The 136148-nt window shown below is 45.0% G+C and overlaps 8 protein-coding genes and 55 non-coding genes across 64 annotated transcripts in view; 59 read left to right on the top strand and 4 right to left on the bottom strand.

The window, feature by feature from the left end:
- Positions 1-325: 325 nt before the first annotated feature.
- Positions 326-397, top strand: trnah-gug. Its single transcript has one exon. It is a non-coding gene; the product is annotated as a tRNA-His (tRNA).
- A 254-nt stretch (positions 398-651) lies between these two features.
- trnar-acg lies at positions 652-723 on the top strand. The gene has a single exon. It is a non-coding gene; the product is annotated as a tRNA-Arg (tRNA).
- A 742-nt stretch (positions 724-1465) lies between these two features.
- Positions 1466-1537, top strand: trnah-gug. Its single transcript has one exon. It is a non-coding gene; the product is annotated as a tRNA-His (tRNA).
- Positions 1538-1791: 254 nt separating this feature from the next.
- On the top strand, positions 1792-1865 carry trnar-acg. Its single transcript has one exon. It is a non-coding gene; the product is annotated as a tRNA-Arg (tRNA).
- Positions 1866-2607: 742 nt separating this feature from the next.
- Positions 2608-2679, top strand: trnah-gug. Its single transcript has one exon. It is a non-coding gene; the product is annotated as a tRNA-His (tRNA).
- Positions 2680-2933: 254 nt separating this feature from the next.
- On the top strand, positions 2934-3006 carry trnar-acg. Its single transcript has one exon. It is a non-coding gene; the product is annotated as a tRNA-Arg (tRNA).
- Positions 3007-3748: 742 nt separating this feature from the next.
- On the top strand, positions 3749-3820 carry trnah-gug. Its single transcript has one exon. It is a non-coding gene; the product is annotated as a tRNA-His (tRNA).
- A 254-nt stretch (positions 3821-4074) lies between these two features.
- Positions 4075-4148, top strand: trnar-acg. The gene has a single exon. It is a non-coding gene; the product is annotated as a tRNA-Arg (tRNA).
- A 742-nt stretch (positions 4149-4890) lies between these two features.
- Positions 4891-4962, top strand: trnah-gug. The gene has a single exon. It is a non-coding gene; the product is annotated as a tRNA-His (tRNA).
- Positions 4963-5211: 249 nt separating this feature from the next.
- Positions 5212-5284, top strand: trnar-acg. The gene has a single exon. It is a non-coding gene; the product is annotated as a tRNA-Arg (tRNA).
- Positions 5285-6026: 742 nt separating this feature from the next.
- trnah-gug lies at positions 6027-6098 on the top strand. Its single transcript has one exon. It is a non-coding gene; the product is annotated as a tRNA-His (tRNA).
- A 254-nt stretch (positions 6099-6352) lies between these two features.
- Positions 6353-6424, top strand: trnar-acg. Its single transcript has one exon. It is a non-coding gene; the product is annotated as a tRNA-Arg (tRNA).
- A 742-nt stretch (positions 6425-7166) lies between these two features.
- Positions 7167-7238, top strand: trnah-gug. Its single transcript has one exon. It is a non-coding gene; the product is annotated as a tRNA-His (tRNA).
- A 254-nt stretch (positions 7239-7492) lies between these two features.
- Positions 7493-7565, top strand: trnar-acg. The gene has a single exon. It is a non-coding gene; the product is annotated as a tRNA-Arg (tRNA).
- A 742-nt stretch (positions 7566-8307) lies between these two features.
- On the top strand, positions 8308-8379 carry trnah-gug. Its single transcript has one exon. It is a non-coding gene; the product is annotated as a tRNA-His (tRNA).
- A 254-nt stretch (positions 8380-8633) lies between these two features.
- trnar-acg lies at positions 8634-8707 on the top strand. Its single transcript has one exon. It is a non-coding gene; the product is annotated as a tRNA-Arg (tRNA).
- A 742-nt stretch (positions 8708-9449) lies between these two features.
- On the top strand, positions 9450-9521 carry trnah-gug. Its single transcript has one exon. It is a non-coding gene; the product is annotated as a tRNA-His (tRNA).
- Positions 9522-9775: 254 nt separating this feature from the next.
- trnar-acg lies at positions 9776-9848 on the top strand. The gene has a single exon. It is a non-coding gene; the product is annotated as a tRNA-Arg (tRNA).
- Positions 9849-10590: 742 nt separating this feature from the next.
- On the top strand, positions 10591-10662 carry trnah-gug. The gene has a single exon. It is a non-coding gene; the product is annotated as a tRNA-His (tRNA).
- Positions 10663-10916: 254 nt separating this feature from the next.
- Positions 10917-10989, top strand: trnar-acg. Its single transcript has one exon. It is a non-coding gene; the product is annotated as a tRNA-Arg (tRNA).
- Positions 10990-11730: 741 nt separating this feature from the next.
- Positions 11731-11802, top strand: trnah-gug. The gene has a single exon. It is a non-coding gene; the product is annotated as a tRNA-His (tRNA).
- A 254-nt stretch (positions 11803-12056) lies between these two features.
- trnar-acg lies at positions 12057-12129 on the top strand. Its single transcript has one exon. It is a non-coding gene; the product is annotated as a tRNA-Arg (tRNA).
- Positions 12130-12871: 742 nt separating this feature from the next.
- Positions 12872-12943, top strand: trnah-gug. Its single transcript has one exon. It is a non-coding gene; the product is annotated as a tRNA-His (tRNA).
- Positions 12944-13196: 253 nt separating this feature from the next.
- trnar-acg lies at positions 13197-13269 on the top strand. Its single transcript has one exon. It is a non-coding gene; the product is annotated as a tRNA-Arg (tRNA).
- A 742-nt stretch (positions 13270-14011) lies between these two features.
- Positions 14012-14083, top strand: trnah-gug. Its single transcript has one exon. It is a non-coding gene; the product is annotated as a tRNA-His (tRNA).
- A 254-nt stretch (positions 14084-14337) lies between these two features.
- trnar-acg lies at positions 14338-14410 on the top strand. Its single transcript has one exon. It is a non-coding gene; the product is annotated as a tRNA-Arg (tRNA).
- Positions 14411-15152: 742 nt separating this feature from the next.
- Positions 15153-15224, top strand: trnah-gug. The gene has a single exon. It is a non-coding gene; the product is annotated as a tRNA-His (tRNA).
- A 254-nt stretch (positions 15225-15478) lies between these two features.
- Positions 15479-15551, top strand: trnar-acg. Its single transcript has one exon. It is a non-coding gene; the product is annotated as a tRNA-Arg (tRNA).
- Positions 15552-16293: 742 nt separating this feature from the next.
- Positions 16294-16365, top strand: trnah-gug. The gene has a single exon. It is a non-coding gene; the product is annotated as a tRNA-His (tRNA).
- A 249-nt stretch (positions 16366-16614) lies between these two features.
- Positions 16615-16687, top strand: trnar-acg. The gene has a single exon. It is a non-coding gene; the product is annotated as a tRNA-Arg (tRNA).
- A 742-nt stretch (positions 16688-17429) lies between these two features.
- On the top strand, positions 17430-17501 carry trnah-gug. The gene has a single exon. It is a non-coding gene; the product is annotated as a tRNA-His (tRNA).
- Positions 17502-17755: 254 nt separating this feature from the next.
- Positions 17756-17828, top strand: trnar-acg. The gene has a single exon. It is a non-coding gene; the product is annotated as a tRNA-Arg (tRNA).
- Positions 17829-18570: 742 nt separating this feature from the next.
- trnah-gug lies at positions 18571-18642 on the top strand. The gene has a single exon. It is a non-coding gene; the product is annotated as a tRNA-His (tRNA).
- Positions 18643-18896: 254 nt separating this feature from the next.
- On the top strand, positions 18897-18969 carry trnar-acg. Its single transcript has one exon. It is a non-coding gene; the product is annotated as a tRNA-Arg (tRNA).
- Positions 18970-19711: 742 nt separating this feature from the next.
- trnah-gug lies at positions 19712-19783 on the top strand. Its single transcript has one exon. It is a non-coding gene; the product is annotated as a tRNA-His (tRNA).
- Positions 19784-20036: 253 nt separating this feature from the next.
- On the top strand, positions 20037-20109 carry trnar-acg. The gene has a single exon. It is a non-coding gene; the product is annotated as a tRNA-Arg (tRNA).
- Positions 20110-20851: 742 nt separating this feature from the next.
- trnah-gug lies at positions 20852-20923 on the top strand. Its single transcript has one exon. It is a non-coding gene; the product is annotated as a tRNA-His (tRNA).
- A 254-nt stretch (positions 20924-21177) lies between these two features.
- Positions 21178-21250, top strand: trnar-acg. The gene has a single exon. It is a non-coding gene; the product is annotated as a tRNA-Arg (tRNA).
- Positions 21251-21992: 742 nt separating this feature from the next.
- Positions 21993-22064, top strand: trnah-gug. Its single transcript has one exon. It is a non-coding gene; the product is annotated as a tRNA-His (tRNA).
- A 254-nt stretch (positions 22065-22318) lies between these two features.
- trnar-acg lies at positions 22319-22391 on the top strand. The gene has a single exon. It is a non-coding gene; the product is annotated as a tRNA-Arg (tRNA).
- Positions 22392-23133: 742 nt separating this feature from the next.
- Positions 23134-23205, top strand: trnah-gug. The gene has a single exon. It is a non-coding gene; the product is annotated as a tRNA-His (tRNA).
- Positions 23206-23459: 254 nt separating this feature from the next.
- On the top strand, positions 23460-23532 carry trnar-acg. Its single transcript has one exon. It is a non-coding gene; the product is annotated as a tRNA-Arg (tRNA).
- Positions 23533-24274: 742 nt separating this feature from the next.
- Positions 24275-24346, top strand: trnah-gug. The gene has a single exon. It is a non-coding gene; the product is annotated as a tRNA-His (tRNA).
- Positions 24347-24600: 254 nt separating this feature from the next.
- On the top strand, positions 24601-24673 carry trnar-acg. The gene has a single exon. It is a non-coding gene; the product is annotated as a tRNA-Arg (tRNA).
- A 742-nt stretch (positions 24674-25415) lies between these two features.
- Positions 25416-25487, top strand: trnah-gug. The gene has a single exon. It is a non-coding gene; the product is annotated as a tRNA-His (tRNA).
- Positions 25488-25741: 254 nt separating this feature from the next.
- trnar-acg lies at positions 25742-25814 on the top strand. The gene has a single exon. It is a non-coding gene; the product is annotated as a tRNA-Arg (tRNA).
- A 742-nt stretch (positions 25815-26556) lies between these two features.
- trnah-gug lies at positions 26557-26628 on the top strand. The gene has a single exon. It is a non-coding gene; the product is annotated as a tRNA-His (tRNA).
- Positions 26629-26882: 254 nt separating this feature from the next.
- trnar-acg lies at positions 26883-26955 on the top strand. Its single transcript has one exon. It is a non-coding gene; the product is annotated as a tRNA-Arg (tRNA).
- A 742-nt stretch (positions 26956-27697) lies between these two features.
- trnah-gug lies at positions 27698-27769 on the top strand. The gene has a single exon. It is a non-coding gene; the product is annotated as a tRNA-His (tRNA).
- Positions 27770-28023: 254 nt separating this feature from the next.
- Positions 28024-28096, top strand: trnar-acg. Its single transcript has one exon. It is a non-coding gene; the product is annotated as a tRNA-Arg (tRNA).
- Positions 28097-28838: 742 nt separating this feature from the next.
- On the top strand, positions 28839-28910 carry trnah-gug. The gene has a single exon. It is a non-coding gene; the product is annotated as a tRNA-His (tRNA).
- Positions 28911-29164: 254 nt separating this feature from the next.
- On the top strand, positions 29165-29237 carry trnar-acg. Its single transcript has one exon. It is a non-coding gene; the product is annotated as a tRNA-Arg (tRNA).
- A 742-nt stretch (positions 29238-29979) lies between these two features.
- On the top strand, positions 29980-30051 carry trnah-gug. The gene has a single exon. It is a non-coding gene; the product is annotated as a tRNA-His (tRNA).
- Positions 30052-30292: 241 nt separating this feature from the next.
- Positions 30293-30364, top strand: trnar-acg. The gene has a single exon. It is a non-coding gene; the product is annotated as a tRNA-Arg (tRNA).
- A 742-nt stretch (positions 30365-31106) lies between these two features.
- Positions 31107-31178, top strand: trnah-gug. The gene has a single exon. It is a non-coding gene; the product is annotated as a tRNA-His (tRNA).
- A 7158-nt stretch (positions 31179-38336) lies between these two features.
- On the top strand, positions 38337-61145 carry chordc1b (cysteine and histidine-rich domain (CHORD) containing 1b). The gene is made up of 11 exons (XM_047017483.1): positions 38337-38580; positions 39088-39137; positions 39234-39290; positions 39472-39632; positions 39919-40022; positions 40116-40174; positions 40269-40339; positions 40460-40565; positions 40763-40882; positions 41138-41200; positions 60194-61145. Exons 1-11 carry the CDS (start codon positions 38517-38519, stop codon positions 60365-60367), a joined length of 1029 nt encoding a protein of 342 aa, XP_046873439.1. The 5' UTR covers positions 38337-38516; the 3' UTR covers positions 60368-61145.
- tyr (tyrosinase) lies at positions 60844-64282 on the bottom strand. The gene is made up of 5 exons (XM_047017482.1): positions 63443-64282; positions 63006-63222; positions 62590-62737; positions 62325-62506; positions 60844-62176 (listed from the first exon to the last, which is right to left on the bottom strand). Exons 1-5 carry the CDS (start codon positions 64259-64261, stop codon positions 61911-61913), a joined length of 1632 nt encoding a protein of 543 aa, XP_046873438.1. The 5' UTR covers positions 64262-64282; the 3' UTR covers positions 60844-61910.
- Positions 64283-65335: 1053 nt separating this feature from the next.
- LOC124465858 (metabotropic glutamate receptor 5-like) lies at positions 65336-90591 on the top strand. Its single transcript, XM_047017486.1, has 17 exons — positions 65336-66909; positions 67229-67362; positions 68213-68474; positions 69025-69139; positions 73389-73638; positions 78836-79071; positions 79225-79346; positions 79424-79548; positions 80046-80214; positions 80294-80420; positions 81050-81167; positions 83859-84045; positions 84427-84585; positions 84797-84922; positions 85838-86020; positions 86319-86491; positions 87645-90591. The coding sequence occupies exons 1-17, from the start codon at positions 66682-66684 to the stop codon at positions 88729-88731; spliced, it is 3801 nt and encodes a 1266-aa protein (XP_046873442.1). The 5' UTR covers positions 65336-66681; the 3' UTR covers positions 88732-90591.
- A 1062-nt stretch (positions 90592-91653) lies between these two features.
- Positions 91654-96223, top strand: LOC124465857 (ras-related protein Rab-38-like). Its single transcript, XM_047017484.1, has 3 exons — positions 91654-92038; positions 93870-94150; positions 94715-96223. Exons 1-3 carry the CDS (start codon positions 91840-91842, stop codon positions 94865-94867), a joined length of 633 nt encoding a protein of 210 aa, XP_046873440.1. The 5' UTR covers positions 91654-91839; the 3' UTR covers positions 94868-96223.
- A 5300-nt stretch (positions 96224-101523) lies between these two features.
- LOC124465870 lies at positions 101524-106188 on the bottom strand. 2 transcript variants are annotated; one of them, XM_047017503.1, is made up of 6 exons: positions 106032-106188; positions 105284-105575; positions 104808-105151; positions 104580-104675; positions 103322-103363; positions 101524-102582 (listed from the first exon to the last, which is right to left on the bottom strand). In XM_047017503.1, the coding sequence occupies exons 2-5, from the start codon at positions 105572-105574 to the stop codon at positions 103330-103332; spliced, it is 765 nt and encodes a 254-aa protein (XP_046873459.1). In that variant the 5' UTR covers position 105575; positions 106032-106188; the 3' UTR covers positions 101524-102582; positions 103322-103329. The 2 variants fall into 2 exon arrangements, with proteins under 2 accessions (XP_046873459.1, XP_046873458.1); XM_047017502.1 differs by lacking the exon at positions 103322-103363.
- Positions 106189-107014: 826 nt separating this feature from the next.
- tmigd1 (transmembrane and immunoglobulin domain containing 1) lies at positions 107015-109655 on the bottom strand. Its single transcript, XM_047017516.1, has 6 exons — positions 109482-109655; positions 109063-109148; positions 108579-108863; positions 108161-108445; positions 107857-107960; positions 107015-107493 (listed from the first exon to the last, which is right to left on the bottom strand). Exons 2-6 carry the CDS (start codon positions 109133-109135, stop codon positions 107482-107484), a joined length of 759 nt encoding a protein of 252 aa, XP_046873472.1. The 5' UTR covers positions 109136-109148; positions 109482-109655; the 3' UTR covers positions 107015-107481.
- Positions 109656-121556: 11901 nt separating this feature from the next.
- On the top strand, positions 121557-130182 carry LOC124465955 (multidrug and toxin extrusion protein 1-like). Its single transcript, XM_047017644.1, has 18 exons — positions 121557-121943; positions 122645-122746; positions 122877-122945; positions 123049-123197; positions 123446-123488; positions 124126-124170; positions 124291-124388; positions 124735-124832; positions 125024-125137; positions 125329-125396; positions 125508-125616; positions 127832-127907; positions 128013-128082; positions 128195-128327; positions 128467-128561; positions 128829-128960; positions 129111-129498; positions 129651-130182. Exons 1-18 carry the CDS (start codon positions 121728-121730, stop codon positions 129905-129907), a joined length of 2262 nt encoding a protein of 753 aa, XP_046873600.1. The 5' UTR covers positions 121557-121727; the 3' UTR covers positions 129908-130182.
- A 57-nt stretch (positions 130183-130239) lies between these two features.
- The window catches only part of LOC124465954 (multidrug and toxin extrusion protein 1-like), an 8981-nt gene continuing 3072 nt past the window's right edge, over positions 130240-136148 (bottom strand). The window contains exons 8-17 of the mRNA XM_047017643.1: positions 135794-135891; positions 134961-135074; positions 134775-134842; positions 134530-134638; positions 133670-133745; positions 132451-132520; positions 132238-132370; positions 132045-132139; positions 131731-131797; positions 130240-131425 (exon numbers count right to left, since the gene is read on the bottom strand). Of these exons, the coding sequence (XP_046873599.1) occupies positions 131202-131425; positions 131731-131797; positions 132045-132139; positions 132238-132370; positions 132451-132520; positions 133670-133745; positions 134530-134638; positions 134775-134842; positions 134961-135074; positions 135794-135891 (1054 nt within the window). The 3' untranslated portion in view covers positions 130240-131201. The remainder of the gene's footprint in view (positions 131426-131730; positions 131798-132044; positions 132140-132237; positions 132371-132450; positions 132521-133669; positions 133746-134529; positions 134639-134774; positions 134843-134960; positions 135075-135793; positions 135892-136148) is intronic.

Genomic DNA, 136148 nt, shown 5'->3' on the forward strand with positions numbered 1-136148 from the left:
CGTGACTGGACTCGTTCTGCTTCGGGGACACAAAGGCAAGAATCATCATTTGTGTCCGAGAAAGGACACTATGCAGGGAATGAGTAGTCCTTCCGCGCCATTCTTGTAAAACGCTGGACAATCTTGTCATAAACAAATACAAATTTGGACGCCCCTTGAAATGTGCCAAAGAAAACAAGGGGGAAAATGGCTCGTTTGCAAATTGGGACGGCTTAGACAAAGGGAGAGAGGCTGGGAACTTCCGTTCGTAGCTCATTCATGTGGCACAGCACAGGTCAGAACACCCGTGGCCACCACCTCTGGTGCGTCCAGCGAGAAGCGGCGAGCCGTGATCGTATAGTGGTTAGTACTCTGCGTTGTGGTCGCAGCAACCCCGGTTCGAATCCGGGTCACGGCACATTTTTCGTTGTCCTTGTGTCCGGACGAGGGACGTTGCGCGCCGTGCCTGTACGCTAGACGCGACCAGTGCCATGCGCATAGCTACTCCCCCTCGTCTCTGTTTAAAAAGAGCCTTTAGATATATAGTCTCGGTTAGTAAACCTGTGAAAGAGGAAGACCGCTGTCTGCTGTTTCCCCATCACTTCTTTCGCTCCAAGCGAGTGTCCTGGGTCAGTGTCCTGGGTCGGTGACATGGCACGCAGCATGCACCTCGGGCCAGTGGCGCAATGGATACGCGTCTGACTACGGATCAGAAGATTCCAGGTTCGACTCCTGGCTGGCTCGATCATCCATTTAACCAATTCCGTATTTGGGCGATGAGGGAAAGATGTCTTTCAAGTAGTTGAGCGTAGCGCGCCAAACTAAAACAGCATGCCTTATGACGTTTTCACCAAAGCTTCTACTTTGATTCCTCACCTTTGCGCAGACACCAAGAAGGAAGCGCCTGAATGAACGTTTTGCTGCAGCAGGTATTGAAAGAGCCTTGGAAAGGGGAATGCTTTTTTGTTCACCGGTTTGTAAAAAAAGAGAAGAAAAAGCTGTCTATGGCTTGACCCTGCAAGGATTTGACGCAGCAAAGGAGAGAAAATGCATGTGCTGCACGCCATCACTACAAGCCGGTGCGAGTATTGTCACTTCAAAGCCGTTTGGGGACGGCTAAATACCTATTGGAACTTGATTTAGGACCGTTGAAAATGTGAGCGTGACTGGACTCGTTCTGCTTCGGGGACACAAAGGCAAGAATCATCATTTGTGTCCGAGAAAGGACACTATGCAGGGAATGAGTAGTCCTTCCGCGCCATTCTTGTAAAACGCTGGACAATCTTGTCATAAACAAATACAAATTTGGACGCCCCTTGAAATGTGCCAAAGAAAACAAGGGGGAAAATGGCTCGTTTGCAAATTGGGACGGCTTAGACAAAGGGAGAGAGGCTGGGAACTTCCGTTCGTAGCTCATTCATGTGGCACAGCACAGGTCAGAACACCCGTGGCCACCACCTCTGGTGCGTCCAGCGAGAAGCGGCGAGCCGTGATCGTATAGTGGTTAGTACTCTGCGTTGTGGTCGCAGCAACCCCGGTTCGAATCCGGGTCACGGCACATTTTTCGTTGTCCTTGTGTCCGGACGAGGGACGTTGCGCGCCGTGCCTGTACGCTAGACGCGACCAGTGCCATGCGCATAGCTACTCCCCCTCGTCTCTGTTTAAAAAGAGCCTTTAGATATATAGTCTCGGTTAGTAAACCTGTGAAAGAGGAAGACCGCTGTCTGCTGTTTCCCCATCACTTCTTTCGCTCCAAGCGAGTGTCCTGGGTCAGTGTCCTGGGTCGGTGACATGGCACTCAGCATGCACCTCGGGCCAGTGGCGCAATGGATACACGCGTCTGACTACGGATCAGAAGATTCCAGGTTCGACTCCTGGCTGGCTCGATCATCCATTTAACCAATTCCGTATTTGGGCGATGAGGGAAAGATGTCTTTCAAGTAGTTGAGCGTAGCGCGCCAAACTAAAACAGCATGCCTTATGACGTTTTCACCAAAGCTTCTACTTTGATTCCTCACCTTTGCGCAGACACCAAGAAGGAAGCGCCTGAATGAACGTTTTGCTGAAGCAGGTATTGAAAGAGCCTTGGAAAGGGGAATGCTTTTTTGTTCACCGGTTTGTAAAAAAAGAGAAGAAAAAGCTGTCTATGGCTTGACCCTGCAAGGATTTGACGCAGCAAAGGAGAGAAAATGCATGTGCTGCACGCCATCACTACAAGCCGGTGCGAGTATTGTCACTTCAAAGCCGTTTGGGGACGGCTAAATACCTATTGGAACTTGATTTAGGACCGTTGAAAATGTGAGCGTGACTGGACTCGTTCTGCTTCGGGGACACAAAGGCAAGAATCATCATTTGTGTCCGAGAAAGGACACTATGCAGGGAATGAGTAGTCCTTCCGCGCCATTCTTGTAAAACGCTGGACAATCTTGTCATAAACAAATACAAATTTGGACGCCCCTTGAAATGTGCCAAAGAAAACAAGGGGGAAAATGGCTCGTTTGCAAATTGGGACGGCTTAGACAAAGGGAGAGAGGCTGGGAACTTCCGTTCGTAGCTCATTCATGTGGCACAGCACAGGTCAGAACACCCGTGGCCACCACCTCTGGTGCGTCCAGCGAGAAGCGGCGAGCCGTGATCGTATAGTGGTTAGTACTCTGCGTTGTGGTCGCAGCAACCCCGGTTCGAATCCGGGTCACGGCACATTTTTCGTTGTCCTTGTGTCCGGACGAGGGACGTTGCGCGCCGTGCCTGTACGCTAGACGCGACCAGTGCCATGCGCATAGCTACTCCCCCTCGTCTCTGTTTAAAAAGAGCCTTTAGATATATAGTCTCGGTTAGTAAACCTGTGAAAGAGGAAGACCGCTGTCTGCTGTTTCCCCATCACTTCTTTCGCTCCAAGCGAGTGTCCTGGGTCAGTGTCCTGGGTCGGTGACATGGCACGCAGCATGCACCTCGGGCCAGTGGCGCAATGGATACCGCGTCTGACTACGGATCAGAAGATTCCAGGTTCGACTCCTGGCTGGCTCGATCATCCATTTAACCAATTCCGTATTTGGGCGATGAGGGAAAGATGTCTTTCAAGTAGTTGAGCGTAGCGCGCCAAACTAAAACAGCATGCCTTATGACGTTTTCACCAAAGCTTCTACTTTGATTCCTCACCTTTGCGCAGACACCAAGAAGGAAGCGCCTGAATGAACGTTTTGCTGCAGCAGGTATTGAAAGAGCCTTGGAAAGGGGAATGCTTTTTTGTTCACCGGTTTGTAAAAAAAGAGAAGAAAAAGCTGTCTATGGCTTGACCCTGCAAGGATTTGACGCAGCAAAGGAGAGAAAATGCATGTGCTGCACGCCATCACTACAAGCCGGTGCGAGTATTGTCACTTCAAAGCCGTTTGGGGACGGCTAAATACCTATTGGAACTTGATTTAGGACCGTTGAAAATGTGAGCGTGACTGGACTCGTTCTGCTTCGGGGACACAAAGGCAAGAATCATCATTTGTGTCCGAGAAAGGACACTATGCAGGGAATGAGTAGTCCTTCCGCGCCATTCTTGTAAAACGCTGGACAATCTTGTCATAAACAAATACAAATTTGGACGCCCCTTGAAATGTGCCAAAGAAAACAAGGGGGAAAATGGCTCGTTTGCAAATTGGGACGGCTTAGACAAAGGGAGAGAGGCTGGGAACTTCCGTTCGTAGCTCATTCATGTGGCACAGCACAGGTCAGAACACCCGTGGCCACCACCTCTGGTGCGTCCAGCGAGAAGCGGCGAGCCGTGATCGTATAGTGGTTAGTACTCTGCGTTGTGGTCGCAGCAACCCCGGTTCGAATCCGGGTCACGGCACATTTTTCGTTGTCCTTGTGTCCGGACGAGGGACGTTGCGCGCCGTGCCTGTACGCTAGACGCGACCAGTGCCATGCGCATAGCTACTCCCCCTCGTCTCTGTTTAAAAAGAGCCTTTAGATATATAGTCTCGGTTAGTAAACCTGTGAAAGAGGAAGACCGCTGTCTGCTGTTTCCCCATCACTTCTTTCGCTCCAAGCGAGTGTCCTGGGTCAGTGTCCTGGGTCGGTGACATGGCACTCAGCATGCACCTCGGGCCAGTGGCGCAATGGATACACGCGTCTGACTACGGATCAGAAGATTCCAGGTTCGACTCCTGGCTGGCTCGATCATCCATTTAACCAATTCCGTATTTGGGCGATGAGGGAAAGATGTCTTTCAAGTAGTTGAGCGTAGCGCGCCAAACTAAAACAGCATGCCTTATGACGTTTTCACCAAAGCTTCTACTTTGATTCCTCACCTTTGCGCAGACACCAAGAAGGAAGCGCCTGAATGAACGTTTTGCTGAAGCAGGTATTGAAAGAGCCTTGGAAAGGGGAATGCTTTTTTGTTCACCGGTTTGTAAAAAAAGAGAAGAAAAAGCTGTCTATGGCTTGACCCTGCAAGGATTTGACGCAGCAAAGGAGAGAAAATGCATGTGCTGCACGCCATCACTACAAGCCGGTGCGAGTATTGTCACTTCAAAGCCGTTTGGGGACGGCTAAATACCTATTGGAACTTGATTTAGGACCGTTGAAAATGTGAGCGTGACTGGACTCGTTCTGCTTCGGGGACACAAAGGCAAGAATCATCATTTGTGTCCGAGAAAGGACACTATGCAGGGAATGAGTAGTCCTTCCGCGCCATTCTTGTAAAACGCTGGACAATCTTGTCATAAACAAATACAAATTTGGACGCCCCTTGAAATGTGCCAAAGAAAACAAGGGGGAAAATGGCTCGTTTGCAAATTGGGACGGCTTAGACAAAGGGAGAGAGGCTGGGAACTTCCGTTCGTAGCTCATTCATGTGGCACAGCACAGGTCAGAACACCCGTGGCCACCACCTCTGGTGCGTCCAGCGAGAAGCGGCGAGCCGTGATCGTATAGTGGTTAGTACTCTGCGTTGTGGTCGCAGCAACCCCGGTTCGAATCCGGGTCACGGCACATTTTTCGTTGTCCTTGTGTCCGGACGAGGGACGTTGCGCGCCGTGCCTGTACGCTAGACGCGACCAGTGCCATGCGCATAGCTACTCCCCCTCGTCTCTGTTTAAAAAGAGCCTTTAGATATATAGTCTCGGTTAGTAAACCTGTGAAAGAGGAAGACCGCTGTCTGCTGTTTCCCCATCACTTCTTTCGCTCCAAGCGAGTGTCCTGGGTCAGTGTCCTGGGTCGGTGACATGGCACAGCATGCTCGGGCCAGTGGCGCAATGGATACCGCGTCTGACTACGGATCAGAAGATTCCAGGTTCGACTCCTGGCTGGCTCGATCATCCATTTAACCAATTCCGTATTTGGGCGATGAGGGAAAGATGTCTTTCAAGTAGTTGAGCGTAGCGCGCCAAACTAAAACAGCATGCCTTATGACGTTTTCACCAAAGCTTCTACTTTGATTCCTCACCTTTGCGCAGACACCAAGAAGGAAGCGCCTGAATGAACGTTTTGCTGCAGCAGGTATTGAAAGAGCCTTGGAAAGGGGAATGCTTTTTTGTTCACCGGTTTGTAAAAAAAGAGAAGAAAAAGCTGTCTATGGCTTGACCCTGCAAGGATTTGACGCAGCAAAGGAGAGAAAATGCATGTGCTGCACGCCATCACTACAAGCCGGTGCGAGTATTGTCACTTCAAAGCCGTTTGGGGACGGCTAAATACCTATTGGAACTTGATTTAGGACCGTTGAAAATGTGAGCGTGACTGGACTCGTTCTGCTTCGGGGACACAAAGGCAAGAATCATCATTTGTGTCCGAGAAAGGACACTATGCAGGGAATGAGTAGTCCTTCCGCGCCATTCTTGTAAAACGCTGGACAATCTTGTCATAAACAAATACAAATTTGGACGCCCCTTGAAATGTGCCAAAGAAAACAAGGGGGAAAATGGCTCGTTTGCAAATTGGGACGGCTTAGACAAAGGGAGAGAGGCTGGGAACTTCCGTTCGTAGCTCATTCATGTGGCACAGCACAGGTCAGAACACCCGTGGCCACCACCTCTGGTGCGTCCAGCGAGAAGCGGCGAGCCGTGATCGTATAGTGGTTAGTACTCTGCGTTGTGGTCGCAGCAACCCCGGTTCGAATCCGGGTCACGGCACATTTTTCGTTGTCCTTGTGTCCGGACGAGGGACGTTGCGCGCCGTGCCTGTACGCTAGACGCGACCAGTGCCATGCGCATAGCTACTCCCCCTCGTCTCTGTTTAAAAAGAGCCTTTAGATATATAGTCTCGGTTAGTAAACCTGTGAAAGAGGAAGACCGCTGTCTGCTGTTTCCCCATCACTTCTTTCGCTCCAAGCGAGTGTCCTGGGTCAGTGTCCTGGGTCGGTGACATGGCACTCAGCATGCACCTCGGGCCAGTGGCGCAATGGATACGCGTCTGACTACGGATCAGAAGATTCCAGGTTCGACTCCTGGCTGGCTCGATCATCCATTTAACCAATTCCGTATTTGGGCGATGAGGGAAAGATGTCTTTCAAGTAGTTGAGCGTAGCGCGCCAAACTAAAACAGCATGCCTTATGACGTTTTCACCAAAGCTTCTACTTTGATTCCTCACCTTTGCGCAGACACCAAGAAGGAAGCGCCTGAATGAACGTTTTGCTGAAGCAGGTATTGAAAGAGCCTTGGAAAGGGGAATGCTTTTTTGTTCACCGGTTTGTAAAAAAAGAGAAGAAAAAGCTGTCTATGGCTTGACCCTGCAAGGATTTGACGCAGCAAAGGAGAGAAAATGCATGTGCTGCACGCCATCACTACAAGCCGGTGCGAGTATTGTCACTTCAAAGCCGTTTGGGGACGGCTAAATACCTATTGGAACTTGATTTAGGACCGTTGAAAATGTGAGCGTGACTGGACTCGTTCTGCTTCGGGGACACAAAGGCAAGAATCATCATTTGTGTCCGAGAAAGGACACTATGCAGGGAATGAGTAGTCCTTCCGCGCCATTCTTGTAAAACGCTGGACAATCTTGTCATAAACAAATACAAATTTGGACGCCCCTTGAAATGTGCCAAAGAAAACAAGGGGGAAAATGGCTCGTTTGCAAATTGGGACGGCTTAGACAAAGGGAGAGAGGCTGGGAACTTCCGTTCGTAGCTCATTCATGTGGCACAGCACAGGTCAGAACACCCGTGGCCACCACCTCTGGTGCGTCCAGCGAGAAGCGGCGAGCCGTGATCGTATAGTGGTTAGTACTCTGCGTTGTGGTCGCAGCAACCCCGGTTCGAATCCGGGTCACGGCACATTTTTCGTTGTCCTTGTGTCCGGACGAGGGACGTTGCGCGCCGTGCCTGTACGCTAGACGCGACCAGTGCCATGCGCATAGCTACTCCCCCTCGTCTCTGTTTAAAAAGAGCCTTTAGATATATAGTCTCGGTTAGTAAACCTGTGAAAGAGGAAGACCGCTGTCTGCTGTTTCCCCATCACTTCTTTCGCTCCAAGCGAGTGTCCTGGGTCAGTGTCCTGGGTCGGTGACATGGCACGCAGCATGCACCTCGGGCCAGTGGCGCAATGGATACCGCGTCTGACTACGGATCAGAAGATTCCAGGTTCGACTCCTGGCTGGCTCGATCATCCATTTAACCAATTCCGTATTTGGGCGATGAGGGAAAGATGTCTTTCAAGTAGTTGAGCGTAGCGCGCCAAACTAAAACAGCATGCCTTATGACGTTTTCACCAAAGCTTCTACTTTGATTCCTCACCTTTGCGCAGACACCAAGAAGGAAGCGCCTGAATGAACGTTTTGCTGCAGCAGGTATTGAAAGAGCCTTGGAAAGGGGAATGCTTTTTTGTTCACCGGTTTGTAAAAAAAGAGAAGAAAAAGCTGTCTATGGCTTGACCCTGCAAGGATTTGACGCAGCAAAGGAGAGAAAATGCATGTGCTGCACGCCATCACTACAAGCCGGTGCGAGTATTGTCACTTCAAAGCCGTTTGGGGACGGCTAAATACCTATTGGAACTTGATTTAGGACCGTTGAAAATGTGAGCGTGACTGGACTCGTTCTGCTTCGGGGACACAAAGGCAAGAATCATCATTTGTGTCCGAGAAAGGACACTATGCAGGGAATGAGTAGTCCTTCCGCGCCATTCTTGTAAAACGCTGGACAATCTTGTCATAAACAAATACAAATTTGGACGCCCCTTGAAATGTGCCAAAGAAAACAAGGGGGAAAATGGCTCGTTTGCAAATTGGGACGGCTTAGACAAAGGGAGAGAGGCTGGGAACTTCCGTTCGTAGCTCATTCATGTGGCACAGCACAGGTCAGAACACCCGTGGCCACCACCTCTGGTGCGTCCAGCGAGAAGCGGCGAGCCGTGATCGTATAGTGGTTAGTACTCTGCGTTGTGGTCGCAGCAACCCCGGTTCGAATCCGGGTCACGGCACATTTTTCGTTGTCCTTGTGTCCGGACGAGGGACGTTGCGCGCCGTGCCTGTACGCTAGACGCGACCAGTGCCATGCGCATAGCTACTCCCCCTCGTCTCTGTTTAAAAAGAGCCTTTAGATATATAGTCTCGGTTAGTAAACCTGTGAAAGAGGAAGACCGCTGTCTGCTGTTTCCCCATCACTTCTTTCGCTCCAAGCGAGTGTCCTGGGTCAGTGTCCTGGGTCGGTGACATGGCACTCAGCATGCACCTCGGGCCAGTGGCGCAATGGATACACGCGTCTGACTACGGATCAGAAGATTCCAGGTTCGACTCCTGGCTGGCTCGATCATCCATTTAACCAATTCCGTATTTGGGCGATGAGGGAAAGATGTCTTTCAAGTAGTTGAGCGTAGCGCGCCAAACTAAAACAGCATGCCTTATGACGTTTTCACCAAAGCTTCTACTTTGATTCCTCACCTTTGCGCAGACACCAAGAAGGAAGCGCCTGAATGAACGTTTTGCTGAAGCAGGTATTGAAAGAGCCTTGGAAAGGGGAATGCTTTTTTGTTCACCGGTTTGTAAAAAAAGAGAAGAAAAAGCTGTCTATGGCTTGACCCTGCAAGGATTTGACGCAGCAAAGGAGAGAAAATGCATGTGCTGCACGCCATCACTACAAGCCGGTGCGAGTATTGTCACTTCAAAGCCGTTTGGGGACGGCTAAATACCTATTGGAACTTGATTTAGGACCGTTGAAAATGTGAGCGTGACTGGACTCGTTCTGCTTCGGGGACACAAAGGCAAGAATCATCATTTGTGTCCGAGAAAGGACACTATGCAGGGAATGAGTAGTCCTTCCGCGCCATTCTTGTAAAACGCTGGACAATCTTGTCATAAACAAATACAAATTTGGACGCCCCTTGAAATGTGCCAAAGAAAACAAGGGGGAAAATGGCTCGTTTGCAAATTGGGACGGCTTAGACAAAGGGAGAGAGGCTGGGAACTTCCGTTCGTAGCTCATTCATGTGGCACAGCACAGGTCAGAACACCCGTGGCCACCACCTCTGGTGCGTCCAGCGAGAAGCGGCGAGCCGTGATCGTATAGTGGTTAGTACTCTGCGTTGTGGTCGCAGCAACCCCGGTTCGAATCCGGGTCACGGCACATTTTTCGTTGTCCTTGTGTCCGGACGAGGGACGTTGCGCGCCGTGCCTGTACGCTAGACGCGACCAGTGCCATGCGCATAGCTACTCCCCCTCGTCTCTGTTTAAAAAGAGCCTTTAGATATATAGTCTCGGTTAGTAAACCTGTGAAAGAGGAAGACCGCTGTCTGCTGTTTCCCCATCACTTCTTTCGCTCCAAGCGAGTGTCCTGGGTCAGTGTCCTGGGTCGGTGACATGGCACGCAGCATGCACCTCGGGCCAGTGGCGCAATGGATACCGCGTCTGACTACGGATCAGAAGATTCCAGGTTCGACTCCTGGCTGGCTCGATCATCCATTTAACCAATTCCGTATTTGGGCGATGAGGGAAAGATGTCTTTCAAGTAGTTGAGCGTAGCGCGCCAAACTAAAACAGCATGCCTTATGACGTTTTCACCAAAGCTTCTACTTTGATTCCTCACCTTTGCGCAGACACCAAGAAGGAAGCGCCTGAATGAACGTTTTGCTGCAGCAGGTATTGAAAGAGCCTTGGAAAGGGGAATGCTTTTTTGTTCACCGGTTTGTAAAAAAAGAGAAGAAAAAGCTGTCTATGGCTTGACCCTGCAAGGATTTGACGCAGCAAAGGAGAGAAAATGCATGTGCTGCACGCCATCACTACAAGCCGGTGCGAGTATTGTCACTTCAAAGCCGTTTGGGGACGGCTAAATACCTATTGGAACTTGATTTAGGACCGTTGAAAATGTGAGCGTGACTGGACTCGTTCTGCTTCGGGGACACAAAGGCAAGAATCATCATTTGTGTCCGAGAAAGGACACTATGCAGGGAATGAGTAGTCCTTCCGCGCCATTCTTGTAAAACGCTGGACAATCTTGTCATAAACAAATACAAATTTGGACGCCCCTTGAAATGTGCCAAAGAAAACAAGGGGGAAAATGGCTCGTTTGCAAATTGGGACGGCTTAGACAAAGGGAGAGAGGCTGGGAACTTCCGTTCGTAGCTCATTCATGTGGCACAGCACAGGTCAGAACACCCGTGGCCACCACCTCTGGTGCGTCCAGCGAGAAGCGGCGAGCCGTGATCGTATAGTGGTTAGTACTCTGCGTTGTGGTCGCAGCAACCCCGGTTCGAATCCGGGTCACGGCACATTTTTCGTTGTCCTTGTGTCCGGACGAGGGACGTTGCGCGCCGTGCCTGTACGCTAGACGCGACCAGTGCCATGCGCATAGCTACTCCCCCTCGTCTCTGTTTAAAAAGAGCCTTTAGATATATAGTCTCGGTTAGTAAACCTGTGAAAGAGGAAGACCGCTGTCTGCTGTTTCCCCATCACTTCTTTCGCTCCAAGCGAGTGTCCTGGGTCAGTGTCCTGGGTCGGTGACATGGCACTCAGCATGCACCTCGGGCCAGTGGCGCAATGGATACAGCGTCTGACTACGGATCAGAAGATTCCAGGTTCGACTCCTGGCTGGCTCGATCATCCATTTAACCATTCCGTATTTGGGCGATGAGGGAAAGATGTCTTTCAAGTAGTTGAGCGTAGCGCGCCAAACTAAAACAGCATGCCTTATGACGTTTTCACCAAAGCTTCTACTTTGATTCCTCACCTTTGCGCAGACACCAAGAAGGAAGCGCCTGAATGAACGTTTTGCTGAAGCAGGTATTGAAAGAGCCTTGGAAAGGGGAATGCTTTTTTGTTCACCGGTTTGTAAAAAAAGAGAAGAAAAAGCTGTCTATGGCTTGACCCTGCAAGGATTTGACGCAGCAAAGGAGAGAAAATGCATGTGCTGCACGCCATCACTACAAGCCGGTGCGAGTATTGTCACTTCAAAGCCGTTTGGGGACGGCTAAATACCTATTGGAACTTGATTTAGGACCGTTGAAAATGTGAGCGTGACTGGACTCGTTCTGCTTCGGGGACACAAAGGCAAGAATCATCATTTGTGTCCGAGAAAGGACACTATGCAGGGAATGAGTAGTCCTTCCGCGCCATTCTTGTAAAACGCTGGACAATCTTGTCATAAACAAATACAAATTTGGACGCCCCTTGAAATGTGCCAAAGAAAACAAGGGGGAAAATGGCTCGTTTGCAAATTGGGACGGCTTAGACAAAGGGAGAGAGGCTGGGAACTTCCGTTCGTAGCTCATTCATGTGGCACAGCACAGGTCAGAACACCCGTGGCCACCACCTCTGGTGCGTCCAGCGAGAAGCGGCGAGCCGTGATCGTATAGTGGTTAGTACTCTGCGTTGTGGTCGCAGCAACCCCGGTTCGAATCCGGGTCACGGCACATTTTTCGTTGTCCTTGTGTCCGGACGAGGGACGTTGCGCGCCGTGCCTGTACGCTAGACGCGACCAGTGCCATGCGCATAGCTACTCCCCCTCGTCTCTGTTTAAAAAGAGCCTTTAGATATATAGTCTCGGTTAGTAAACCTGTGAAAGAGGAAGACCGCTGTCTGCTGTTTCCCCATCACTTCTTTCGCTCCAAGCGAGTGTCCTGGGTCAGTGTCCTGGGTCGGTGACATGGCACTCAGCATGCACCTCGGGCCAGTGGCGCAATGGATACCGCGTCTGACTACGGATCAGAAGATTCCAGGTTCGACTCCTGGCTGGCTCGATCATCCATTTAACCAATTCCGTATTTGGGCGATGAGGGAAAGATGTCTTTCAAGTAGTTGAGCGTAGCGCGCCAAACTAAAACAGCATGCCTTATGACGTTTTCACCAAAGCTTCTACTTTGATTCCTCACCTTTGCGCAGACACCAAGAAGGAAGCGCCTGAATGAACGTTTTGCTGCAGCAGGTATTGAAAGAGCCTTGGAAAGGGGAATGCTTTTTTGTTCACCGGTTTGTAAAAAAAGAGAAGAAAAAGCTGTCTATGGCTTGACCCTGCAAGGATTTGACGCAGCAAAGGAGAGAAAATGCATGTGCTGCACGCCATCACTACAAGCCGGTGCGAGTATTGTCACTTCAAAGCCGTTTGGGGACGGCTAAATACCTATTGGAACTTGATTTAGGACCGTTGAAAATGTGAGCGTGACTGGACTCGTTCTGCTTCGGGGACACAAAGGCAAGAATCATCATTTGTGTCCGAGAAAGGACACTATGCAGGGAATGAGTAGTCCTTCCGCGCCATTCTTGTAAAACGCTGGACAATCTTGTCATAAACAAATACAAATTTGGACGCCCCTTGAAATGTGCCAAAGAAAACAAGGGGGAAAATGGCTCGTTTGCAAATTGGGACGGCTTAGACAAAGGGAGAGAGGCTGGGAACTTCCGTTCGTAGCTCATTCATGTGGCACAGCACAGGTCAGAACACCCGTGGCCACCACCTCTGGTGCGTCCAGCGAGAAGCGGCGAGCCGTGATCGTATAGTGGTTAGTACTCTGCGTTGTGGTCGCAGCAACCCCGGTTCGAATCCGGGTCACGGCACATTTTTCGTTGTCCTTGTGTCCGGACGAGGGACGTTGCGCGCCGTGCCTGTACGCTAGACGCGACCAGTGCCATGCGCATAGCTACTCCCCCTCGTCTCTGTTTAAAAAGAGCCTTTAGATATATAGTCTCGGTTAGTAAACCTGTGAAAGAGGAAGACCGCTGTCTGCTGTTTCCCCATCACTTCTTTCGCTCCAAGCGAGTGTCCTGGGTCAGTGTCCTGGGTCGGTGACATGGCATCAGCATGCACCTCGGGCCAGTGGCGCAATGGATACCGCGTCTGACTACGGATCAGAAGATTCCAGGTTCGACTCCTGGCTGGCTCGATCATCCATTTAACCAATTCCGTATTTGGGCGATGAGGGAAAGATGTCTTTCAAGTAGTTGAGCGTAGCGCGCCAAACTAAAACAGCATGCCTTATGACGTTTTCACCAAAGCTTCTACTTTGATTCCTCACCTTTGCGCAGACACCAAGAAGGAAGCGCCTGAATGAACGTTTTGCTGCAGCAGGTATTGAAAGAGCCTTGGAAAGGGGAATGCTTTTTTGTTCACCGGTTTGTAAAAAAAGAGAAGAAAAAGCTGTCTATGGCTTGACCCTGCAAGGATTTGACGCAGCAAAGGAGAGAAAATGCATGTGCTGCACGCCATCACTACAAGCCGGTGCGAGTATTGTCACTTCAAAGCCGTTTGGGGACGGCTAAATACCTATTGGAACTTGATTTAGGACCGTTGAAAATGTGAGCGTGACTGGACTCGTTCTGCTTCGGGGACACAAAGGCAAGAATCATCATTTGTGTCCGAGAAAGGACACTATGCAGGGAATGAGTAGTCCTTCCGCGCCATTCTTGTAAAACGCTGGACAATCTTGTCATAAACAAATACAAATTTGGACGCCCCTTGAAATGTGCCAAAGAAAACAAGGGGGAAAATGGCTCGTTTGCAAATTGGGACGGCTTAGACAAAGGGAGAGAGGCTGGGAACTTCCGTTCGTAGCTCATTCATGTGGCACAGCACAGGTCAGAACACCCGTGGCCACCACCTCTGGTGCGTCCAGCGAGAAGCGGCGAGCCGTGATCGTATAGTGGTTAGTACTCTGCGTTGTGGTCGCAGCAACCCCGGTTCGAATCCGGGTCACGGCACATTTTTCGTTGTCCTTGTGTCCGGACGAGGGACGTTGCGCGCCGTGCCTGTACGCTAGACGCGACCAGTGCCATGCGCATAGCTACTCCCCCTCGTCTCTGTTTAAAAAGAGCCTTTAGATATATAGTCTCGGTTAGTAAACCTGTGAAAGAGGAAGACCGCTGTCTGCTGTTTCCCCATCACTTCTTTCGCTCCAAGCGAGTGTCCTGGGTCAGTGTCCTGGGTCGGTGACATGGCACTCAGCATGCACCTCGGGCCAGTGGCGCAATGGATACCGCGTCTGACTACGGATCAGAAGATTCCAGGTTCGACTCCTGGCTGGCTCGATCATCCATTTAACCAATTCCGTATTTGGGCGATGAGGGAAAGATGTCTTTCAAGTAGTTGAGCGTAGCGCGCCAAACTAAAACAGCATGCCTTATGACGTTTTCACCAAAGCTTCTACTTTGATTCCTCACCTTTGCGCAGACACCAAGAAGGAAGCGCCTGAATGAACGTTTTGCTGCAGCAGGTATTGAAAGAGCCTTGGAAAGGGGAATGCTTTTTTGTTCACCGGTTTGTAAAAAAAGAGAAGAAAAAGCTGTCTATGGCTTGACCCTGCAAGGATTTGACGCAGCAAAGGAGAGAAAATGCATGTGCTGCACGCCATCACTACAAGCCGGTGCGAGTATTGTCACTTCAAAGCCGTTTGGGGACGGCTAAATACCTATTGGAACTTGATTTAGGACCGTTGAAAATGTGAGCGTGACTGGACTCGTTCTGCTTCGGGGACACAAAGGCAAGAATCATCATTTGTGTCCGAGAAAGGACACTATGCAGGGAATGAGTAGTCCTTCCGCGCCATTCTTGTAAAACGCTGGACAATCTTGTCATAAACAAATACAAATTTGGACGCCCCTTGAAATGTGCCAAAGAAAACAAGGGGGAAAATGGCTCGTTTGCAAATTGGGACGGCTTAGACAAAGGGAGAGAGGCTGGGAACTTCCGTTCGTAGCTCATTCATGTGGCACAGCACAGGTCAGAACACCCGTGGCCACCACCTCTGGTGCGTCCAGCGAGAAGCGGCGAGCCGTGATCGTATAGTGGTTAGTACTCTGCGTTGTGGTCGCAGCAACCCCGGTTCGAATCCGGGTCACGGCACATTTTTCGTTGTCCTTGTGTCCGGACGAGGGACGTTGCGCGCCGTGCCTGTACGCTAGACGCGACCAGTGCCATGCGCATAGCTACTCCCCCTCGTCTCTGTTTAAAAAGAGCCTTTAGATATATAGTCTCGGTTAGTAAACCTGTGAAAGAGGAAGACCGCTGTCTGCTGTTTCCCCATCACTTCTTTCGCTCCAAGCGAGTGTCCTGGGTCAGTGTCCTGGGTCGGTGACATGGCACTCAGCATGCACCTCGGGCCAGTGGCGCAATGGATACAGCGTCTGACTACGGATCAGAAGATTCCAGGTTCGACTCCTGGCTGGCTCGATCATCCATTTAACCAATTCCGTATTTGGGCGATGAGGGAAAGATGTCTTTCAAGTAGTTGAGCGTAGCGCGCCAAACTAAAACAGCATGCCTTATGACGTTTTCACCAAAGCTTCTACTTTGATTCCTCACCTTTGCGCAGACACCAAGAAGGAAGCGCCTGAATGAACGTTTTGCTGCAGCAGGTATTGAAAGAGCCTTGGAAAGGGGAATGCTTTTTTGTTCACCGGTTTGTAAAAAAAGAGAAGAAAAAGCTGTCTATGGCTTGACCCTGCAAGGATTTGACGCAGCAAAGGAGAGAAAATGCATGTGCTGCACGCCATCACTACAAGCCGGTGCGAGTATTGTCACTTCAAAGCCGTTTGGGGACGGCTAAATACCTATTGGAACTTGATTTAGGACCGTTGAAAATGTGAGCGTGACTGGACTCGTTCTGCTTCGGGGACACAAAGGCAAGAATCATCATTTGTGTCCGAGAAAGGACACTATGCAGGGAATGAGTAGTCCTTCCGCGCCATTCTTGTAAAACGCTCGACAATCTTGTCATAAACAAATACAAATTTGGACGCCCCTTGAAATGTGCCAAAGAAAACAAGGGGGAAAATGGCTCGTTTGCAAATTGGGACGGCTTAGACAAAGGGAGAGAGGCTGGGAACTTCCGTTCGTAGCTCATTCATGTGGCACAGCACAGGTCAGAACACCCGTGGCCACCACCTCTGGTGCGTCCAGCGAGAAGCGGCGAGCCGTGATCGTATAGTGGTTAGTACTCTGCGTTGTGGTCGCAGCAACCCCGGTTCGAATCCGGGTCACGGCACATTTTTCGTTGTCCTTGTGTCCGGACGAGGGACGTTGCGCGCCGTGCCTGTACGCTAGACGCGACCAGTGCCATGCGCATAGCTACTCCCCCTCGTCTCTGTTTAAAAAGAGCCTTTAGATATATAGTCTCGGTTAGTAAACCTGTGAAAGAGGAAGACCGCTGTCTGCTGTTTCCCCATCACTTCTTTCGCTCCAAGCGAGTGTCCTGGGTCAGTGTCCTGGGTCGGTGACATGGCATCAGCACCTCGGGCCAGTGGCGCAATGGATACCGCGTCTGACTACGGATCAGAAGATTCCAGGTTCGACTCCTGGCTGGCTCGATCATCCATTTAACCAATTCCGTATTTGGGCGATGAGGGAAAGATGTCTTTCAAGTAGTTGAGCGTAGCGCGCCAAACTAAAACAGCATGCCTTATGACGTTTTCACCAAAGCTTCTACTTTGATTCCTCACCTTTGCGCAGACACCAAGAAGGAAGCGCCTGAATGAACGTTTTGCTGCAGCAGGTATTGAAAGAGCCTTGGAAAGGGGAATGCTTTTTTGTTCACCGGTTTGTAAAAAAAGAGAAGAAAAAGCTGTCTATGGCTTGACCCTGCAAGGATTTGACGCAGCAAAGGAGAGAAAATGCATGTGCTGCACGCCATCACTACAAGCCGGTGCGAGTATTGTCACTTCAAAGCCGTTTGGGGACGGCTAAATACCTATTGGAACTTGATTTAGGACCGTTGAAAATGTGAGCGTGACTGGACTCGTTCTGCTTCGGGGACACAAAGGCAAGAATCATCATTTGTGTCCGAGAAAGGACACTATGCAGGGAATGAGTAGTCCTTCCGCGCCATTCTTGTAAAACGCTGGACAATCTTGTCATAAACAAATACAAATTTGGACGCCCCTTGAAATGTGCCAAAGAAAACAAGGGGGAAAATGGCTCGTTTGCAAATTGGGACGGCTTAGACAAAGGGAGAGAGGCTGGGAACTTCCGTTCGTAGCTCATTCATGTGGCACAGCACAGGTCAGAACACCCGTGGCCACCACCTCTGGTGCGTCCAGCGAGAAGCGGCGAGCCGTGATCGTATAGTGGTTAGTACTCTGCGTTGTGGTCGCAGCAACCCCGGTTCGAATCCGGGTCACGGCACATTTTTCGTTGTCCTTGTGTCCGGACGAGGGACGTTGCGCGCCGTGCCTGTACGCTAGACGCGACCAGTGCCATGCGCATAGCTACTCCCCCTCGTCTCTGTTTAAAAAGAGCCTTTAGATATATAGTCTCGGTTAGTAAACCTGTGAAAGAGGAAGACCGCTGTCTGCTGTTTCCCCATCACTTCTTTCGCTCCAAGCGAGTGTCCTGGGTCAGTGTCCTGGGTCGGTGACATGGCACTCAGCATGCACCTCGGGCCAGTGGCGCAATGGATACAGCGTCTGACTACGGATCAGAAGATTCCAGGTTCGACTCCTGGCTGGCTCGATCATCCATTTAACCAATTCCGTATTTGGGCGATGAGGGAAAGATGTCTTTCAAGTAGTTGAGCGTAGCGCGCCAAACTAAAACAGCATGCCTTATGACGTTTTCACCAAAGCTTCTACTTTGATTCCTCACCTTTGCGCAGACACCAAGAAGGAAGCGCCTGAATGAACGTTTTGCTGCAGCAGGTATTGAAAGAGCCTTGGAAAGGGGAATGCTTTTTTGTTCACCGGTTTGTAAAAAAAGAGAAGAAAAAGCTGTCTATGGCTTGACCCTGCAAGGATTTGACGCAGCAAAGGAGAGAAAATGCATGTGCTGCACGCCATCACTACAAGCCGGTGCGAGTATTGTCACTTCAAAGCCGTTTGGGGACGGCTAAATACCTATTGGAACTTGATTTAGGACCGTTGAAAATGTGAGCGTGACTGGACTCGTTCTGCTTCGGGGACACAAAGGCAAGAATCATCATTTGTGTCCGAGAAAGGACACTATGCAGGGAATGAGTAGTCCTTCCGCGCCATTCTTGTAAAACGCTCGACAATCTTGTCATAAACAAATACAAATTTGGACGCCCCTTGAAATGTGCCAAAGAAAACAAGGGGGAAAATGGCTCGTTTGCAAATTGGGACGGCTTAGACAAAGGGAGAGAGGCTGGGAACTTCCGTTCGTAGCTCATTCATGTGGCACAGCACAGGTCAGAACACCCGTGGCCACCACCTCTGGTGCGTCCAGCGAGAAGCGGCGAGCCGTGATCGTATAGTGGTTAGTACTCTGCGTTGTGGTCGCAGCAACCCCGGTTCGAATCCGGGTCACGGCACATTTTTCGTTGTCCTTGTGTCCGGACGAGGGACGTTGCGCGCCGTGCCTGTACGCTAGACGCGACCAGTGCCATGCGCATAGCTACTCCCCCTCGTCTCTGTTTAAAAAGAGCCTTTAGATATATAGTCTCGGTTAGTAAACCTGTGAAAGAGGAAGACCGCTGTCTGCTGTTTCCCCATCACTTCTTTCGCTCCAAGCGAGTGTCCTGGGTCAGTGTCCTGGGTCGGTGACATGGCACTCAGCATGCACCTCGGGCCAGTGGCGCAATGGATACCGCGTCTGACTACGGATCAGAAGATTCCAGGTTCGACTCCTGGCTGGCTCGATCATCCATTTAACCAATTCCGTATTTGGGCGATGAGGGAAAGATGTCTTTCAAGTAGTTGAGCGTAGCGCGCCAAACTAAAACAGCATGCCTTATGACGTTTTCACCAAAGCTTCTACTTTGATTCCTCACCTTTGCGCAGACACCAAGAAGGAAGCGCCTGAATGAACGTTTTGCTGCAGCAGGTATTGAAAGAGCCTTGGAAAGGGGAATGCTTTTTTGTTCACCGGTTTGTAAAAAAAGAGAAGAAAAAGCTGTCTATGGCTTGACCCTGCAAGGATTTGACGCAGCAAAGGAGAGAAAATGCATGTGCTGCACGCCATCACTACAAGCCGGTGCGAGTATTGTCACTTCAAAGCCGTTTGGGGACGGCTAAATACCTATTGGAACTTGATTTAGGACCGTTGAAAATGTGAGCGTGACTGGACTCGTTCTGCTTCGGGGACACAAAGGCAAGAATCATCATTTGTGTCCGAGAAAGGACACTATGCAGGGAATGAGTAGTCCTTCCGCGCCATTCTTGTAAAACGCTGGACAATCTTGTCATAAACAAATACAAATTTGGACGCCCCTTGAAATGTGCCAAAGAAAACAAGGGGGAAAATGGCTCGTTTGCAAATTGGGACGGCTTAGACAAAGGGAGAGAGGCTGGGAACTTCCGTTCGTAGCTCATTCATGTGGCACAGCACAGGTCAGAACACCCGTGGCCACCACCTCTGGTGCGTCCAGCGAGAAGCGGCGAGCCGTGATCGTATAGTGGTTAGTACTCTGCGTTGTGGTCGCAGCAACCCCGGTTCGAATCCGGGTCACGGCACATTTTTCGTTGTCCTTGTGTCCGGACGAGGGACGTTGCGCGCCGTGCCTGTACGCTAGACGCGACCAGTGCCATGCGCATAGCTACTCCCCCTCGTCTCTGTTTAAAAAGAGCCTTTAGATATATAGTCTCGGTTAGTAAACCTGTGAAAGAGGAAGACCGCTGTCTGCTGTTTCCCCATCACTTCTTTCGCTCCAAGCGAGTGTCCTGGGTCAGTGTCCTGGGTCGGTGACATGGCACTCAGCATGCACTCGGGCCAGTGGCGCAATGGATACCGCGTCTGACTACGGATCAGAAGATTCCAGGTTCGACTCCTGGCTGGCTCGATCATCCATTTAACCAATTCCGTATTTGGGCGATGAGGGAAAGATGTCTTTCAAGTAGTTGAGCGTAGCGCGCCAAACTAAAACAGCATGCCTTATGACGTTTTCACCAAAGCTTCTACTTTGATTCCTCACCTTTGCGCAGACACCAAGAAGGAAGCGCCTGAATGAACGTTTTGCTGCAGCAGGTATTGAAAGAGCCTTGGAAAGGGGAATGCTTTTTTGTTCACCGGTTTGTAAAAAAAGAGAAGAAAAAGCTGTCTATGGCTTGACCCTGCAAGGATTTGACGCAGCAAAGGAGAGAAAATGCATGTGCTGCACGCCATCACTACAAGCCGGTGCGAGTATTGTCACTTCAAAGCCGTTTGGGGACGGCTAAATACCTATTGGAACTTGATTTAGGACCGTTGAAAATGTGAGCGTGACTGGACTCGTTCTGCTTCGGGGACACAAAGGCAAGAATCATCATTTGTGTCCGAGAAAGGACACTATGCAGGGAATGAGTAGTCCTTCCGCGCCATTCTTGTAAAACGCTGGACAATCTTGTCATAAACAAATACAAATTTGGACGCCCCTTGAAATGTGCCAAAGAAAACAAGGGGGAAAATGGCTCGTTTGCAAATTGGGACGGCTTAGACAAAGGGAGAGAGGCTGGGAACTTCCGTTCGTAGCTCATTCATGTGGCACAGCACAGGTCAGAACACCCGTGGCCACCACCTCTGGTGCGTCCAGCGAGAAGCGGCGAGCCGTGATCGTATAGTGGTTAGTACTCTGCGTTGTGGTCGCAGCAACCCCGGTTCGAATCCGGGTCACGGCACATTTTTCGTTGTCCTTGTGTCCGGACGAGGGACGTTGCGCGCCGTGCCTGTACGCTAGACGCGACCAGTGCCATGCGCATAGCTACTCCCCCTCGTCTCTGTTTAAAAAGAGCCTTTAGATATATAGTCTCGGTTAGTAAACCTGTGAAAGAGGAAGACCGCTGTCTGCTGTTTCCCCATCACTTCTTTCGCTCCAAGCGAGTGTCCTGGGTCAGTGTCCTGGGTCGGTGACATGGCACTCAGCATGCACCTCGGGCCAGTGGCGCAATGGATACCGCGTCTGACTACGGATCAGAAGATTCCAGGTTCGACTCCTGGCTGGCTCGATCATCCATTTAACCAATTCCGTATTTGGGCGATGAGGGAAAGATGTCTTTCAAGTAGTTGAGCGTAGCGCGCCAAACTAAAACAGCATGCCTTATGACGTTTTCACCAAAGCTTCTACTTTGATTCCTCACCTTTGCGCAGACACCAAGAAGGAAGCGCCTGAATGAACGTTTTGCTGCAGCAGGTATTGAAAGAGCCTTGGAAAGGGGAATGCTTTTTTGTTCACCGGTTTGTAAAAAAAGAGAAGAAAAAGCTGTCTATGGCTTGACCCTGCAAGGATTTGACGCAGCAAAGGAGAGAAAATGCATGTGCTGCACGCCATCACTACAAGCCGGTGCGAGTATTGTCACTTCAAAGCCGTTTGGGGACGGCTAAATACCTATTGGAACTTGATTTAGGACCGTTGAAAATGTGAGCGTGACTGGACTCGTTCTGCTTCGGGGACACAAAGGCAAGAATCATCATTTGTGTCCGAGAAAGGACACTATGCAGGGAATGAGTAGTCCTTCCGCGCCATTCTTGTAAAACGCTGGACAATCTTGTCATAAACAAATACAAATTTGGACGCCCCTTGAAATGTGCCAAAGAAAACAAGGGGGAAAATGGCTCGTTTGCAAATTGGGACGGCTTAGACAAAGGGAGAGAGGCTGGGAACTTCCGTTCGTAGCTCATTCATGTGGCACAGCACAGGTCAGAACACCCGTGGCCACCACCTCTGGTGCGTCCAGCGAGAAGCGGCGAGCCGTGATCGTATAGTGGTTAGTACTCTGCGTTGTGGTCGCAGCAACCCCGGTTCGAATCCGGGTCACGGCACATTTTTCGTTGTCCTTGTGTCCGGACGAGGGACGTTGCGCGCCGTGCCTGTACGCTAGACGCGACCAGTGCCATGCGCATAGCTACTCCCCCTCGTCTCTGTTTAAAAAGAGCCTTTAGATATATAGTCTCGGTTAGTAAACCTGTGAAAGAGGAAGACCGCTGTCTGCTGTTTCCCCATCACTTCTTTCGCTCCAAGCGAGTGTCCTGGGTCAGTGTCCTGGGTCGGTGACATGGCACTCAGCATGCACCTCGGGCCAGTGGCGCAATGGATACAGCGTCTGACTACGGATCAGAAGATTCCAGGTTCGACTCCTGGCTGGCTCGATCATCCATTTAACCAATTCCGTATTTGGGCGATGAGGGAAAGATGTCTTTCAAGTAGTTGAGCGTAGCGCGCCAAACTAAAACAGCATGCCTTATGACGTTTTCACCAAAGCTTCTACTTTGATTCCTCACCTTTGCGCAGACACCAAGAAGGAAGCGCCTGAATGAACGTTTTGCTGCAGCAGGTATTGAAAGAGCCTTGGAAAGGGGAATGCTTTTTTGTTCACCGGTTTGTAAAAAAAGAGAAGAAAAAGCTGTCTATGGCTTGACCCTGCAAGGATTTGACGCAGCAAAGGAGAGAAAATGCATGTGCTGCACGCCATCACTACAAGCCGGTGCGAGTATTGTCACTTCAAAGCCGTTTGGGGACGGCTAAATACCTATTGGAACTTGATTTAGGACCGTTGAAAATGTGAGCGTGACTGGACTCGTTCTGCTTCGGGGACACAAAGGCAAGAATCATCATTTGTGTCCGAGAAAGGACACTATGCAGGGAATGAGTAGTCCTTCCGCGCCATTCTTGTAAAACGCTCGACAATCTTGTCATAAACAAATACAAATTTGGACGCCCCTTGAAATGTGCCAAAGAAAACAAGGGGGAAAATGGCTCGTTTGCAAATTGGGACGGCTTAGACAAAGGGAGAGAGGCTGGGAACTTCCGTTCGTAGCTCATTCATGTGGCACAGCACAGGTCAGAACACCCGTGGCCACCACCTCTGGTGCGTCCAGCGAGAAGCGGCGAGCCGTGATCGTATAGTGGTTAGTACTCTGCGTTGTGGTCGCAGCAACCCCGGTTCGAATCCGGGTCACGGCACATTTTTCGTTGTCCTTGTGTCCGGACGAGGGACGTTGCGCGCCGTGCCTGTACGCTAGACGCGACCAGTGCCATGCGCATAGCTACTCCCCCTCGTCTCTGTTTAAAAAGAGCCTTTAGATATATAGTCTCGGTTAGTAAACCTGTGAAAGAGGAAGACCGCTGTCTGCTGTTTCCCCATCACTTCTTTCGCTCCAAGCGAGTGTCCTGGGTCAGTGTCCTGGGTCGGTGACATGGCACTCAGCATGCACCTCGGGCCAGTGGCGCAATGGATACCGCGTCTGACTACGGATCAGAAGATTCCAGGTTCGACTCCTGGCTGGCTCGATCATCCATTTAACCAATTCCGTATTTGGGCGATGAGGGAAAGATGTCTTTCAAGTAGTTGAGCGTAGCGCGCCAAACTAAAACAGCATGCCTTATGACGTTTTCACCAAAGCTTCTACTTTGATTCCTCACCTTTGCGCAGACACCAAGAAGGAAGCGCCTGAATGAACGTTTTGCTGCAGCAGGTATTGAAAGAGCCTTGGAAAGGGGAATGCTTTTTTGTTCACCGGTTTGTAAAAAAAGAGAAGAAAAAGCTGTCTATGGCTTGACCCTGCAAGGATTTGACGCAGCAAAGGAGAGAAAATGCATGTGCTGCACGCCATCACTACAAGCCGGTGCGAGTATTGTCACTTCAAAGCCGTTTGGGGACGGCTAAATACCTATTGGAACTTGATTTAGGACCGTTGAAAATGTGAGCGTGACTGGACTCGTTCTGCTTCGGGGACACAAAGGCAAGAATCATCATTTGTGTCCGAGAAAGGACACTATGCAGGGAATGAGTAGTCCTTCCGCGCCATTCTTGTAAAACGCTGGACAATCTTGTCATAAACAAATACAAATTTGGACGCCCCTTGAAATGTGCCAAAGAAAACAAGGGGGAAAATGGCTCGTTTGCAAATTGGGACGGCTTAGACAAAGGGAGAGAGGCTGGGAACTTCCGTTCGTAGCTCATTCATGTGGCACAGCACAGGTCAGAACACCCGTGGCCACCACCTCTGGTGCGTCCAGCGAGAAGCGGCGAGCCGTGATCGTATAGTGGTTAGTACTCTGCGTTGTGGTCGCAGCAACCCCGGTTCGAATCCGGGTCACGGCACATTTTTCGTTGTCCTTGTGTCCGGACGAGGGACGTTGCGCGCCGTGCCTGTACGCTAGACGCGACCAGTGCCATGCGCATAGCTACTCCCCCTCGTCTCTGTTTAAAAAGAGCCTTTAGATATATAGTCTCGGTTAGTAAACCTGTGAAAGAGGAAGACCGCTGTCTGCTGTTTCCCCATCACTTCTTTCGCTCCAAGCGAGTGTCCTGGGTCAGTGTCCTGGGTCGGTGACATGGCACTCAGCATGCACCTCGGGCCAGTGGCGCAATGGATACAGCGTCTGACTACGGATCAGAAGATTCCAGGTTCGACTCCTGGCTGGCTCGATCATCCATTTAACCAATTCCGTATTTGGGCGATGAGGGAAAGATGTCTTTCAAGTAGTTGAGCGTAGCGCGCCAAACTAAAACAGCATGCCTTATGACGTTTTCACCAAAGCTTCTACTTTGATTCCTCACCTTTGCGCAGACACCAAGAAGGAAGCGCCTGAATGAACGTTTTGCTGCAGCAGGTATTGAAAGAGCCTTGGAAAGGGGAATGCTTTTTTGTTCACCGGTTTGTAAAAAAAGAGAAGAAAAAGCTGTCTATGGCTTGACCCTGCAAGGATTTGACGCAGCAAAGGAGAGAAAATGCATGTGCTGCACGCCATCACTACAAGCCGGTGCGAGTATTGTCACTTCAAAGCCGTTTGGGGACGGCTAAATACCTATTGGAACTTGATTTAGGACCGTTGAAAATGTGAGCGTGACTGGACTCGTTCTGCTTCGGGGACACAAAGGCAAGAATCATCATTTGTGTCCGAGAAAGGACACTATGCAGGGAATGAGTAGTCCTTCCGCGCCATTCTTGTAAAACGCTGGACAATCTTGTCATAAACAAATACAAATTTGGACGCCCCTTGAAATGTGCCAAAGAAAACAAGGGGGAAAATGGCTCGTTTGCAAATTGGGACGGCTTAGACAAAGGGAGAGAGGCTGGGAACTTCCGTTCGTAGCTCATTCATGTGGCACAGCACAGGTCAGAACACCCGTGGCCACCACCTCTGGTGCGTCCAGCGAGAAGCGGCGAGCCGTGATCGTATAGTGGTTAGTACTCTGCGTTGTGGTCGCAGCAACCCCGGTTCGAATCCGGGTCACGGCACATTTTTCGTTGTCCTTGTGTCCGGACGAGGGACGTTGCGCGCCGTGCCTGTACGCTAGACGCGACCAGTGCCATGCGCATAGCTACTCCCCCTCGTCTCTGTTTAAAAAGAGCCTTTAGATATATAGTCTCGGTTAGTAAACCTGTGAAAGAGGAAGACCGCTGTCTGCTGTTTCCCCATCACTTCTTTCGCTCCAAGCGAGTGTCCTGGGTCAGTGTCCTGGGTCGGTGACATGGCACTCAGCATGCACCTCGGGCCAGTGGCGCAATGGATACCGCGTCTGACTACGGATCAGAAGATTCCAGGTTCGACTCCTGGCTGGCTCGATCATCCATTTAACCAATTCCGTATTTGGGCGATGAGGGAAAGATGTCTTTCAAGTAGTTGAGCGTAGCGCGCCAAACTAAAACAGCATGCCTTATGACGTTTTCACCAAAGCTTCTACTTTGATTCCTCACCTTTGCGCAGACACCAAGAAGGAAGCGCCTGAATGAACGTTTTGCTGCAGCAGGTATTGAAAGAGCCTTGGAAAGGGGAATGCTTTTTTGTTCACCGGTTTGTAAAAAAAGAGAAGAAAAAGCTGTCTATGGCTTGACCCTGCAAGGATTTGACGCAGCAAAGGAGAGAAAATGCATGTGCTGCACGCCATCACTACAAGCCGGTGCGAGTATTGTCACTTCAAAGCCGTTTGGGGACGGCTAAATACCTATTGGAACTTGATTTAGGACCGTTGAAAATGTGAGCGTGACTGGACTCGTTCTGCTTCGGGGACACAAAGGCAAGAATCATCATTTGTGTCCGAGAAAGGACACTATGCAGGGAATGAGTAGTCCTTCCGCGCCATTCTTGTAAAACGCTGGACAATCTTGTCATAAACAAATACAAATTTGGACGCCCCTTGAAATGTGCCAAAGAAAACAAGGGGGAAAATGGCTCGTTTGCAAATTGGGACGGCTTAGACAAAGGGAGAGAGGCTGGGAACTTCCGTTCGTAGCTCATTCATGTGGCACAGCACAGGTCAGAACACCCGTGGCCACCACCTCTGGTGCGTCCAGCGAGAAGCGGCGAGCCGTGATCGTATAGTGGTTAGTACTCTGCGTTGTGGTCGCAGCAACCCCGGTTCGAATCCGGGTCACGGCACATTTTTCGTTGTCCTTGTGTCCGGACGAGGGACGTTGCGCGCCGTGCCTGTACGCTAGACGCGACCAGTGCCATGCGCATAGCTACTCCCCCTCGTCTCTGTTTAAAAAGAGCCTTTAGATATATAGTCTCGGTTAGTAAACCTGTGAAAGAGGAAGACCGCTGTCTGCTGTTTCCCCATCACTTCTTTCGCTCCAAGCGAGTGTCCTGGGTCAGTGTCCTGGGTCGGTGACATGGCACTCAGCATGCACCTCGGGCCAGTGGCGCAATGGATACAGCGTCTGACTACGGATCAGAAGATTCCAGGTTCGACTCCTGGCTGGCTCGATCATCCATTTAACCAATTCCGTATTTGGGCGATGAGGGAAAGATGTCTTTCAAGTAGTTGAGCGTAGCGCGCCAAACTAAAACAGCATGCCTTATGACGTTTTCACCAAAGCTTCTACTTTGATTCCTCACCTTTGCGCAGACACCAAGAAGGAAGCGCCTGAATGAACGTTTTGCTGCAGCAGGTATTGAAAGAGCCTTGGAAAGGGGAATGCTTTTTTGTTCACCGGTTTGTAAAAAAAGAGAAGAAAAAGCTGTCTATGGCTTGACCCTGCAAGGATTTGACGCAGCAAAGGAGAGAAAATGCATGTGCTGCACGCCATCACTACAAGCCGGTGCGAGTATTGTCACTTCAAAGCCGTTTGGGGACGGCTAAATACCTATTGGAACTTGATTTAGGACCGTTGAAAATGTGAGCGTGACTGGACTCGTTCTGCTTCGGGGACACAAAGGCAAGAATCATCATTTGTGTCCGAGAAAGGACACTATGCAGGGAATGAGTAGTCCTTCCGCGCCATTCTTGTAAAACGCTGGACAATCTTGTCATAAACAAATACAAATTTGGACGCCCCTTGAAATGTGCCAAAGAAAACAAGGGGGAAAATGGCTCGTTTGCAAATTGGGACGGCTTAGACAAAGGGAGAGAGGCTGGGAACTTCCGTTCGTAGCTCATTCATGTGGCACAGCACAGGTCAGAACACCCGTGGCCACCACCTCTGGTGCGTCCAGCGAGAAGCGGCGAGCCGTGATCGTATAGTGGTTAGTACTCTGCGTTGTGGTCGCAGCAACCCCGGTTCGAATCCGGGTCACGGCACATTTTTCGTTGTCCTTGTGTCCGGACGAGGGACGTTGCGCGCCGTGCCTGTACGCTAGACGCGACCAGTGCCATGCGCATAGCTACTCCCCCTCGTCTCTGTTTAAAAAGAGCCTTTAGATATATAGTCTCGGTTAGTAAACCTGTGAAAGAGGAAGACCGCTGTCTGCTGTTTCCCCATCACTTCTTTCGCTCCAAGCGAGTGTCCTGGGTCAGTGTCCTGGGTCGGTGACATGGCACTCAGCATGCACCTCGGGCCAGTGGCGCAATGGATACCGCGTCTGACTACGGATCAGAAGATTCCAGGTTCGACTCCTGGCTGGCTCGATCATCCATTTAACCAATTCCGTATTTGGGCGATGAGGGAAAGATGTCTTTCAAGTAGTTGAGCGTAGCGCGCCAAACTAAAACAGCATGCCTTATGACGTTTTCACCAAAGCTTCTACTTTGATTCCTCACCTTTGCGCAGACACCAAGAAGGAAGCGCCTGAATGAACGTTTTGCTGCAGCAGGTATTGAAAGAGCCTTGGAAAGGGGAATGCTTTTTTGTTCACCGGTTTGTAAAAAAAGAGAAGAAAAAGCTGTCTATGGCTTGACCCTGCAAGGATTTGACGCAGCAAAGGAGAGAAAATGCATGTGCTGCACGCCATCACTACAAGCCGGTGCGAGTATTGTCACTTCAAAGCCGTTTGGGGACGGCTAAATACCTATTGGAACTTGATTTAGGACCGTTGAAAATGTGAGCGTGACTGGACTCGTTCTGCTTCGGGGACACAAAGGCAAGAATCATCATTTGTGTCCGAGAAAGGACACTATGCAGGGAATGAGTAGTCCTTCCGCGCCATTCTTGTAAAACGCTGGACAATCTTGTCATAAACAAATACAAATTTGGACGCCCCTTGAAATGTGCCAAAGAAAACAAGGGGGAAAATGGCTCGTTTGCAAATTGGGACGGCTTAGACAAAGGGAGAGAGGCTGGGAACTTCCGTTCGTAGCTCATTCATGTGGCACAGCACAGGTCAGAACACCCGTGGCCACCACCTCTGGTGCGTCCAGCGAGAAGCGGCGAGCCGTGATCGTATAGTGGTTAGTACTCTGCGTTGTGGTCGCAGCAACCCCGGTTCGAATCCGGGTCACGGCACATTTTTCGTTGTCCTTGTGTCCGGACGAGGGACGTTGCGCGCCGTGCCTGTACGCTAGACGCGACCAGTGCCATGCGCATAGCTACTCCCCCTCGTCTCTGTTTAAAAAGAGCCTTTAGATATATAGTCTCGGTTAGTAAACCTGTGAAAGAGGAAGACCGCTGTCTGCTGTTTCCCCATCACTTCTTTCGCTCCAAGCGAGTGTCCTGGGTCAGTGTCCTGGGTCGGTGACATGGCACTCAGCATGCACCTCGGGCCAGTGGCGCAATGGATACAGCGTCTGACTACGGATCAGAAGATTCCAGGTTCGACTCCTGGCTGGCTCGATCATCCATTTAACCAATTCCGTATTTGGGCGATGAGGGAAAGATGTCTTTCAAGTAGTTGAGCGTAGCGCGCCAAACTAAAACAGCATGCCTTATGACGTTTTCACCAAAGCTTCTACTTTGATTCCTCACCTTTGCGCAGACACCAAGAAGGAAGCGCCTGAATGAACGTTTTGCTGCAGCAGGTATTGAAAGAGCCTTGGAAAGGGGAATGCTTTTTTGTTCACCGGTTTGTAAAAAAAGAGAAGAAAAAGCTGTCTATGGCTTGACCCTGCAAGGATTTGACGCAGCAAAGGAGAGAAAATGCATGTGCTGCACGCCATCACTACAAGCCGGTGCGAGTATTGTCACTTCAAAGCCGTTTGGGGACGGCTAAATACCTATTGGAACTTGATTTAGGACCGTTGAAAATGTGAGCGTGACTGGACTCGTTCTGCTTCGGGGACACAAAGGCAAGAATCATCATTTGTGTCCGAGAAAGGACACTATGCAGGGAATGAGTAGTCCTTCCGCGCCATTCTTGTAAAACGCTGGACAATCTTGTCATAAACAAATACAAATTTGGACGCCCCTTGAAATGTGCCAAAGAAAACAAGGGGGAAAATGGCTCGTTTGCAAATTGGGACGGCTTAGACAAAGGGAGAGAGGCTGGGAACCTCCGTTCGTAGCTCATTCATGTGGCACAGCAAAGGTCAGAACACCCGTGGCCACCACCTCTGGTGCGTCCAGTGAGAAGCGGCGAGCCGTGATCGTATAGTGGTTAGTACTCTGCGTTGTGGTCGCAGCAACCCCGGTTCGAATCCGGGTCACGGCACATTTTTCGTTGTCCTTGTGTCCGGACGAGGGACGTTGCGCGCCGTGCCTGTACGCTAGACGCGACCAGTGCCATGCGCATAGCTACTCCCCCTCGTCTCTGTTTAAAAAGAGCCTTTAGATATATAGTCTCGGTTAGTAAACCTGTGAAAGAGGAAGACCGCTGTCTGCTGTTTCCCCATCACTTCTTTCGCTCCAAGCGAGTGTCCTGGGTCGGTGACATGGCACGCAGCATGCACCTCGGGCCAGTGGCGCAATGGATACGCGTCTGACTACGGATCAGAAGATTCCAGGTTCGACTCCTGGCTGGCTCGATCATCCATTTAACCAATTCCGTATTTGGGCGATGAGGGAAAGATGTCTTTCAAGTAGTTGAGCGTAGCGCGCCAAACTAAAACAGCATGCCTTATGACGTTTTCACCAAAGCTTCTACTTTGATTCCTCACCTTTGCGCAGACACCAAGAAGGAAGCGCCTGAATGAACGTTTTGCTGAAGCAGGTATTGAAAGAGCCTTGGAAAGGGGAATGCTTTTTTGTTCACCGGTTTGTAAAAAAAGAGAAGAAAAAGCTGTCTATTGCTTGACCCTGCAAGGATTTGACGCAGCAAAGGAGAGAAAATGCATGTGCTGCACGCCATCACTACAAGCCGGTGCGAGTATTGTCACTTCAAAGCCGTTTGGGGACGGCTAAATACCTATTGGAACTTGATTTAGGACCGTTGAAAATGTGAGCGTGACTGGACTCGTTCTGCTTCGGGGACACAAAGGCAAGAATCATCATTTGTGTCCGAGAAAGGACACTATGCAGGGAATGAGTAGTCCTTCCGCGCCATTCTTGTAAAACGCTGGACAATCTTGTCATAAACAAATACAAATTTGGACGCCCCTTGAAATGTGCCAAAGAAAACAAGGGGGAAAATGGCTCGTTTGCAAATTGGGACGGCTTAGACAAAGGGAGAGAGGCTGGGAACCTCCGTTCGTAGCTCATTCATGTGGCACAGCAAAGGTCAGAACACCCGTGGCCACCACCTCTGGTGCGTCCAGTGAGAAGCGGCGAGCCGTGATCGTATAGTGGTTAGTACTCTGCGTTGTGGTCGCAGCAACCCCGGTTCGAATCCGGGTCACGGCACATTTTTCGTTGTCCTTGTGTCCGGACGAGGGACGTTGCGCGCCGTGCCTGTACGCTAGACGCGACCAGTGCCATGCGCATAGCTACTCCCCCTCGTCTCTGTTTAAAAAGAGCCTTTAGATATATAGTCTCGGTTAGTAAACCTGTGAAAGAGGAAGACCGCTGTCTGCTGTTTCTTTCGCTCCAAGCGAGTGTCCTGGGTCAGTGTCCTGGGTCGGTGACACGGCACTCAGCATGCACCTCGGGCCAGTGGCGCATTCAGCTCAATGTAAATCGGAAATAAATTGAATTTTGGTGCTCGCGCCCTTGTTGGTATCCGCGAGCACACTTGCAGGCAACTTTTATTGACGTAGTAGGCAAATAAATGGGGTGCTAGCAGAGTGGCTGTTTATCAATCCGAAGAACGCTGAGAACGCAAGTACATTCTTTTGAAGAACCTTCTTGCAAGCGTCCTTACAAGAATTGTCTTGCAAGGACGCAAGGACGGAGAATGAATTGAGATTAGGGTTTTCCTGGACTCGCAGTATTATGATAACACTGACTAACTACAAAGACTAAATAACAAAGCTAAAAAATGGTCCGTCTCCCTGTAATTTTACGTTTTCTGTAGCCCTTGCTAACTTACAGTACCTGGTGTCTGCACTGCACTGAGATGCTAGCTAGGTTATCGACAAGTCGGAGCAAATTTACAAATTAGCCATTTCATCAATAAAATAAGAACATTTTCAGCGACTGAACTGCCTATTTCTCGCCACATTTTAATTCAGATGCTGATTTACACGTACTGTTTAGCTGAAATATGAAAAGTAAAAAATTACAGTTTTGAGGTTTGTCCGCCCCGCTTGACATCTTGCAATGACTTCTGGGAAATCAGAAGCGTTCTCGCTGGTCAAGTCACCATCCGATGCATCCTCGATAAAAGGGGCGGATCAGGAACATTTCCGGGTATTTTTGGCGTTCTTGGTGACTTGTGTTCTTTGGATTAGAACCGTACTAGGGCAATAAAAGATGACGTCAAACGAGTTCGCAAGAACACAAGAACGGAAAAAAACGTGTATTGATAAACAGCCAATGTCTAATAAAGAGAGAACTCCCACTCTCAGGAGACTTCCGGGTTCTGAACTGCTTGCAGTTCCACTCAAGTTCCATATGAGGGCGCTAACGGTCGAGTGCAGAATGAATGGAGGTCTATGGAGCTATACCCCTCAAAATCCACTTTTCTCAGGATATAATTTTTTGTCTAGTAATTTGAATTCTGAAATCAAAAGGGGAGGCAAAAAAAACACACACCACTGGGTGTTAGATTGTTTTTAAAGTCGCCTTTCTGTTCTAAAAAGCCTTTGAAAATGGCATTGACGTCATACACATCGTACGACCAGAGCTACTGCTTGACGGAAAGCTTTGGTTACTTCCACTTTACTCTCGAGGCATCGACAACACAGCTGACAGGTTAGGCTCTCCCTGTCAATACAAATGCTAGAAAGCGTTTTGGCTTGCTAATGTTGTTGCTAATTTTGCTAATGCTCTGACATTCTGGTTCTGCTTCGGATGCCATCAAGCGGGATCTCTGGTCGTAGTCAGTTCTTCACTAACCAATCAACATTCGTTAGCAGAATGCTAGTGTGTTATGGGCAACAACGACTTACCCCGTAAGAAATCGAAAGGACATAAGTACTCGTTCATTCAACTTTTGACCTGTAATCCATGTTGAACATGCAAAAACTATAATCAAATTTGAGATTTATCAACGACAATCAGGCGAAAGAGACAAATTTAGCCGTTTAGCTCCATAGACTCCCATTCATTTTGCACTCGACCGTGATCACTCCCGGTGGAACTCTGGTGGAACTGCAACAAAATTCGGTACAATGGGGCTTAATAGGGTGTGGGCAGGCTCACATTCTATGAAAAAGCTAGTAGATGAGCCAGGTTCGAGAATCGAACAAACATTATTGGGGGAGATAGTTTTGTAAATGTTGACTGGAGTTAATAGAATAAAAACGACCGGAAGAGTCGGAAACCTAACCGTAGTGCAATACCACCTACATCCACCGGGGCCGTTGCTTCAAGCCGAGGGGCGAGGGCTTGATACTACCATAGACATAATAAAGAATAGACGCCGCATCGAACGCTACTGCTTACTGGCGCTGACTAGACGTGGGGCCGCCATCTTGGAAAGGTCCAATAGCTCCACTCAGTGTAATCTGTTTGGTTGGGGCAATGAGCTGTCAGCTCATTTAATTAATCATACCGCATTGAATACCGAACGGATTTTCACACGGTTCTTCTCCTCAGCTCTGGCTTGGCCTAGGCCTACTCCTTCTTCCTCACCTCATGCTTTCTATCTCTGGTTTACAATAATCATGGTAGAGTAGGCATAAGAGTTAACTTAATTGATTGCATTCATTTGCAATATGATAAAATGATTATATTATTTAACCTTAATTTGACCCTTCTTGCTCTGATTTAACCCAAAGAGTCAAATAACTGTAATTCCATTGGTATTGGCATTATTTGGTTAATGTTAATACACTGTTCAGTTTCCCCATCTTCCTTCAAACCATAGGGGAATTAGTTTCGGTTGTTTGGCCAATATATTGACCCCCAACAATGTTGAAATTATAGATTTGCTGAAATAACAGTTACAGGACGGTAGCCTACATCATGTACATTGTAGGAATCATATGAATTATGTAAATTGTAGGAACAATAGCCGATAGAAATAGGCTACTCATTGTGATTTTTATTTGTAGGCAAGGAAGAACACCAAATACAATTTCAATTATTTGTATTTATTTCAGTGCCCAAAAGCATTTGGTCAATTCTGAGTGCATGTCCACGGCATGTAACACTAGCGACGAAGGCCCAAGGTCTGAGAATGTTGCTAAAATAAATTACAGATTGTGAAGGGAAACGGTAACGTTAATTTAGGTATTCATCAGGGAATTAAAGCACATCAAATCGCAATCTTAAAATCGTCTCCCAGCATACAACTAAGCAAGTACAATTTTGTTCGAGATCGCTCGGCTGAACCAGGAAATGATACGCCGTGTCTGCCAAAGCTATCGGGCTCATAAAGTGGGAGGGGATTGGTAGAAACGCAGAGTTTGGCATGGAAAACCTGCTAGCGAGCAGGTTAGTTTCATGGAGTAAGTTGCCATGGAAACTTACCAAAAGGTTTCGTTACCTCTCTTTCTGGAACGTGGAACTCGGAGTATGCCTATTTTCAGGGTTAAACAACTCAAAGTTTTCACTAAACCCGCTACCTGGAATACCCCCCTGCTGTCTTCCACTCGACATAAGTCAGATAGAGTGGCAGGTTTATGTGAGGGAAAAGCATTCCTTTAGTTGTGGCACGTCTGGGGCCTCATGTCTTAAGGATTGCGCAGCTTTCATACCAGAAGATGGTGTATGGCCAAAACTCGAAAAGTAGCTATGTACAGAAATATTCACACGTATAAAACCGGTCGTACGCCAGGTTTCCATTGACCCATTGGACCCATTGACCAAGGAGATATATTCTAGTTCGATTAGCTTTCCATACCAATAGAGTTCTTCGCAATCGCCAAGATCCTTTATTTCACACAGATGATTCTTGTTTGAGCAATGTCAATTCAGCCGACAAGGACTCATTTATTTGCAAGACCTTACATTGCAAATAGCACACGCCGCAGCAAGCTTTATGCTTTATGAGCTTATGCTGCTGTATGTGAATATGTTACGCTATATTTTAAGAAATGTGTCTGTTGTGCCTGTGCTTTTTATGTTTCACTGTGGGAGAGTGGGAAACGTCATATCGATTCCTTTTTATGTCTTGACATGTGAAGAAATTGACAATAAAATTACTTGAAACTTTTACTGTGCTTCAGACTCTCTACATAGCCTTGAGGTTTTTTGCGTCAAGAACATTTTTATACAGAAAACATTGGCAAAGCCGCAGCATGCGTTGATGTAATGTAAGAAAAGTGTAGGCTATTGGCGTTTAACCAGCTGATGAATCAATTCATCATATTCCCTGGCCATGTCCCAGTGAATGAAAAATCAAAGATTGATTTACACATAGGTGTACATGCATATACACATATATAGTATATATAGTATGATATAAGCGCTTTAAGTAGGCCTGCAAATATCCTCATAAGTGTCTATGAATTCGTATCAATTAGATAGCCTACTCTTTGGCCTTGTTTTTATACTTATTCTGAAAGAGTTTACGTGATTATTTTCGCTAGCAAGATCTCATTCGATGATAAATTTCCATTAAGCCTACTGTCGCAGCCTACTGTCGCATCAGAATTTTGATTTGGGTCACGAAAGTCTTGAAATTTGAGTGAGAATGTCGCCAGGTACAGACCGCATAGTCGAGCAGCAACCATGTCTTCACGTCACAAAGTTCATAATTTTACAGTTTTACAGTCAATTCTACATCTAAAAAGTTGAGCAGGGCAGCTTTCAAGAGATATGGGAATTCTGCTTGTAGCCAGTTGGTCCGATTATTTTTCTGATTTGTTTAACTGGCAATTTGAGTGAGACTGCGTCCCGTTACACAGTTTTGACGTTAGCCTCAGTCAGACTCGCTCACTGCCAGTGTGCACAAGGTTGTATTTCACTCCATTCTACACCAGAAACGTCAGGGAGTACTGCCTAATGTAGATACGAGCCTGATGAAGATAGCATCTCGGATTTCTTTAACCGAGTCTGTTTCATTCGTCAATTGCCTGAGAAAGCGACCTCTGTTAGCCAGGCTAGCTTTGCCTGATCACTTTGTCAGGCTATTTGAGTATCAAGTGACTTTTGTGCATAGACAAGTGAAACGTAAATATATTTGTCCAAAGGCCAGAGCCTCAGAAACGTACTACCAAGCCCTGCAATTCAGTGGCCAGATATGATGACCTGATCGACACTCCAAGTGTAATAGACCAGGGAGAAGTTTGTCTTTTGCAACCGACATGCGCAGTTGAGCCTGCTTGACAGTTGTGTGACGTAGGGTGATAATTGGTCTATACTATATCTAAAATAATTTTGTAGACATAACAGTGGATTCTGCCTCTAAATGAGTGACTTGGCTTTATTTCTGGACATAGTATCCACAACCAAAGTGTGTTACACAATGCTGTAAGATCGCCTATACTCGTACATTGCTCATGGCACACAGAATGCCCTGCGGCAAGCTGAAAAGCTACTAAGTCAAGGGCATTACTTTAGTTAAATAAGCGTTGTTTGGAGTTCTATTGTTGTGTTTGTTTTGATATGTGTAATGCAATGGTCTATAGTTTAAATAATTTGAGTGTTCACCTTGATTGCAAATGTTGTCTAGTTAGATCGGTATCCAAGCTGTCCGCCACATAAGTGCGTCTGGACAGGCGCAACGGTAATGTTCTTAGCTTAAAAGTGCGGCTTATACTGCGCTTCACATACACAAAGGGCTCATTCTGGGGGATTGCAGCTTATGGGGGTGTAAAAATTGTTCCAGGGCCTCCAATTAGCTAAAACCGCCCCTGGTCATGTACCACTAGCCAGGGCCGGATTAAGACATTTTGAGGCCTGGGGCTAATTACCAGGATGAGGCCCCTATATCGCCCCAACGCACATCATGACACGCACACCATCCCAGGCCAGGTGCACTGACACATCAGTGCTTTAAAGTCCACAGAGCCACTCTATAAATATGATCAGTTTAAACATGTGACTCACCATCATCACATCAGTGATATTAAAAGCTCAGTTTTCTGCTCTTTCTCAATGCAAACTCATCAATGAGCTCTTCAAAGTAGAGAACAAGTTGAAAGAAAAGAAAGAAGTTGGTGCAGTATGTCATGCTCTATTGAGTAGGGATGCACCGAATCCAGGATTCGGATTTGGTCGAATATTGGGCTTTTGGACGGGATTCGGTTTAAATCTTCAATTTTTTCCCACCGAAGCCAAACCCTACGCTTGCACTACGCCGGTTACGCTGATGGAAATTATGACGCCGCCGTTGAATTCCGGAATGTGTTTACGTAGCTAGGTAGTCGTTCAAGGTAGTAGGCTGAGAGAAAGTGAAAATGGAACTCAAAAGCAGAAAAAGTATTGTGTGCAGTAGTGATTTCTTTAAGACTGCAATGGAAGCTCAGCTTCCCCTGAAGTAGCAAAAAACTGATTTACATTTAGTGCTTAACCCGAACCTAATAATAGCCTACCTAGTCAAGGTTTTGATGTGAGGTGAAATTGGAACTTCACATTAATGCGAGCGCGCATGGCGCGCAAGCGGAAATGTTTACATTAATCAGTGCAAAACTGTGTTTTTTTTTGCTTTATGTAGCCTAGCCTAATATGAACATTACGTTAGAGTCATATTCTTAGCTATATTTTCCGGAAATTACAAACCAAATGTTTACCTGAAAGATTCAGGGCTTTTGAGAAAACATAATGTTCCCATCCTTGCAGGAACCTAAATTTATGAAGTGACAGATCTTTCTTTTTTTACCTGGCTTTTTCAGTTCCTCCTGGCATATTTTTCCCTTCCATATTCTTCTCTGGACGCTCAGCGTTTCTGGGAGTGAATGGAGGAGTGGGCTGGCCTGGACGCTGGGCTTCTGCTTGATGATTGGAGGGTGTGTCGAAAGACTGCATCTCCTTTTGATTGACAATGATTTTGTACTATTAAAAGTTGCCGAAGCTATTCGAGTTTAGTCCCATCGCGGATTTTGGCCACACTCTCTGCTTTCCTTGACCGGACATTTTCGCACATTATTTTTGTTTTCACTCTGAATTTTTCTAATGTTGTGCGTTGACTCGTTGACTCACACGACATCGGGCAACCTGAGGCCCCCCTGGTGGCGAGGCCCGGGGCTGCAGCCCCTAAAGCCCATTGTCTTAATCCGGCCCTGCCACTAGCCACTGTCACCTACCTCTAGGTGCCAGTAGAGGTACTGCCACGTACCACTAGCTACTGTCATGTGCCAGCGGAGGCACTGGTATGTACCACTAGCCACTGACACGTAGCCTACCACTCGCTCCACTGGCACGTACCACTAGCTGCAGTACAGTACAGTTTTGGTTCTAACCGCTACTCGAGATATGTCTGGCATTATAATATGATACTTGATTGATCCCATAGCGACTTATAAAGTGCATGTGGGCTGGTGACCTTTATTTTGAAAATATGTTATGACGTCAACCGGAAATGATTGTCTTGCAGGGACCATCCATGGGACCATCCTGCTATGAATTGCTAGCATGATTTTTAGTCTCGTCTTTCGGGCAATTCAGATGTAACATTTTCTTCTAATCTTCATAAGTTAATCGTTTATTAAATTCAATTTCTGTTTGTTATTGGTTAGCTAGCAAGCTAGTACTATGTCGGTTTTGTGTTACAACAAAGGATGCGGGCAACGCTTTGACCCAGACAAGAACCCTGATGGTGAGATGTCAGCTAACTTTGTCTAGCTACCTTGTTATCTTTCCCGGCTGTATTAGTAGCCGTTCGTTGGTGCAGGTTTAGAAATGTCTATCTGCTAGTCTAGCTACCTCGTAGGAATGGTTAGCTAACAAGCTAGCTGCATTTTTCTGTGAATGACAAAAACTAGTTTGTTCTAGAGGTTTTTGTCAATGTGTGTAGTACAATGATGTACATGTCGCTACATGATAGTTCAAATCATGTAACCTAGTAGGACATGATCTTGGGGGATCTCCTTAAAAATTCCCTCGCTTGTTGCTAGTGTTGCAACTTACGTGCTTGTGCAGCTTGCTTGTTCAAAAAAGTAGCAGCTAGTAGGTTACTTTTCTAGTTTTCAAAAGCTTACGCTAACATTGTTGGCTACAAAAAGCTATTTAGGCAATGCAAACAAGGGCATTTATAACTTGTTTGTCAGCAGAGGTCAACAAACAGAGGTATCGTAAATTATATGCATTTCTGTCTCGTTCCCAGATGCATGTACCTATCATCCAGGAGTGCCGGTATTTCATGATGCTTTGAAGGTAAATAAAAATTGCAACTTTTAAAAGTGGTTCAGTACATAAGTGTAATTCTCAGTCTGAGTAATTTTTGTACGTTACCTGTCATTTTTTCTCCAGGGTTGGTCGTGTTGTAAAAGACGGACGACAGATTTCTCAGACTTTCTCAACATAGTGGTACGTAAAGGATGTTGCGATCCTGCAGAGCCATGCACATTTACTCAACATATAGTATGTATTGTTGAAATTGTTGCACTTCAAACAATGTTTTTCTTTCCAGTTTACCTGCTGTCGAGACCTGTATCTAGTGTCCTCTATTTTGGTACCTTATATAATGTATTGGGATGTCTTATCCTAGGGCTGTACGAAAGGCCCACACAACAAGGAGAAACCTCCGGAATCAGTAAAGCCCGAGGTGAAAACATCAGTCGACAAGAATAACGCTGAAGACCTGAAACCAAAATTCAATGAGTTTATTATTTCTGCACCTAAGCCTCTGGAGTCCATATGCAGACCAAGGTAGGTATTTTCTTTCTTGGCTGCGTTAAATAAATTCAAATGTCAGATACTGCAGACTTGTGGAAAACCAGAAACGGTTCTTTGCTAATGTAGACACGTATTGTTGGTAGAAAGGTCATGTATGAAGGCTTGTGAAGGCTTGTTTTGTTGTCTTAATTAAACTGGGTGGGCCATTCCCTTTGCTTTATTATAGTATGTTGTGTTTCTTACCTGGTGAGGAGACTAGTGTTTGACTGTGTGGTTAATGTTGGTTTATTTACTGTCCTGTGTTCTTTTACTGTTCCAGTGCAAATGAGCCGGTGGTGAGAATGCAACAGAAGATCTCTGCCTCCCTCAAGCAAGCTCTGGAGAAACTGAAGCTTTCTGAGAACAACACGACTGAGATGAAAGGTGACAGTACACACACACACCTCCCCACCACACACACCCATTCATCGTCATGATTTTCTTTCAGTCTTCATATCTCTTTTTCCCCCCCCTCAGAGGAGGATGGAAATGAGGTCAAGATTGGAACATCCTGTAAAAATGGAGGTTGTACCAAGGTACTGTCACAAGATGTTGATGTTGTGCTTGTGAGTGTAGCTCGACTGCTGCTTTGTGGGTAACCATACATTCGGGATTGCATTTGCTTCTCAGAACTTTGACGGTCCCGCCAGCAACGAAGAGGTCTGCATGTACCATGCCGGAGTTCCCATCTTCCATGAAGGGTCAGTGTTAGCTCTATATCAACGTCTTAGGACTGACGTTCCCTCAGAGATGTGGACAAGAGCTCAAAGTCCAACTTATTCATGTGTAAACCCCCCCCCCCCCCCCCTCCACCACCCAAGGATGAAGTATTGGAGCTGCTGTAAGAGGAAAACCTCAGACTTCAACACCTTCCTGTCCCAGGAAGGCTGCACTAAGGGAACACATGTCTGGAAGAAGGAAGACACGGTGTGTGTGTGTGTTCTGTCAAATATCGTTGATAAAGCTACATGTTCTCATTCAGCTGTGTAATTGTCTAATGTTTACTAATGCTTATTGGGCAGTCAAATAAAGAAAATATTGCTGGATGACTTACTATACATGTAAGCGGAGAGGTCTTTGCTCATGTAATGTTTGTCTACACCTCCCTCCCCCCCCTCATTCAGGGTAAGAAGCTGGTTCCCTGCCGGTTTGACTGGCACCAGACAGGAGGTCAGGTCATCATCTCCATCTACGCCAAGAATTCCATCCCAGAGATGAGCTACGTGGAGGCAAACAGCACCATGGTGAGGAACCAGGTTTACATGAGGAGACCACGAGGAGAAGAGCTCTCTTCCTCATTTGTTTGTTATTTTTGAAGGCTACAATAGGAACTTAGCAAGAATTTGGAAGAATTTTCCAGTTTAGGAATCTTAAAAAATATCAACAGCATTGTTTTGAGAACCTAGGTGGGGTTTGAGTATCATATTTTAGCATTTTCTAGCAGATTATGATGTTGAGGATTGTTGCTGTTTACAACTAAAACAGTTTGTCTTTTCCAGCTCAACATCCACATTATGTTTGAGGGCGAGAAAGAGTTTGAGAAGAACATCAGTTTATGGGGGGTGAGTAGCAACTGAAAAACCTTCCCATAGACTTTTGAATTATGAAAATGATTGGTATACCTTGTGTTTGTTGCAACAAACAAATATATAAGGAAATATAGCTGCAAGCAGCAGCGAGGTGGCCAAACAGTCAAATGACCCAGAGAACATTTTAGACATTCTCGGAAGAGAGTAACGAGTACACGCAGGAAGTTTGGTGTGAATCCATCAAAGATTTGCTGAGATACAACCCAACTTCCTGGTAACTGGCTTAACTGTACATTTTGATTGGCTGTACCGGGCAAACCGTTTCGAAATCAAAAAACCATATGACTGCTTTTGTGAAGCTTGGTCTGAAGATAATCTCTGCCAAATTTGGTGAAGTTTGGAAAACATTTGTAGGAGGAGTAGAGACAGTCATTCAAAATGGCGGCCGCATCAATTTGGCTGTTATCACAAGTTATTATGTGTCACACACGGGATGTCCCTGGATAGAGGAATCACTTAATAAAGGCAAACAAATCAACAGTTATTGGACAAAACAAATTTTTGCTTCCTGTGGCCACGCTCAGTGATCACATGACACCAAATTGTTTGGACATCCTCAGAAGAGGGTTCCGAGTCAACATACCAAGTTTAATGTTGATTTCTCAAAGAGTTGCTGCGATATTATGAGGCAACTTCTTGTTTGGTTGCTTTGTTGCCGATTTGTAGCCACAAACATAAGATGTTCTAACGATTTCACTAACAAGCATATGCATTTGCTATACTTTGTATGAAAGCTTAGGTCCCCTAGAATTCAGTCGTGTGATTAATTTTACAGTAAGTACATGTATTTGAGATTTCCCTGCAAAACTGACCAGCTAGCTTTGTTAGCAGTACAACTTTAGCTTCTTGTTTATCTACTTGAGGCTCTAGTTATTACATCAGGTCTCTGCTATTAGCCATAAACAGCAAATGTATGAGTGACAAATTGTGCTGTAATAATAAATAGTAAACAACTTTTTCATTGAGGTTCTTGGGTACAAGCTTTATGCAACTTGTTAAAAGTTACAAGATATGTTGTGCACTAGTAATCTTCCCTCCTATCTAATGGCAATTAGAAAGACGCATCTATAAAATAATTTGATTGCTGCGTTGTTTCAAAAGCTTAACCATTTAAATGCACTTCAGCAGTTATTTTGCTCACAGCCATGCCCATACATTTGGTTATAATCTTGTATCTATTAATATCATACATCGAGAACACTAAAATATAGCTAGTTTATCTCTTATTACACCCTTTAGTGATACGAGCAGACAAAAGGAAACTTCAGTGTTTTTTTTTTTATTATTCAGCGCCTTCAGTCAGGGACGCAGATCCTTAACTTTGGTCGGAGGTCGGTGCAAAGTAAATGTTGGCCCACAACACTCGGACCTCTTCTTTCCATGGTCAAAACAAGGATAATACAGGTTCTGATTCCGTTTTCTCCAGCTGTTATGGCAGCCACGAACTGCACAGTTCATGCTGGGCATCTCTATTAGCCTTAAATTAGTACCAGAGCCTGTTTAAGACATTCTCTTGTAGTACCGTTATAAAGCGGAAAGTATCTAAACTGGAAATGAGAATACGCGGATGGCCGCGCCCATCGTGACTTCCGGAATAAGGTCATATCTATGCTACACACTGCCAGTGGGAGAACTAGTCCGACTCTGAGGCTAACGTCGAAACAAGATGCGGTCTCACTCCAGGGTTTTTCCTGGGTCAAAATGGGTCTTCGGTGCTATATAAAAATATATATATATTCTTTTTTTTCTTTTGTCTGATCAATGTATTTATTCCCAAGTGTTTTGCACCCCCCCCCCACACACACACACACACACACATATTTTCGTCCTATTTTCCCTAAAGCAATAAAGTTATAAAGTATGTTTTAAATGGCATAAATGCTGCCAATTAATAATTGACGTAACAACTTATTGTAAATGGTCAATAGCCTAGCCTATCGATTAAGGTAGGCCACTCTGAAGCATGTACACTGCCTGCTTCATTTGATCTTGATAGGCTAAGCATTCTGTAGCAAATATTAACAATATACCCACTTTTTATTAATTAAAACTACTTCAGCATAATAATGCACCTAAAATACAAACCTGAGAAAGGGCAGCAATCACTATCAAATCAACAGACGTGCCACAGATGTGCAATTTAGCTAGCAGGGGAAGAATACAAACAACGAAAATCACCAGTTAACTTGATTTATATTTGCAAGAACTATAGACTTATACAATAACGATCTTAAGAACTGACAACATAAGTTATACGTTCTCAAGGGCGCACACGCGCAATCTTAACTGCGGTGTGAAGCACGTGTCCGTGCTTCCGACATGCACTCACTGCTGATATACGGACTAAACTTTTGTACAGCCTGATTTCTAATACCGTGACGGCAGAAATGTAGCCATAGAAGAAACACTGCACTATATGTTATCATTCCAGGTTAAGAATACCAATGGAGGCTGTGTTTGAAATCGTAAATCAAACTTTTGTCAGCATTTTGAGTGGAAATGTAATTAGCATTTGTAGGCTACAGGTGTACTATTCGTGCACGTCGGGTTGGCCCTCGCAGCGGAACGACAGTTTAGTGGCCGCTCTGTCCATTCGCGCACCTCACAGTTGCGTATTGATCAAACAAGAACACACGCTTATCAACTTGATTATTATTGATCAAAACAGAACAAGGGTTCGGCTGTAGCCTACTTGAAACATACTATTGAGAGAATATTCGCTGACATGCATTGCACGCGTGATGAACACAGGTTTTTTTGCCTTTGGCGCTCGGGATTTGTCATTGGCGCTTGGAAAAACGGCTTTGGCGCGCGCCCAAATTTTCTCTATGTAGGAAAAACCCTGCACTCAAATTCCAAGTTTTACACAAATCCCAAAAATATGCTGACCCGCTGGCTGTCTTCGCAATCGCTATATCTTTAGCTTCAGAATTTGAGTGAGACTGCGTCTCACCCAATACATACCATATAGATATATATCTATGGTGTGTACTGTCTTCGATGCCACAGCTAAACTTTATGTCAAAAGAAACATTCTCATATCCAGCGCTAATGTCAAACTTATTTACGTTTGTATCCACCACCTGGCTGTCTTCACAATAATCAGATCGTCATAACATTGCCCTCCTTCTGTTTTTTGGTTTAGAATTGACCGAACTATAAAATTACGAAAATACTACTAAGACTCTTTCTAGCATGTCTCACGGGTGATCCGCACTCACTCAAATTATAAAGACTTTCACAACCTAAATCAAAAATCCGAGATTGCAGTTCCACTCGAAATTGCTTACTCAACAAAGCCCAATGGTTGGTATTTTTTGGGGTTGGTATTTTTCACTCATAATCTAAACTCCAACTTGCGTGCTATTCTAATTCATTTTCAATGAATGATTGTGTATTTGTGAATTGTGAATTAACTGTATTTTCATCGAGACAGGAGCACCTATATTTATACCAATAATGACCGATATTGTAAGTCCATGAACCCAAGTCTGCACACTTGTCCATGACACCGTTTTACACAAACTACAACAGTGACCTTAGAGAACTACAACTCTGTATTAACTTTTCTAACACGCCCCCGAGCATGGTGCACTGTGGGAAGGCCAGCGGTAAGAGCGTTAGAAAACGCTGCAGTTTGAATGCACCATAAGACTAGGCGGTCTCACAGGCGTTTTTTAATTAAGCCATAAGCCCCAAGAGGCCGTGGTTTACGCTGATTTTAGAACAGGTAAGGGGAGTTGTTAGGCACGACGCGAAGCCTCTTGGGGCTTATTGCTTTTCTAAAACTGTTACTACAAATATTTGATATGGTTTCATCAATAAAAACAATTAAAAACGAAATAGTTTAATAATAAACCGTCAGTCTTCCGCTGCTACAAAGCATAGTTCCTACATAAATCGTTGCCACGCAACAGCCAGATGGACATCTTTGCCGTCTTTTTCAATTTGAAATATTCGATGCGCAGTAATATGGAATGTTAAAGAATGTTATGAGGACAACCTGTTAGGTTATGCTGGATTTTACAACGGCATGGAACGGGATACAGCCAATCACAATCAAGGATGGGAACAACCAGTTTTAGAATGATATTTTTACAACTGATATTTCAGTATATTTTATATAAAAATGCATACTTATTATATATAAAGATTACATAGATTTAAAAGCATATCTTTTTTGCTGTTCATTTACAACTCAAAATACTAAAAGTAAAGTGTCTGACATAGTTGTCTTCTCATTTCCCCTGCAAGAGGGAATGTTGGGCAGCCTCATAGTAGAATACATTTGGCAGACCGGTGTAAAATTTGACCTAATATTTATGATTTAAACGTCCTTTTACGTTTTTCCCTTCTCGTGATATTTTCATGCATTTATCCTACTCATATTGCATTCATTCATTAAAAGCTCACTGGTAGCGATCATTGTCAGTAACAATGCAAAAGGTGATGTAGCCCTGTGTGGAGAAGCTGCCCCGGTAAATTGTACTACTACAGAGTAGGCTACAGTACTAGACTACTGCTGTGTTCGTCTTGGTAGCGATTGCGTTTGTTGAATTCGATTTAACGTTCCGTTGTAGCTACGGTTTAGGCTGAATTAATTTTTTTCATGACAGATTCACAAAGTTTAGGCTGTGGCAATGAAATTAATGTTAGTAGTCAGATAGTTTCACCTGTTGAAAGACGTTTACATTACATTTTTTCATTTAGCAGACGCTTTTATCCAAAGCGACTTCCAAGAGAGAGCTTTACAAAGTGCATAGGTCACTGATAATAACAAGATAGCCCCAAAACATTGCGTGTAGCCAAAACATGAAGCACATATCGTGAACAACCAAAAATAAGTGCCAAAGGAAAGAACCATAAGAGCATGTAGTTAGCAAGTTACAATTAAACAACATAATTCTCTATACGTGCAAGTGTACCTGTAGAAAAGCAAGCAACAGTAAAAAACAAACAAAGAAACAAAATTGAAAAATTTTGCAGCGAGTACAACAGTTTAAATCAGTTCCCACTAACCAACAAAAGCAACAAGTCTCTAAGCAAGAGTCATTGTGATCCTTGAGGAAACTAGCATTGGGTCCAGCAAACCATTCTTGAGTACTGTTGTACTCCCGGAACCAGTGCGTCTTGAGCCTTTTCTTGAAGGTGGAGAGACGGTCAGTGTCTCTGATGGAGGTGGCGAGTTGATTTCACCACTGGGGGGCAGGAGAAGAGCTTGTGTTGGGACTAGGCGGTCTTGCGGTGGGACCACCAGGCGGTTGTCTGAAGAAGACCGTAGGTGGCGGGTGGGGGTGTAAGGCTGCAGGAGAGACTTGATGTAGTCAGGTGCAGTCCCGTTCACTGCTCGGAAGGTCAGTACCAGGGTCTTGAATCTGATGCGGGCCGTGATGGGTAGCCAGTGGAGGGCGATGAGGAGCGGGGTAACATGGGAGCGTCTGGGTAGATTGTAGACCAGGCTGGCCGCTGCATCCTGAATCCTCTGAAGAGGGCGGGTTGCGCATGCTGGGAGACCGGCGAGCAGCGAGTTGCAGTAGTCTAACTTGGAGAGGACAAGTGCTTGGACAAGCAGCTGGGTGGAGTGCTCAGACAGGTATCTCCTGATCTTCCGGATGTTGTAGAGGGTGAATCTACACGACCGGGAGACTGCAGAAATGTGGGCCTTGAGGGAGAGCTCGTCATCCATGGTAACCCCAAGGTTCCTGGCAGAGGATGAAGGGGTCACCGTCGCAGATCCCAGGGTGATTGAGAGACTTTTGACTTAAGTAAGCCTGTGAAAGACTTTTTTGATTTGATGTCACCATTTGACTTCCTAAATAGCTGTGTGGAGATGTTATTGTTTCTTAGCTAATACAGTGTGTATCGCGTAGGCCAGTGGTTCGGCGACCCATATTTTTTAAATGACAAACCATCGCGACCCAGATTATATGAAAAGGGGTGTTTGCAAATATACCATTTCCCTCTTGTTATTATTTATTTCTTCCTTTATATCTACTTTAGTTTTAACAGAATAATTTGTTCTAATTGTCATCAGTAATAATATACGCCACAGCTGTCCTGCTAATGCATGCACAGTCTGTGTTTGATGTGATGCTAGTTTGGAAAGAAAGATAGGTACTTCCACAATTAATGCGAGCTCGCGCAAAAATTTGGGGCCTTTATTTGAGCGCAAAATAGTTTTTGAGCTTTATGTATAATAAACATAGCTGTTTTTTCATTGGTAAAACCTTGTCTAGTCGAGGTGATGTCTTTTTGTTTAAAATTTTCAGCCCCAACCTTTCGTTTCTTAGCCTGGATTTCCATCTTTGAAAAATCTGTTACGCACTTACGCAGGCATCAGAGAGCTTTTGCGAACTAGCGTCCGTGGAGAAGCGAACTTCTGATGGGGTGGGCCGACTGCTTGCCTTTACGTGATTCCTCAAGATCTGAGTTAAGTCTCTTAGTGATAGGGTCATTGCCAATATTTCTGACACTGACGCTTTCTCTGTCAGTGGTTGAGTACTGGCCAGGCTACATGCGAGAAGTAGCGGTAAGCAATCAAAAGTGCCGGGACGCTTAAGAGTAAAATGTAGAAGTGCCGGACTGCGTACTAGTGAGTACCGGCACCGTTCGAGGACTGCCTATGACAAAATAATTATGGAAATATATTCGCCGAACCATTTTCATCCCCTGCGACCCACCCGTGGGTCGCGACCCAGACTTTGAAAAACACGTAGGCTACAGTGTTGCAGTGAGCTGCACTGGTTTGAAACCACAGGTAATGATAATTTCACCAACAAAACGTTTACTTGTACTCTAATGTCATAATAAATCCTACAACGAAAATGTATTTGTGAGGAATGTTTATTTTAACGATTGAAAACAAATGCATCATAAGCCACTGTAGTATGTGTTGCCCGGGCAACAGAGGCTAATGTCATGATGCTAATGCTTCAGTGAAATAGTAGACTACTGCTAAGGAAGAATTCGAGTGGCACTGTGTAGATCTGAATAGTCAAGGGATATGGTTTTAATACAATTTATTAGACTATACAATTACATAATCAAAGCTTTGCTGATCAGTCTCAACGAAGGAGGTGCCATCCACACAGGTCGTTCGCAGGAGTGATGGTCAGCCATCACACATGCACTGCCTTATATAAACTTAAGATCAAATGGCATTCTATAAGGTCAATCAATCAATGTAGCAAACTCTGTGATTGGCTAACTCAATTTGGTGACAGTTTGAAACAATACATCTCCGGTGTGTCCCAAAGTTCTTTGATGTCACAGCTCTCTCCAGAGCAGTAGATAATAAAGCTACAGGGGTTGACCAGTCAAATGGTCAACTGTCCTTTGTGTGACCATCTTCAAACAATACTTTTAATTAACACAAACAATGAAACAGGACACAGTCCTTCTAGCCAAAGTTCAGAGCAACTGTCTCATTGACCCCTTACAGTAACCAGAGGACAGAAGGCCATATAAAATGCTTCACCCATCCCCCAGGGCAAGCTGCCCACAGAGCCATCAGCACCTCACATTCCTTTGAACTCAAATTAATTATCTTTCCTTCCTGTCTCTTACCAATGAACATAGAAGATTATAGATTTCATACACATACATCTATGCATATGACCAAAATTTCCACTACATTTCCATTCTTTTTTTAATTTTTTTTTTAAACGACACCATAACTCAAACAGTGCATTGAGAAAAATAAAAATCAACATCAAAATAAGTATGCAATGCAACTCAGTAAAAAACATCCATACCGAATACAAACATACACAAAGCAAATGTATTCCCATCAATCTAAACATACCATTATATTTAGAACATAAGACGCAAACATATTAAAATCTTCTTCTGTAAATCTGATTTCATACTATCATCACATTGACCTCTTCTTCCATCTTCAGTTGGCTATAGGCAATCTTCTTTCAGGCAGTGTAGTCTAGTCGAACCAATTGCAAACGACGATCAAATTGCTCACAGCAACTTTCAAAGAACTGCACTATGCGCACAGACTCTGAGTTTTCCTTAGTACTACGCAGAACGCGCATCCTCTCCTTCCGTCTCCAGGCAAGGCGCACGCTCACAATGGTTAGCGTGTATCCACGTTGCTCTCCCCTCGATCCTAACCGCCGAATTTGTCGTCAGGAGAATCTGGTATGGCACCAGGACTTGCGTTTCAGGTCCTTCACTACGATCCAGTCCCCTGGTATCAAATTATGCAGCGGTCCAGTCACCGGAAGAAGAATAACCTCCACCTGCCTGTGAATCTCACACAAAGTACACTACAAAGGGTTGCACAGTGATAAACAAGCACATTCTCACAAAGGTCAGTTAAAAAGTTAACTGACTTCTTGTCGTCCGACTTCATCTTCAAGATCCCATTTTCTCATTCAACTGAAGTAATTGACACAATGTTGACTCCTATCAACTCCAAAATAACTTCCTTAACCAAGTGTGACCCATTATCATTATGTATCCTCAAAGAAAAATCTAATTGAAGAATGATCTAAATTACCAAAGCTGGCCACTGAGCCAAAATCTGCTAGAGAAGTCTAAACTTACCATCCAACAACCATTACAATATCACATCTCCAAAATATAACCCTAAAAAATCCATCTATCAATACTCAAATAGTTTCTCAAACCTTAACTTTGAAGCTTAACGTGTTAAATTCCTTTTCCCATATTACTTGTTCCACATATGAGTCTAACACAATGAATATGCATTCATTACAAATCCCCTTGTATGTTAAAAATAATATATCACACAAACTGTAGAGGCATGATCTTTCCATGTGTTAACTGAGCAAAATCTCAAGATAAGTGTTATGCAGACCATACAACCTCCATTTCATTCTCATATCCTTCCTTTTTCCAAAACGCATTTTCTTGTGGATTAATCCAATTCTCCATTCCACCATTCCTTTCTCCATTTGTCTGCTGCATTCTGTAATTCTTGTAAAATATACTCAAACAAAAACACAATTCTCTGGGTTAAATACAGTCAAACATTTTCAACTTAGCAGTATTTCATCAAACCCCCACAATCTTACCACAGAGCCAAACTTCTGACGCTAAAGTCATAAAACCATAAAACCCCCATAGTCACTTTCTGTTTGGATCAGTCAGTCATAAATTACTAAACGTCATCTCTTCCTCTCTAAGAAGCCCGCGCTTCCCTTAAAGAATCTGTGACAAATATTGCAACAAAGTCACACAACAATTTTTCTCAAAAGACTCCTGTAAACCCAAATTTGTTAAGTTAAGCTTATCAGAACATGGCAACACCATCTCAGCACTTCCTGTAAACATATTTTAACATCAAAACGTATTCTAGTTAGTTCATCATTGCTTGCAGGCAATCAAGAAACCTTCTCCAGCTAGTTTCAGCACTAGCATTTCTCTGTGAGAGTGAACCCCACATTTGCATACAGCAAGTTGTTCTACAGGTGAAAATAAGAAACTCCCTGTTTCCATACCTTTCCCAAATGTATATGTAACACCAATGATATATTTAACCATCAGCTAATGTGTTTAACTCTTTTCCCTTTTATGAATTGACAAGCTTACACTGAAGCAACCAACTTTTGAACCAATCTTTAGAGAATCAAACTATTTTAGAAAACAACCAAATTAAGAATAACCTCAACTTTTAATCTCTTATTATCTTTTCTTAAAAACACTTTAGGAACCGTTCAAATTACTACCTTTATATTTGAGATTCTCTTCTATTTTTTGTATTTAAATTCACCAAATCAAATCTCTCTTTGTCCAAGACATTAGGAAAACCATCCTCTACCCCAAATCAGAATTTAATCTGCATGATTCCAAAATGAAACATAAACCATCAAATGTTCTTACAGTTTTTCTCGATTGCTTTGGCTCAATTCTTGAAACAGAAATGACATTCTCAAAGCTCCACGTGCATTTAGCAAAATAGCCTATATGGTTCAGCACAACTACATAGATCACCTTCAAAAGGTCATATCTCACCCAAAACAGTTAACTCATGCTTCAAAACCAAATCATTTTCTCATATAAATAGTCAGTGCCCTCAAAATGAAAAGTTCCTTCTCGATTGCTTTGGCTCATCGCTCGAAAAAAAATGGAACATTCTCAAACCTTTAAATACATTTGCCAAAATAACCCAGATGGTTCAGCAAAACACCATGGAACACCTGCAAAGGGTCATCTCTTTCCTAAAACAGACAACTTATCAGTCAAAACTAAATCCTTCTCTCATACAAATAGTCAGTGCCCCCAAAATGAAAAGTCCCTTTGGCATTGTGTAAACACTGCAGGTCAAAATGTTTAGATGTTTTGTCAGTATGGCATTGGACCTTAGAAATATCCCTCATGTGCACTGTGCTACAGTTACTGTAGTAGATGTTTTCTTTCCAGAATACAATGTGTCTCAATCTGCATTTACAGTGTAAATGTATTCATTTAGCAGATGCTTTCATCCAAAGCGACTTCCAAGAGAGCTTTACAAGAGTGCATAGGTCACTGATCATACAGTAACAACGCGATAGCCCCAAACATTTCGGGTAGCCAAAACATGACGCATACATTGTGAAAAACCCAAATACAGTAAGTGCCAAAGAGAAGAACCATAAGAGCATGTAGCCAAACAAGTTACAACTAAACAACATGAACCTCAAAAGTGCAAGAGTGCACCTGTAGAAAAGCAAGCAACAATACTGTAATGTATGCTTCATGTTTTGGCTAACCACAATGTTTTTGTGGCTATCTCGTTGTTTAGGATCCTTGACCTATGCTCTTTTGTAAAGCAGACAGCTTGGAAGTCGCTTTGGATAAAAGCGTCTGCTAAATGAATACATGTAAAATGTAAATGTGCATCAAACAGAAAAAAGATTACAGTAATTCAAGAGTAACCTACAAGGTTTCACATCACATATTGCACTTACACTGCCATGGAAATTGTTACTGTAATTGCCATACATCATGGTTACTGTTACAGGAAATGTGTACAGCACAATATACTTTCATACAATAAGCACATCAAAACTAACATTATGTATAACCTACACTAGTAGTATGAGTAACCACAGTAAGTTTCAGGCAAGTGACCCCCTCCTAGTCAGAGTTGCAGTGGGTGCATTTCATGGCAAGAAGGAAACACATACAGTAAGAAAGTAAAGCAAAGCTGGAGTTTCACTAGTTGTCGTCCTCACTGTCTGTCTGGCCACAGATTTCATTGACATCACATCTGATGTTCTCCCTTACGATGCAAGAGGGGAAGAATTGTTGTTCATGCCGCAACAATCCCCTACACTTATCTGCTGTGACATCATCACAAGCAGCATCCATTGCCTGGAGCAGGGACCCCTGGTTTTGAGCCCGATGCTCATAAACCCTCCACCTCCATGCAGAAAAAACCTCCTGGATAGGTTTAAGGAATGGGGAGTTAGGTGATATGAGCACCATTAGCATTCTTTGATGGGCAGTGAATCCTGATGAGCGGGTGACTGTAGAAGCTTACATTGTCCCACACAATGACAAATGTAAGAAAGTGAGGCCCTACCAAACCCCTCTCATGTAGAGGGATAAGATCGAAGTGCAGGCAGTCCAAGGACACCAGGAGTGTCTGGGTATCGTATGGGCCAAGAATAGGAATGTGGGTGACTACACCATTCTCTGAAATGGCAGCACAAACAGTGGTGTTTTCCCCGAGCTGGCCTGGGACAAGCTCTAAATATTTGATGGAAGGATTTATACTCCTGGATAGCTCCTGTCAGCTAACTAAACTTACTGTGTGATTGGATGTGTCCCCTTGTTTAGTAAAATTCTAGTTGCACCTGACAATGACTGTAAGCAGATGATCCAAGAGATCCATATTACAGTATATACCATTATGTTTTTCATGGTATTATGTGACTGAAAGATTTTGACAGTGGAGTGAACTATTGTGCAGGTGATGATGTACACAAGGAAATTATGCCAATATGTTTTGCAGAGAACAACCACTTGACTGAGAAATAACAGTCAGTTTAGACCAGCAAGATATTTTCAATTGATAGTTAGCCTAATTGAAGGCAATTATACCTAACCATTTCAAAGATGTGCAAAATCATTTGAAATGTGTGCAAACTTTAGGCAATTGCACTTGTCATTTACAAGGATGTGCTAATACAATTGCAATTTGATTAAAGGAATGAACAATTCCAATCTGTTTTGAACAAGTGCCCAGCGGTTTGGAGGTTTGCACGTGTTGTTTTGAGAATGTCATTTCTGTTTCGTGAAATGAGCCAAACCAATTGAGAAAAACTGTAAAGTAGCCATTTAACCAAACTTATACCCCTCTATATTTCTATATAGGTTAGATAGGTAGAACTTCATAACTTGTTTTGGCTGCAGTCCAAAACAGGCTAATTAGCACACACCATCATAACCACAATTTATCAGACATAATGAGTCTTCCCAAATCATTTCAAACCCAAAAGTTATAATAACCCTCTTCATGCACCAATACCACAATAAAACATCCTCATCACAGCCTAACTGTTCATCCCAAACATTGTGACAGGCTCTGATAAAACACCCAAATAAAACTTAAAACCATATTACAATCAAACTCAAATAAAAGTACATTGTAATAATTTTCTCGTTCTCATTTCAAAACCAAATTACATCCAAAACTCTATCAAACTCTTAAAAACCTTAGATTTTACTTTTTTTGACTTAAAATGTTTGCCCATATACTTCTTCAAAGCATATGCATAGTTCCTTTTTCTTTTTAAACCTTTAAATTCACAATTTAACAAAAGTAACATAACCCCATAAAACAAAACCTTGTTCTTTAACTTTTCAAATGTCTTATCAAAGCATGTAATACAGAATACTCCTTTGAATATTCTTATATGTACCAGCCAAAACACCCTTAGCATGCGTAATGCACGGATCTCAAATTTCAAATTGGCGGACCAAAACCCCCAAAATTAAAACATTTAACTTGACTATTTTGTAGTTTGTATATGGTTTAATGTAACACTTCTCACTTTTACTCTTAGTTTTACTCAACTCAAATAAACATAGCTTATCTATCAGCGCGCGTTTTAAACTCGAATCAAACAAGCGCTCTGGGACAGAGCAAAACTCTGAAACTTTTTCTTTTGACAACACAGATGGTTGGCGCTTACCTTCTCTTCACTTATCACCTCTAAGATTTCAACGTAACGGGACTCTCGTTTTAGCCCCACCTTTCTCCATTTCTCCTCGGAATTTCTAACACATAAAATGTACTCAAACAAACAAAAACCTTGTTAACAAATGTATCAAAATACTCATCACGTAACATTTTTCAAAAGTAACCAAATCAGTATGTAAAACTCGCTCCAAATTCATCTATTACTCTAAATTTGCGTTTTTGTCATTTTCTCAAATTTACATCTGCGCATGCGTCATACGCTTCCCATCCTGGATCTCAAATGTCAAGCTGTAATTCCTTTACTAGCCTGTACCCGCCGCCATCGCTGTTGAGTCTGTCTGTAAATTTGTTAGCTACAAATGTCGCTACCACAGTTGCAAATTCCACTTCCTGGACTCTCCTCGGTCTCTGGACAGCAAAATGCACTATCTCCATGTTTTCGTTGTTAGCCATTAGCTAGCTAACAAAGTCACAGCTTTGATCTTTTCCTCTCAGATCCCAAAGCTATCCTAACAATTTGTAACAGACTTCGTTCAACAGGCTGGCCTAAAACGGAACTAAAATCATATCAACCTTTCTAATCACGTCTTCATAACCCTTTACATATTTCTTTAAACAACCATCACATCTGTGAACTTCCCACACAAATGAAAATAAAAACCATCAATTGCTTCCATGTCAATGGATATCTAGTACGCACATGTTACAATCAAATGTAGATATTACAGCAACCTCATTCACATAACACAAAACCGAAGCAACATTTCCAGATAAATTCAATACGTAGGCCTAAACAAAAATATACCTTAAACAACATAAACTGACATTTCCGTTTGAACACATAAAAACTTTCTATAAACGTTTCAATAACCTTGGATTGTAATTCTTTGAATGAATATCGCTTTCGTTGCCAAAACTGGCCTTTACCAATTATCTGACCCAAGAACCGAAATTTAGCAGCGCAATAGCCTACTAATCCAATATCGAATCAAGCTCATAAGATAGAAACTCGGTCTGTACATGACATGTCCAAATGAAAAGTATGCCAACTCACAATATTTTCTTAACTTTGACAAAGAAACAGAAACACACATGTGTTTTCAAACCAATACATTTCTCTTTTCAACGTCAAATTCTCTTTAGACGAGTGTATTTTTTTTTTTTTCTCTTTTTTTTATATCACTCATGATGCTGTGGGCCACTGCACGCAGAATGAGCCGTTAGACTCAAGCGAATTCAGCCAAAGAATTAACATTAGCATTTTCAAAAACAGACTGTCTCCATCCTCAAAACAAATCAGACAGATGTAAAATCTAACATCAAATAAAGCTACAGGGGTTGACCAGTCAAATGGTCAACTGTCCTTTGTGTGACCATCTTCAAACAATACTTTTAATTAACACAAAAAATGAAACAGGACACAGTCCTTCTAGCCAAAGTTCAGAGCAACTGTCTCATTGACCCCTTACAGTAACCAGAGGACAGAAGGCCATATAAAATGCTTCACCCATCCCCCAGGGCAAGCTGCCCACAGAGCCATCAGCACCTCACATTCCTTTGAACTCAACTTAATTATCTTCCCTTCCTGTCTCTTACCAATGAACATAGAAGATTATAGATTTCATACACATACATCTATGCATATGACCAAAATTTCCACTACACTACTGTTTCCGAAAGTAGATATATTTTCTTATATCACTTCGCAATTGTTTTTCATATCACAAAGTAAAATGGGTGCTTCCACTGGAACGTGACATTGGCTAGTGGTACGTGACAGCGCCTCTACTGGCACCTAGTGGTACGTGCCAGTAGCTAATGGTACATGCCAGTGTCTCCGCTGGTACGTGACAGTAGCTAGTGGTACGTGACAGCGCCTCCACTGGTACATGACAGTTACTGTTCTGTTGATAGTGGTACGCAAGTGTCTCGTGGCAGTTGCATTGGGTGTCTTGCAGCTTTTGTTTACTGTCGTGCCCCGCGGCCATTTTAGAATAGGATAACAGGCTATAAACTTTTCATTTTTAAATATAAGTTAAACTGTTTGTGCTAACAGACTCCAAACCGTACTTTTGACGTCTCACTACAAGCTTACCATACAAAGTAGTCAATTTCGACATTGTGTTGGTGTGACTGTAATGTAAAGCAGACTTGTACACACGTAATGACTTCGCAAAATGCACATGAGCCACCGTCGTAGACTATCCTACGTTTCTAATGCAAATGCATTATTGTGTTATCAGCGCCTCCTAGTGACGGGGTCTATATCATTAATTGTAATAATTAAAGTCAACATATAGGTTGCCTGCATTTGCAGTCAAGGGGTGTCATTTATTTACATTGTTCTTAATATGAAAATAATGAAGAATTGTTTTGTTTCTTTAAAAAAAAAATTTTTTTATGAAATATGAATGTGATTATAATAATAAAGGGTTTGAGTATATATTTTTTTCCGAGACACTGTTAAATTGCAGTTCCCTCAGTCAACACAGCCAGGTTACATTAGTTTTCTTTGTTTACAAGCATTTCTCTCAATAAAATAAGAATCAACGAAAACCATTAATATTTTCAATAAAAATTATGTATTTGAAAACTGAAATGATTAGGAATTATTTAATTACTGTGAAAAATAACGCTTTAATGCGTTATGATTAAATTACAGGATTAATTCGTTATTTTTGTTTAACGCATTTAACGTAATATACCCACAATTCCACCCAATCAGCACATTCTGGATGAGAAGTTCATGCAAAAAACTAAGATGGAACATCCAATAAAACCAAAGTGAAATGCACACTCTGCGGGAAGACGTTATCGCTCTGGATAAAAGCGTCTGCTAAAAGACTGAATGCTAAATGACTTAATGTTATCGTTTCACCGAAGCAATACCAGCCTAAAGTAACCTATACCACCTTAACGTGAAGCATGCGTTGGTCGGCGAAGGGAGTTTAAGTAAAATGCGCCAAACCACCCTCACTGAACAGCGTAGGGCCCTCACTAAGTTGCCTGGCACAGTTGCCAGATGTATCGCAAAAAGCTGTAGACCAATTTATATTGTTGAGGACGAGGGGTTAACCAAAGTTTTGCGAGTGGCAACGGGTGATATGAGCATCAAGGTACCGCAAAATCAAAGACGCACACTAATGACAAAAATTCAGAAAATCGGTAATATGTAATTAATCATGATTAATCCACAGAAACCTGTAATTAATTTGATAAATTTTTTTACTCATTTCACAGCCCTAGAAATAAAACAATTCTAAATACTATTTAAATGTACAAAACACTGTAGAACTTCTATAGATTCACCCAAATACAGATCCTGAGGCAAGACGCATCTCAGCCATGTACCGGCAGACGCCGTCGTTCTTCCTGACGATGTGGATGGTGACCTTAACAAAGACATCAACAATTGAAATGCTCATCAAAACAACAGGAACATAATATATTATTCAAATTGACATATTGGCTCTGGATAAGAGCGTCTGTTAAATGACTAAATGTAAATTATTTTGACCAGGGCCAATTTATGCATATACATTACATAAAAGGTGTAAAATTAATTGACTTGATATTTCCTTACTTCAGGCATCATGACGTCAAACTGAAAATCCAGCCTGTCAAGGTCAACATCTAACTCCAAGTAGCCTTTATTTTATCAAGTAGTTTGAAATGGACACGAAATGTTAAGAAAAGATAAACATTTTCTTTTATAAAAATGTATGTTTCTTGATTGAGCACACAGTTTTCATATTAATCTGTGAAGATTATATAATATAATGTTCGGATCATTAAATGTCTTCTTGACATGTACATTATTTGAAAACAAAGGCTACTTTGGCAAACCAATGCACTATATATTCTAAAATGTAACGCGACAGTCAATAAAAATGGAGTTAGATGGTGACTGGTGATGGTTAGATGTTGACTTTAATTATTACAATTAATGATATACACCCCGTCACTAAGAGGCGCTGATAACACAATAATGCATTTGCATTATTAGAGACATAGGAGAGTCTATGACGGTGGTTCTTGTGCATTCAGTTACTCTGAGGAAAATACGTTTTTACGAAGTCAATACGTGTGTACGAGTCTACACCAACACATAATGTCGAAATTTACTACTTTGTATGGTAAGCTTGTAGTGAGATGTCAACAGTATGGTTTGGAGTCTGTTAACATAAACAGTTTAACTTACATTTCAAAATGATACTTTTATAGCCTGTTCTCCTATTCTAAAATGGCCGCGGGGCACAACAGTAAACCAAAGCTGCAAGACACCCAATGCAACTGTCACAAGAAACTTGCGTACCACTTTCAACAGAACAGTAACTGTCACGTACCACTAGCTCCAATGGCACATACCACTAGGTGCCAGTAGAGGCACTGTCACGTACCACTAGCCACTGCCACGTACCACTCCACCACTGGCACGTACCACTCCTCCACTGGCACGTACCACTCCTCCACTGGCATGTACAACTCCTCCACTGGCACGTACCACTAGCCACTGTTTTAATGGGCGGAACCAAAAAATGCCCTATCTACGTCATTTCGCCCCATCTACGTCAGATCACTGAATGGCTCCTCCTGCTGTACTGTTATTGTAGCTTACATCAGTCAGCTAGCTAGCTTCAGGATGTCTCCCACCACCCGCAATTGCATCTTCCCTGGATGCAAGAACTCCAGCTGCGTTGCAACGCCATTTAAGTTCCTTGTTGATAATGAAAGGAAAAATAGGTGGATAGATTTTGTGAAGAGCCACGCTCATGGAACGCTTCGGATAAACTCCAACAGCGGCCTCTGCGCCACTGACCATTTCACGGCGGACAGTTTTAACATGGACCAGAAGCAGACGGGGTTCACCAACACGCGGCTTTTCTTGCAGCGCGGAGCCGTACCGAGCATCGCCCCCCCGGCCGTTCATCTTCCGGTTGCACCTGGACCATCCACTGCCGCCAGCAGTTTATCACTTAGTTCTGTGTGCTTGTTATAATTATACTAGATAACTTTTCCAGAGGTATCTCTGCTATAATTAGTGCAAACTGCTAACTTGATATTAGGCTACTCGGTGTAGATTGATGGTATTTTGGTGAAATGGTAGCTAATGTGCTAGAAGTAGTTGGAGAGCTCACTGTCTGCTGTCTCTGCTGTAAATGTTTACGCCTGTGTTACAGCTCAGGGGAATATTTCATTTGTATGCATCTGTATGTTTCACTAATTTAACAAATACATTCTAATTCTGTACTGTTTTGTTCGGTTTGACATAGGGTCCATTATCTGGGTCGTAGGTAGCGTACTTGAGAGAGCGAGGGGGCCGAGCTTCAGCTCCTTCAGGCGACACGCCCCCTAGTTTCGAACAGAGAAGACTGCAGATTTTCTTACCATTTCAAAGCCTAATTTAACATACTTGTCTGTTTTTTTTCATTTGAATTTGGATGGGTAGTTAAAAACACATTATTCTGTGGTGTGGTGAACTTGAAACTTGTTTTTCCACTTTACAGGATCTTTAAGAAAAATTGTAAATTATTATTATTATTGTTATTATTATTGGTGGCCAAGCCGCGAAGTGGCAAAGCCACCAATAATAATAATAAGAAGAAGAAGACAAAGAAGAAAATGTAGAAACACTTAAGTGGCTCCGCAGCTTCGCTGCTTGGCCACCAAATATACTTTATATTGTAGTAGTTTGAATGCTGACCTCCATATTTCTGGTTCCCAAAGGCATTCTCAATGTCTCATTCTCTGTTGTTTTGTTCATAAGTATGTCTTCTCTTCTCCGCCTCCCCATTCCTTAGGTGATTGATGTGAGCAAGAGCATAGTCAACATGATGGCGGCTAAGGTTGAGATAACCATGAAGAAATCCGAGCCAATGTCCTGGGGCCGCCTTGACCTACCTCCCCCTCGCAGCCCCCCCAAGGAGAAGGAGAGGGAAGAGAGCGAGGACGATGAGGAGTGCAACGATGAATAACAACAATGCACGTTAACAAATATGTACTCTATCTACCGTGTTTGACTCTTATCACTTTAAATCCCCCCAGCTCTACATGAGTCTCTCTGTTTCTCACAGCAGTGATGTCCTAGCTTTCTCAGAGCTCCCATATTGACGCCTTAGTCCATATTTTCTGAATACTAGTATACATCTGTATCAAGGGGGTAAAGCGGGGGCTGTAATTATAATTCCAATCCAGATCTAGTCTTTAGTGGTTGGTGCTGAGGTTGACATCTCTGAATTAGGACTTCTCTGTAGTCTACCCCTACTTCTGGATCACGTCCACACCATCCCCAATGGACCAATCGCATCAACTCTTAACATGGGAGCAAAAACCATCTTCTATGTGCTGTAGTGAGAACTGCAGGTGTCAAGGATATACTTGGCACCTTGAGATTGAGCTGCTTCATTCTTTCCAATAAGTCATTTTCCATTCCACCGTTTTATGTTCCATGTTTTCGAGTTCTTTCGTTTGCATGAATTGTTGTGACAACTGAATAGATGTTGTATAACAGTTGATTGATACCCCTCCCATGTGTAATTTCTAATCACCATTCACAAATGCCCAGGATGCCTGTGTTCAGACGGTGTCAAAAACCTTTTGTCAAACACCTTTTGTCAAAGCAAGGACAAGGTAAATACTTGGTTGTGCAAAATCATACCCTCCAACGTGATTAACCTGGCATTCAAATACATGTCCTTGAAGGACCTTGTCAGCATGGTTTAAATCTTGTGAATTAAATTTGCATTGATTGTCCATTTTAATGTATGCGCTTGGAATGTGCGCGCTGTTTCCCACCAGCTGAAAATTAAAAAATATGGGGGAAGACAAGGCGGTAATTAGTCAGGAAACATTCTCTACCAAAAATAATTTTTTTACAAGCAAGTCATGTATACATTATGAAAATGATTGTATAGTTTATCCCCAAAACCCTCTTCTGCTGTGGACTTTAATTTTTCCATCACACACTTTTTTCTCAGTTCAGTGCTAAATATTTTATTTAGTACATGGTCGAAAGTTCAATGTGAACACAGTTTCAGAGACAAATGTTTAATTACTACACAGTATCATCCAAAATTCATTGTAAGAGACATTGAGAAATTCCTCTGCCTTTTACTGTAGACCATCAACCCAATACAAAGAATACCTCTTTTATCTAGCCTAGTTTTGGCTTCCTTCTGTAATGGTCAGGAGTTTGAGGATTGTTTTAACAGTGGGGTGTGTCTGGAAGAGCCTATAAGTTATTGACTGCTTGGAATGAGACCTAGTCCATGCTCCTGCAGATGTGCTCTGGCAGCCTACATTGTGGCAGAGAAGTGTTTTATCTTCATACATTTTCTCCTTACCTTTACAGGATAGAAAGTAATTAAATGAAGTGGTGGTTAAAATAATACTGCAGGCTATTTGAAATGAAATCGTCATTCGTTCAGTTGGGGTTGGCAAGGAGATGAGGGTGACATGTACCGTGGTTAAGGACCTTTGTGTCCAAGTTTCCCACCAACAGGTGGAGTGCAGCAGTCTTCACATTGCAGTCCTGTAGTTTTGGTAGGTATAACTCTCTGAGTCAGAGCTGATGATGAGGGGTTGTCTCTCAGGGAGGAGGAACAGTCTCCAGCTCTTCCCTTCAAATTGCCTAAACAAACCATGACATAACCTAGCCGCAGTCAAGGTCACTGCAGCCACGATCAAGGCAATAAGGGCCCCTAAAAGCCCAGACCCAAGCATCCAGGGCCACGCTTCTCGAACCTGCTCCAGGTAGGGGCCCATGGACTCCACAAGTTGCTGGTCTGTGAAAGAGTGAAATGAAAATGAGGAGATGGGTATGACAGAGAAAAGCAATTCAAAAAAACTTCTGAAAGGGCAGAGGCCAGAAGATGACAGGGAAAAGTCGGCAAAGTATTTGTTGTGGGCATGAACCATTTAAACCATACTCACTGAAACCCAGTAAGTAGGAGTATTCGTAGCCCAGGTCCTTGCTGGAAATGAAGAAGTCTCTGTTCCTGTGGAGAGGCAGGAATGGTACCATGTGGTACTCTCTGTTGTGGCCAATCGGAGTGTTGAACTCCGGGTAATGGATCGGATCTGGACGATGCCTCCTCAGCCAACGCTCGTAGATACTGAGGACATCAGAGATGGTGGTCTAAGTGTGTGTGAGTGTGGTTAAAATGAGAAGTGTTCTGTGAATGCACATGGGCCCTACCTGTCTACAAAGGCATGGTGCAGCAAGAATATGGGGTCATTGGCAGAGCCCTGCACAGAAGACATGGATCCGTTCATGAAGACATGGAGGGAAGCATGCATGCCCATGCGAACACTGCCTGCCACACCTGTCTGAGGGTTCCCAAAACCTGTAAAATCATTGGAGGAGTTTTAAATCAAACACCTAAAAGAACACACCAAACGGCAATGCTTTTCCTGTGGGAAATCATCTAGTTTGGTTATTTCCAACATAATAATAATAATACATTTTATTTATATAGCGCTTTTCAAAGTTCTCAAAGTCGCTGTACATGGTTAAAATAAACATAAAACAAGGACATCATATAAAATGACAGCATTAATTACACATTAAGACATGGGGCAGATGTAGTATTGCGAAGTTCAGGGGTTCCATACCTTCCAGGGTGTTTCTGAAACTCATGTTGGCGGTGCGGTCCATTGCTCCCGTGTCATAATCTGGTAGGTTGACCGTGAACTCCACCTCTGCCGTGGTTGGTAAACGCTCGGCAATGTTTCGGTTGTGGTTACCAGGGTTTCGAAGCAGTGGCCCCTCCACAGTGCCGTCACACAGCACCCCCCTGCTATTGTAGTCTGCTGCTCGAGAACACAGCACCTGCAGACCAGCCCACACACTCACCCTTACTTCCTGGGGATGTATTGGTGTCAGAAAATGTTCTTTGTGAATTTGTATGTGTGTGAGAGAGAGAGAGAGAGAGAGAGAGAGAGAGAGAGAGAGAGAGAGAAAGAGAGAAAGAGAGAGAGAGCATGGGTGCGATATATTGAATGAGTAATAGGTTACTTGTAAAGGTAACAAAGGAGCAAACATGTTATACCCTCCAGGAAGAGAAGACAGATGCTGGGCTAAGAAGGTTGGGGTCTCGTTGACTCCGGTCGCCCATCAAGTCATTGGTGCATACATCGCAGCCGCGCGCATCTCTCCAATCCCAGTACGGAATAGAGAAACTCGAGTCTCCGGTCAGTTTCCTGATGTCGTGCTCCCAATGGAGCAGGTAAACACGGTGCCAAGGGAGAAATCCAGGGGCCCAGTGGGCAAAATCTACATTGGTCCACACATTACCAGGACCCATCAACATGTTCCTTGAAACATAGTAATGCATCCACACAAACACATCATACACCGACACGTCGGCAAACATAGGGTTAGAGCCGTTGGCCATGTCTTGGTAAGTGCCCGTGAGGATCACGTAATCCGTACTGTTGGTCTTCTTGGCCAGGTTAAGATAAGATATTAATTTCTGCTTCTCGTGTGCTGACAGATGCAAAATGTTCCTTCTTAGCGACTCCCTTCTCTCGTTGCAATTAACACCAAAATAACCAAACGTGCAGTCCCCGCAATTAAACCCCATGAAATTACCTGCACACTGGCAGGTCCGGTTGTAAAAGACCAAAGGCCACTTCTCCCTGTCGTCCAGCCCGGAGAATGGATACTGCGGCCCATTGGGCAGGTCTGAGACCTCAACGTCTTGACAGAACCCGCGGCCAGAGCTGGCTCCACAAGCCGAGCCGTCTCCCTCCCAAACTGGGCAACACTCCTTTGAGCGCAGGGCCTCCTGTGTGGCGCACAACCGGGGAAACTGCTGAAAGGAAGGCCCAAGATGTAAGATGAAGCTGATCAGTATCAAAGGCCACATAGTCACCAAAGGCCACCAACAGCCTTGTGCACAACTAGTAACAGACTTGGGTTGAAAGTTTCTCTCAGACCCTGTTTCCTCTAAGTTTTACTTTTCTTCCTCCCCCAGTCACCCTCCCTCCACTGGCTAGTCACATGTCTCATAACCCCGGGGTGAAGCTTATTTTATGGCTGGCTGGTTCAGAAAACTAACTGAAATTGGTCGTGCATCCTTTCAATCCTGTCAAATTACACTCTGGTTTTTAGTGTTGGACACGCTATTTGTTCAGTTTATTCTCGTGCGCATATCATGACACAACGAGCCGTATCCTATTGGCGTAAAATATGAATTTTCTGCGACTTCAGAACAAACAATGAATGATCAGTTCAGAACTTTAGTTAATCTAGAAAGGAAGGGGGCATGTAAATGTCATTCCTGTTTGACCTGGGAATACAACCCCTTTGGAATCAATACTATCAAGTAAAAGCACATTAATTCTAATTGTACAATGCAATATATTTTAGTTTGAAGATTGTAAATCATTATGTTTGATGGTTAAGATCACCTCGTGTCGGGACCATTAAAATAACTTCGTATGCCTACAGGCCTGCGGCATATGTCACGATGTGGTATTTGGTTTAAAGCGCGGCAGATTGCATTCCTATCCTTGGGATTGCAAGTCACAGGATTCCTTTGGACTGCCGACCGCACTGGCTCTTTTGTTCTCCAAGTGCGTTATCTTATACCACATGTTTAGAACAAAAGGGACACTGTTGGCCTCTACGTATAGCCTATGAAATAACAATTACAGTTAGTTCAACTCCAAAAGTTTGTTACACACATTTTCAAACTTGTCGTTTAAAACACAAATGGCCCCAGGCATCTGCTGTAGGCTATTTGTCAAACCATAAGGTGGTGCTACAATCAAGCTATCAAGAAGATTTGGAGCGCTTTATCGTGCATATGCGCCTGCAGCAATCGCGTGTTCAACCCCCTCAATCTCCCCGTTGTTGCCATGGTAAAACGTGGATTAACCATGGGTCGTGATTTTTCCATCATCTCTTTATAATCGTTGAGATGGGGATATAGGCAATGCAACCTCTATACTTTTCTCAAAACTCTAAACCAATGTGAAACGGTTTCACTTTCACCTCAAGATTCTATTTATTCGTAAATAGGCTACCCTGACTTCAAGATTAGGCTACAAATCAAATTTATTTACCATATTAACCAGACTATCGTTGAACTTGGCACAGGTCAGTGTTATATTTTGAGAGAAGCCTGAAGTATCAACTTTCTGGGATATCACCGCTCTCCATGCAGTGCGTAAAACGGTTCCAAGCGTTCATGTGGGTTTAATACTTGTAACTGCGTCAGATAAATTATCAGTCATCCTATAGAAAAACAGGCTCCACCAACTCTCAACAGAAAAGCTTTAACTATCCCTGCAGCCGTTTGTCGATGGATTAGGTGTAACTTCATCCAATCATTTCAAGAAAATAATAGCTTTTGAAAGGTACCACGCGAGGGGGTTCACAAAGTGATCGTTTTAATCCAGAGGGAGAAGCAATTGAATACGGAAAAGGTAAAGTTGACTAATTTTCCTCAGTACAACAGGCAATCAATGCTATTATTGTCAGAGATCTCTTGAAGTATCTTTTAAAACTCGTGTACACCATTGTTATGATGGATGCTTAGATCTTGGGGTTTCTGGTATTATTAAAATAGGACAGCTGTTAAAATAAAATGATGACGTTTCTATTGATTAACCTGTCCACATTCATATTACCGAGGAGTGTAGTTTTCTATGGAGGTAAACTACACCTGCAGTTTCATCTTTCAAAACCACGGGCAGCGAGTTTCGTTAAATGTCGTTCTTTATAGAAAGTCTACGTGTTTTTCTTATTCGTTTAACGTCCAGGCCAGTTATCTGCCGTAATCCTAGAATCTCTGAAAACAATCGATCAGTTACTAATTCACGTTGTATTCGTCTGTGATGAAAGTAATTTGTATTTGCGTTCCAGACGACATTGGGAGAGCAGACAGAAGATTTTGGTTTCGCTGATATGTTTTGTCTTTGGTAGGCAGTGAGGACTATTTGGACGAGTCCTATTCTACAACAATCGATACGTTTGGTTCATGTCACTATAATATGGCTTAAATTTAGAGTTGGGCTAACTAAATGTTTCCCTGTCTTCTTCCAGATACATGAAGCAATCTGTGACCCAACACACTCCCCGGTTTTGACAGTGCCTACATTAGAAAGTGTGCCCCTCACACATTATTAGCCATATTTGTGTTCCTCAGCACAACAGAAGTCTTTTCAGAGACCTCCACTTGTGTATCTAGATCTCTGGAAACTGAACCCACAACTCTGGCTTTGACAGAATTATGTCTCAATCGACCGTTCCATCCCAGTCACATCCCTGAGCAGAAGGAGAATGGGAGAGGGCAGGAGGAGGAATGGGGGTATAGGAATAGGAGGAGGGTGGTGTGTGTGGGTGCTGCAGGCATTTGTGTTACTAGGAGCAGATCTGAACTTGCTCCAAGACAGAGGTGGGGTTTGGGTCAAAGCCCAGTCCAATGAGAGAAGAGTTCTGGCTCACATCCCTGGTGACATCATCATAGGTGCTCTGTTCTCGGTCCACCACCAGCCCCCTGCCGACAAGGTAAGGTGCAGCACCATGTGTATGTGTTTATATCAGTGTAATCAAGGCATTTGGGAAAGAAAGGGGGAGATAGTGAAAGAGAGAGGTTGAAAGAATGCTTTTGTGCATGCATATAGCTGTGTGTATGTGTTTGTATCAATGTAAGCACATTCATTTGTGTAAGAGGGACAGAGAGGGAGGAAGATTGCATATGCAGATGTGTACAAGTGTGTGGTGTGTGTTTACATCAGTGTAAGCAATACATTTGTGCAAGAAAGGGAGAGAGAAAGTAAAAACGAGAAAGATTACTTGTGATGTATACACTGTGTGTGTGTCCTAGGTCCACGAGCGGAAATGCGGTGCCGTGCGTGAGCAGTATGGCATCCAGAGAGTGGAGGCCATGATGCACACCCTGGACCGCATCAATGCTGACCCTCACATCCTCCCCAACATCACCCTGGGCTGTGAGATCAGGTACACAGCTGCCCTCCTCCCCACTCAGTGTTTCCTCTATGTTGATTTTGCCGTGGCGGCCCACCACGGCAACATTTCTGCCGCCACGGTATCAGAAATAGGGCTGTACAAAAGGTCGTCTATCAGCAGTGATTGTTAGAGTGCATGTCGGCTAATAGACATGCAATAGGCACGCGCCACTGTGCGTCCTTGAGAACTGTAAGTCATATAACTTATGTTGTCAGTTCATTTAAGCCTGTTATTGTATTAGTCTATAGTTCTTGCACATTTAAATTAAGTTAACAGGTGATTTTCGTTGTTTGTATTCTTCACCTGCTAGCTAAATTGCATGTGGCTGTTGATTCGATAGCGATTGCTGAACGCCCTTGCTCACGTTTGTATTTTAGGTGCATTATTATGCTGAAGTAGTTACACTGCATTAATTGTAAATAGTGGGATTATTGTTATTATTTGCTACAGAATTCTTAGCCTATATGTCAAGATCAAATTAAGCAGACAGTGTACATGTGCTTTAGAGTGGCCTACCTCGATAGGCTAGGCTACTGGCCATTTACAATAAGTTGTTATGTCAAGTATTAATTGGCAGCATTCATGCCATTTAGAACATACTTTATGAGTGGAAGGGTGTCGTTAAGTAGCCTAACCTTATTGCTTTAGGGGAAATAGGACGAAAATATGTGCAATATTACATTAGCTATTAGACAGTAGACTATTACATCAACCTGCTCCAAAATATAGTGAACTTCGTTTCGGGGGGGTGTGTGGGGGGGGGGGTTGTTGTGTTCCGGACAGACCCGCCCCCACTGCGAAAAAATGGCTGTGTGTAAATGGCTGTTGTTGTTTTGGCCAGGGACTCATGTTGGCACTCCGCTGTGGCCCTGGAACAGAGCATCGAGTTCATCCGGGACACTCTGGTGTCCAACGAGGAGGAGGAAAGCCTGGGGAAGTGCACAGGGGAGGATGGCCAGTCGCTGGTCCGGGGGAAGAAGCCCATTGTGGGGCTGATTGGACCAGGGTCCAGCTCAGTGGCTATCCAGGTCCAGAACCTTCTGCAGCTGTTCAATATCCCCCAAATAGCCTACTCTGCCACAAGCATGGACCTCAGTGATAAGGTGGGGCTTAGACCACTGTAGACACACACACATACACACTTATGTACAGTCATACATACAAATAACCACACACACACACACAAAAACTCAAAGAGAGAGTGGCATACTATCATATATACATACATACATACATACATACATACATACATACATACATACATACATACATACATACATACATACATACATACATACATACATACATACATACATACATACATACATACATACATACATACATACATGCACCATGCATGCATACATATGGGAGCACACACAAACACACACACCGACACACAGACATATGTACATACAATCTTACATACATAAAACCACATATACACTCACACACATACACACACATATCCACATACACATACACACACAGACATACATACAATCATACATACATCTAACCACACACACAAACACACACACCTACACACAGACAGATGTACATACAATGTTACATACACGCACCAAGAGAGATGTACGGCACAGAGGCAGACACGCCTTCACGTGTTTCAGTTCCTGTGTTTCTGTACTATAGAGCCTGTATAAGTACTTCATGCGGGTGGTGCCCTCAGACGCCCAGCAGGCCAGAGCCATGGTGGACATCGTAAAGAGGTACAACTGGAGCTACGTTTCTGCCATCCACACTGAGGGTGAGAGCACTACTTCTTCTCCTCCCTGTCACCACGCAGGAGTAGGCTGTTTTCCTCAGTGTGAGTGTGTCGGTGTGTGTTGGTGGGTGTGTATGTGTGTGCGTGTGTCTGGCTGTGTGGTGTGTGTATCTGGGTGTGTGTGTGTGCGTGTGTCTGGCTGTGTGGTGTGTGTATCTGGGTGTGTGTGTGTGAATGTGTCTGGCTGTGTTGTATGGGTGTCTGGGTGTGTATCTGTGTGTGTGGGTGGGTGGGTGTATGTGTGTGTGTGTGAGTCTGGCTGTGTTGTGTGTGTGTGTCAGGCTGTGTGTGTGTGTCAGGCTGTGTTGCGTGTGTGTGTGTATATGGATGGGTGTGTGAGTGTGTGTGGATGTCTCTCCCACTCTCTCTGCCTCAGCATGAAAACAGGAGCCAAGTTTTGTCCCTGCTTCTGGAATGAAGTATTTCCACCAACACACAAAGATATCCAACAGAGTTTTCCGGTGTTCTGCTATTTTTAGCTATCCAACAGTAACAAATATCTCCTGTATATTGGCAGTTCACAACGATGGTAGGTACTACAGTAGTACCCTAACAGTGCATAGCCATTATGCACCAGTATGTATATTTATGTTGTGTCACCATGGAGACCAGATTCTATCATTAGAAATGGAAAAAAGCATTAGAGATTGAAATCTTGCATGTTTGTTTGTATGATCTAGTTCTCACATTAGCATTGTGTGGACAAGGAAAATGGATATGAGACTGACAATCTTTAAGGCTGTATGTTGTGTGTTAAACTGTTTCCACATGTATGAGTGTGTGTGTGTGTGTGTGTGTGTGTGTGCGCACGTCCCTTGGAAATCTGATAATCCACAGCTCTCAATAAAACATCCTATGGAATGTCAATTTCAGTCTATTTCATCTACACTGTCCATGTACTAGAACCCCTCACACACATTTTATAATCCCTTCAATGTACAGAATGTGAATATTATGTTTCACGAGTTCAGTAATCACACCATAGATTGAATAGATAGCTTTTATTGAAGCAGAGCTGGCAGAAGAGCCAAGCCCGATGGTGGAGGAGGCTGGTAGCAGAGCCGAGCCTGGAGCGGTTGGTGGAGGCCAAGAGCAGAGCCGGGCCTGGGGTCCGGGCATGGACTCGGGGTGTGGCGGAGAGTCCTAGTGGGTCACGGCTGAACGGCAGCTCAAGCAGATCCCCTGGGAAGCCTGGATAGATGACAGGGAGAAGCAGAGACGAAAGGGAAGGGTGGGAGGGTGACAACAACATGCTAGCACAGGGACCAGAGGAACGGAAGATACTTTATACAGAACTCTTCATTGACAAAGGGGAGTTTGGTCACATTCGTCCGTGCTTTACTGGGCTGATGCCTAATAGTTGATTGGAGACTGGGCTGATGCGTATTAGTTTGATTACAGAAGGAGGAGTCTTGGTGTACCACCTTCCTCCACTTTAGTTAACCCTTTCAGGCCTAGCTCAATTATGCGCAGAGTGGCAAGCTGTCTGTAACACTGACATCCATTTTTGTGGCATTTTGACTTCATACACACACACAGGCACACACACACATACACACACACACACACAGGCACACACACAGGCAAACACACTCACACACTGCTGGCACAGTGGCCTAATGACATACTGCTCACAGACCTACACAACGACACACACACACACACACACACACACACACACACACACACACACACACACACACACACACACTGCACAGTAAAAATTAGGACAATAGCACCAGATAGAGAACTGAGGTGAGAAGAGGTATTTAGGGTTGAGGATAAGGACTCAGTAACTGGTCACTGTCTTGCCTCGTTTATCAGGCTGTTCACTAGAGAGACTGTTTAAGGTTTTTTGTTTCCTGAACAGGCTTTCTGGTAGAAAGCAGAGACTTTTCTTAGATTGTTTGTACATCTCTCTCTCTCTCTCCCTCTTTCTCTCTCTGTCTCTCTGTCTCTCTGTCTGTCTGTCTCTCTCTCTCTCTCTCTCTCTCTCTCTCTCTCTCTCTCTCTCTCTCTCTCTCTCTCTCTCTCTCTCACACACACACACTCCCCAGTAAGTGATCAATGGAGAAAATATAATTAAATCCCATGGTAGGTGATATAGTGCTCAAAGGAAAGCCATTTAATTAACAGGCGCCTGCACACTATAACTGTGAACCAAATTCAGGCAGGGAAAAATAACATTGTTATGTATTTTAACTGGATTGTCAAGCTCAAACCATTGTCACTCTGACTGAAAGTAACAGTCTGGTTTAAACAGCATTAAGAACAAGGCTAGGAACACCCTGCATAATCCCTTCTGTATTGCTACAACGTTCCGGGGATGGACGTAGTGGATTTTGACCCTCTGACCCCTTGGTAGGTAACTTGTGACCACCTCAAGTGTGTCACATGGGCAGCTGTTCTAGGCAGGATTGTTTCATCCGCAGCAACAGGGATGTGTTTGTTGAACAAATGACTAAAATGCCAATGTTAGCATCTTCTCAGAAAAGCTTTTTACAAGAAAATAAAGACAAGGCTTTTTTTCTCCTCCCGTGGGTGCTTGTGCAAATACATATGCATGTCACACGCACCCACCACACACACCTGCATGCACACACACATACACACACACACACACACAGAGCTTGATTCATTGTATTCCTGGGATTTTTTAACCCTTTAAGGCCGTTTAAATTGGGTCCGTAGTACTTGTAAGTCCCTCTCCAGCGGGATAAGAATGTAATCCTGTTTGGGTGATAATTCTTCCAAGCAGGAGGGCTAAGCGTTATGACATCATGGATGACATACTGCCGGTTCAGTGGATGCAACACTGAGCTTTTGTAGTTTGATGTGGTGTGTGTGCTCGCACACTCAAAAACAATGAGGAGTAAGCAGTGTAACTGCAAGGGATATAACCTTGTATCTTTCCAACTGAGACAATGAAACCCAATCATGCCCCCAGAGTGAGGATGGATTTCCAACAGAAACGAGGTGACCTGGTTTTCATGGAAACTGGGGAGTCTAATCAAAATCAAATCAAATTTATTTGTATAGCCCTTTTTACACGCAAGCATGTCACAGAGGGCTTCACATGCGCCCATAGAACTGCCCCTCAACCAACCTAAACCCTCAAGGAAGACAAGGAAAAACTCCCAGAAAAACTCCCACCGGGAGAAAAAATGGAAGAAACCTTGGGAGGAGCAATTCAGAGAGGGATCCCCTCCTCCAGAGACGGTTGGTAAGAGAGAGGAGCAGAACACAAGCTAAACATAGTCATACAGTGTCAATGGGTTTTGAAACACCAAAATCCATTGTTCGGCTTTATAGACGTTGGATGGGACCGGGAAACTCGCTGTTGGCCGTCATGGAGACTGGATTCCGGGTGACGACCTGGTTCAGCGTAGGCAGACCGACGACCAAGCAGGTCCTGACAGCTCAAACCCCCCACACCACAGGGAATGTGTGGGGGGGGGGACAGAGAGGAGAGCAGGGATTAGAGAATGCCAGGAGCAGCTAACAGTTACAGTCATAATAGAATGAGATCCCCACCGGTCAAGTGTGGACTAGTGCAGCAATTTAACAGAGCAAAAAGGGTATTTGATGCAGCCCCACACACCAAAACAACGACAGCCCCCCTCAGTTGGAACATGAAATCTGTTCCAGGGGAAAGAACTCTAAAGTAGGTTATACTACCCCTGTCTACCCCTGACAGCTACCCCTGACAGCTTAGTGAATGGGGACACCACAGATTCTGGGGCAAAGTGTTGGCATTCCACCAGTGTGTGTACATGCGCACGTGGATGTATTTCCAACCTGCATTTCCAAGCATGCGTGTTGCCTAATGTGATCAGTCATCTGATCTGAACAAAACAGCAAATTAAATATTATGTGAATTTACAACCTTAAAATATGTGATCACCAATCAAAACCTCTTGCTCAGTTCATCAATCAATCTGTCTCTTGCTGAGCAGTGAGGAAATTTGTCAGTGAATAGAATTATCAACAATTGGCCTCAGAAAGAATAAGACTTCTCATACTAAACAGTACTGTATGCCAATCAGTATAACCTGGCTTTTTCTTGTGTGTGCCTCTGTCTCCCTGTCTTCCTGTCTGTATGTCTGTATGTATGTGTGTGTGTGTGTATGTATGCATTTCTGCTTGTCTGTCAGCTTTTTTCTGTTTTTATGTCTGTCTGTCTACCCATCCACCTGTCTGACCCCCCTCCCCCTTCCCCCCAACCCCCCAGGTAACTACGGGGAGAGCGGCATGGAGGCCTTCAAGGACATGGCGGCCCGGGAGGGCATCTGCATCGCCCACTCAGACAAGATCTACAGCAACGCGGGCGAGCAGGGCTTCGACAGGCTGCTGGAGAAGCTGCGCGGCCACCTGCCCAAGGCACGCGTGGTGGCCTGCTTCTGCGAGGGCATGACCGTCCGAGGCATCCTGATGGCCATGAGACGCCGCCACCTGGTTGGGGAGTTCTTGCTCGTGGGGAGGTGGGTGGAAGAACGTCGGCGCGCATGCAGACGTACAGGCACGGGCGGAGGTGTCTACTCTCACACAGACACACAAGCATGGGCTGAGGTGGATACATAGGCACCCGTGCATGGAAACCCACCGATGTTGCGTTCACCCTCACACACGCTTGCGGAGACGCATACAGACAGGCACGCTTGCAAATTGTTTTGCTTTCACATGCACGCACACACACACAACCAGGACATATGCTGTGTGTTTTACCGTGTACAGAACCAACTGGTTCTTTCACCTCCGGGCTTTCACCATTCAACCTTCTCCACATCTCCAGCACCATCAAAGAGGCTGTATCCATGGTTATTGACCCCATCTTCAACATCACCTTCATGTTCACCATCCTCATCCTCACCTGGTCCTCGTCTCGTCAGCCTTCATCGCCCCCCGTCTCATCTGCAGCAGAGGTCTTCCTGTCAGGTAATTATTGAAGTTTTCATCTCTCTTTAGATAACTGTCACACTTTCCGGTGGAACCATCGTCATGACAACTGGCTCAATCGGGTCACGTGAACCTTCCTTTCCAGGTTGTCTAGCAGACACGAGTTTGATGTAGATTTGTTGTTGGCAGATATGTACGGCAATGTGTCGGGTTAGCTAGGTCAGCCACTATAAAACAATAGCAGCCCTTTATTCATGACAAAGCACGTGTGTTTGACATTGCAGTGTCTGTCCTTTATATTATGCAAAATTAATGTGTCATACTCAGTCTTAGCTGGGCGTATGTTGTCTCTGTGTCCGAAAAACAAGATGATGATGAAAATGGAAATTATGAAGATAATTATGACACTGAAGGATTAATACTGCACCATCCCTAAAAATAACCCTTTGTGGAAAATTACAGATTCCTTAAGAGCAGAGAGAGAATTTTTCATCAAGGCGATTGTCACCATTAGAAATGACATACTATTCATAGGATCCCTTCATTTGAAGTGAAGGATGGTTTGAGGGGGGTTAGAAGGGGGAGATGGAGGGAGGGAGAGAGAGAGAAAGAGAAAAAAATTAGAGGAAGAAAAATGAATTAAAGACATTGGAGTTGTCTTGTGCGTTTCAATCTCCGACAGTATGGCACGCTTTATTTTAAGGTCTCCAGTTTGGTCGTTTCCCTGGAGCTCTCTAAAAGTCTCTTCTCATTAGGAAACACATATGTAGGCTGTCTTCCATCTCTCAAATTTGACAGCAGAGACCATGGACTGACCTTGAACTAAATTCAAGATACTGTATAACCAATCCCGGCCAGCCTATCCAACACTAACCGTACGGCTACAAGCTCAGACACTGCAGGTCTGGACTTATGCGGCGTTGACCAGGTTAACAAATGGTTGACCGCTATGAGGACCATTGTTGATATACCAAGCATGTATTTGGCTCTTTGATTGATAAATGTTTATATACTGTTCTGATGTTGAGAGAATTGGAGAGAGAGACTTTGTTCTTTGTGAGTGTGTGTGCTTGTGTATCATTGTGTTGAGTGTGTGAGAGGAGAGAAGAAACCTGTTCCTTCGGGATATTGAGTTATGTTTATCTATGCCAGTTCTGAATATTTAAAGGCTGTCTATTTAAGAAAATGGTGTCAGGGTCTCAGTACCCGGCTGTGTGCGTGTGTGTGTGTGCATTCGCACAAACCGAAACTTGCATAGCACTGGATCGGATTTTGAAAAATGCTGAATGAAACAATCTGCATAGACACACTCATTTACGATCCATACTAGTGTCGTCTAACTTGATAACACTTGTTGCTATTATTAAGTAAAACAGAGCTAACGTGCCATGCTCAACCTCTCAGCCCCCCCAAATCATTCACACAGGTCTGCAATTATCTCTCTCTAAAACCACACAGTAGCAGAGTTAATGACTGTTTTCACTAGCCCTTGTTTCCTACTTTACATACCATGTTCCTGAACCAGAGAGTGATTCATGCTGAGCGCTCAAATTCTGTTACCTCAAATTACCTCAAATCCTTTCTTCCTTCCTTCCTTCCTGCCTCCTTTCCTTCCCTCCATGCCTCCTTCTTAACCCTCCCCTTTTATATCTTAATGGAAGTTGCTTAGAGCACAGTTCCTCTGTCCTAAAGTACCTGTGGAACCAGAAGGATAGATAGGGAAGTATCATGGCAGGTCTGAGTCAGATGAGTCACCCACTGAGGATTACAGGTGATCACCACCTATCTCCCATCTCCCACCCAAGGATTGACCAGATCAAACATTCCTTAATGTAACTTCTGGGGAAAAAAGGCTTTAATTGACATTGGTCAGTGTAGCAATGATTTACAATGCTTGCTCTGCAGTACAAGCACTTTTATGTCCAGAGGCAAAGTGGTATCCTGATGCACATTGCTGTATGGTATGTCTGCTTTCCTATGACAACATTTCCCTAAATAGTTTCTGGCCCATTCCATAATACCAACCCTTATCCCTGTTTCCTCAAATAGTGCACTTCACAGCTCTCCACTCCCCTCTTAGAGCTACGAGTTGGCATGAAAGTTGATAGTTGCAGAACTCTAGGTGGTTAAACAGGAGGCTGTGTGTTTGTGTGTGTACGTGTACATGTGCGTGTGTGTGTTTGCATGCGTTTGTGTTAGTGCCGTAGGTGGATCGGGAGCAGCGAGCTGCCCTTCTCAGGTCAGTGTGTGGGCTCTGCGGTTCTCCAACACGCCGACAAGTGATTCAACCCATCCACCACCATGGCTCCTCTCTCTCTCTCTCTCTCTCTCTCTCTCTCCCTCTCTCTCTCTCTCTCTCTCTCTCTCTCTCTCTCTCTCTCTCTCTCTCCCTCCCTCTCTCTCTCTCTCTCTCTCTCTCTCTCTCTCTCTCTCTCTCTCTCTCTCTCTCTCTCTCTCTCTCTCTCTTTCTCCCTCTTTCTCTCTCTCTCCTTCTCTTTCTCCCTCTTCCTCTATCTCGTTTTTCACATCCATCGCTTGCTTTTCATTCCCATTCCTCCCTCCGCGCTCCCCCTGAAAAGATGTGTTACGAAAGCCTCTCCTCTCCCTCACCCAGGGGGATGGAGCCTTACACAAAGCCCACCCACACAGGCTGTTGTGTAACGCGAGCTCTGCTGGGTTATCTAAGTTCCCTGACAGGCTGGTACTGCACACGCCGCCCTCATGTTGACGTCCGACTCAGGAAGTTGGGGGGGGGGTGGCATCCAGACGCATGTGGAGATAATTGTCACTGTCTGGTCTCCTAACAGAGGAACGGCTCGATGTCTAGACCCCGACGTCTCCTGAGAGCACCAGAAATGCAGTGTGGGTCGCTTTGAGAGTATTTTACAGTTTTTCTCCGACTATTTGGTACATTTCTCAGATCGGAATTGAAATTCTCAAAACAGTAAGTGCATTTCTCAAAACAATTCGTACAAATAGCAAAACACCATGGATTACCTGCAAAAGCCAGTCTCTTGCTCAAAATCCTTAGCTAAAATTTTGTCATTTAGCAGATGCTCTTATCCAGAGCGATTTACAGTAACTACAGGGACATTACCCCCGAGGCAAGTAGGGTGAAGTGCCTTGCCCAAGGACACAACGTCATTTGGCTCAGCCGGGAATTGAACCGGCGACCCTCAGATTACCAGCCCGATTCGCTCACCGTTCAGCCACCTGACTCCCTAGTTTATCTCTCAAAAGTAAATATTTGTGTCAATGAACATGTCAGTGCCATCAGAATGACAAGTCGTTGTGTCGTTGAAGACAGTCAAATTGCTTAGTCATGTTGTCAATATAACAGTGTACTCTGGAGGGATGTTCTGATGTAAACTATGGCAAAGCTTTGATGATAATTATTGTAAATTGTAGGTTACACCTTAGTGTATGTAGGAGTTTGATTGCAAGAGACTTGACGACATTCACATACTTTTATTGTTTGTACTGTAATTTGTTGACAGACTATGTCATTGCGATCCCCTACTCTCCTCAGGGAAATCTGTACATGCAGTGCTGTAGGAATTATAGTGCAGTCTTCCTACACCTCCTGACGTTCCTGTTGGGCCACAAATTCTCATCCACATCACAACAAATATCTTCCTTTGTGATGCAGCATGGAAAGAATCTTTTAGAGTGTCTTATCTCATCAGGATAGCGCACATGTCCTCTGCCTCTTTTGCCTCTTCTTCTGTTTCGCCTCCCAACTCCTCCGCCACGCAGCCTCACTCCTCTTCCTCTTTTTCTTCTCTCTGGCTGTTGACCCCATCCAATTCCTTATCCTTCCTGTCAGACATTGTAACATTGTGTTGTGCTCCAGCTATATATACTTGCCAGTGGATGGTTCATGAGATTCACCTGGTTCAACATTCACTTGGGAGCAATTTACCAATTCAAGACAGATTATGATAAAGGTCTAATGGAAATGTATAGAAATATGCTTGACCTATTATGACAACTTGTTCAACCATTTTTGGGAAGTAAAGACTTTGGCTATGAAATAATGCCTAAATGTTGTGGTGGGTGAGACTATTCAACAGACAACCATTATAATACATTTTGATCAACATGACAAAAGCAATTGATAATGTAGGAAACAGCAGAGAATTGTATACAATCATTTGCATGGATGTACTATGGCATTGGCAAAGCATTTGCAACTTGTTCAAAGAAATGAGAAACTGCTTTTTTTATGTCCACAAGTGACACAATGATGTGAAGATTGAACACTTAGTTTTGAGAATTTCAATTCTGATCTGAGAAATGTACCAAAGTGACTGAGAAAAACTGTAAATGGACAAGTGAATGTTCTGTGATCCTAGATTTGAGAGCACAACTATCCACAAGATTGTTTAGATTTGGGCTGTTAGACACATGCCTGTAGGTGTCTGTGTGTGTGCATCATACTGGCTTTCTCGGTCTCCTCCCCCTATTGATGTTTATTTTTGGGACTTTAGCCAAAGGCAACCTAAAAAAATAAGTATGTGTTTATTTATGGGTTTAATTATTTTGAAGGTTAACGTTACAAAGAGCAACACAATGTTTACCTTGACTGCTCTGAGCTATCACTTCCTGTCTCTGTCTCTCCCTTTTTCTTTTTCTCTGTCTCTTTGTGTTTCTATCTCTATTTCTGACTACCATTCATGTCTCTCTCTGTCTCCATCCCTCATTTCTCCCACTCCCACCTTCCTTCCACTCCTACCTCACCCACTCCCCTCTTCCCTCCCACTTCTTCCCTCCCCTCAACAGTGACGGCTGGGCAGACAGGTATGATGTGACAGACGGCTACCAGCGTGAGGCCGCGGGGGGGATCACCATCAAGCTCAAGTCGGCCTACGTGACCTGGTTCGACAACTACTACCTCAACTTGACGCCGGAGGTGAACGTACGCAACCCCTGGTTCCCGGAGTTCTGGCAGCATCGCTTCCAGTGCCGACTGAAGGGACACCCTCAGGAGAGCAGCAAGTTCAACCGTACCTGTAACAGTGAGTCCACACACACACAAAAAACAACAACACATATACACACATTGTACAGTTGGTACACCAATGCATACACTCAGACCCCCTTTCAATGTCATGTTATACAATATAAACACTGTTCTGTAAAGAGTTTTGTGTGTGTGTGTGTGTGCACAGAAATTGAGTCTTTACGTCACCAGTATGCCCAGGACACTAAGATGGGTTTCGTCATCAATGCGATCTACTCTATGGCATATGGACTTCATACCATGCAGCAAGCACTCTGCCCTGGGTACAAGGTGGGTGCCACCTTGAGTGTAGTGTGTTTGTGAAAGTGTGAGTGTGTGTGTTTATTCTGCTCTCACCCCGGCCCCAGGGTCTGTGTGAAGCCATGCGGCCCATTGACGGACGTAAGCTGCTGGACTTCCTGATGAGCACCAACTTCACTGGTGTGTCAGGAGAGATCATCCACTTTGACCAGAATGGAGACTCACCTGGCAGGTGAGGGATACACACACAGATAGACAGAAAGACCGACAAAATGACAGACAGACACACAGACGAACAGACAGACAGAATGACAGATAGAATGACAGGCAGACAAACAGACAGAATGACAAACAGACAGACAGACAGACAGACAGACAGACAGACAGACAGACAGACAGACAGACAGACAGACAGACAGACAGACAGACAGACAGACAGACAGACAGAATGACAGACAAACAAACAAACAGACAGACTAATGGACAGACAGACATACATACTGACAAACAGATAATTCAATTGTTGACAGGTTAAGGCATGTGACATTGGGACAAATGCGCTACAATGATGAACCATTGTCACACTGTTAGAACTGTGCATTCCTTGATTATCTGCTGCCCCTACTTACATGCACTTTGGTATGTTCCTTTAGGTAATAGCACCTGCTAAATTAATACATGTAGATGATGTGTATGTGTGGGTGTGGATGTTCACGCGGATGTCTGCAGGTATGAGATCATGAACTTCAAGCACATGGGAGAGGAGCAGTACAGTTACATCCACGTGGGCAGCTGGGACCAGGGAGGCCTCAGGATGGACGAAGAGGAGATCTGGACCAACAACAACACCATCATCCAGTCAGTCTGCTCTGAACCCTGTCTGAAGGCCCAGATCAAGGTCAGGAGACCACCAGAGACCAATCATGATCACGGCCTAACAGGAGGAGGGATGATGATCGTGTGTGTGTGTTGCCTAGGTGATCCGTAAGGGCGAGGTGAGCTGCTGTTGGACATGCACGCCGTGCAAGGAGAACGAGTACGTGTTTGACGAGTACACGTGTCGCGCCTGTGACCTGGGCGCCTGGCCGACAGATGACCTCACAGGTGCGCGGTGCCGCTCTCTTTGTCTCTACTCTTGTTTCTCTCTCTCTCTCTCTCTGCCCTCCTCTCTCTCTCTCTCTCTCTCTCTCTCTCTCTCTTTGTCATCCATCGGTCAGTCTCCTTTCCTGTTCTACTCTCTTTCTCACCATCCCCCCAAACCTTCTCTCTCTTTGTCTGGCTCCTTCTCTCTTTCTCCCTCTTCAACCAACTTCTCTCTCTCTCTCTTTTTTCCCCCTCTCCCTTTCTCCATAACTCCCTTTATCTATATCCCTCTCCCTCTCGCTTCCTCCCCCCCCCAACATCGCTTTTCCCCTCTCTCTCTCTCTTACCTTTAATTTCTGTGAGGTTAGCACTATGGAACATGAGTCGGAATGTGGGTCAGAGAGGCAGAGAAGGACAATGTGGCACAGAACACAGAGGTTTATCCAACACACTGACGCACACACACACACATTTAAACACAGACACACACACTGAGATACAATCACACACACACACAAACATTCAATGCAGTTTTGATGATAAAAACAGCACTAATTTAACATTTGCCACCTCCTCTCCTCTGATCCCTCTCTCCCCTTTCTCCCTTTCTTTTTTCTTTCCCTCTCTCTATCCTCCCTTGCCCCCCTCAGGTTGTGAGCCTATCCCGGTACAGTATGTGCGCTGGGGGGACCCAGAGCCAATCGCTGCGGTGGTCTTTGCGTGTCTGGGCCTCATGGCAACACTCTTCGTCACCTCCATCTTCATCAAGTAATTGTTCTTCAATCACGTGTCCTTATTTATTCATTCAAATACGTGCATGGATGTACAGAAGTCTTGTGCATATCTAGACATAAATGTGTGTCGGTTTACATGTGTGTCAGTGCAGGTGCGTGTGTTTTTTTGCGTGTGTGTTTGTTTGTGTCTATTTGTACACCTGTATGCATCTCATGACATGTCATATTTAGTGTAATTACTATAACTGTAAATGCATTTTACATATCTTGATACAGTGTAAACTAAACATAATTACGTAATGAAATGAGGCAATTTAAGTCAAACAAGTCACAACTAGAAAGGGTACAATTTCTGGGGAAATTGTGCGGTGTGTTTGCGTCGGTTGCTGAGGGGTCCGTTTTGTTCCTTAACTTTTACCACTGATTTTTCTGTATATTATAAATGGTGTGTGCACACTTATTATATATGAAGATGGCATAGATTAAAAAGCATACATTTGTTGCTGCTGATTTACACTTGAAAATGCTAAGATTGAAGTGTAGAATGAAACAGGGTTCTCTTGTCATTTCCCTTAGTGCAGGAGGGAATGATGATACATTACATTTACATTTATTCATTTAGCAGACACTTTTATCCAAAGCAACTTCCAAGAGAGAGCTTTACAAAAGTGCATATGTCACTGATCATAACAATGAGATAGCCACAAACATTGCGGGCAGCCAAAACATGAAGCATACATTGGGAAAAACCAAATAAGTGCCAAAGATCCTCAAAAAGTGCAAGTGTGTACCTGTAGAAAAGCAATCAACAGTAAAATATTTCACAGCGAGTACAATCATTTAAATCCATTACAACTAACCAACAAGAGCAACAAGTCTCTCAATAAGAGTCATTGTGATCCTGGAGGAAACTAGCATCAGGTCCAGCAAATCATTCCTAAGTACCATTGTACTCCCGGAAAACAAGTGCGTCTTAAGCCTTTTCTTGAAGGTGGGAACACAGTCAGCGTCTCTGATGGAGGTGGGGAGTTGATTCCACCATTGGGGGGCCAGATAGGAGAAGAGCTTGTGTTTGGACCGGGTGCTCTTGAGCGGTGGGACCACCAGACGGTTGTCAGAAGAAGACCGTAGGTGGCGGGTGGGGGTGTAAGGCTGGAGGAGAGACTTGATGTAGTCGGGTGCAGTCCCGTTCACCGATCGGAAGATAGGCTATATTACAGCCTCATGTCACAGTTACAGTTACACCAGTCAAGAGACAGAGGAGAATATGGTTTAACAAATCCAACCTGATAAAATGTACAACAGTAAAAACGTAGTGTCTTTCTGTCCTTTAAAACCTGGGAGGGGTGTCTCTCGTAGTGGTCCTTTGGCGTCGGCCAACTCTATCTGTATAATACCGCTCCGTTCCGCCGTAGCCCACCTCTTGCGACGCGTTCAGTGAGCCCCCTATAGGCGTCAGCAGTCGAGCCGTAGATACAGGGGGGGTACAGTAGAGTCGGGCTATTAATCAGAAGGTTGTTGGTTCGATTCCCGGCCATGCAAAATTACATTGTTTCCTTGGGCAAGGCACTTCACCCTACTTGCCTCAGGGAGAATGTCCCTGTACTTACTGTACGTTTTTGAATGAAGCTCCACCCCTTCCATTTAGTCAACACTCCTTTTTAAAGGTGGCCCTGCTATTGGCCAACCAATCAGTGGAAGACGTAATTAGGAGTGATAGGCTGCATCACTGTCAGCTGGGGAGTTCGCTCCCCCCATCCTTGTTGCCTCCAAACACTGCATTGCACATATCATAATACAACAGCACACAAATGATACCATGCAATAGTCACAGCAAACAATATGAAATCACCACCGCAAACAAAAACATCTCAAATCATAATCAAACCCAACTAATGTTAACTCACTGATGTTTTGCATCAAAACCAAGAAATTGGGCAATCCTGTGTAAAAAGAGTCCTAACCTATATGTAACAACATTATCACTGGCAGATAGAATCGCTATTCAAACAACCATCTGCAAACTGAAAATATGCCAAAAAAAATTAAATATGCTTGAAATGTAATTTTGGAAAACTGGCTAATATAACAAGTTTCATTGTCAGTAACAACGTCCCTGTCTGAAGAGACTCGGGGCTCATGTGACCGGCTATACCGAGTATCCGCGTTGAAAGTAGTGATGGGTAGTTTGCAAACAAGTCAGCTCAAAGAGCCGATTCTTATAGATGAACGATGTGAGCTAGCTCGCATATCAGAAGAGCCAGATCTATTTATGTAGCCTATATATATATTTATATTTGTAGGCCTACTGTTTTAACACCAATAATAGTCAACTATCGCAACTGAATTATTGAAAATAATTAAGAGCCATTTGGGAGCCAACAGAGTTTGTTTTTGGTGAGCTCAGCCGAACAAGCCGAACGGCTCACTGAAAAGAGCCAGAATGCCCATCACTAGTTGTAAGTAAGGAAAAGCAGATTCAACTTTGTCAGCCTCTCTTTTAAATAAAGGCTATAAGGCTTTTTAAATTAAGCCTAAAGCCAAGCCAAAGGCAACCACACCCAAATAAATATATAGAGAGAGAATATAGGTTTTGCATTGCCAAAGGCACACACACCCAATAATACATGAATTTGTTTACACATGTTCAGAATCAAGGTTATGGCCAAGTAGGTTTTCACGGCTGGTGTGTGTGCGCGCCCGTGGGTGCTATGTGTATGTCTAGATTCTGGGACACTCCGGTGGTGAAGTCGTCCAGCAGGGAGCTGTGCTACATCATCCTGGCTGGGATCTGTCTGGGCTACCTGTGCACCTTCAGCCTGATCGCCAAGCCCCACGTGGTCCACTGCTACCTGCAGCGTCTGGGCATTGGCCTCTCCCCAGCCATGAGCTACTCTGCCCTGGTCACCAAGGTAGGGGGCCTAGGAGGTGCTAATGTCTCAGGAAAAAGAAGGTTCTAGATGGATTCTTCCTGAGGGGGAAGACATCCTGGTTAATTCTTTACAGAGTTTTTGTATTTTGGAGAGTGTAGGATACAGGGAGCAGTAGAGTCCCCCATTAATCATGAATAATGATTAATCGGAAAATTGAGATTAATGCTACAGGCTTTTGAGCGTAAAACCTGCCCATGGATATCGGTGGGCTAAAAATGCCCCAAACTGAATGCCCAGTATTCTTCAGATCGATTCTCAACAAACGCAATATCTGGGTTCTTGTGTAAGTGTCCTCCAACAACTGTTAAAGATGTTGTTGGAGACTGTTGTAGATAGCTTCCTTGTTGTTGTTGGCCCCAGACCAACCGTATAGCACGCATCCTGGCCGGCAGCAAGAAGAAGATCTGCACCAAGAAGCCCCGCTTCATGTCGGCCGCAGCCCAGCTGGTCATTGCCTTCCTGCTCATCCTGCTGCAGCTGGGCATCATCGTGGCTCTCTTTATCATGGAGCCGCCACAGGTAGGGAATGTGTGTGTGTCTGTGTGTGATGGTGTAAAAGTGTGTGAATGTGTGACCCACCTGAGTGTACGTTTGTGCATGGGATTGTTTGTCGGTCTTTGTCTGTGCCCCGTATTGGTTGTTTGCTTGTGTGTGTGAAGTAGGACTGGATCTCTAGGGATCTCTGTGGGGATAGAGGGCCATTCCTAGTTGGTGCTTCCTTTCCCTCCAGGTAATCTATGACTACCCCAGTATCCGAGAGGTGCACCTGATCTGTAACATGACCATGCTGGGGGTGGTGGCTCCTCTGGGCTACAACGGCCTGCTGATTCTCAGCTGCACCTTCTACGCCTTCAAGGTGCTCCGCTGCATTACACCCACACACACACACACACACACACCACAGACTGTCACAGTGAATAATACACTGCGCTGGGATAGCATCCGTGTTGGGGGTAACGCGTTATGTAATATGACACGTTACATAATTTCATTACTTAAGTGAGTAACAAAGTAATATAACGCTTTTTGACATTGAGTAATATTGTTACAGTTACTTATTTGAGTAACTTGCGTTACTTGTTCAAGTTACTGCATGAATTCAACAAAATAGCCTTATAAATACAGACTGTTGCTTAAAGGACACTTCCTGAGCGCAGTAGCCTACTGTTTGCCTTTGATTCAAGCTGCAGGCAAACACAACAGCAATCATGGCCGCAGAACGCATTTTCGGCATGGAAATATTCACACTATTTCGCTTTCATTGAAGATTTTGGAAAAAACATTACGGTGAAATGCAAACTGTGCCCCAACAAAATATTATCTACTGCCAAAAACAGCACTTCAAACTTCTCGATAGTGTCCACAGAGAAATGAAGCTGAAAGCTAGCGAAAAATCCACTTTAAACCATAAGAGAGATGGCAACCCGCTTCCACAACTTGCTACTAAAAGTAATTGTAAAAATAATATAATAAGTAATATTACTTTGTACAGAAAGTGATAATGTAACTTAACCACACTACTCTTACTGAACAATAATAAGTAATAACTAATATATAACTTTTTTGAGTAACTTCCTCCAACACTGGATAGCATTCCTCCTGCTGTCAGCACATTCTTTTTCTTCTTATTCCATTCTCTCTTTCTTTTTCTTTGACCTTTTACTGCTCTCTCTTCCCTCAAACTCACTTTTCAGTCTTTTTCAGTCTTTTTCAGTCTTTTTTCCCCTTTTTCTCTTGCCAGTGTCTCATGCTCCCCCTGTATTTTTCACAGACTCGAAACGTGCCCGCCAACTTCAACGAGGCCAAGTACATTGCCTTCACCATGTACACCACCTGCATCATCTGGCTGGCATTTGTGCCCATCTACTTCGGCTCCAACTACAAGATCATCACCATGTGCTTCAGTGTCAGCCTGAGTGCCACCGTGGCCCTGTGCTGCATGTTCGCCCCCAAGGTTAGCCATCAGCATTGCCTTCGACATAATCCTGTGAATGTTGACGTGTTTGTCATTCTTTTTGTTGTGGTTGTCGTCACCATCATCATCGCCAACCTCATCTTTGCGCCACTTCAGTCTTTCTCATCAACCTCCTTATCATCCTCACGACAGTTACCAACATCGGTATCTTAATCATCACCATCACCACAGCCGCGTCTTCACCATAATCCTCCTCTCCATCCTAATCATCCCCATCATAGGGTCGGCGCTGTGGTTGCATAGAAACAGGGTCTTGCTGTTTCCTGTCTGATTGCAGGTGTACATCATGCTGGCCAAACCGGAGAAGAACGTGCGCAGTGCCTTCACCACCTCCACCGTGGTGCGCATGCACGTGGGCGACTCCAAGAATGCCGCCAACGTCGCCAAGCCCAAAGCCACCAGCAGCATGACTAATTTCTTCAGGCGACGGGGCTCTGGGCAGGACATCAGGTAGGGCTTGTGAAGGTGATGGGAGAGACTTGGGGTGGTGCTGGGTGGAGTCCAGCAGATGGACTTTACAGCAGTCAGGCTGGGATGTGAGTGCAGTGGTTTGTCAGTCTGTGCTGCACGTCTCACAGTACGATATCCCATTGAAACTTCACTCGACTTTCTAGTCCATTATACCGGCCAATCAACTTACTCAAAAGAATGTAATAAGGAATTTAGACCAGAGTCCTGACATAGACAGATGCTATTCTAGAGCACATTAGCATGGCTATTAAGACTACCTCAGAGAGTTCCCACAGCGGAATCCATTAGCTGACGGAGCAGGTGAAGCTAGCTGTATGTAGACTTTCCCCAGAGCTGAGAGCAGGCTTTTGCATTTGGGTTGACTGTTCCCTCGGGAGACTAAGGCCCTTGAAGTGGTGCTCTGAGAATTCTCTTTCCAGGAAGGAGGGAGAGAGATGGAGAGAGTATATACAGAGAAAGAGAGCGAGAAAGAGAGAGAGAGAAAGGAAGAGGCCACGGATTGAAGGAGAGGGATGTGAGCGGTAAGAAGGAGAGGAGTGGAGGAGGAGATTTGAGGGAGAACAACCGGGGGAGGTAATAATTAGTTCCCTGAACCCCTGGACGAATAGGCGGGATTTCCCAGCTGTCAGTCACCCATTGATGTGTCTGTTTGATGTGTGGGTAGAGAAACATCGTAATTCTGCTCTTTGATATGTATATAGCTCTGGTCCTTTCTTCTCCAGTGGAAAATTTCCTCACAAAGGGTATTTGAAATGCAGCTAACAAAATGCTGTGTCAAAATTGTTAATTGTTGTCTTTATATGGCTTGTGGTCTCTGTGGTTAATTGAGCAGAATAAGATATGTCTGTTTTAGGGATAGGTACAATCAGTTGTAAAACCTGGTGAACCTGATACAGTCTTTATAACACCGTTACCATATAACACTGTGGTCCTCGATTGATGAGAACCTACTTGGGAAATACTTCTGAGAACCTTTTAGAATCCTTGAAGAACCCTTTTGGTTCCAGGTACATGACCTAAAACCCTTTTGTGACCCTGTTTGTATACAGCCTAAATGACCTGTAGACAGGGTGTAGCGATGAGGCTTCCCTCTCCACCTACCTTTTCCCCGTTGACATTTTCTGTCCGTCAGCTCCAACGGGAAGTCAGTGACGTGGGCCCAGAGCGAGCGTGGCTACAGGCCCAACCTGTGGAAGAGGATCTCTATCCACATCAAGAAGAAGGAGGAGGTCAACCAGACAGCCATCATCAAGCCCTTCTCCAAGGGAGCTGATGTCCCGTCTGACACTGGGTTCAAGGTGGAGTACGAGGAGGCACAGCAGGGGGCGGAGAGCTACCCCCCTGCTGGCTACAATGCCAGCACCTCACCCGGTGTCAACCTGCCCACCGTCAGCCAGCGGGTGAGGTTTCCCGGGGGTAGCCAGATTGGGGGTGAGGGGGAGGGTGCACTGAAGCACCCTCCCTATTTGTCAGAGCTCTCGCAGCGTGCTGGCAGTAGGGGAGCTGGAATGACAGGAGTTGGGTCTCTTAGCCGTGGGGTTGGTGTGGGAGCGGGGGCTGTTAGCCGTGGGATGAGTGTGGGAGCTGGGGGTGCTATGAACGTGGGGGAGATGGCTGTTGGGGTCGGTGTCATCGGGAACCAGCCGCAGGGCTCCACCATCATGGACCAGATCAGCTGTGTGGTTAACCGTTTCACCGCCAACATCAGCGAGCTCAACAACATGATGCTGCCAGGTTCTCCACCAGGGGGCGCCTCTGTCGCCCCTGCTCCTCCCCCCACTTCCCTGCCCCCTGGAGGTGGCCCTGCCTCCTCCCGTTCCCCTCCCTACTGCCTGCCCAAGCCTGGCCGCCCTCTGCCCTCCACCGTCACCACCTACGCTGAGGTAGCCACCGTCAATGCCTCCTGTGGAAACCGCTTGGTGGGCGGAGTTTACGAACATGTGAGCGGAGCCAACGGGAGTAGCAGGGCATCGCCAGGTGGTCTGACGGACAGCATCGGGGGGATGTCCCGTTTCTCGGCCATGAGGACCGCAGATCTGCTGGAGGAGCTGGCTGCCCTGAGTCCCCCGTCCCCGTTTAGAGACTCGTCTCTGGGTTCCACCAACGGCTCTCCCCCCTCCCTCTCCTTGGCCTCGGAGGCAACCATGTGCGAGCCCTGCGACAACAAGTACGATGGGCTGGTTCTCAGACACTACAGCCAGAGCTCATCTTCTCTGTAGACTCTCCCTCTCTTCGTTCTGTTAACGGTTTCTATCTCTCACGTCTCCAGTTCCTTCTCCCTGAACACTGAAAAACTATGCCTTCAAAATGGACTCAATAGGGAGAATAAATTATAGGCCATTTGTCAACATGAAGATGGATTGTATTAGCTACGTGTAACTTTTTGATATTTTGACCTCTAGTTGTGTTGTTGAAGACAGAGGGTGGAGCGATTTGACTATTCATGCTGTACTTGGAAATAGACTTTTAAAATACTTTGGATACTAAAAAAATCTCCAATTCTACCCACTAGGTCAAACCCCAAAAGTTACTGCCAAACTCCCTCTTCACCAATGAGAACTCTCCTTACTCACTGCCTCAAACACTGCTACTAGAGGGAGGGTCCCTGGGGGTTGGAGGTCAAACATGAGCCATATCTGTTGTTTTTCGCTACAAAGCCGTATTGTTAAAACACCACAGACAGACTTTATGCAATCTACCTTTCCTTGTTAACCTGGCATTTTACACTAACACAACATTGATGCTTGAGTTTCAACAAGGCTCATTCTTTTTGTCACCCATGAGTGTGATGTGTACAGAATGACACCAGTCACTCTTCAGAACTTTGGAAGTTAATCTTGGTCGGTTATGCTTGGAGGTTGATGTGATAGTACTAGTGTGGTAGGCTTTGTGGTGTCCTGGGTTAACTTCGCCCAAGACAGTGGCACATGCCCCACACAGACTGTGGTAGACCCCATCATGCCTCTTCTCTTTTTCTTTTTGATGTGAGTTACTCAATTCAGTAGCTGAATGTACAGTTATCTAATCACTTTAAAACCACACGGACCAAAACAACCTTCCATCTCAGGATGAGTTCTTGACCAAAATACTCAGACGTAAACTGCTTTGAATTACTGATTTTGTGTGCTACTAAATGCTGGCAAAACGTTATCCTGACTTGCATGATTGTAAGGCCTTTTTGGAGTTAAGTGGTATTTGTTATATTCTTCGCTTTTTAAACAGATATTCAGATTTGTTTCTATAACCAATATTTGATTTTAAAAGGAACAGATAGGTACAGGCTGTGTTTGTGTGCAGATTTTATTAAATGTTTTCTATTTAGTGACTCTTAACCCTTGTAATAACCTTGCCAGTTTGTAATACTATGAGAAACCTCCACTAAAAAACATATGTGAACTTTTTGCAAACTGTGAATTTTGAAAGGAAAAAGAATATCATGATGTGCCAATGAGAGATATACTCGAAGTCTCCTTTTTTGCTATAAATCTCTTTTTACTAAAACTACTTTCTAATCCAGATGTTCATTTTTAAATATTAAGTATGATTGAAAAGCATTGAGAGCAATACAACACAGACATTTCTCTTCAAGGGGCCAAATTATCAAACACAAGTGGCCAAGCTTGCCTTTTAAGACACACTTTGGTTGCTCCTGATGGATTTCTGTCTGTCTGTATGGCTGAGGCAGTGTTTGCATCACCTATCCTGTGCAATATTTGTATTGGATAGGAGTGAAACGTTAGTTCCATGTTTGCATGCATTTCAGTGCCAATAGCAGATATCTATGTGAATATATTCAGTCAATATCTTTTGAAGGTCTAATCTATCTACCTTTCTATTTATCTGCCTTTCTGACCAACAGAGATTAGAATATAACTAATCAAAGCTGTCATGTTTGATGTTGTATATTTTCTACATATTTCTTTCTATAAGGCAAAATGTTATTTGTAAAATCAATACTGGATTATGTGCAGTGCAGTAACATGTTGGTTTACTGGAAGGCTATTTACACTTGTGTTCTTATTATGAAACTGACGTGTCATAATTTTACTACACAAGGCTTAATAAATGTAATTTAAAAAGTGTCCAGGGCAAGTAGTTATACCTCAGAGTGTGAAGTGACTCTGTTTCTCTCTCTTTTTTCATTCTTTCTTTCTCTCTCTCTCTCTCTCTCTCTCTCTCTCTCTCTCTCTCTCTCTCTCTCTCTCTCTCTCTCTTCTCTGTGTATGTGTGTATGTGTGTATGTGTGTATGTCCATCCTCCAGGACATGCTCTGACCTGAGAGTTCCAAATACATCTTCATAATTACATGAGCCCACAAGTTTAATTATCTTTATCAAATGTAATTGTCTTTTACCAACCAGATATACCTGTAGCATAGCTTCATAATGTGTGCACATAATGCTCCAGCAACTCAATGTCTTTCCGTTATGCATTGAAGTGTTTTGGAAAGATGGTTGTCTGTAGGCTACATAACTGTATTCTATAAATAATTCATAAATGCACCTGACATATGGCTGTGTGGGTCTTTGATGCCTCATCCCTCTAATAACATTTAGTGCCAGAATCCATCACAAGGATCTGTTATTTTCATTAAATGCTCTCATTTAATAGGGAGACGTTGAGGTTTGATTAAAATAGGCTTTCTAGCCTAGATCCCATGGGAGGATATTATGAGCTGGAATTACTAGTTAAACATAAATTCATAAATTCCCACTTCATAGTAGTGTAGCCTATACCCAAGTAGTATTTGTGTGTCTGTGAGGTCAATATGAAACATTACACTATCCAATGTTTGAATTTGATTCCATATGGTTGTGGTGACAATACTCTCTTGTAGCAGAGAATATCAAACCAAGTTGCGTTTTATTTTGAGACATTTATGCATGAGTCACTACATGCGTGTTATGCAAGACAAGACTAGATTTGCAAGTAACAACAAGGAGCTCATTGTTCCAGTTAACGACCAGATGATGCTTGTAACTGTCCCTCGTGACAAAGCTGTCAGGTCGTTCTGAACGTGGACGTCTTCCCAGTTCTGTTGGCGAGACTGGTGACTGGGTGAGCCAATGGGTCACAAGTTCCCCGCTTGCCCTTAGACAGACTCGAAGGCAGGGCGTTCCCCCCAGTGTGGACATCGCGAAAGCAGACAGGTCATGAAACCGCTCCCTTTTATTTGACACATACTCTTAGGCCAGTCCTCTTTATTATCTATACGCACACATTCTCGATTCTACTTTTTTCATTTCAATTCAAGCATCCTATTCTTTTTAATGACTTTTTGGAAAACCGGGATGTAAGCAGACAGGTCGTTCCGTTCCACCGCCGCTATGCAGAGCCCCAGGAAGGAACACCTGTATAAGGTTCTGGTTATTGGAGACCTCGGGGTCGGTAAGACTTCCATCATAAAGCGTTATGTCCACCAAACTTACTCAACCAACTACCGCGCTACCATCGGGGTGGACTTTGCTCTAAAGGTGCTCAACTGGGATTCTGAGACCGTCCGTCTTCAGCTATGGGACATTGCAGGTAAGACTGTAATACATTTACATTTAGTCATTTACATTTAGTCATTTAGCAGAGGCTTTTATCCAGATCGACTTACAGTAAGTACAGGGACATTCTCTCCGCGATGAGAGGCAAGTAGGGTGAAGTGCCTTGCCCAAGGACACAACGTAATTTGGCATGGCCGGGAATTGAACCAACAACCTTCTGATTAATAGCCCGACTCCCTAACCACTCAGCCATCTGACCTCCATTGTCATCATCTTTATGGAGGTTGTCTGGCCTACCATTCTTTTAATTAATTAATTAATCAATCAATTAATTAATCAATTAATTGTTAAACTCTCATTATTTGTCAACAAATTATGGCTGTGAATATAAAATAACACAACGAAGTAGCCTAGGCATAATAGATAACATATTGAGAATAGTATCAAACTTCTGTGGCCAACAGTTTGGGCTCCTTGTGGTATGTTGTGTAGTATAATATTGTTAGACACAGCCTATTTGGAAAGCTACATTGGATGTCTGTTAATGCTGCTCCACCACAAACCTTCCATTATAAAATGCTGATTTAACTGCCTCACGTGCAGTAATTTAACTGTGTATTCTTGACACACACACATACACACTCAAACATTTTCCAACATTCTCTCTCTCTCTCCCTCTCTCTCTCTCTCTCTCTCTTTCCCTCGTGGAGGCTATGTATGCTAGATCATGTGAGAGTCCATGTGTGGGAGATTTAAGACCTAGTAACAGGAGAGTCATTGTAACGTAAATGCAAACAAACAACATCAAGATACATGGCCACACGTCCATATCTTACAGTGTAGGCCACTGAGTGCAACCTGGTGGCAATGCAACTCCACTTACTGCACTGGCCCAGTGTCACAGTAGCCTTCACAATTTAGTTGTTCCTCTGGCGAAACCGTTTTAGTAATTGTACTTCCCCACAATCCCACAAACATAATCCAGCTGCTGCTTTTCACCAGTCAAACAGACAGTTGTCATTTTTCAAACCATTTACAGTAAAATTATCTAGTGTATGCTTTCTTTGCACAATCCTAGAATGGAAAGTTCCTCTTTCTTCCTCTTGTTGTTTATTTTCATTTCCTCTTCTTCACAAGCCAAAGAGATATGTTGATTGAGCTCAGAGGTTTCTTACTCTCACCCTCTTCAACTGTCAGGATGTACTTTTCTAGTTGATGTAAACTATTTACAGTATGATAGCCGAGCCACACACTCTGTGGCTATGTGGGAGACCCCACCCCCCTTCACCCATGTTCACCCACACACACTAAACATCTGCACATACAGAACATGTATGCGTGCACAAACACATACACACAACCATCTCAAACAGCTCATGTACAAATTTAAGAAGAAGATGTTGGATGATATGGCTTTGAAATACTTTCTAAAATAAATTGTAGATTTCATGCATATTTTTAATACATAAATAGATAAATAGCAAGAAAACTTTATGAAGTTCTTGACAACATGACAAAATAAACCCATAAAGAGTTAAGCCTCCTCTTATTTCTAACACAGTACAACTCTACTGGGACACACTCATTTATATGGGTAAGCATCTATAGTCCCAGCAGCATGACAACTGGAGGCATTCTCTGGATGAACAGGAGAGGTCTGTGACACTGCAGGCATGTGCTGTTTGTCATTTTCTCTATTATGAAGGTGAATGTGGACACTGTTACTTTCGTTTGGAGCGGGTGTGTTTAGAATACCAGCAGCTATTGCCAACAGAACTAAGGATGTACAATGAGAACCCTGCAGTTTCTATGACGACAGAAGTGCAGTGTTTATTACGTTATGTTGTTTTTGTGTGTGTGCTCAGGCCAGGAGCGGTTTGGCAACATGACGCGCGTGTACTACCGCGAGGCCATGGGTGCATTCATTGTGTTCGACGTGACGCGGCCCACCACGTTCGAGGCAGTTGCCAAGTGGAAAGAGGACCTGGATTCCAAGCTGATGCTAGCCAATGGACAGAGCATCGCAACGGTGCTGCTGGCCAACAAGTGTGACCAGGGCAGGGATGTGCTCACCAACAACGCCATCAAGATGGACCAGTTCTGCAAGGACCATGGTTTTGTGGGCTGGTTCGAGACCTCTGCCAAGGTGCAATCTCATAATATACCGTCCGCACATTCTTTCTTTTTTTGTTGTTGTAGTTTTTTCAGCCAGTTTTTGAAAAGTAATCATAAACCGAAGAATTTAATAAGCAAACACAACAGGACATTGACTCAATATCTAAATGAGAAGTCAAGCCTATAACTTGTACTGGTTTTGCATAGTAAGAGTCCTAAACGGGCCCAGACAGACAGTAACTAGTGGTTTATCCTGAAGTCCTCTCAGACCCAGGTCACAGGTTAGCCTCTAACCCCCCCCCCCCACCACCACAGATCCAACTGGAATTTGATATCTGCATGAAAAGTGAGCCATGAGTATAAGTTTAAAGAGGGAGGTCAAAAGCAGGTTAGAGGTGACTGTGGGAAAAATAAAACCTCCTGTACTTCTTGCAGTGTTGGTATCAGTGTTTCTTTCTGCAGAATGACTGTATAATTTATGATTTATTTGAACTGGACACATACAGAGATTGCTCTGGACATTGATCTGCTTTTAGTTAACACCTCTCTCTGGGTAACGTCACAGCATGTCTCTTTCCCCTTCCCCATCCTGCAGGAGAACGTCAATATCAACGAAGCAGCCAACTTCTTGGTGAAGCACATCATGTCCACAGAAAATGACATCCTGAAGTCAGTGGTCCCAGACACCATCTCCCCACAGCTCAACTCCACCAAGCAAGTCAATTGCTCTGCCTGCTTCAAACCCTAGAGGGTGCTACTGACAGCTGGGGTTGGCGAGATGGGGTCAGGGGTAAGAAAGAAAACCCAGAAACACTTTGACAAGGGTAGGTTTCGGTGGAGTGGAGGGCAGGGCAGGGTTGGATGGCAGAAGGCCCAGGTGAGCAGAGTGGTCATACAGATCCCCTCCATGATCATGTATGTAAAGTGGCCGACTCACCTGGCCTCTCTGTAGGCTGAGGCCAGAACAATCAGGCGGCCAAAACATCCATCATCCAAGCCTCACTCCATCTTCTCCCCGACATCAGACATTTACCCCTCCTTCATCTCCTGTCATCATGCTCCTTTCCTCCACTACACCTCTCTCCTCTTCACCCCTCCTGTTCATTGATAACGGGACCCTGGACTGCTCAGAACATTTCCTTTCTGAGGAGACAAATGGACTGGTCTTTTACAAAACTTTAAATTAATTCATAATTCTTGTTACTATTGTCATGTGAGAATGTTGCACAAAGGTGTTTTTTTATGTTTAGAAAATATACTTGTCTAGCAGTATTAGGATCTGTGGTTGTGGTCAACACTGTGGTTGGAGGATATGGGATTATCTGTATGGTCCATGCTATGAAGCATAGAGGCTGAAGTTCTAAATTAATTAAATAATTATTCAAGTTCCCGGAATCAATTCATATTAAATCATCCCCAATAACAATACATTCCATTCTACCAAAACAAAGAAAATGCTTTTTGGCAATTTCCTTAAGAGGTCATTTAGTGAGTCAAGCCCTTTCTGTAGTAAGTCCTTTGGTATCCATGGTGACAGATTTAAATCTTGTGATGGCTTTTTTTCCTGTCTGCTGAGGTAGAACAGGGCGTTCAATGTGCAGTACATTTTCTGAAATGTTTGCACAGGCTGTACACACACACACATTCCCGCACACCTTCACACACACACAGATACACACACTTTCATGACATTGAGGGGGTGTGAGCCTGTGGATAGCGAAAGCTAACAGGAGACGAAACGCCGCTTCTTACATGGAACCGTCGTCTCTTCCTCCTCTCAGTTCTTTCCATCTCTCATCCTCTTTCACCTTACCCCCCCCCCCTTCCCTGTCTTCATTTTGTTCGACCCAAGCTAGACTCTGTTACTCCTTTCCACCGTCTTTTTGCTAATAGTTTCTCTCCTCCTCTTTTTGTGACATCTCTCCAGCTCCAATCTCTTTCCCCCTTCTCTCTCCTCGGACCCTCTCTGCCCTCGGATTGTCTAATAAACACACCCTTTTCCCTCCTCTGACCAATCTCTCTCCTTATGAACATACATATATATATACATATATATACATATACACACACATGTAGATATACCTATATATGTATACATATACACATACATTATCTTATAGAAAAGGCCTATGTAATATAGACTACATACATTATATTACATAAACCCAGCTCCCCCCTCCCCAGCTCTCCAACTCATGCTAACGTGTTTGTTGATCCTCCTCGTCTCAAAGCAGGTCGCTAATGCGTGTAAGAGAATACTTTTTACTTCTTTTTGTGGATATAGATTTTTTCTATGCTGACTTTTTTTATTCCCTAGGTTTAGTTTTTTGTGTATTTAACTGTTTTTTAAAAGCTCTCAGTCTGTCCCACAGGGAAGGCATGCTCTTGCTGTTTGGTCTGTTTACTATTTCCATTATCAATGTTTTCATCTGGCTTTACATTGGTTCTATTCAGATTTCAATCAAAAGCCTTATTCAGTCCAGCTCCACCTGTAAAATCCTGCATGACCATGGAATCATTTCAAAACAAAACATTATTTATACAGTACACAGTGTATCTTCATGTAGAATGTGAAGCTGTGCTTCTACTGACTGATGTTTATTCAATTTCTTGAATATGTAAAGATAATATATATTAAAAAGAAAGCAGTATGGTTCATTTTGTCGGTCTGTGCAAGCCGTTATATCCTCAACTTAGTCAAAGAGATAAGGTCCTATGAGACTAATGAACAGTAAGAACAAAATCGATTTCATGTTGCTGAAATTAATTAGTTTCAAGTAATTGTTCTTTTTGTATTGCCAAGATTGTTGGACCTCCATGAGTTGCACAACTTACCGTATGTCTGAATGAATGGTAAAAAGGTTTGTCCTCATGACCATAATGTGAGTTTTTTATTGTGTCAGCCCAGTCAGGCTGGTAAAGTGTGATACCATGTGCTGGTGTGTTTTTTTTCCACATATAAAATTTGACATGTGCTTGCACTCCTCCTGACAATATGTGTCTGTCTAGGCCAGCTCTGACGAACGGAGCGAGAGTGAGGGTGAGCAGAGCGTTGCACATTTCTAGTCAGGTAGACACACACACACACACTTGGTCTGTCTTTTTCTTTGTCTTCAACTCCCCCCCCCGACTCCACACACACACACCTTTTCCCCCTCTCTCTCTATGATGTTTGAAGTGGCACAGCGGAATTTGAATGCATGTGACACATTCATTTTCCTAACGTTGCCGTGACAATTTCTTGTAGAATCGTACTTATCCTGACACAATAAGAATAGTTACCAAAGTCTTGCTGAAACACAGTTTTGGACCACTCAGGTTTTAAAACATCAGTAACTAACGATTATGTGCCCATTAACACACTTTCATGATGTCATACATAAGATGATGATAGTGGAATGTGATTGGTAGATATGGACGCTGGATATAAGTTATGGAGGTCTTATAACGTACTATTCTATTGAGGATAATGGCCAGAGGGAGTTTGGAAGGTGTGTGTGTGTTTTGGGTATGTTAGTGGTCTGTCTGATCTGAAGCTCCGAGTGTCTCATTAGTGCAACTGACCACATGACTGGGGGATTCTCTCCCTCAGGGATTAGATTTGGTCATCTGGCTCGCCTCGGGTCATCAGTCCCTCCAGCATTTCTCTCCCACACATGCACGCACACTTACATGCACGCACAGACACACACACACACGTTCACACAGTTATTCAGAAACTCGTCACTTTTACTCTCTATTTCAATTTGGGGAGGAGACAGAAACACACTCGCCACACACATGCAAACACACATTCAATCTCACCTCTTCTCACACTCTTTCCATCTCCATTCAAACTCTTTGTTGGGGTCTTGTCTAGATGTCCACACTCTCAACTTCTTGTAAATGTTCTCTGTGTATCTCTCGCTGTAAGCTTCTCTCAGGAGTTCTTATGAAAGCCTGGTCAGAGAGTGCCTCCCACACAAAACACCCACATGCTCTGGCACACGCACACACACGCTCTCCATGTCTCTTCTACACACATGGATAGACATGCACATACACATGTGTACCCATACAAACACATGGGCACTCCCACATCCCTATAGTCAGTGACTCATCTAATCAATGTGATTTCATGCCCTGGTTTTCAGATGAGGACCAGTGCTTCTCTCAGATTAGTCCAGTAATTGGATCAAGGCAACATGTTAAATCAAAACAGATTATACTATATTAGATTGTAACCAACTCCACCATTTTAATCACTCCCGATCCAGGTCCCTTTTGCAGGTTACATAATACATCTCCAAGTACACAGCTGGTGTTGGACTTGTACCCTGGCTGGATCACATCACATCCTTCACTATTGGCGACCAGCTCGTGCAACAATGCCCATGTGGCGCCATCTATTGTCCAATGTATCACACTGCATGTGTTCTTGTTCAATCCGGTGAAGGAACTTTCTCACAGGGTTACTGTTACACCCCAGAACACATCAATGCAGGTATTTAAAACGTTTAGTTTTATAGGCTTTGGACATGACTGCACATCTGTCATGGAAAGATGCATCAAGGATGTTGAGTCTAATGGATCCAATTACAGCCTGTTGAATCGCTCAGTTTACAACTGCAGGAAAGGGACTTAACTCAGGAGATTAACACACCCACTTCACACCCAGACACACACATTAATCTATTTTACACACACACACACAAACACACACACACACAGCTCTTACCCATTAGATCACAGCCATAGTCACATGTCAGAAGATTCTGACCGTAGGGTCAATTGCCTAAAGCAGGCTAGAGTTATAAGAGTGTGAAATCCAAATTGTTTTAAATTAGGCGATTTACCTTTTTCCCACCATAATTAGCCAGAGCAGTGTAATGGATGTAACCTTTGCCTTCTAACATTGAGACCTCTGTTCTCTCATCTCTCCAGTCCTATGACAGATGTTAGAAATCACCAGGACCTGCTAATGACTGTTAAGTGAGCAATGTGTCACTTAAAATGTGATTACTTAGGTCAGCAGGGGTTTTGATCTTTTTCCTCACGCAAAATATTTCCGTCAAGCATATTGTCACATTATTGTGCACTCTCTGGAGTCAGATGATGAGGGGACTGTGATTGAAATGAAAATCGGCAATGGCATGCCGCTGTGTGTAGGCGATCTTAGTCTGCTCTGTGGATGTGCCAGATCTGACAGATGCAGCTTCCATATTGACTTTCTCATTCATCATTGCTCATACTAAACCAAAACCTTATCTATTCTTATCTATTTTCCTTTACCCACAATACATTTCACTTACCCTCCGTTTTCCTTAATTGCAAAAATAGTATTTTCAGTGTTTTTTTTCCGTTTTGCACGTCAATCTGTTCTCTGGTCTTGTTTTTGGGATGCAGATCTCCTTTGGCTTTTGGCTGACTTGAACTCCCTCGTTTTCGTGTGAATGATGAATACTGTATGCTGTTGTCCTAGGGTGTGCATCCATAGTTTTTGGAAAGAAAGGAAGCTTTCTTTTGGTCAATGTAAACCATCAGCCTACCATCTGTAGCTTGTCATTAATACAAAGAACAACAATATACGCTTTCCTTCACTGAATTTAAGCAATAAGTTTGATTGTAAATAAGCAGGTGTGTCCTTATTGAGGCTCTTATTCAGTAAATCTATGAAGGGTCAATCATTTAATTGTTGGTGTGAGCCATCTTGTAGTGATAGTATTGGTTATTGTAGTGATGACACTAACCGGTGCAAAATTATTTAAATGTACTTACGCTGGGTACAACACATTAATTGACTTATTTTAGTAGGGATATTTTACTGCCAACACACACAATTGAATTCAGGAATTACTACTTTAATTCAATATTTTTGAATTTGAAATGTTAAACTGAATATTGAATGCTACATTTTAAATTGTATTTCACAGGCTCAAATAGAATCTAACTCTTATTGCAATGAAATTGTATCAGGTCAATTTCAAAGTTTTCAAATTTGGTTTCTCAAAATTAAGTTTCAACTCAGAGGCACTCATCCAGGAACTCCAGACTAGGTATAATTGAAGAGCATTGATTCACTTTCTAGTGCACATGCTTAAATATAGCCTTGCGTAGGTACAATGATAAACAGTCATCAATATGTGTGGGAGTAGGAGCGGAGTACATAGAGACCCAAAGCAGAAATGTGACACGGGAGATGGTCGAACCAGCGCTGTTTGGCGTTGTTGGCCATGGGACTGGTATAGGTGGTCAGACACATGCACTCCAGTAGCCTGGTCATCAGAGCTCTCATATCACACACTGATCTTCAATTTGAGGTACACACACACACACACACACTCCTCCACCAGTTATACAATGTAGCATTACCTAGGAACACATCTCATTACTTTTTTTGAGCAACTACGCCACGGCCAGATGCATTCTGCTAGGAGTGTGGTTTCTCTCTTTGTCGAAAATCACAAAGTTTTTGTACATCCTTTTTACAAGCAATGTCACAGAGGTCTTCACATACACCAATAGAACTGCACCTGAACCAGCCTAAACTCACAAGGAAGACAAAGAAAAACTCCCAGGAACACTAATAAAGATCAAATGGAAGAAACCTTGGGTGGGGCAATTCAATGAGGAATCCCCTCTTCCAGAGATGGTCTGTGACACAGACAGCTGATCATATGCTGAACATAGTCATGCATCAAGAGTAGGTTCAGAAATGTGCAAATTGATGTTGAAACACAAATATCCATAGTTCCAAATCAGTGCCCCGATTTGGCGCATGTCATGGCATTGCTGTGACTGTCCACTAGAGATGGGGAATTAAGCCTGGGGAAGGTTTGGTGCTGCTCCCTGATTGTGACCTCCATCTTCTACCTCACTTATCTTGTCTTATGAAATATTTCAAGAACCACCAGGACCTGCTTATGTCTGTTAAGTGAGGAATATGTTACCTAACATGAGATTACTTTGGTCAAGAAAGGGTTTTGATATTTATCCTTACAGAATACATTTGTGTCAAGCATTGATATTACCATTACCACTCTCTGGAGTCTTATTATGCGGGAGAAATATGATTGAAATGAGTCTGTGATAGTGTGCCGCCGTGTTGTGTAGGTGTTTTTTTGTCTGCCTCGTGGATGTGCCAGATCTGACAGATGCTGCTTCCATGTGGAGTTGCTCATTCATCGTTCATTCTAAACTGAAACCTTTTCAAGCCTGTATCTGCTGGTAGACTGTAAAAGACCGTATGTTCTGGAAGCTGTGTCAGGCATTGTTAACTTGACCATCCGAGCTGTGGGAGGCATCCCTGGGGTCGAGGACCAACTATATAGTGCCATCTTCTGGACATTTGAATGAGACATGGGTGTTGCTGTGTCAGTCAACATAACTACTGGGCTGCTTACTAAAGACACTATAACACTCACACAAAATGCCATGCTCTTTTATTATCATGTATAAAAAGGTAAACAAGATCATGTGCTACATATTTACTTTTCGATTTCATGAACCACTCTAAATATAGAACTACTTGAGAGTAATGAAACAGCAAAATAAGTACAAAATAAGTATACAGCCAAACACTTTAAATCTTACTGTAGGTCCCGTTCTGCAGAAAGCAGTCCATCCCTTATACTAAACCTACTCAGTATACTAGGAAACTTGACATACAACATTTTTTTTTTTTTTTTTAACCCAGCCACATGTGTAGCTGTGACATACAAAAATATAGGTGCCTTTTTTAACACAAAAATATTCAATATAAAGCTGGGCACAATCAAAAGACACTAAATATCATTACAATGGTTAGTTGCACATAATTGCCTACATAAAGTCTTCAAGGTTCTATGTAGGGATGACTACAATAGCCTCTCCTTGTCAGTAACATTTAGTGTTAGTTTATCAATCATTTTTGGCCTTGTGTATGTATAATTTTAAATGGCAGACAGACAGTGACATCTACACTTACAATAATGTTTGTACGATGTTAGTTTGAAGTTTGGTACTGTGGCAATTGGTCATTGTTCTTCAAAGGCCAGTACTGCACCACAAGAAATGACTGAAGCGAATCAGTCATGTAGCAGCTGAGGAAATTTCACACACGCAAAACTTGTCTTATTAGAAGCTCTAGCAGAGGACAGATAAACGTCCTAACCAGCCTCGTCTCGTACTACAAAACACAATCCTAAATTACACGCAATGTGCATCTAATGTGACACATTAGAAGGACAATTTCCTTGAACAAGAACAGACAGTGTAACAAGACCACTGCCGTTGGGAGGGGGGGGGTACTTGTCCCACACAAACAGACGGCGAGTGTGGCTTCAGTTGGACTTGGGTTTGACGTTGTCGAGGGCGCTGTGTGTCCAGCTGCCCAGTGTGTGTGTGAGGCGGCGGGCTCGGTGTGTGAGGGCAGAGCGGCTGATGCTGCCACTGGGGTCCAACCTTCTCATCATCACCCCTCCGTAACGCTCCGCTGCACAGGACCTGGGGGAGAGTAATAAAGAGAGGGAGAAGAATGGAGAGAGGGAGAGGAACGAAGAGGAAGGGAGAGGGGTATAGAGTGGAAGAGAAAGAGAGGACAAGAGAGAGAGAGTTGATGAGAAAAGAAGGAACGGAGAGGGACATACAGAAGAGGACAGTAAACAGTGTGAGAGGCAAGAGAAAGGGGAATGGAGTGAGGGAGAGAGGAATGGAGAGAGGGAGAGAGGAATAGAGAGAGGGAGAGCGACAGAAAAGGGGACGGAAAGACAGTGAGGCAAAAGAGGAAAAAAAGGGCGAGAATAAGGAGAGGGGAGAAAGACCGAGAGAGGTAATGAGGGCAGATGGCAAAGAACTGTGAGCAAACCGGTAGCAAGGTCATCATTTCAGAGCTTCCTTTGTGTTGGATGAACAACGAGAACGATTGACACGGTTCAAATCGGACGTAACAGCGGCAGTCATGTCTCCATGACTTGCGATTGCGAACGTGTGTTCTGGCATCTGGTAGTTAGGGCAGTGTGGTCAGTCTGTCTGGTGGACTGTCCTGAGGGCCTGGCCATGCAATGTCAACGCAGCGTCATGCAACCCCCGGCCCAGCCATGCAACTCTGAGTTGGCAGTTCATAGTTTGGGCAGGCTCATACTCAATAAAAACATTTTCAAATGTGAGTGAACAAACACTCATGCAACTTCCTGTGCTGGGTTGGTTTTAGGCCGTTTGCGTGTCTCAGGGTGAGGGACTTTACCTTTGTCTCTACTTAGCCATTATGGAGTAGCTGAACTGTCGGCTTAAAGAAAAGGGGGGGAAAACAAGTCAGGTTAGGGTTTCGAATGAGAGGTCTTTCTGTTTATGTTAGACACCATGAGCACGTACGCTTCATAATCCTTCCCTCCCCACCTCCTCTTTCCCTCTCGCTCCCCTCCCTACCTCCCTCACTGCAAGTTCACACTGATGTAATAGGGCTCGAAGGATCAGAACTAAGCAGGATTTGGAGAAGTCTTGTTCTGTTCATAGCAGAGTTGGCACTACCTTGAGAAACAAGGGATTCGTTTTTTGACTTAGGAGTACATCCAATCAGAGAGCAGCTTCAGAGAAGAAGCAAAAACCACCCATCGTACATCCTCACTGCCATTCTTGTATCTCTTTCCTTTCGGACACAATATCCCCTCCCCAAGGACAAACAGGGTTTTTAGCATTGGCGGGTCAGTTCATGTTTCAATCCCGTTCAACACATTTCAAATGTCAACAAAAACAGTGCCAAAGGCGCAAACCTCTTGAATATCTACCTCATCACCCCCAGCCTTCCCAATCTGGCCTCTTTTCCCAAAGCCTCCCCTCTACTCACCCCAACCGTTCTCCCTCCTCCTTCTACAAATACCAAAACAAGACAGGGGCCCCGTTTTGAAACTCTACGCAGACAGGAATGTGTGTTTGTGTGTGTGGGGTGGGGGACTCTGAAGACAGAGCAGCTGCTTAGAGCAGACTGACATGTGTGTGTGTGTGGGGGGAGGGGGGGGGGGTTATGGGGAGGGGTCAGTCAACCGTTAAAACATCATCTGGCTTCTCCTCAAGTTAAGAAAAAAACGCCCTCCAACAGTATCTGAGCGGGAAGGAACAACAGGAAGTGAGACACACACATGTCTCTGTTCTGCTTTCCAACCCAAATCCAGCTCCCTCTTGCACACATTTTTGCCCTTAAACAAAACTTGGACTACTTGGATAAGTAAAAACCTTGATTCTATAATCTATGCCCACAGCACAAATGTAAAAAAAACAGCTGATTATCTCCAATATATGACTGCCGTTACACTATAAAACATTTAGTATTGTGATCTATCTCGTTGTGGGCCAATAAAGTAGGCTGGACTAAATCTGTCAACACTGATTCATGTTTGATCATTAAGAAACAACAGTGTTTTGAACTCAGTTATTGCTGTTTCTGCTTTGGTAGCATCGCAGTGTTCTCTACTGTGTCGGAAGTAAAGTTCTTTGACAGCTCTCACCGGTCATCTCTGCCAATTACATCATTGAAGGCATGGGAGAGGTTCTTCAGCTTCCTGAGACCGCTGGATACACATTCCAGGTCCCGGTCAAACTTCCTGTCAGAGGGGAGAGATAAGATGTCAAACCCAGAAACCTGTGAGGCCTGGAGGTGAGACAGGCCCACCAGAACCAATACTAGTTTGTGGTTTTCTTTTGTAGGTGGATCTATATGTGTGTGTGTGGCTCACCGCCTCTGGTTCTGAGTGTTAGGAGAGGCAAAGGGACTCCGAAGAGCTGCCATACGGACTAGCTGTCTCCTGCCCCCTCCAGTCCTCACACCCCTCACCCCAGCCCCGGCCTCAGGGGTCCCTCGCCCCACGGGGGTGCGCCTGGATGCTGGGGTGCGTTTGGGTGTGGCAGCTGCCTTCGGGGTGCGCTTGGGGGTTGCAATGTCTACGAGGGCGGTTGGTCTGCTTGGGGTTCTTCTGGGGGTATGGGCGGGTGCTCCAACGCTCTCCCCTTCTTCACATATCCGTCCCGGTGTGGCCACCAGACACTCCCCACGAACAGACTCTCTGTTCCTCTGTAGCCTCTGAAGAGATATATAGGCAATAAGGAAGGAAATAGTAATAATAATACTAGGAACATTTGGTGCATTGTTGTCAAATTGCATGTCATTACAGGGGACTCTCAAAATTGATTTCTAATTCCCTAGCTGCAATACCTGGTACAGTCCTCCAATGGAATTCCGAGCGCTGCGTGTGAGTTGACGGACGGTGCTGGTCTTCAGTGCTGCCTCAACGCTCTCCCAGGTTGGATTCTCTGGAAGAGAATTTGCCTGGACAGACCGCAGTGGAAGCCTTTTCCTCAATGACATTCTCAGAGAGTTGAGAGAGGAAGAGGAGCGCAGTTTTCGGAAGCGGTCTTCGGGTGAGCTCTCTACTCCGTCAGATTCATCCAAAACCGTGTGTGCCCGCCACACCCCTGCAACAGCCGTGCTTACCGAGGAAGTCATGCTGATCCAGATAAAATACGGCGGAGGGAGGGAAAACAATTGTAGAAAGATTATTTGAAAGAAGCGGCATGGGATCCTTAAGCTCCACTAGAGTAGCGAGACAATGGTGCTAGCACTAGCTAAGCTAGTCTACAAATTTTATTTTATAACGCGGTGAAAACAATTCCTTGAGTCATCTTAGTTAGCGGGCCTATGAAAACTGTCATATATAGACATCTAGGTAGAAAATAATTAGCCAAAGTTAGAGCCATTTGATATGCTAAACAAAGGAATTTACAATTTAAAGCAACATACCACCAGGGACACTAGATTTACATCTACAACAATGGAAAGTGAGCATTGTTGTTAGCATCGTCGTTAGCATCAGCTTAGGTAGTGCTAGCCGGTCTGGATACAAGAGACAACAAGCTAAATGACTTGAAATCAAATATAATTTGATAGTTCGCACGTATAGTACCTTATAGTTGGTCAAATAGTCTGCAGGGCGTTCCGTTGAAGATAACAGGTCTGCACTTGATCCGGTGGCTTTTCTTTCTCGGTTTGAATTTGGCGGTGGACGCAGTAGAGTCTGGATGGCGGTGCGGATTTGAGACCACTCCCCAGCTGGTGCTGTCAGACCCTCAGAAGGACGTTATTGGTCGGTCAGGGGTTTCGTTAGAACGCACTCGGATCATTTCTATTCCCGACCACACACATTTCCAGTCCAAGTTTCATCGGATGAAGGATTTATCTACTTTTTTTACATTCATGTAGTTGCTTTGGCCCGGTATTTCTTATTACATATCAAATGATACCCTATTCGTATTTCTAAACACTTATATATTAGTATTATATATTCTTGAGCCGGCTATGGTAGGAATCATGAGTTTTATGTTCCATGTTGTATCACTTAGTTACGCCCATGTCAAACACTATTTTCTATTAGAGGCAACAACCTTACAGAAACTAAATAGTTTATTCAAATTCAAAGCCTATTAAATTGTTTACTACAGAAGGAACTGTAATAAGGAAGTAATAAGGAATTATTACAGTTCGCTGTATATGTATTGTGTAGGCTATGTATTGTCAACTTTTCGAAACCAATATGTGTTCACATTGAGTTTATGTGTAAAACTTGTGTAATTAAAGTGTGTGTGACGGCTTATCAACACCAATAACCTTTGCACTTGTTGGAACAGCTTTTTATTGTTTCGGTCACAAAATATTCTCTGTTTTATGTGTACCAGTTAAATATGGTTTTTATTGGATTATGATACTGAGAATATTATCCTTGACCTTGAGCCTAGCAATAGCATACCAATAACTGCATGTGTGTGTGTGTGTGTGTGTGTGTGTGTGCGTGTGTGTGTGTGTAGGCCTGTGTGCAAGTGTTTGCAACCCTGGCATGTATGTGCTGGCGTGTCAATGTCCCTTGCCTCTGTCTCGGTGACAGTAAATGTGTAACAAAATCACCTACTAAATGTAGGTAATCATGCCACCCTTCACATACACGTTTTTGCACACACATCATTCGATTCTAGTATCCCCAAATTAACTCTAAAATAAATAGTTCTACCTATAGGACCTTTTTTTTCTACACTAATATTGTTGATATATAGAACCATTTGAACTAGTAGACTAGCTGAAGAAATAAATACAATATCAAATTAACAACACCAACAAACATATGAAATGGTCAAGCACGTCAAGGTAGAGATTAAGAAATACATCCTTCTCTCATCAAGTATTTAATGACAATGCCAGATCTAATCAATTAGAAAGAGACACAGTACGAATGGTACAGTCCAGATAACCTGTGGATACTTAGGTACTAGATACAAGCTGCTGTCAAACAGCAAACACCAAACCATATCCCCAATGTTGATTGGACAGGGTTAGAGACCTGGACAGTTCAAAGGGTACCTTCTCTACTTGCAGCACTGTAAACAGGAAAAATAATCCTTAGAAAATGCACTTGCACTGTACATAACCCATATCTGTACTGGGTAATGTAAGTCTAACAGGTTTAAATATTAATGTTAATAGTTGAGTTGATTAGCAACTTGTTTTTCTGCACAGTCTGACATCTGTATGTTTACATGTGTATATGTATCTGTGCATGTCTGTGTATTATGCCTGTGTGTGTGTAGGCCTATGTATTTTTTTTGTGTGTGTGTGCCTTTTTGTCCATGCACCAGCGTTTATGTGTTTTTGAAGGTGGGCATATATGGTTTTGTGCAACTGTGTGTACACCTGATTGTGTGAATGTCACAGTCTGCATGTGTGTACACATGGTCTGCTACCTGTGTGATCTTCTTCCAACGGGACACCACAGCAAGCAGGATGGTGCAGAACACCACCACCAGCCCTGCTATCATTGGCATCAGAGGAAACTTTATCGTCTTATCTGAAGACAAGAGGCAGAAATGAAAGAAATGGTTGAAAAGAGGGATAGAAGGAAAGAAGAAGTCAAAGAGATAGAAGGACAGATTTTGAGAAGACACCTGAAACTTCAACACGCATGTATCTTAGGAGAGGAGAGACAAATTTGTATGTTTTGTATGTTTTTCAACTTGAGCATCATGGGAGCTGTGACTTGGCTCTGACCTGTGACGGTGACATTGAAGGTCTGGCTCTGGGTTCCGTGGACGTCGGATGATGTCACACATACATAGGTGCCCTGGTGCATACTTCTGTCCACTCGGAGCACGGTTAGACGGGACTTGTAGCCATCATTGGTCACCACAAATTTGCCTCCTGATAGGTCGAGTGCTTTTCCATGCTGTTGCCATGACACAGAGACAACGGGATTGGCATGGACATTGCACTCCAGTGCAAGCTCTGCCTCCTCTTCCACGGACACCTCCTCCGACCCGGAAAGCCCTGGGGCATCTGAGGATGTTTGATTTATTTTAAAGTTTGCTCTTTTAGGACTGTTACATTGGTCTAACTGTCCATGGTAACTAAATCAAACAAGCCCATGGTACAGTATTTGACCAAGGACTACTCCTATTTGGGGACTCACATGTGATATCCAGAGTGACTGAGGCATTGACACTGGCATCACCCTTCAGCTGGCAGGTAAAGATGGCTGCATGGTCTTTCAGGGTGACAGGGCTGACACAGAGGCTGCTGCGGCCCAACTTGTTACCCTCCGCCAGGCTCACCTGCACCCCGTTCCTTAGCCACTCTAGCTCCATAGCGGCTTCTTCCCTGGCCGCTGACTCACAGGTCAGAGACACAATCTCCTTCAGTTTGGTCTTAACCATGTCTCCCCCAATCACCGGTGGCACTGACTGAACCACGAGCCCTGAGTCATAGAGGAGGGGATGGTGTGGAGAGGAGGGAGGGATGAAGCAGGGGAGAGGGGAGGGCGAGAAGGAAGGGCGAGGAGGAACAAATTAACATTAAAGACGCAACAAACTTCAAGGTTATTTGATGATAGGAGAAAGCCATGGAGTGAAGAATATTCAGACAACAAATGGTACCAGGTGCCAAGTTCGACTCACCACCGGTCTGGGCTGCTGTGTAGACCACCAGCTGGAACAGACAGACTGACACCACCCAGAACATTTTACCCATAGTTCTGCAATCACTGTGGACAGTGGGGATACAACAGGGAGTGGATGGAAAGAACAAGTTTTTAATTCAAGTTAAGGGGAATTGCTGTTTGTCCCTCGTAATGTACCAAGAGACCAAGAGGAAGGAGGATACAAGGAGAGTACAAAAGAGACGATTTGTTATGGCAGTATTTTTATTTAAACACTGCTGACACCATCATGGGCAAGGCTGTCATCCATTAGCGTAAGATTACTTTTTAACTGACAAAACAATGTACCGTGAAATTTCCCTCTGGGAAAAATGTCATTTTCATTTTAGTTGATTTTTGTCACAATTACTGTAAAAGAGAGATGTATACCATACTCACATTAACTCTGTGTTAAAAGTTTCCAGTATTTCTCCCAATGACGTTTGGGTGATTTGTGAGGAGTCAATAAAGTTAGACAGTTCTGTGTAGGTTTCCTTGCAGGCTGTAAAGATCAGTCTGAGCCTTGAACAGCCCTTATATACTCCTCACCTCCTCTCAGCTTAGGAACAGTATATACTTACCATAATTCTCCTTACCTCTCTCCTTTGCTCTCTCTCTCTCCTTTGCTCTCTCTCTCTCTCTCTCTCTCTCTCTCTCTCTCTCTCTCTCTCTCTCTCTCATCCCTATTTTTTCTCTTATTTTTTCCCTCCCTCCCTCCCTCCTGCCCCTCCCTGACTCCCTCGCTCCCCTCCGTACACACCTGTCTTGCCTTCCTCAGCTGGTTTATAGTCACACTTTGAGTTGTGTAAATGTGAGCAGAGAAGGAAATTCCCTGTATTATTGTATCTTGTTATTGTGACACTAAAAATTCCTTCATTTGAGTTTGTTTTTATTGCAGGGGAAATGAATAATGAACTTTGTGTTTAGCTTACTTTATATTTTCAGTACTAGATGTTCATAAAATGTAAAAAATAAAATAAAATAAAATGTGGCAAATTTGTTTTTATTTTATGTTTTTTGGGGGGTGATTATCTATGAATTTGTGTTCATGACAGCGTTTGGCAGAGAGGATGTTGAAATTGGGAGTCTGTTTGAAGCAGTAAAAGGAGAGATTGTAACCGTAGACAAGGTGACGGAGATCCTCTCCGTTATATAACATGCTTGATGTATGTTAGTTGATATATTTGTTATTTTATGTATTTGTTACGTATGTATCTGTTGATATAATTTGGCTCCCTGTGATGAGGCTGTGTGATTGTCTGCACCTGGGTTGTTCTAGCGCTTGATTACACGTGGGCTGTAGATAAGGGGTAGGCTGTGTTTGAGGGGGGAGCTGGGTGTGCAAATAAAGACCAAACCTCGGCATGATTTGGAGCTCGGACGTCTTGTCTTCTGAATTCAACCCCCAGATCATGGGTTCTGTCTGACAGGGTGGTGTTAGGCACCAACATCTACAGTACAGGTTGTGTGTGTCTGCGTGAGTGTGCCTGGCTTCGTTAGTGTTGGTTAGTGTGTGTCAAGGTACTGCATTTATTTCAGATTCCTCAAGCATACACTACTTCTGTTTTCCATTAGAGAGCAGCATTGGTGCAGCCACAGTACCAGACGGTATCGATGCCCTTTGTCCCACTACTCGCAAGCTGGCAGCCAGACAACCAGGGATAATGCTCTTTTAACAGGCTATATATCCCTTGATATGTACGGTGCATAACAAAATAATAAACTAATCTAGCATAATAAATACATTTAAAATCATAATAAAATCTCCACAATAATACTGGTAGTCACTCCAGCCCATATAATTTTCTTACAGACCAACCCAGCCCCACATTAAAGAAAAGAAAAATTATCTGGCCCCCGCAGAAAAAGGTTTTGGGACCCCTGATCTTCACCGATCCCGTACACAACAACCTAAACATTGTACAAATCACTCTACAATCTTGAAAACTCTGTGATCCTGAAATGCACGAACTTGAAGACTCAAAATTGACACAATTGTGAAAACTACATTGTTCTGAAACACTCAACAACCCTGAACATCCTCTTAATGATAATCAGTATGTCTTCTAGTCTTTAGCTGTCATTGAATAGTTGTGTGATCTTGAGGCTTTTTTTCAGTCTTATTATTTATATTTTTACTCTCTCACAAGTATCCTCCCAATCATGTGCATTTGCTTGATAACAAACACAAATGGGACCAAAGGTTAGTTGTGGTTGCCATACACTTGGGGAGAAGAATGATAAGATAGGACAGCTCACTCACTCTCACTCACTCACTCACTCACTCACTCACCCACCCAACTTTGCCCCCCCTCCTTCAAATCAACAGCTTTTGTTGCACAATAATTCAGTTTGACCGTGCGGACGATGTCATGTCGGTAGGGGGTAAGGTGTAGTGTAGACAATGCTGTCGCAGGTAGGGCATATTCAGTATAGCACAACAAAGTGCAATAGACAACACAGTCTAAGAAATGTCGGTACATCAGTATAGTTATGTATAGTATGGTGCAGTTTAAAGTACTGTTCAGTTTTAATAGAAGTGACCAGGTATTTCATGTAACTGGATAGATTTGCTTTAGGAATTTGATGTAGGAAGACAGAGATATGAAAGAGAAAATTGCTTGTCACACCTGGGTTTACAGTGCGCGCTGCCTCTCCAGAGTTTTAATTGGATCAATGGTTTCACCTGTTGCTTGTCATCCCCTATTGTCTACCCATGCTATTTAAACCCCTGTGTTCCTTCGTTTCTTTGGGAAGTCTGGCTCTGGCTCTTTTCTTAGTTCAGTCTGAGGGTTTGTACGCTATAGTCTAGTCTGTCTGTGTTTTTCGACCTAATGCCTGATCCTCCTGACTGTTTTTGGTTAACCTTCACAGCCCTGTAATTACAACCATTGTCTGTAACCTTGACTGCGCTTTTGGATTATCTATATTGCCCTGTCTGCTTGGTTACTGATCTTTATTTGGACCTTGACTGCACTGTGATCAAATAAACCCTCTCGGGGTCTGTTCTTGTTACACCACTGGTGTTGGTTCCGGCCTGAAAGATAAATCCCTGAGGCCTGTTCCATAAAAAGAGTTTACCAAATAAGCCAGGCTTATGTCAGTTAGTCAGACTAATTTATAGGGCCCAGTTGTTCCAAAAGTTTAATCCTGATCAGAATTATCTGGATTTGGAAATCCCATGTTTTGTTATCCAGGATCAAGTAATCAAGTTGACTTTTGTGCCGGTTTTTCAAAGCAACATTGGATTGGATCACCCTGATCCAAATTCAAACTTTTCAAGATTACCAAATTTTGGATTTCCAGTCGTAAATGGGACTACATATAACAATGTAGGCTACTAGCTACGTAAAGAACAGGTTCAATTGCCAACATGGGGTCACTTTAAGAGTTTTGATTTGAAGAGACAGAAAAAGGCAAAATAAAACAATCCAAACAGTCAGAGCCATTATCTGACCCACAAACAAATAAAAACAATGTAATAAAAACACAATGTGAATATTTTGAACATGTTTCAAAATAAGAACAAGGCTTAATGTCCAATAGTTAACTAAATTAAAGAATTTTCGTTTTCGAGTTAGTTTTCGGTTGTGGAGAGACCAGCTTTTTCAAGCTCTCCTTTTAGGAGGCGGATCTCAAATCTGGCTTTGTTTTGCTGAAGTTGGGAAAGAGTGTTTTGTTCCTCTGCCAGATGAACCTGTACTTCTACTCTTTCATAAAAATAAATTAATATGTACTACATGATACAAATATTGTTACATTTGACCAATTTCAAGTTTTATTACATTTTCTTCCTGAAATCCCCCCTGAATCCACCCTTCTTCTAGGATCAGAATGATTTAGATCAGGGGTTCCCAATCCTGGTCCTCGGGCCTCCCTTTCCTGCATGTTTTAGATGTTTCCTTGTTCCAACACACCTGATTCAAATGAATGGTCGTTAGCAGGTTTCTGCATAGCTAGATAACGGCCCATTCATTTGAATCTGGGGCCGGTTTTTCAAAGGTTTTAATCTGGATCAAACTGATCCAGATTTTGACATCTCTTTTTCTGCTATCCAGGATCACGTAATCCATTTGATTTTTATTCTGTTTTTTCAAAGCAATATGGGATTGGATTACTCTGATCTGGATTCTAACTTTTCAGGATTACCAAATCTGGATTACCTGTGGTCTAAATGGGACTATCACAATTTAGCTATGTAAAGAACAACAGGTAGAATAGTGTGGGGTCACTCCAATATGCTTTATTTGAACAGAAAATAGGACTGAACGGAACAGCAAACAAACAATATAAACATCCCCCCTCCATTGTCCATGTCTTGGAAACAGGCAGTCCACTCATACATGGTTGTGAAAAAATCTACTGTTTGTGATGTTCTGGAAAGTGTTTCAACTGCATTAGCCAGCCTGATTAGTGAGTTTGTTAAATCATCATAACATTTTAGATTTACTTACTGTGACAGTATGGGTTATAGTAATTAATATGGGTTTCTGCAGCAGACGTTCTATGGTAATAGTCAGTAGTCAAGAGATATGTATGATGAACATAATGGATTAAGATACCTAAACTTGGGTATAATCCTAATTAAAGGTTTTGCAGTCCTAGACTCCCAGTTCTAGACTGCAAATCGCTTTCAAGCAAGATCCTTTATTTTATGTCACCCCCAAAATCCCACAGAGATTTACCTCATGGGCCTTCTTAGTTTTTTTTTCCGAAGGATGACCAGATCATCCAGGCCAAGCAGATTTTTTTCTTATTTATTGGAGCAATCGACTGCACCCATGTGCACATACAAGCGCCTCATGAGAAGGCCCCCCTGGGGCCAGTTTTTCAAAAGTAATCTGATCGGATTACGGCTATCGGATTGGATCAAATCTTGAATATGGGTATTTCAAAAAAAAAAAGGATTCAGAAATTGGATTGGATCATTTAATCTAATTTTGTTGTTGATCCGGATCAAACCTTGAGTTTGGGTTTTTCAAAACTTTTTGGTAGGATCGGGATTATTTTGATCCCAAAAATCAGGATTAAACTGATCCCAGCAGGAGGGTGGATTCATGGAGGATATCAGGCAACTAAACTTGGTTAGTTAAATAATACAACATTTATATCATGCATTTTACAGTATTTATATTTATTTATCAATTTCACTTGAATTGTTCAACAGGAAGTACATAAAGTAGGTAGGCTATGTAGGCTAGCATCCTTTCAGTACAGCAAATGGGCTCAGGTGCATCAGGGACGTCACCACAGAGAGGGACTTTGCACCTGGTCGCGATGTTGTGTAGTACAATGCAAGCAAGTATTATGTTGCATGCTTTCTGTGGTTCCACTCTCAAGTAGTTAAGGCATGCAAAGCGCCTCTTCAGAACTCCAATTAAGCGCTCAATGGTGCATCTTGTTTTGCAATGAGCAGTGTTGAAGCGTGCCTGCTCAGGCGTGTGTTTAGCCAGAAAAGGGGTCATCAACCATGGTAGAAGAGGGTAGGCACTGTCTCTTAATATGATACCATTTGGTCGGTTGGTTTTGAGCTCTTTATATAGAGCGCTCTCCCTCAGGATGCGCGCATCATGGACAGACCCAGGCCACTTTACAACACAGTTTGTGATGAGGAGCTCAGTTGCCCACAAGTTGAACATTGGTGCTGTGTCTCCCCTTTCGGTTTACAAACTCCCACTCATTCTCATGAGGTGCTTATATGTGCACATGGGTGCAGTCGATTGCTCCAATAATATTGGGCATATTCCCCAAAAGAAAAAAATTCTGCTTGGCCTGGATGATCTGGTCATCCTTCGGAAAAAAACAAAGAATGCCCATGGGATTTTGGGGCTGACATAAAATAAAGGATCTTGAAAGCGATTTTCAGTCTAGAACTAGGAGTCTAGGACTGCAAAACCTTTAATTAGGATTATACCCAAGTTTAGGTATCTTAATCCATTATGTTCATCATACATATCTCTGACTACTGACTATTACCATGGAACGTCTGCTGCAGAAACCCATATTAATTACTATAACCCATACTGTCACAGTAAATTAATCTAAAATGTTATGATGATTTGACAAATTCATTAATCAGGCTGGCCAATGCAGTTGAAACACTTTTCAGAACATCACAAGCCGTAGATTTTTTCACAACCATGTATGAGTGGACTGCCTGTTTCCAAGACATGGATAATGGAGGGGGGATGTTTATATTGTTTGTATGCTGTTCCGTTTAGTCCTATTTTCTGTTCAAATAAAGCATATTGGAGTGACCCCACACTATTCTACCTGTTGTTCTTTACATAGCTAAATTGTGATAGTCCCATTTAGACCACAGGTAATCCAGATTTGGTAATCCTGAAAAGTTAGAATCCAGATCAGAGTAATCCAATCCCACATTGCTTTGAAAAACCAAAATAAAAATCAAATGGATTACGTGATCCTGGATAGCAGAAAAATAGATTTCCAAATCTGGATCAGTTTGATCCAGATTCAAACTTTTGAAAAACCGGCCCCTGGTGTGTCGGAGCAGGGAAACATCTTCAACATGCAGGGCAAGGAGGCCCGAGGACCAGGATTGGGAACCCCTGATCTAGATTATTTAGATCAAGGGTATCCCAGTTCTACTAAAACGTTTTGAACAACACATATTGAAGGTTTGATCCAGATCAAAACAAAGACTGGATTATGTGATCTAATCCAATTTCAAAATCTTTTTTTTTTTTTGATTAACCCATTTTTAAGATTTGTGCCAATCCATTGCCAAAATCTGATCAGATCACTTCTGAACAACTGGCCAAGATGATTTGGTTCCATAAAGCCAGTTTAATGTAGTTCGAACTCAGTTACTATGGCAATTTATGCTGCAAAACTAACCTGGTCCAAGACAGGCTAACTGTCAGGCTTAGCCTGTGTTACTGGTTAAACAAATGTTCCTGTAACACTGACCCAACAGGATTCACCATGGACTTTCTGTTGTGATGCCATATTTAACTTGTTTTACCAATCAGTTAAAAATGTACATTTATAGAAAATCTACATCTACAAATAAAACATTTAATGCATTAAACACTGATGATAATAATTTCAGAATTATACAAACCTACGTTTTATTCAAGGTATGGCTAGTTTGTGAAATCAAACGTTTTGACTGATACAATGGCTCGATCTACATTACCCCAATAAAATGATCATAGCTACATAAATCGTTTACAATTGCAAAAACAAACCTAAATTCATGCTTCTATTCTCCATTTTCCCAATACAAAAACCATGTCATAAAATTTATGTTAATTGTAGGCTGTTTTTTCTTTGTCAAAAGTCAATGTAGATGTGTTTAGTTGTCACACCCTGATCCTTTTCACCTGTTGGTTTGTCTCCACCCCTCACCAGGTGTTCCCTATTGTCTTTGGTATTTAATCTATGTTCTGGCAGTTGCCAGATCGTCTTGTGTCTCACAGTCGTTCCTAGCGTTCAGCTCCGATACCGAACTTCGCCCAACGACCAACGAGCTTGCCTGCCCCAGTGTAACTCTGCCATTGCCTTGTTGCCGACCTTTGCTTGCCCCTCGTCTACGATATCGCTTAGTGAAAATAAATCAGCCTATTGCAAACCCCCCTGCTTCCTGTCTGCATTTGGGTCCACTATCCTGCCTTGTGTCATTAGTGGGCCTACAGTGCATCCGGAAAGTATTCATAGTCCTTCACTTTTTCCAAATTTTGTTTCCGTTACAGCCTTATTCCAAAATTGATGAAATTAATTTTTCTCCTCAAACTTCTACACACAATACCCCACAATGACGAAGTGAAAAAATGTTACATTTTTTCTAGATTTGCAAAAATGTAAGAAGGAAAATATAACATGTCTTTACAGCTACAAAGCTACAAAGTGTTCAGCTTTTGCTCAATACTTTGTTGAAGCACCTTTGGCATCAATTACAGCTTCAAGTCAGCTTCACAGACTTCTCAAGCTCCACCAGGTTAGATGGGGATCGTCGGTGCACAGCCAGTGCTCTCCAGACGTGGTCAATCAGGTTCAAGTCTGGGCTCTAGCTGGGCCACTCAAGGACATTCAGAGTCGACCTGAAGGCACTCCTTTGTCATCTTGGCTGTGTGCTTAGGGTCATTGTCCTGTTGGAGGATTAACCTTCGCCCCAGAGCGCTCTGGAGCAGGTTTTCATCAAGGATGTATCTGTACATTGCTGCATTCATCTTTCCCTCGATCCTGACTAGTCTCCTAGTTCCTGCCGCTGAAAAACATCCCCACAGCATGATGCTGTCACCACCATGCTTCACTGTAGGGATGGTATTGGCCAGGTGATGAGAGGTGCTTGCTTTCCCCCAGACATGACACTTGGCATTCAAGCCAAAGAGTTCAATCTTGGCTTCATCAGACCAGAGAATTTTGTTTCTCATGGTCATTCATGTGCCTTTTGGTAAACTCCAGACGGGCTGTCATGTGCCTCTTACTGAGGAATGGCTTCTGTCTGGCCACTTGACCATACAGGCCTGATTGGTGGAGTGCTGCAGAGATGGTTGTCCTTCTAGAACAGGGGTTCCCAACCCTGGTCCTCGGGACCCCCTGTCCTGCATGTTTTAGATCTTTCCCTGCTCCAACACACCTGATTCTAATGAATGGTCGTTAACAGGCTTCTGCAGAGCTGAGATTTCTTGTGTTAACAGTCGGGACACTGGTTGGAAATCTGTGAGCAAAACGGCTAAATCTAGGATTTTTTGTCCTCATGTTTGTGGTCTCTCACAGTTTGAAAATCTTATAAGGTTAAAAAAATAGTTTAGTGTGTCCCCAGCATAACATGTCAGTCGGGGCAAAAGCGGTTCCATTAAGGCCAATTTTAGTTCACGCAATCTGATTAATTTGAGTCAGATTCAGATAGTCAAGATAATTGCGGGTGCATTATATTCTTAAGCAGCCCGAGAGGTAGAACATGAATTATACAGATTAAGCTCCCTCATCCACCACTTCACCAAAATAAAATGACACGCCATGATTGACATGAACAATAGGCTAGTTGAGGTCCTTTTTTATAGACCTTTACTTCATTGATTACAAAAACCATACAGTGCATCTGGGAAGTAGTCACAGCGCTTCCCTTTTTCCACGTTATGATTCTACAAAACACAAAAAATCTCACGTACAAGTATTCACAGCATTATCCATGACACTCAATTGAGCTCAGCTGCATCCTGTTTCCACTGATGATCCTTGAGATATTTCTACAACTCTGTAATAAATTCAGTTGATTGGACGTTTTGGAAAGACACAAACATGTCCAAGGAATTGTCTGTAGACCTCTGAGACAGGATTGTATTGAGGCACAGATCTGGGAAAGGGTACAGAAAGATTTCGGCAGCATTGAAGGTCCCAATGAGCACAGTGGCCTCCATCCACTGTAAATGGAAGACATTTTGAAGCACCAGGACTCTTCCTAGAGTTAGCCGCCTGGCCAAACTGAGCGATCGGCGGAGAAGGGCCTAATGCTGGGGACACACTAAAATATTATTTTGATCTTATAAGATCTTCAAACTGTGAGAGACCACAAACATGAAGACAACAAATCCTACATTTAGCCGTTTTGCTCCTAGAGTGTGTGGTGTGCCATGATTTGACAAAGACAGCGCACCACACACAAACAGATTTCCAACCAGTGTTCCAACTGTTAACACAAGAAATCTCGCAAAAACTGTCGAGATTTAAGAATAAGCAAGGCGGACTAGCCTGGCTGCCAGCCCAACTTCACAAAAAAATTTGGTCTGGAGGGTCTCGTATTGGGAACAACTGCATAAAACCAGGATCTGGGCGGACCAATGAAATTGCCAGGGCGGGCTTTATACGATGATGGACAGATGATCAACAGTAATGTCGCGCCTAGCAGCACGCTCAAGCACCAGATCCTCCCAGGTCACAGACAATACCCAGAAACAGAGTATGTTTATACAAGTTTATTTTTACAAAAGGCAGGACTGTGGCACGGAACAGTTGTATCTGGGACCCCACTAGGTGCTGGACATAGACCCCCCCTTACTGGCCAGCTATGCTTTGACCAGCGAGCCCCCCCACAGAACAATATCACCCCACAGCAAGGTACTTAAGGACCCACAACAAAGCCACAGCAGAGCACAGCAAAGTCACCGCAAAGTCACTACCAAGAGGGGAGTAGTCTTGGGCTGGGCCCTGCTCCCACGCCTAACAGTCCCTTGTCCTCTCCAACAGCCTGCAGTATCGACAAATATAAATTGGTACTGGTCGGTCGGTCCCTACCGACCAGTATTAAAAACAATGAAACAGGCAGTCTATGCAGTAGCCTTGCGCTGAATACCGTCGGTGAAGCGTGCAGTCACCGTCCAGTACGGCTGACACACGCCTTCGCCTGCTCCAGCGCTGACCCTGAGCTGCGCACCGCTGTCCGTTGCGAAAGCCTCCGTAATGGCGCTGGTGACGCGCTGTGTCGCCCACCTTGAGGACTCCCCCAAGCAGAGAACGAAAGTGCAGGACAGGACCGCTTAGGCAAACTCACAGCCTTCAACTACTAGCTAGTGGAACAGAAGCACAGTGAGGTGGAGTAATGAACTTCCCTTCGCAAGGCGAACGTAGAGCAGATTGACCGTCAGCCTCGACACCAGACCAGGCACCGCGTCCGGAGCCTCCCCAGGGTCCCTTCTCACTCCGTCGTCGCCAGAGCTGTCGATAGCGCTCCCGTCCGTCGTGTCAATCTCCTCCCCACGTTCATCCACCGTCCTCTCTTATACAGGGAACGGACCTATCCCCACACACTACACCACTCCCTTCCCATCAAGCTAATTAGCTTTGCAGCAGCCTTTGTAGCCATACAGTTTACAGTTTAGTCATTTAGCAGACGCTCTTATCCAGAGCGACTTACAGTAAGTACAGGGACATACCCCCGAGGCAAGAAGGGTGAAGTGCCTTGCCCAAGGACACAACGTCATTTGGCTTGGCGGAGAATCGATCCAGCAACCTTCTGATTACCAGCCCAACTCCCTCACCGCTCAGCCATCTGACTCCCATGACGCCATACCAACGCCCCCAATACAGACACATTTAACACATAAGTCCAGCACATAATACACATGGCATTTACACTAAAACATTACAGTACACTTGACAGTAACATAATCAACAACGTCACGAAAGAGCCCTTGGGTTGAATTTGTTTTTAACAAACAACATATTACGTTGCTCTGATTGGTTGTAGGTCTATCCAATTGAGCGAAGAGGCATTTGTTTTACGAGTTCAGTTGAAACACGCCCCATAGTCACAGCCCAATGGAGAGTTTTCAGACTCATTCTGACTAGAATTACGAGTATGACAACGTCAGGCTGATGGCGGACGATATGCAGGAAGAAATTGCAATGATAGTGTTTGGAATGACTTTCACAGAAAAATCACGGGAAAAAGAAAAGGGTTTGCTGTTTCCACAAATCAATTCCATTTCACTTTGTGCTGCGCCGTGACTCCGTTTGTTATGCTTCCGTCTTCTCTCAGTTTGCTTTCTGATTGGATATTGTTTCGTTTCACTTGATGAACTCGGCGTTTGTCCTCGGGGATCCCCCCACACATCAGGATTTCTGATGGCAAATATTCAACATGTTGAATATTTAGGATTTGCGATCGGGGCGCCTCCGTGTCACTCTTGACACACCTCACACAAAGGGAACATCTGATAAAATAATCTGTAGAACCATCAAGATAATCGGGACATTACCTAGGATTGTCGGAAGGGGCGAAATCGGCCCAATTATCCTGTAGTGTGTCCCCAGCATTAGGTTAATTCAAGTTAGGTTTGGGATTTTAATTCCAGCTTTTGTGAGCGGCCTTTATGGAACAGGTTATCTCTTGTTATCGGTTTGTGTGTGTGTCTGGTTTTGTCAGGCATTCTTCATTCATTCCTTCTAGACTTGACATGATAGAAACATGCAGGTTGTGCAAGTGTCTCCGAAATTGTGGCCTTGGTGAGCCCAAAGGTCAAAGTACACTCGGGTGAAGGGTAGGCCCTGAATATTTTACACACACACACACAAAGGCACATATACACAAACACACAGCAGCGACACAAATACACTTAAACACACTTATAAACACACATACTGTAAGTCTGCAATGTTACTAGTCAGTTATTAACTATCCCCACCCTGTTCCGAGTTTGTGTGTATATTCACAAGCATTCCTCATCAGATTACAGTAAGACAGCAAGCCACTTTCATAAATGCACACACTCACAAACGGATGTAGCGCACACACATCCACGCACACACACAGAGGAACACTTGTTCAACAAACAACGTAGTGTGCTGAATACAAAAAGAGAGAGACGACTGCTTGGCCTCTCAGCACTGGTCAGCCCTCCTCTGTGCCTTAAAGTGACAAATACACAGCCTGCTTGTCCCCCTACAAACTCCCTCTCTCCTTCTCTTTTCTACCTCTCCTTTATTCACCCTGTCGCCAACTCCCTCCTCTGGGAGTTTGTAGGCTCTTTAATCATTAATTCACAGGAGGTGTGTTTTCCTTGTTTTCCCTAAGCCTGCCTCTATGAACTAGTTGTCCCATGCTAGGGCATAATCCCTCTTTCTCTCTCTCTCCTTCCGTCCCCTCTCCCTCTGTCTTTCTCTCTCTCTCTCTGCTGAATGGAAAAGTCGGGGGTTTCGGAGCCCACGGGCCCGTTGCTGGGTGCTGGGCAAGTTGCCGTGGGGCTGGTCGGCAGGTCGGCCGGAGCTGAAGGAGAGGACGGAGAGGTGGCGGCCGTGAGCTCCAAACTTTTCTGCTGCTCGTGTTTGAGACGCTGGATCCCCCTGGCCTACAGAGAGGAGGTCTACCATGTCCTGAGACTCACAGGCCCACTGGTGAGGGGAGCAGGGGAAGGGGGGGGGGAGAGAAGGGGGGGGAGAGATAGAGAGACAGTGAGGGAAAGCTGGAGAGGAAGGAGAGAGGGAGATTATCGGAGAGACAACAGAAGAGAAAGAGACAGAGAGAAATAGCCGAGTCAGAGCCAAATGTAGAGTGATAGAAGGGAACAGCACTGGACGGGGGGGGGGGGGGGGGGGGGGGGGGGGGGGGGGGGGGGGGGGGGGGGGGGCAAGGGGAAGACAGAGTCTGTGCAGGGTAAGCAAGCAGAGTCAATCAAGGTTATGAGCAAAAGCATGCTATGCTGAATGCTCAGTGTGCACATGTAGTCGACTGTAACGTGACAGGGCCAGGATAGAGTGGTTAGTTTTCACAGCTGTATCTCTGTTATCATTTACATTCCTCCAGTCGAGTTGGTCACAATAGAAGTGGCGGGGGTGAGTCCGAAGGCTGTGTGTTCACGATGAAGACTGTGATTGGTTAAACGGGTTGTCATTTGAGCCTTTGTCTTTGTACCAGTGTTTTGACGTGAGTCTGTCCGTTTGTCTCCCTGTCTGTGTCTGTCTACCTATATGCCTGCCTGCCTGCCTGCCTGCCTGCCTGCCTGCCTGCCTGCCTGCCTGCCTGCCTGCCTGCCTGCCTGCCTGCCTGCCTGCCTGCCTGCCTGCCTGCCTGCCTTCCTTCCTGTCTGCCCCCATAGCTGGTGTCTCGGATCTTAAACCTCCTCTTGCCATTTGTCATCACCATATTCTGTGGTCACCTCGGCAACGCAGAGCTTGCCGGCTATGCTCTGGCCTCCACGGTGCGTACCCTTCTCAATTATGTGCAGTGATGCTCCCGCTCTGAATGGAGATTATCAATCCAGGTCCATTGTTCTTTACTGTTGACTTGAACTGACAATTTGGGGCTGTTTTGGGTTTGTCTTCTTTCAGATCATCAGTGTTACCACGACAGCGACAGGTTATGGCCTTTCCGTGGCTTTTGACACGTTGTTCTCTCAGGTGTGTGGTCACGCACGTGTGTGCGTCCGTGCAAGTATTTCAATTGTACACGTGGTGTGTGTTGTCGTTGTAGTCAGTAGCTTATGTGTGTGTGTGTTGTTAGACCTTCGGCAGCAAGAACCTGAAGCGCGTGGGGGTGATCCTCCAGAGGGGGGTTCTGATCCTGCTGCTCTTCTGTCTGCCATGCTGGGCTCTGCTCATCAACACGAACAACCTCCTACTGCTCCTGAAACAGGAGGAGGAGGTGGCCAGGTAGGGTCACTACAGCTCCAACAACAAAAGCAAAAACAACTGCAACAATGACAACAGTAATAACAATAACGGCAACAGCAGTAACAACAACTACAATAAAAACATTGACACAAAAACGGACAGACCACCCACCGCGCCAACCCCCCCATCAACGAAGCAAACACACACTTACACCTGTGCACACACTTGAAAAAAAAAAAAAAAAAAACAAGGCTACAGGTGTTTCCCCGCATGTCTCCTTGTCTTAGGGTAGCCCATCTCTATGTGTCGGTGTTCCTACCTGCCATTCCGGTGAGTAAAGACTCCTCCAAATGGTGTCCTCAAGTGTACTGCTCATCTAAATGGCTTTGTTTGAGTTCCAGACTGTCTGACTTTTCACTCTGACTGTTCTCTTGGGTGTCTGTGTTCTCTCATTTTCTCTGAAGCTTCTGTGTTCTCTGCCTGAGATTTGGGATCTGTTAGAGTTACAGTTATGTATGGGTTTTGTCCGTAGTATCAGTATTCTGTCTGACTTGTGAATGTTCTGCCTGAAATTAAAATATTCAGTCTGGATCTTGACAATTGCGCCTGCATGTTATATCTGAATATAGTCTGAATTCTGTCTACAGCAGTGTTTCACAACTCTGGTCCTGGGAGGCCCGCCTTCCCTGCATGTTTTCGATATTTCCCTTCTTCAACACACTTGATTCAAATGAATCAAATGAATCAAGCTCAGCTGAAGCCTGATAATGACCCATTCATTTGAATCAGTTGTGTCGGAAGAGGGAAACATCTAAAACATGCAGACGAGGGAGTCCCCCAAGAGTCTGACTGTTATTTCTTTCTGTATAGAGGACACCTTAGGGTTCACAGTCAGTGAATCCTGCCTTGCCCTCCAGTCCAGACTAAAGTGCTCACAAACCCCCTCCACTGTCTCTCTGTGTCCCAGGCTATGTTCCTGCACCAGCTCCAGTCATCCTACCTCCAGAGCCAGGTATCTATTCGCACATAACCTGCCTGTGTGTGGCATGTTCTGTCACGTGAAACGGATGGGTGGTTCTCGGTGGCTCTGAGAAGGTGCCTGATGTTTGCTGTGTGTCTGGTTGTGTTCCAGGGGATCATCTTGCCCCAGATGTACACAGCGGCCATAGCCAACGTCATCAACGTGGGCGTCAACTACGTCTTGATATTCAACCTGGAGATGGGAGTCCTGTAGGTGTGCTCTCCTGCTCCTATTTTATCTGTCCATACTGCAACTGTCATACCACAATACTGAAACTGTAGTAACATAGTACTGTAATTGCAATACCATTATAGTAGTACCATCTTACTGTAACCGTAGAACCGTCTTACTGTAACTGTAATGTAGTGTATCTATAGTACCATAGTCCTCTTTCTGTAGTACCATAGTACTGGGAATATTGACAATGAATAGTTTAACGGGGAAAAAAACATGTATTTACAATTCACAAATGTAGAATGATACTATTACATAAAATAAGAGAGAACCTGGGAATATGACATTGTTACAGTGTACTCACACTTAACTTTTTTGTAGGGGCTCAGCCATAGCCAATAGCTTGTCTCGGATCTACATCTGCCTTCTACTGTATGCCTATATCTGCTGGAGAGGGCTGCACAGGAACACATGGGGAGGTGAGACGCACACACACGGACACCCACACCCGCCATTCCAACCAAACACCCTTTCAATCTACCCATACAGTATACTGGTGAAATAGAACTTTGTCTCCCTCTACAGATGAGTTGTGAGTATGGTGATGCTTTTAAATCAGAGGATGCCACTTTTTACCTGTGGTTGTGTTTAACTCTGGGTGTCCCCATAGGCTGGTCCACTGACTGTCTGCAGGAATGGGGCTCCTACATGCAGCTGGCTGTTCCCAGCACACTTATGGTCTGCTTTGAATGGTGGGTCTGGGAGATTGGAAGTTTCCTTGCCGGTCAGTATCTGTGTGTGTTTGTGTGTGTGTTTATGTGTGTGTCTGCAAGCAATGACTTGTTTATTTTTCACCATACACCTTGACACAATGAACCTTCACCACGCCTGCCTTTTCTTTCCTGCTCTTTGTTTCCATCACCTTCCACCTCGCTCCTCCCGCCCCCCGTCCCCATCTCCTGTTTCCCTCTGCAGGGTTATTAGGGGAGATGGATCTCGCTGCCCAGCACGTCTTCATGGAGCTGACAGATCTCACCTACATGGTGAGATAATGACCTGCCTCTATTTTTCCCTATCTTGCTGCCCACCCCCCTTTTCTCCCACACAGTACCTGCTGTGGCTCAGCGCTAACAGAGGTATTTTGTTCCCAACAGTTCCCTCTGGGCGTCCACGCCGCCACCTGCGTGCGAGTGGGAAACGCCCTGGGTGCGGGGGACACGTCCAGCGCCATCATCACATGCAAGGTGGCATTGGCTCTGGCAGGTCAGATGCTAACACATGCCAATGCATATGAACACGCTACACACATACTACATACAAGTAGACACATGATACACACACATACACCCCCATGCAAACAAGTACACATACTGTGACATCCCTGGAGAGTCTTAAGCACATGAAGAACGTGTAGGACTATGGAAAGCAACTCATGCCGCCTCACGGCCAGATCATGGACGTCCACGCCGCCACCTGCGTGCGAGTGGGAAACGCCCTGGGTGCGGGGGACACGTCCAGCGCCATCATCACATGCAAGGTGGCATTGGCTCTGGCAGGTCAGATGCTAACACATGCCAATGCATATGAACACGCTACACACATACTACATACAAGTAGACACATGATACACACACATACACCCCCATGCAAACAAGTACACATACTGTGACATCCCCGGAGAGTCTTAAGCACATGAAGAACGTGTAGGACTATGGAAAGCAACTCATGCCGCCTCACGGCCAGATCATGGACGATGTATTCAGATGCTCCATTTACTTGCTTTCTCGCAAGAGCAGCACAGCTGGAGCTGGTCAGATAATATGCACAGTGATCTACAAAAACCAAGCCAACAAGGCTCAAAGAGGCGAACGATGTGAATCAACAAGTTGGTGAGAGTACATGTAATCATTAACGTAACCCATTCTGCTTTATGCTCTACAAACATAAACAAGCAACTATTCCACTTTCAGCATGGCTCACCAAAGAGAAGCTTCAAAGGAAGACTTCAGCCCCAAGGCTATCTGTGGTAGTCACAATTAGTGAAGAATGTGGGCACTATGAAACCACTACCTGACACGCAAATGGTGTTGCTCCCGGCTCAGGCCCAACAGGCCCAGGGAGTGGTGGCGATCACACGGCTGACAACCCAACTTTCCTGACCTGACCTGAGAACTGTGTCCGCAATGCATCTGACGAAGACAAACCCCGAGCAAGGCCATGTCCTTGCAGCCTTCCTGACTGGGGGAGCACAGCAAGCCTGCAAGGAACAGCTGAGGCAGCCACAAAAACCGCCATCCTCACCCAGTATGGACACAGCCTGCCAGTTCAAGGGCAACGGTTACATGCCTGGGAGTTCGACTCTCGCGGACCAGTCCGCAGTCAAATCACTCAGCTTGTCTGCCTAACTTGGAGCTGGCAGATGTCGGAAGAGGGACCAACGGCCCTCGACTACATTGTTTAGGACTGAAGCATCCATTTAGCCTCCTCCAAGTGCCAGGCTACCCAGAATCACACCACCTCTGTTGACGGGCTAATCAGGATTCATGAGAAGAGTGATTAAAGAGATGATGGCTAAACCTGTACCCAGCTGATGTCGTCAGGAGGAACACAAAGATTCCAGGCTTCCAGGGCTGCGTCACTGCCGCATCTCCTCTGTCGACCCCAAACCCCCAAGCCACCTGAGGATTTGGGCAATTGCGGACAAAAGGGTTCTCCTGCCAGACGGTGACCCCCCCCCCTCCCCCGTCCCGGACGTCCATATGCTCCCCGCCAGGAAAGTGGAAGGTTGACCTTCAGGACACCTGCTCACCACTTTTTGGGCTCATAAAGCTCCTTCCAACCTTAATCTGGTCATCCAAGTGGGTCGCCATGGCACCAATGCCCTCATGGATTCTGGGTGCGTCATCACCTTTGTCCTCCCTGAACTGGCTTTGGGAGACAGACGCCCCAGCATTACAGTATCCTGCATCCATAGGGACACAAAGACATACCCAACCAGGCAAATCAAGGTATCCATCCCCCCAGGGTCGCTTCTCAATTCATTCAGGCCTGGTACTGCATCGGAACCACTGCTCATTGGAGCACACTTCAAATCTGTCAAACGGGTACAGGCAGGTGTCCCTCATACCCAGGGCCAAAGATGGCTTTTTCAACACCAGATGGATTGTACCGGTACCCATGTCCCAGACATCTAGAGGTGCAAGCTGGGGATAGAGGACACCCCTTACCCTGGGTATAAGATTTGCCAAGGATCATATTCTTTAATTTTCAGGTGAAACATCCGCCTGGCAGGGAACATGCCAACGTGCATGCACTGTCCAGATGGGGCATCTCAACACCTTGACTCTTCGGTGTTGTCACAATACATCAAACACATACACACACACCGTATACAAGTACATACACATGAGACAAACACATTCAAGCAGCATTTAAACAGGTACACATACACTAACATAGTAGCATGTTTCCACTGCAGGTTTGCTGGCCTTGTTCCAGGGGGTGGGGATCTTTGGCTCCAAGTCAGTGCTGGGCTGCATCTTTACCTCCGATCAGTGAGTAATACCATAACTGTGATAGACCAGCGTGTAGTTCTGAATCCCGTAGCTAACAAAAAAAACACCTCTTAATTTGTTGTCTTCTTGCCGTGTGCTCTGCAGGAACATTGTGGAGTTAGTGTCCAAAAACCTCACCGTATACGCGTTCACACAGTTCTTTGATGCTATCGTGGTGAGCTGCCTTGAGAGGAAACATTTGAGCTGGGACCTTGTTTTGACAGGCAGGATAGTCTGTATCTGAGACTAAAAAAGCAACTCGGCGTCTTACTTGGTGTGTATGTCAGTGTGTGTGCACAGGGATCCTGGTGGGGGCTGGGAAACAGAAGATAGCTGCCTTAACCAACCTGGTGACATACTACTGTATAGGCCTACCTGTGGGGATCGCCCTGATGTTTGCTGCCAAGCTCAGGATTATCGGTGAGGATCCCCTGTGCCAACCCTCCATCTTCTCTCTTCTCTCTCCCCGGTCTCTCTTTCTTGGGTTTGAGTAGAATGGAGTGGATATTTCTCACTCTCCCTCTCCCTCTCTGTCTCCATGTTTCTTTCCCCCTCTCAGGGTTTTGGGCAGGACTGTCCGTCTGCATCGTGATCCAGATGACGTTTTTCATCATCCTCATCTTCAAACTCAACTGGCAAAAAGCCACAGAGGAGGTACAGTACAGAGTGCAAAATGAAGATGCTCACTGCCAGGTGCACGCAACCCTGTCACACTCTCACCTAGTCATACAAGAATGTTTAACCGTGCAGAAATCAACTATTAATCGTGACACAACTCCAGAACAAGACAGTACACTTTGGGTAAAACGCATGACTGATCTGAACTCCAACAAAGTCATTGTGCGTTGGGTGGGGTAGAGCGGGGGCTGTGGTACTTAAGACAGCCCTGATGTAATCATGAGTCACATGATGTCTCTGCAGGCCCAAGAGCGAGCTGGAAAGGGTAGGCCTGTCACAATTGTGCCGTCAAAGGCTCCTATTGGACATCCTGTGATTGACACATTGATTCCAGAGGGGTCCGAATATCCACGGTCCACTCTTAACTCTGACAAGGTAAATGTGTACATCGAGAGTTGTGTGAGAATGTGTTTGTGTATTTTACAATTACGTGTTTATTTTTTATAGTGGACAAAACTGTGGTGGTGTTCATACCACACTGAAGGCCATTTCTTGCTTGATTGTTGTTGGTGTCTCTCCTTGCAGATCCAGTCAGATAATGAGGCTCTCAAACCAGCTGGGCACACCCCAGTCAGCACCCAGGAACAGGGCATAGGGGAGAGGCAGGAGCTGAGGGCCGGTGGCATCAGCAAAGGGCCAGGGGTGTGCGCTGGCGAGGCCGAGGGAGGGGGCAAGGCCCCCGAAAGCCGTACTGAAACGGAGCTGTCCATGTCTCAGCTGGTACTGCGGAGAGGCCTCACCCTGCTGCTGTTGCTAGTTATCCTGGCCACAGGGGTCGCTGTCCACCTGGCTTGCCCTCCTCCCGAGCCTTCCATGCAGAGCAGGAGTAACCTGACCTTACTGGACTGGGCCAACTACTCCTCCACCCCGACACCAGGCCCCTGGCTCGACCTGACCTTGCCCCACCTAACCCTCTGAGGTGCCGCACTGCAACTGGGGAGTGGGGGGAGGGGTAGGTGGAGACAAGACTGGTGGAGGAACAAGTGGAGGAACGACAGACTTTGGAAGACTGTAGAGTTGCCTTCTTATTTAAACTCCCATATTACTCATTTGTGATTGGTTACTCACTGTTGCATTACATTTTCCCTGCTGCTGTCTTGGGGCGGGAGGGGGAGTACAGTATCAGTCTGGTTCACTCCTCCGAACATTCTTGTTTCTTTCTCCTCCATCATGATTCTTTATTACAAACTAAATTTAGCTTGAAACAAAACATTGATCTAATGAACTGTAAATATTCTCATCCAAGAATTTGTTTTGCATTTTACAAGCTCGACATGTCAAATGTGAATTTGTACTTTGTAATACTGAGTGCACAGCTGTAGGTATAGCACTACTTTTAGGTGTACTCACAAAAAGGCGAGGGGCTGGCTTAGTCCACCCTCAAATGTGAAAAAATTGATTTACCTAAACTGACCTAGATTATGAAGTCCGATGGTACAGTATGAATCAATAAATCATTTTTAATATATTCATTTTGACCTAAGTGTTTGTTTGCATGCTCAGTAGGCAAGGTTTATAAAGTAAGACCACCAAGTTCAACAGAGACAGTCTACGTAGAAGGAACACTGGTCATATTTAACATAAATGCTTGTGTTCACATTTTAATCCAGGCCTTGGTGAGGATGATGTTGCCACTGCCACATGTGCGCATAGGTACTGAATTCAACAATTGTGTTTATTAAATGAATACATTTCTCACATCAGAGAACCAGCTCCACGTCTACATGTGTTTCACATTCGTCCCACTCTAAAGTGGCTTTAGTGTGTAGGAAACCAGGGATAACAGAGTGCTTCATTGTTTGCACTGGTCCACAGCCAGACAAATTCAGTGGAAGGATATTTCCCTTCTCAGTAATTTTACTTCACCGCAATAAGAAAAAAGCTATGACACCTTCTTAGCTGTGACATCTCATCAGGCTAAAATGGTGGCTCATCAGGTTAAAATGACTCGGCAATGCCAGCATTTGTGGTGATTCATTTAAAATATGATTCTTATTGTAAATAATTACCATAATATCATTATTATTATTCATTTTGGCAGTGCTGAGATGGCAGATCTGACAAGAGGGCCTGGAATACAGCCCAAATCCCCAAAAGTTTTACAGTTACAGTGTTAGCATCTTATCTCACTGATAACGATGAGTGATCAGTATCCAAAGTGTGTACAATTATACATGTCAGAACTGCACTTGACATCTTTAGTTTGAGCTCCAGTTCACAAGTGTGTGTAGATAATTACAGAAGATAAAAGATAATGTATGATTATACATAGCCAAAGTGCATTGAGATCTTTGGTTTGAACTACAGTACATCAGTGTATAGAGATAATCATCTAATTAAAAATAAATACAATAAAGACTATTAAGCCGCACAGGGTGGTGTCCAGCAATATGGACCTATCTTATGACTATTCTTTTGTGATGACTATGACGATAATAATGATAAGGCTGACGATCTTAGTTGGCGGACCTTGTGGTGTACAGCCAGTCTACGGCTGCCCGCTCAGTTTCGCAGAACGAGTTTGGGCAGAGCCAGATACCGGAGAATCAGGGGTGGGGTGGTTTTGAATCGGTGGGTGGGGGTTAGCGATGGGGCCTCAGGGGTCAGCCTCAGGGGTCAGCCGAGAAGCCTGGTGAGCACCTCGCTGACGGTGACCCCAGCGGCGAGGATGAGGAGCATGAGAAACACGGCCAGGCCGCGCCGTAGCACCAGCTGCCTGACCGACAGCACCACCCCCACGGTGGTGACGACCTTCTCCCCCCGCTCGGAGACCGAGCCCTCCGCGTTCTCCTCAACTGAGGCCGGGTCGCCTGGGCCGGGGTGGAGAGAACTGGATGAGCCTGGAAAGGGGAGGGTTGGGGGGGGGGGGTTGTGAAAAAGGAGAGGTTTGCAATTAACAAATGACAGCGCAGTTTGACAGCACAGATATTCTAAAAACAATCATTTCCAGGTTTGTGGGGTTTGAGGTATGAACTTTGTCTGGTGAGGGAAAAAACAATTAAGGCGCTTGTGGTTACTTAATGACGTTGAAATGGGTTCTCGTCTGTAACAATCATTCAGGAGATACTTCTACTGTACAAATAGTTCTAAACGACTAGCATTGCCAGAACTCTAATGCTGGAACTTTGGAACACATGAATTTCACCTTTCTTTTCCATAGCAAATGAATCCTCTTTCTTCTCGGACACGTCAACTCCTGCCCTCACCAAAGCCTAGACACAGACACACACAAAAGGACAGTTAATAAACCTTCTAGTGGGAGCTGATTGCTAAGCAAACATTGAACTTAGTTGGTTTCTCCACAGTTAACATTGTCAACATTTGTATGCTTCAAGTGATAGTTTAACATACAGTTTGTTGTCCAACACTTTAGGGCCCTAGGTCTTGAATCATGTAGTTTGTTTTATTTTTTTTAGCTAAGCTGATGTTATCAGATAGACAATTAGCCGTGGGGCCTACCTCATTAGTGGCCTTCTTCCAGTCGAGTTTCCATATGAGTATAAGGAAGAACGTGCTCTGCATGATCACACAAACAAACAAGCCCGACCACAAGCCTACAAGTGGCAGAAAGAGAGACAAGGTCAAGAAAAAAAAAAAACTCTTCCGCCCAAAACACCAGTCACCTAACAACTCTCTGAGGTGTTTTGCTCACCTACAATTCCCATTTTGTTGGCAAACATCAGGGCCACCCCAATGGGAAGGCCTATGAAGTAGTAGCCCACCAAGTTGCACAAGGCCCCAATACTCTGCTTCCCTGCTCCCCTCACAATACCGCCTGTGACACCCTACAGACACAGGAACACTGATTAACACCAGTAAAAAAAAAAAAAAAAAAACACATGCACGATGCACACACATTTCTCACCGCTAAGGCATCACCGAGATGAAAGAAGGCGTACAGCAACATGACGTCGGCAACCCTGTTAACAATTTCTCTGGAAGAAAACGAAAAGAAAGAGTACATAGACAACATAATAGGTTCATACGATGGGCGGAATCTTACATCTAAGGACAGCATATTGATCAAGTTCCATACATGGTGGTTGGTGGAGGAGACTGATCCATCCAGGCTAGTCCATTTAAAACACATTTTGGTTACAGTGACAGCCGGAGTAGTAGGGAAAGAGCAAAATCAAGTAATTATTGGTCATTGTTAACAGGAAAGTGTGTTGGACTAGAGCAGGGGTGCACAAGGTTCTGTCTGGACCTCAACACATTTTAAATAGTTGTTTAATTAAATACTGATGAAGCAAACGTTATTTAAAATGAACACATTCTGCGCTGGCTCAGCATCCCAGGGAGCGGTCCATACTACGATGTGTTGTCCAATCATGTGCGTTATTTTAATCACTTCACGAAACTCAGACAATGAAAGCGAAAGATTACGTTGAAGAATCAAAAGCTGAAGCGAGAGAAGCTGTGGAGTTGATACAGAAAATAGTGAAGTGGACTGACAAATATGCCTTTATCCTTCCCGCAGCGAGTGTCAGTACTTGTTGATTAGCTATAGGGCCTACATATACAAGAATGATGCCCTAAATCATATCACACGTTAGACATAGGGCTCTCAAGTCTCACGCATTCACCGTGAGACTCATGCATTTCCAGTTCACATCTCACACCTTGTATTAATCATGCTGAGAAGGGATAACTTGTCCCGTTATATAAAATTAATGGATGAGGTGCAGGCATATGGAAGGAGGTTTTCTGCAGAGTTGATAGCTGTCTCGAGTAATACAGAGTTAAATACCACCTCCCATTCAATTAGAAACACCAGCACCCAGATTTTTGGTAAGGTTGGGGCCTTTGGGGGTGGACAAAATGTTAGTCAATGAACCAGTTTGAATTGTAAATGTACTCTCCTGGGCAAGAGGATGGACTACAGGTGTGTGTGTGTGTGTATGTGTGTGGGTACACCCCACTGGTCACAGAGGTCATTGTCCAGTGTCTGAAGACATCCAGGCTGGTTAATACATGATGGAGTCATGTCTATTACGTCTGTGAGCAGGACTCAATGTCCAAGAGCTAGCAAGTTCATGAGTTATTTCCCTCAGTGATGATCCAGCTGCTGAAACTATACTCACAGGTCTGTGGTGAAGACATATGCAATCACATCTTTCATCCCTCCAAGGATGCCGCCCACAAAGAGGGAAACGATAACTTGATAGGGTAGAAAAAACAATTTCAGTCATTCAGGTATAGTTAGGAAGATGGCACATTTCAAAGAAAAATATTTCCACATTAACATTATTACCGGTATACGGTGGCTTGGCAGAGTTGAGGTTGAACCTCTTCAAACTCCACCTGGGCTAACAACTTATCACTCGACTCAAAGGCACCTTAAAATACACTTAACTGTATATTTCTTGTTACTAGTTGTATTTGACCTTGACTGACCTTTTTCAATGTTTCGATGTTGTATTTCTGATTCTGTTGTAGTATTGTCTTGTTAACAGACTGCACCTACAAACAATGTTGCACTTGATATCTTATATTGCTTTGTTGCACTATCCTATCATCAGAATAACGGTATATTACAGTTGATCGCTATTGTTGCATGTGTCAGACAAAATTACAGACTGCTCCTTGGCACTAACCAATACTGCAAAATACCATTAGAACTGTGCACCACTCTTCCAAGAATATTTGCTGTACTTAGTATACTAACTAACTGTTTGTCGTTTTGGATAAAAGCATGAGCTGAATGAATAAAGTGTCAAATGTACATCTTAACCAGCTCTACGACTGTGTACGTTCTATGGGCACCATGCACCAAGTGCTTTCAACTTTTTCAGACTTGTCTCCTCAGCCAAATTCACAGAACATATAGGGTGTCCATCTTAGGAATTTGGGGAAATAGGGGGAGGAGCAGGACAGCTACTAGTCAGCATCCAGGGTGGGAGTTTAAGTTTGGGGGTGGTGAGGCTGGGGGGGGGTTTCGTACATGCACAGATGATGGACACCTTGCCGGACAGCTTAGCCTGCTCCATGTCCCCGGCTCCTAGAGCATTGCCCACTCTCACACTGGCAGCCACGGAGAAGCCCAGGGGGAACTAAGGGACGCAGGGTAGGCAAGATCGTTACTAAAAGGTCATTAGACGCAAGACGAAACACACTGTTGAGGTCAGTCGTGATTTGCGAATGTGATCCACTGCTGGCGAGATGGTGTGCCTATCTGAAGGGTCTTACCATGTACGCGATGGTGGCCAGTTCGTACACGACCGACTGCGCCCCGAGCTCAACCTCGCTGATCAGCCCTGAGGAAAACGAAGAAGAATTCAGCATTTCAACTCGTTCATTTCCAGGTGTGCTTCCTGTAGGGACTTCAGTGGATAGTCATGGATGGATGTGATTGGCGTAAGAGGAAAACCTGACCTGCTAGGAAGCCTCCGATCTCATAGGTCCACCACTCCAGACAAAGCATGAGCATACTGGGGATGGCCAGCATGATGAAGGCATCCCACTCCTGCAGACAGTCACGTGACCAGCCTAGTGCGCAGAAACACAACACGTGTTATGTGGTAACAATACGATGACATGGTAACAAGGGTCGTTATTGACATTCCGGTCCTGTTTTGCCCAGGCTAAAATCCCAATTGTGCTTGATTCAACATGAATTGGTATAGTCTAGAGTTCTAAACATGAGCTCCCAACATTGTGGTACACTTGAGTGTGTGAATTGAGGAGAAAAATAACTGCTGTGTCATTTCCTCCTTGGTACGCTCTCCTCAAAACCTGTGTTACACGATGATCCAGTAGAACATCGTCAGTCAAATATTACTCACTAGAACAGTGGGTAACTTGGGGTAACTTGACCCCAGGAATGTTCTGACCAGTACTGTGTAGTACAACGCAAACCGTAACTTAACCTTAACAGTAACCTAAAGACAGGACAGGAGGGACTAGGGCAGAGTGCAAACTGTGTTCAGACAAAAAATCTCAAAATAGACCTGGTGGTCGTCTTCACTTAAAGGGATATTCACTTAAATGACTTCTCCAGCTCCTCCTGACTTGTTAATAAATCTAAAAAGAATTTGAAACATTCTCATGGTCATTCAGATGTGTGGTACATGCTACAATGTCAGAAACTAGCAAGGACCCATAACTGTTTAGAGAAATAGAATAGTAAACAGCCATTTTAGAATGAAGAAAAACTATTAATCTCATATCCTTCTCAAACGCCTCCCCATCCCTAAGAAAGAACTCACCATCCCAGGTGGCCTTGTGCAGCCCTTTACAGACGATGTATACAAAGAGGAGCACTGCTAGGGAGTACTGGGAGATGGAGTTTGCAGCTGCAGATCCACTGTAGTCAGGAGGCAATGGAGCAGAGAGACAGTTAATGCTCATGTTTAGTGTGAAAAATGACCGCCTTTGAGTTTAGCTTACTACAGGCAATAGAACATATCGTAGAGTATAGTCTAGATCATTGGTTGTCCACTGGTCTAACCTCAGGACGCATATTTGTCCTTGGTCATTAAGTTATAACCCCAAAATAATTTTATTTCCAAACCATTTTCATTTATTTCACAAAACAATTTGTGCAGTAATCCACAATGTCTA

Source organism: Hypomesus transpacificus, unplaced genomic scaffold (assembly GCF_021917145.1).
Source record: "Hypomesus transpacificus isolate Combined female unplaced genomic scaffold, fHypTra1 scaffold_61, whole genome shotgun sequence".
Lineage (NCBI taxonomy): Eukaryota > Metazoa > Chordata > Actinopteri > Osmeriformes > Osmeridae > Hypomesus > Hypomesus transpacificus.

Bases quoted from the DNA above. Each gene is read 5' to 3' on its own strand.
- chordc1b (XM_047017483.1), top strand. From the start codon at position 38,517: ATGTCGGTTTTGTGTTACAACAAAGGATGCGGGCAACGCTTTGACCCA. The intron at 39,291-39,471 runs GTACGTAAAGGA...GTCTTATCCTAG, and splicing joins CAGACTTTCTCAACATAGTG to GGCTGTACGAAAGGCCCACA. The intron at 40,883-41,137 runs GTGAGGAACCAG...TGTCTTTTCCAG, and splicing joins TGGAGGCAAACAGCACCATG to CTCAACATCCACATTATGTT.
- tyr (XM_047017482.1), bottom strand. From the start codon at position 64,261: ATGTGGCCTTTGATACTGATCAGCTTCATCTTACATCTTGGGCCTTCC. The intron at 62,738-63,005 runs GTATGGAACCCC...ATGATTTTACAG, and splicing joins TTTCAGAAACACCCTGGAAG to GTTTTGGGAACCCTCAGACA. The intron at 62,177-62,324 runs GTGAGTATGGTT...ACTCTTTCACAG, and splicing joins CTCCTACTTACTGGGTTTCA to ACCAGCAACTTGTGGAGTCC.
- LOC124465858 (XM_047017486.1), top strand. From the start codon at position 66,682: ATGGGAGAGGGCAGGAGGAGGAATGGGGGTATAGGAATAGGAGGAGGG. The intron at 66,910-67,228 runs GTAAGGTGCAGC...TGTGTGTCCTAG, and splicing joins ACCAGCCCCCTGCCGACAAG to GTCCACGAGCGGAAATGCGG. The intron at 81,168-83,858 runs GTAATTGTTCTT...GTGTATGTCTAG, and splicing joins GTCACCTCCATCTTCATCAA to ATTCTGGGACACTCCGGTGG.
- LOC124465857 (XM_047017484.1), top strand. From the start codon at position 91,840: ATGCAGAGCCCCAGGAAGGAACACCTGTATAAGGTTCTGGTTATTGGA. The intron at 92,039-93,869 runs GTAAGACTGTAA...GTGTGTGCTCAG, and splicing joins TCAGCTATGGGACATTGCAG to GCCAGGAGCGGTTTGGCAAC. The intron at 94,151-94,714 runs GTGCAATCTCAT...CCCATCCTGCAG, and splicing joins GGTTCGAGACCTCTGCCAAG to GAGAACGTCAATATCAACGA.
- LOC124465870 (XM_047017502.1), bottom strand. From the start codon at position 105,574: ATGACTTCCTCGGTAAGCACGGCTGTTGCAGGGGTGTGGCGGGCACAC. The intron at 104,676-104,807 runs GTGAGCCACACA...CCCCTCTGACAG, and splicing joins AACACTCAGAACCAGAGGCG to GAAGTTTGACCGGGACCTGG. The intron at 102,583-104,579 runs GTGAGAGCTGTC...ACTCTCCCCCAG, and splicing joins GTAATTGGCAGAGATGACCG to GTCCTGTGCAGCGGAGCGTT.
- tmigd1 (XM_047017516.1), bottom strand. From the start codon at position 109,135: ATGGGTAAAATGTTCTGGGTGGTGTCAGTCTGTCTGTTCCAGCTGGTG. The intron at 108,446-108,578 runs GTGAGTCCCCAA...AAACATCCTCAG, and splicing joins AGTCACTCTGGATATCACAT to ATGCCCCAGGGCTTTCCGGG. The intron at 107,961-108,160 runs GTCAGAGCCAAG...TCTTGTCTTCAG, and splicing joins CTTCAATGTCACCGTCACAG to ATAAGACGATAAAGTTTCCT.
- LOC124465955 (XM_047017644.1), top strand. From the start codon at position 121,728: ATGGAAAAGTCGGGGGTTTCGGAGCCCACGGGCCCGTTGCTGGGTGCT. The intron at 122,747-122,876 runs GTGCGTACCCTT...GTCTTCTTTCAG, and splicing joins GCTATGCTCTGGCCTCCACG to ATCATCAGTGTTACCACGAC. The intron at 127,908-128,012 runs GTGAGTAATACC...TGTGCTCTGCAG, and splicing joins TGCATCTTTACCTCCGATCA to GAACATTGTGGAGTTAGTGT.